General features: G+C 41.7%; 1 protein-coding gene across 1 annotated transcript; it reads right to left on the bottom strand.

The window, feature by feature from the left end:
• Positions 1-30,874: 30,874 nt before the first annotated feature.
• LOC138829405 (centromere protein V-like protein 1) lies at positions 30,875-32,967 on the bottom strand. Its single transcript, XM_070025722.1, has one exon. The coding sequence runs from the start codon at positions 32,962-32,964 to the stop codon at positions 32,146-32,148; it is 819 nt and encodes a 272-aa protein (XP_069881823.1). The 5' UTR covers positions 32,965-32,967; the 3' UTR covers positions 30,875-32,145.
• Positions 32,968-144,179: the final 111,212 nt, after the last annotated feature.

Consider the following 144,179-nt stretch of genomic DNA (forward strand, 5'->3'; position numbering starts at 1 on the left):
TTCAAATTTATCTTCCTGGGCAGGCTTCAAATCATATTGAAGATCCTCGGAACTCCATCTTTTGAGTAGCTAGGATTATAGGATTGAGCTACCAGCATCCAATTTCTAGTGCATGATCTTAATGCACTAGAGGACACTATTACCTTCGAATTTGTGAAAATCAAAAACAGGAAGACACTATACAGAAATGCAGACTTGATAGAAATTCACCTCCTTTTCTTTCCCCTTCCTTTTCCCCTTTCCTGTATTTCAAATTAATTCATGCTACAAAGCATCATCACAAACTCCTAATTGTTCCTTGTCAGTTTTGGCACAACACAAAACAAATGCCCACTCTAGTTGAGATGGGTGAAAACCACAGACAGGAAGAATCCTCTTGGCATGTAGAGTGGCTACAGCTTAGCTGGCTTTGTGCAAAGGGAAATGATTATAGCAAGTGCTTCCTGAATATGAAAGCTCTTGATTTTTAGTTGCTAAGAAAGAGAGTATTAGGAAGGACTTAAGACTAATATCTTAAATTCATTAAGTGTGAGGGGAGCAATAGAGAGCAAGGTTCAGAGAATGAGGAGAAATTAAGTTTATCTGGGTGAAGGTCTAATTCTTTTTATGACATAGAAAATACATCTCAATTTCCTGGGAACCCAGAAATTCTGGGATTCTTAGCAAGGTAGGTGAATAGTGAAGGTGAATGGAGGGAGAATAGGGTTGAAGGATTTTATATACCTGTGTGAAAATAATACAATAAAAACCATTTGAGTTGTTTTTAAGAAAGGGGAGGAGGTTTAAGGGAGAGCAATAGCGGGGGTGAGGTTGATGGAGTACATTGTATACATGCATGGAAATGATACAATGAAAATTCCCTGTGCAATTAATATTTGCTAATAAAATGCTTTAAAATGCAGTAACCCTATAAATGAATAAATATATTGATCAAGTGATTCATCATCTATTTTTACTTAAATGGTAGCACATTATACACATAGATCTGAGCCTTGCTCTCCTGTGTCAGCACTGTAACCATAGGCAACCAGAAAATGCAGACAGACTTTATCAAAGCTGGCAGTGGTTAAAGGACTTGCGCAATAGCTATGAAATTGAATATCACAGCGACCTTAGAAATAAGGTTATTTCACATAAAATTATCTTCATCTTTTCAGGCCAAATGAAGACATTTCTCTTGAAGTAGAGAAATGTGGATGTCAGCATGTATAAATATGAACATGCATGGCTATAAATTTAGCAAGATACACAAAAATGATTAGCTGAAGACATCTTTGAATTATCACATTAAAAATAGTATATTTCCTTGTGTGTGTGTGTGTGTGTGTGTGCACATGTGCCACTACTGGGACTTGAACTCAGCCTGAGTATTGTTCATTAGCTTTTTTGCTCAAATCTGGTGCTCTACAACTTGAGCCTACTCTTCCAGGTTTTTGTTCATTGGCATTTGCCTGGGCTGACTTCCAATCATGATGCTCAGAGCTCAGCCTCCTGATTAGCTAAGATTACAGTTTAGAGCCACGGGTACCTGGCTATGCCTGATTTTTTAATGTGCAGTTTCTTACGTTTGGAATATACTACCATGTGATTTTATTTCATATCTCATTTGGCTTTCCATCATACAATATTTTTATACAATATTAAAAAAATCAGTAAATAACAAAAGACATAGGCTAAAAAGTTCCAAGCCCAGCCCACAGCCCTAGGTCCCCAGTTCCCATTCCAGGATTTGTTCACTTAAATTTAACTGAACAAGAGAGGATTATCATGATACAATTTGTATATGGAGAATTGGGGAAGCTGCACAAAAGCAAACCAACTCAGTATACTAATGAATCAGGAGAGACTAAGGAAAATAAGGCATGGTGAATGGCAGCCAGGAATTTAGAAACCATCTTGTTTGTTTTAACCCTTGCACTCCTTCATATGCTGCAGTGTTAGCACAAAGGAAGTAAACAGCAAGAGCAGCTGTCTTGCTTGACCTTGCCTGCTGGCCCCAAATAATTAGTGTGCTCTAAAATCTGATAAAAGGTATCATTTAAAAAATCATATATCCTGGAGAAGCAAATACAAGGAAAAAAATGGCTTCTCCTGGTGAAAAGTGCTTATCTGAAAGCATAAACATCTATGGCAAGAGGCATTCTTTATCTCAAGAATAAATACCAGTTTTAAAATATATAGTAGAATGTATTCTTTCCTGCATGGGATACCCAGACATAATGGCCATCTATTTAAAATACAGGTTAGTCTTGGAGCCCCTGAGCCCAAGTGGTAAAAGTGTAACACCAAGAGTGGTTAGAAGCAAAGATAAACACCTGTTTTTTGCAAGACTTTAAGTTAGATCCTGCCTTTACCACATAAATACCCCTGATGTCAAAGAGCTCAGTAACTCTCCTTTAAGAGCACCCACCCTTTGTTAGAGTGTGCCTTTACATTTCTGCTTGTCTGTCTGCTTTCTGTCTGCTTCTCTGTTTGCTTACTCATTCGATAAAGCTCTGCCAAGTTTTCTTAGCATTATGACTTGCCCAGAAATTCTTATTCTGTGATCAAAGTCAAGGACCCTAAGTAAAGAGTCCCTACTTTTAAAGGGAAATTCCCCAAATCCTCATCTGGACCTGGTGACCCCATATAATAGCAGGATATAAATCTGTTTTTTTGTGTGTGTGAATCAACCACACTCTGATTTGTATAGGGCCTCGGGCAGGCTGTCTCCATTGACTGGAAATCCTGCCTTCCCTCTGCACCTGGCTAACATTTACCATCCATTCAAGTGGCAGCTTATACGTGTCTTTCTAAACTAGAAGGGATTTCCCTCCTATCAAAGCATCCTGAATTGTTTGTATCTCAAAAAGTATACACATACTTTGTGTTTTCTTTTTCTTTTTTCTTTTTCAGTAGCAGATGGTACAAACCTTGTTCCTTTTCCTCTCTACAATCTATTGCAGTATCCAGTGGGCTAGTTTAGGAAAACTTTTATCTCTTTTGGGTCACAGGGACCTGTGAAAGAACATATTATCAGAAAGAGATTAGAACTGTTTGAAAGGCACAACTAAAGAAATTGAGATTTAGTGGATGAAAGGTGTTAGAAGTTCATTACTAATACCCCAAATTGATCAAGATATTATTCAGGCTCATAAACAAAAAAACACAACTGGAAATAGAATCTGGAGACAAGAGAGTTCTGGGAAGACTTCTTTTTCATAAAATGATACATAGGAGCCTAGCGCTGGTGGCTCATGCCTGTGATTCTAGCTACTCATGAGGCTGAGATCTGAGAATAGTAGTTCAAAGCCAGTCCAGGAAGGAATGTTCATGAGACTTTTACCGCCTATTAATTCCCCCCCCCCAAAAAAGCCAGAAGTGGTACACTAGTCTTGAGCAAAAGAAAACTCAGAGACTGTGTTCTGCACCTGAGTTCAAGCTCCAGGACTGGCAAAAAAAAAAAAAAAGACACATAGGAGAAAGCAACCTTTTTCCTGTGAGGTGAGTATGACTAGATTTAAGGCCTTTAACACATTGTGGATAAAAAAAAATTATAAGAAGTATCTTTTGATGTCAGGAGATACATTTCCTAGACACTCTGAAGAAATAAAGCATCTATCTTCTGAATTCAGGGAACTCGTTCAGACATGCTGAAGAAAAAATCAAAATGCTGATCCTCCTGACACCCCTCCCCCCAGGAAAAAAAAAAAAAAACCTGTTCAGGGCCATACATGTTCCTCTGGTATCCACTAGAGGGGGTGAGGTCCAGTGCTGATGCCATCTGCTGTTTCTGATGAGATCTGAAATAAAACAATGGCAACCTATTGTAAGTCCTCACAGCACTGATATAAAAATAGATCAAGGACTGGGTTGTGTGGACAAAAGGGATAAGATAGAAATGGAAATGATCCTACTCTCAGTCCTCTATGCCTCCATCTGTGGCCTGTGAATAGACAAGAACTCCAGGTATTCTGTCCATATTGATGCATGGCTAAGATAGGCACAGTGTGATAGGCTCTTACCATAGCCTGGTGGGTATACATGGATTCAGGTAGATAAGGAGAACCAACACGAAATCTCATCACATCATTGTGATTATATGGATTGATTCTCAGTTGTGGCAGCCGTAGTTTATGCCCATGGTACATAAACTCTCACCCTTCAAAGTAAACACTGGGTTTGCTATGAAGATGAGCTTGGAAATCTCCAAGTGCTCTATTTTTAGTAGACCTATTTTTGAGTAGATTCTGTTAATTTGGGGTTAATGACTAACAACTTACATTGAACTTTAATGAAGTGAAAAACGTGATATATACAATCTTACCATAAAAGAAAAGAAATAACCAATGGTTGGGGGTTGGAGGTATGGCTTAGCTGTTAGAGTGCTGTGTTCTAGTCCCAGTCTCAGACCTAAGAAGAAAAGAATGACATCATTTTCTGTATCCAGTGAAGCCTTGGGTGTAATAATATTGATAATAAAAGAAATGAAAATAACTAAAGGCAATATCCATTCTACAGAGAGACCAAAACATTTTATATCCAGTGACTTCATTTAAGTGGCACATGATCATGAAACATGCAGGTGCAGAAGTCAAGGCCCAGAGAGATATTATGCCCCTTTCTTTAACACATAGCATTGTAAGTAGGTGATTGTTCATCTGTACCACTGAGGTGAATCTTCCATTTTCAGGGATTGTGTTTTGTTACCCACTGAATTTCCAGCACATGGCACAGTGCCTGATAAAGAAGAAACAAAATGAGTGATGTATGGTTATCTTGTTGGGAGAGCTGTTAGGAAGTTAGAAGAGGATTTGCCTGTAACATTTGGACTTGATCCCAGATAAGGCAAGTAAAAGAAGTGGCTTTTGTCTGAGATAAATATGGAGTGAAGAAGAAATGATAAAATGGGGTATGTATTCTGATCACTTGCAGAAGAAAAGAGCACCAAAGTAGGAGGCCCCTTTCTTGCCCTATCCTGGAAAAAAATTACACTTGGGCATGATTAATTAAACAGAAGTCTAAACATTCCCATAGTAAGACCAAAGGAGGATATTCTTAAGAGAAGATCACAAGGGGTCGATAGCTATGTTCATATGACCATGTAAAATGATGGTTATTAAAAGGAACTCCAAGAAATAGAAACAAGAGGATTTTTTATTGTACTGTTGTGGGTTTTTTCTTTTTTTCTTCTGTTTTTTTTTCTCCTTTTGTGATTTTTTTTATTTTTATACCCTCCGTTGTCTTGTAGGTAAGTTTAACTGATTTGGGAAGGGGAAGGGAAAGCACAGGAATGGTAGAACAAAAAGGGAACTAATTTGGCAGTGATATTCACTAGATACTATGTTGGAAATGAACTACACAACTTGGGGGAAGCAAGACATGTAACTGTAACCCCTTCTGTACATCACCTTTATAAATTAAAAAATCTGTTGAAAGGGTTAGAGGTATAGCTCAGTGTTGGAACACTTGCCTATTTATGCAGGATCCTGGTCTTGAGACCCAGCACAGCAAAAGAAGATAAAAGTATGATAGCTTTAATGGAAATGGAGCTCTTTTTGTGTTTAGGTGATTTTTGGCAGTACTAGGGCTTCACATTTGCTAAGCAGCTACTCTATTACTTGAGCCATGCTCTTAGAAATGTTCATATTTTTCTTCAGATGATATTTGTATACATAAAAATATAAAATATCATTTATGAATAATCAAGAATTAGGAAAAACTCCCTTAATGTTTGCTGAACTTTGTAACAGTTACCATCTGCAATGTTTTCATAAAAGGAGCCAGAATTCTTCTCCCTCACAGCTTACTAGAAGTATTAAACTGCCACCTGCTACACAAAGTTGCTCAAAGGTGCTAATAGTGATGACACTAAATTTTCTAATGAGATTGGGTTCAGGAACTCTTCCTAAGAGTGTCACTATCGTGGTTAATTAACCAATTCAATAAATAGTTTATTTCTCAGGGTTTAGCCAATAACAAACATGTTGGATATGCAAAGATCAAAGGATTATGTTCTTCTTCTTGTGTACAAAACAAGAAAGTGTACTGGAAGGACTCAGCGGACAGGAGAGAAGTGCTTAAGGCAGAGAAAGCATGGATGTAGAAACTGATGGAAAAGCTGCAGAACTCTGCTTTATGGAGGAGTACCTATCTGTAACTTGACAATTCCATTTGTATTTGTCTTCTTATCCTCAAATTTATTTATGCAAATTTGAAGGATATTTGTATCTTTACTCACAAAATAAAACATTATAGAAAACATGCCTATGTAAATCCATCCTTCTGCATTTGAGAAGTTGTTAGTAATTATTCAATTTGATATCATTGTAAAAGACATCTGTTTTCATGCTAACATACATAGGCAGATAAATTAAGGAGTTGCCTACAAGTGGCTCACACCTGTGATCCTAGCTACTCCAGAAGTCTGATATCTAGGGATCAAGGTTCGAAGCAAGCTGGAGCAGACAAATTTTTGAGACTCATTTCCAAGTAATTAGCAAAAAGCTGGAATTAGAGCTGCAGCTCAAGTGGTTGAGTAGCAGCCTTCAGCAAAAAATTAAGTCAGAGTTCAAGGCTCTTAAGTTCAAGCCTCAGTAACAGCACAAAAGATAAGAATTCAAGAATACATCGACATTGGGTATTGTGAAGTGTGTGGAGCTAAAAGACATAGACATTTCTTTTAGTGACGGATGCGAGGGATGTTTCATGATCATTGGTTTGCCATATATTTCCAAATAACCTGTAAATAGTATGATATCTAAACATTATTGCGTATATAGAAGGGTCCATATTCTTCATACAATGAATATTGACTGAGTATTTCTGGATGCTAGGAACTGTGGGAAGACATGATGATTCAGGCTGTTGGCACAATATGGTAGTGGTGGATCTTACCAGACTTTTATATTGTCCAAGTCAAAATGATCTTGCCAGGATGATGGTTATCTCATCAGGAATTCCATGTACCACTCCCCAAAAAGTAATGAAAAGAGGCCAGAATCCAGGACTGAACTATCTCAGTCTGTGAAAATACAAAATTTTTATAGACAAGATTGCAAACTGATTGTTCCCTTGTTCTGCCCACCTTGACACGCAAGTTTCTAGTTCAGACCTGTCTCACCCAAAGCTCTTTCTCTTTTGTGAAAGTACAAATATCCAAAAGTATGCAATACAAAAAGCAGTACACCCCCAATAGTTTTAGTATTAGATGGTTACTGAAGATTTAACAGTAATACAATTATCAGTAATTCAAATATCCTTTATATGAAATGCCTGTAGACCAGAAGAATTTCAGATTTTGGATTGTTTTTCAGATTTGAGGATATCTAAGTATGCACAATGACATACTTTGGGATGGGATCCAAGTCTAAACATGAAATGCATTTATGTTTCATGTGTTCCTTGCACATAGCCTGAAGGTAATTTCACACACATTTTAAATATGCCATCGTGTGTGGAATTTTCCACTTATAGCATCATGTGGGGGCTCAAAAAGTTTAACATTTGGGGTTATTCTGGATTTCACATTGTTAGCTTAGGGATACTTGAGCTATAAGTGTGTTTTATTTTGTAGTAATGGGGTATATCAGAGTCACAAGATCTTTATGGAATGATAGAAAAGAGTGCTGACATTATATAGTTAATGAAAAATCACCACGAAGTTTCCTTTAGATATCTGTTTACCTCCCCACTGCACACATATACCCTAACAGTTTTCTTTCTATTAACACCTACCCAGCTTTTCTCTTTTTGTAAATCCTCCATTATCAGACTTTTTGTTTCCCCAAGAATAGAAGCTAAATGGTCCCTCTATCCTCCTTTTCTCTCATTCTTCCATTAAATATGTTTTATTGTTGTTATAAAGGTGATATACAGAGGGGTTACAATTTTATAAGTCAGGTAATGAGTGCAGGTTTTTTTTGGTCAGTAGCGGGGCTTCAACTCAGAGCTTGGGCATTGTCCCTGAGCTTTTTCATCAAAGAAAGCACTCTACCATCACCACTTCCACTTTTCTGGTGATTAACTTAAGACAAGAGTCTCATGGGCATTCGTGCCTGGGTTGGCATTGAGCCATGATCCTCAGATCTCAGCCTCCTGAGTAGCTAGGATTATTAGGTGTGAGCCACCAGCATGAGTACGTTTCTTTTTGGACACTGTCACCCCTTCCTTCACTCTCTCCTACTTTTTCCCTCTGGTCCCCACCCACAAGTTGTACAATTCATTTTCAAAATAATGTCTACTGAGTATCGCTGCTGCATTTGTTCATCTTTTTTTTTTTTAAGAAGCAGAACCTAAGCTTTTGATTGACATTCTGTTCACTAGAAACTATCTCTGCAATAAACAACACTCCTCAGGACACCATCTTAGGATGACAGCAGGACATTGAACAAATAGTCATTGCTTCTCGTATAGTCCTTTCAAGGACAAATTTCTTGCCTCTTCCTCACTTAGGCCACTCTGATATTTTGAAATTCTTGAGTATTTTGAAATCTGTATTAGTCAGCAGTAACTCTTTTGCTTGAGAACTAAGCTTTAAAAACGTAAAGTGCCTCTTCAATATAGTCCTAGAACCCTTAGCCAGGGCAATAAGGCAAGAAAAAGACATTAAAGGGATCCGCATAGGGAAAGAAGAAGTTAAACTATCCCTTTTTGCAGACGACATGATACTATACCTCCACGATCCCAAAAACTCCATCCCCAAACTCTTAGAAATCATAAATCACTTCGGCAAAATAGCAGGATACAAAATAAACCCACAAAAATCAGTTGCCTTCCTATACACTGATAATGTACAGGAAGAGAGGGAAATAAAGGGAACAACCCCATTCACAATAACCTCCCAAAAAATAAAATATTTAGAAATTAACCTAACCAAAGATGTAAAAGAACTATTTAATGAGAACTATAAAAAGTTAAAGAAAGAAATTGCAGAAGACACTAGGAAATGGAAAGACCTCCCATGCTCCAGGATAGGCCGACTTAATATAGTAAAGATGGTAATACTTCCAAAACTAATATACAAAATCAATGCAATTCCTATTAAAATCCCAATGACGTACATCACTGAAATACAGAAACAGTCCAAAAATTCATATGGAACAACAAAAGACCTAGAATAGCCAAAACAATTCTAGGGGATAAGGACAATATGGGAGGGCTATCCATGCGAACTTCAAACTCTACTACAGAGCTATAATAACAAAGACAGCATGGTACTGGCACAAAAACAGATCCGAAGACCAATGGAACAGAATAGAAGATCCAGAAATAAATCCACAGGCCTACAGCCAGCTGATATTCGACAAAGGAGCCAAAGACATACAATGGAAGAAACACAGCCACTTCAACTGCTGGTGCTGGGAAAACTGGGCAGCCACATGCAGAAAACTAAAAGTGGACCCCAGCCTATCACCATGCACCAACATCAACTCAAAATGGATTAAAGACCTTAACATTAAACCTGAATCTCTGAAACTACTGCAAGACAGAGTAGTAGAGACACTTGAACTAATAGGCACAGGAAGGAACTTCCTGAACAGAATCCCAGGGTCACAACAAGTTGAAGAGAAACTCGACAAATGGGACTACCTTAAAATAAAAAGCTTCTGCACAGCATTATTTACCATAGCTAAGATATGGAACCAACCCAGATGCCCCTCAGTAGATGAATGGATCAAGAAAATGTGGTATATATACACAATGGAATTCTATGCCTCCATCAGAAAGAATGACATTTCCCCATTTGTTAGGAAATGGAAAGGCTTGGAAGTAAGCCAGGCCCAAAGAAACATAGGTCCCATGGTTTCCCTTATTTGCAATATCTAGTATAGGTATGAGTCAAGCAGAAAAGGTCAGATAATGTGATGTTAGGAAAATGAACCCTTAAATATGTATTTTAATGTTTTCGTTTCTTTCATGCATGTGTTTCTAACGTATTTATAAGATTATTTCTTTCTTGCTTTGTATGTCCCTCCCCCACAGTGTAACCCCCGCTTTCACTATATTTGAGGTCGGTATAACATGTGGAGGAGATGGGGAGAAACAAGTCGTTTAAGGATTCAGGTGGACCTGTTGCAACAATGAGAAGTACAAAATGTCATGTCAAAACCAGCTTTACAATGTCGGTGTGTGGGGGGGAGGGGGGTATGATTAGGTGGGGGGGAGGGGGGAGGCTGGGAAGGGAGGTGTAGGGTAAACAAAGGAGGAGGCTGCAATGCTTGGTAAGAAATGTATGCATTATCCTGCCCATGTAATTGTAACCCCTCTGTACAGTATGTTCTCAAATAAAATGAAATTAAAAAAAAAAAAAAAAGCTTCTGTACAGCTAAAGCTATCGCAACCAAGCTAGAAAGACAACCAACTAATTGGGAAAAAATATTTACCAGCAATATATCAGACAAAAGGTTAACATCCTGCATATACAGGGAACTCAAGAAACTAATCCCTCCCAAACCTAACAAACCAATTACTAAATGGGCAAGGGAACTAAAGAGGGACTTCTCAAATGAAGAAATAAAAATGGCAAAGAAACACATGAGGAAATGTTCATCATCCCTGGTGGTGAAGGAAATGCAAATAAAGACAACCCTGAGATACCACCTTACCCCAGTCAGAATGTCCCACATCCACAAATCAGCCGATGACAAATGCTGGAGGGGATGTGGAGAAAGAGGAACCCTATTACACTGCTGGTGGGAATGTACACTTATACAACCACTTTGGAAAGCAGTCTGGAGGGTCCTTAGAAAGCTAAAGATTGACCTCCCTTATGACCCAGTCATACCACTTCTAGGCATCTACCCTGAACAACAGGAACCAATATACAAGGACACGTGCACCTCCATGTTTATTGCAGCATTGTTCGCAACAGCTAGGATATGGAAACAACCTAGATGCCCCACCACAGATGAATGGATCCAAAAATTGTGGTATCTATACACAAGGGAATATTATGCAGCCATTAGAAATGACAAAATAATGGCATTTGCAGGGAAATGGATGGAGCTAGAAGGAATCATGCTGAGCGAGGTAAGCCAAGAACGAAGAGACAAACGGTACATGGTCTCCCTGATAAGTGGATGCTAAATCCAAAATGTTAGGTGATATGACAAAACTAACAGGACTTAAGAAACAAAGAACTCCCACTCATCTGGTTGAACCACTACTAAATATCCCCATGCTGCTGATCACATATATGGTATATAACATGTGAGCACCGTTATATATTACAGACTGTGATAGACAATTTGCTCCAGGAAAGTTAGAATGAACTTGTGACTTTAAATGAGCATCATTATTCCACAATACTGTGAATTTCCGGAAATTATGTAATCACTTAATCACAATCAAAAAACAAAAAAAAAAGAACCTCGGGGAAGGGAGGGAGGGAGGGGATGGTAGGGGGAAAACAATGGAGGGGGTAACAATGTTCAAGAGGAAGTGTACTCATTACCTCACTCATGTAACTGTAACCCTCTGTATAGTATCTTTACAATAAAAAAAGTAAACAAAAAAATAAAGTGCCTACTGCAGAAAAAAAAAACTTAAAGTGCTAAGCTATTACATTGAATTATTTACCACCAAAAAAAAATTGTATATTCTTAGTATTTTTTCTTGCCAGTCCTGAGGCATGAAATCTTTTCCTCAACGTTAGTGCTCTACCATTTGAACCACAGGGCCACTTCAGCTTTTTCTAAGTAGTTTATTGGAGATAAGAGTCTCATGGACTTTCCTGCCCAGGGTGGCTTTGAAGTGCGATCCCTAGATTTCAGCCTCCTGAGTAGCCAGCAGAGGCTGACCTCTTAGTATTTGCAGCAGTGAAGGAAATCTTTTTGTTAGATAGAATGAATAAAATAAATGTTATATGGGTTTGAGAGAGATGGGGGAGAAAGATGGAAAGGGTAACACTGATCAAGATGCATTGTGCTCACAAAAAGAACAGATATAGTTTACAAAAAAAGTAAATTTAAAATGTTGTGAACCAACCCTGAAAACATTACAGGATGGAATAGGAGAAACCTTAGGTCTCCTTGGCACAGGCCAAAATTTTCTTAATAGAGACCCAGAAACACAACAAATCAAAGAAAGGTTGCACAAATGGGATTGCATGAAATTGCAGTGCTTCTGCAAAGGACATAGCTAGCAAGATCAATAGAAAGCCCATTCATTGGGAGAAGATCTTCACTAGCCATAAAACAGACAAGGGTCTCATATCTAAAATATACCTGGAACTCAAAAAATTAAATCCCCCAACAACAAATCTTCAAAGAAACAACTGCCCAATAAATAAGTGGGCTAAAGAGTTAAAGAGAAACTTCTCTGAAGAGGAAAGTAGGATGGCCAATAGACACATGAAGAAATGCTCAACCTCCCTAGCCATAAAAAAAATGCAAATCAAGAAGGATTGGGATTGGGGGGGAGGGGGGAGGCTGGGAAGGGATGTGAAGGGTAAACAAAAGGAGGAGGCTGCAATGCTTGGTAAGAAATGTACGCATTATCCTGCCCATGTAATTGTAACCCGTCTGTACAGTATGTTCACAAATAAAATAAAAAATAAAAATAAAAAAATGCAAATCAAAACAACATTGAGATACCACCTCACCCCAGTTAGAATGGCTATAATCAAGAACTCCAGACTGGGAAGGTGGCTCAGTGGTAGAGTGCTTGCCTTGCATGCCTGAGGCCCTTGGTTTGATTCCTCAGCACCACATACAAACAAGACCATACTAAGCTACCAGCACAACTATGTTTATTGAAGCATTATTTACCATTGCTAAGATATGGAACCAACCCAGATGCCCTTCAGTAGATGAATGGATCAAGAAAATGTGGTACATAAACACAATGGAATTCTATGCCTCCATCAGAAAGAATGACATTGCCCCATTTGTTAGGAAATGGAAAGACTTGGAAAAAATTATATTAAGTGAAGTAAGCCAGGCCCAAAGAAACACAGTTTCCATGGTTTCCCTTATTTGCAATAACTAGTAATGTCTGAGTCAAGCAGAAAAGGTCAGATAAGTTGATATTAGGGGAATGAACCCCAAGGTAAGTATTCAAATGTTTTTTTTCCTTTCATGCAATTGCTTCTATCATATTTAAAAGATGATTTCTATGTTGCTTTGTATGTCCCTCCCCCACAGTATATCCCATACTTTCACTGTATTTGATGTTGGTATAATTTGTGGAGGGGAAGGGAAAAAAACAAGTCATTTAACTAGGGATACAGGTGGACCCATTACAACAATGAGATGTACAAGTTGTTATGTCGAAAAACGAACTTAACACTTTTGGTGGGGGGTGGGAGGAGGATCGGGTGGGGGGAGGGGAGAAGTATGGGAAGGGATGGGAAGGGGAAACAACGAGGAGGCAACAGTGCTTGATAAGAAATGTACTCATTATCTTGCCCATATAATTGTAACTCCTCTGTACGGTATTCTCACACACACACACACACAAAAGATGAGGTAAATTAGAAGTCTGCCTGATACAATAGTAAGAACCTAAAACAAAAGAATTTATTCAGCTAGACTGAAAAAGAGCAGCCACTGGAGGAGTGGATTGTGGAAAACCAAGAGAGTCATCTCTTTGTGAAGGCTGAGGATCTAGTTCAGTGATGGAGAATTTACCTAGTATACACAAGGTTCTGCCGTCTATCCCCAGCCCTTGGGGTGTGTGTATGAAAGTGTTTAGAGTTTCACTAACACTATATAATTCTTTCAGAATGATGCTAGGAATTTAAACTGTATAGTAAATTAATACAATTGGAAAGCTGCTTCTTTCAACAAGTACTTATTATTAAAGAATCATTACATATCACACAGTTTGTATTTAAACAAGTTTCTGTACATTTTCTAACACCAGTTCAACCTGAGGCTGGATCAATGGGGAGGATAATAATTAACCAAGTTTCATCAAAAAGCAAATAAGTCAAGAGTGGAAGTTCTAGGTCTAAAACACAGAGTAAGTGTGAAAGAGCCAAATCACCCTCTAAGTGAGAAGTTTGAATATACTGGTGTGACAAACATTGCTTTTTAACTTCTAGGGTAGGTGTCAGGCAGTCATACACAAAGTTCATTACAAAACATTTTGATGGCTCTGACAGGGAGATGAGGCAGCACTGGAAATGCAGGGGTATAACTTGAAACACCACAGTGAGGAATTGGTGGGTCTGATCAGGTTGTGGAAAAGCTTTTCCTTTTCATCACCATTGAGCTAAATAATAGTTTGCTTTTCATGGAGGTCAGTCTGATACCAGTGTAGTTTTTCTTACCCCAGCTTATGTCTAGAATGATGTCACCTGTTTTCATTTAGAACATGAAGGTCTGCTTGCTCTGGCTTAGTTGTCATTTTTCATGTGGATTTCTCATTCCAGTTCACTCCAAAGCAAAGGTGGATCAAACTGCAGATGTAGATCAGTGGCAGAATGTTTGTTTAGTGTGCTCCAACACCTTGGCTGAGGGAAATAAAATGAGGTAGATGACCCCTACCTGGTGGCTGTATAAGAGAATTTCGGAGACCTGCTTTAGTACTTTAAGGGGGTAATCTTTTTCTTTTTTTGCAGGGTATTTAGGTTTTCCAGATATGAACCTTTTTAGCAATGTGATACATATCTCAGCAAGTAGAATATAAGAGAAGTATTATTACAATGAGTTTATTCTAGGGACTGTATGCATCAAGAAGCCAGGGGTTATGGATATATACAGACATAGATCTAGCATTTGCCTAGAATGCACTGCGGCCCTGGTTCCATCCCCAGCACTGAAAAAAGCCTGAAGCCTGAGTTGTACTGGATTTCCTATATTCTGCAACTCCCTTCAATTTGCTTGACCATTGTCCATGATACTCTGAATTCAGAAAAGAACTCTATTGAAAAATGGACCTTATGGGCTGGGAATGTGGCTTAGTGGTAATGTGCATGCCTAGCATGCATGAAGCCCTGAGTTTAATTCCTCAGTACCACATAAACAGAAAAAGCTGGACATGGTGCTGGGGTTAGAGTGGTAGAGAGCTATCCTTGAGCAAAAGAATCTCAGGGATGATGCCCAGGCCCTGAGTTCAAGTCCCAAGACCAGCTAAGTAAATAAATAAATAAAAATTTTTTAAAAAGAATGGACCTTATATCCAAGTCTGCTTCTCAGGTCAGATTATTATTCATGCAACAAGTTCTTTATTTTCACTTAATATAGCTAGGATGATCAGTAACCCTCAAAGTGTGGAAAACAAATATTGCCTTTGCTATATGAGAACTTATATTCAATTTAAAAGAACAGAAAATAAATAAATGACTAGTGCTTAATAATACTCAGCATTGCAGTTAAATTCTGAAGACATGTGTTTATCATGTTGCATATTAATTAAATACATTAAATAAATAAAATGATAGATTTATCTTATCATGAAGTTAATAGCAATTGCATATATATATATATATATATATATATATATATATATATATATATATATATATATATATATATCAGTGCTGGGGCATGAACTCAGGACTTCATGACATGCCTTAGTATTTTTGCTCAAAGCTGGTGTTATACCACTTGAGCCTCACTTCTACTTCTAGCTTTGCTTGCTGGTCCTGGGGCTTCAAATCACAGACCGGCTCTGTCCATAATCCTCTCTGTGCTTAAGGCTATTGCTCTACCACTTGAGTCGCAGCACCACTTTTGGCTTTTTCTGAGTAGTTTATTGGAGACAAGAGTCTCATGGACTTTCCTGCCCAGGCTGATTTTGAACTGCAATTCTCAGATCTCAGCCTCTTAAGTAGCTAGGATTACAGGTGTGAGGCACCGGCACCCAGCTACACTTCTGTTTTTTGCAAATTAATTGGAAATAAGAGTCTCACAAACTTATTTCCTCAGGTTGGCTTTTAAATGAATCAAAAGATCTCAACCTCCTGAGTAACTATTCAGTCAGGAGGCATTTTTGTTTGTTTAATTGAGTAGGCCTTTAATCAAACTAAAAATAAAAGTATCACTGAGTTTGAGATCCAAATACCTGACCATATAGCTACTTCTTCAAATCTTCTAAATCAACTCACACAGCTTCTGAGAGCAGGAAATACTTTAGGGGAGAGTACTTTTGATTGTCACTTTCTTTTTCTAGCTGTAATACCATTACATATTCAGTCTCATCAAATGATGTCATATTTGAAACATAAAATGAGTCCCCATAAACTACTCAATAATCTTATACACTTGGTATGGAATTAAAATTAAAGAGTTTCTGGTAGAGTTTATTAGACTTTGCCAGAAAACCACACAGACATCCAGGCACAAAGAACAAAGAAAAGTTTTATTGCCAGCAAAGGAACTGACAAGACCCCTTCTCACCAGATAGAAGTGCCACTATTGTCTGAGGTGACCTATATAAACTATGAGGTTTAGGCGGCAAAGACCTTGGTGTGTACATGTGGAACAGGGACTTCATCATGGTGGGCTAGGATTTATGGCTGTTGCTCAAGCCCAGACCTGAAGTACACTCTAAGGGGATCTCGCTGCTTTATATAGGTTGTAGCTGCTCCAAAGACATGTCATCTCAAGGTAAAGAGAGGTGGAGACAGATTATTTACTGTCTTTACTAAATGGGCCTAATGTTACCTAGGAAAGTACCATTCTGAGCTATGAGAGAGGAGGCTACTAAGCCAACAGTTTCAGGGACACTAAAGGATTCTGAGTCATGTGCTCTGCCTCCAATGAGCCCATTAAGGAGAGTGTGCATATTGACCATGTACACTGGCAGAAATGAAGGTAGCTTGGACTCTATTGAAATGGTATTTGATCTCTCTAGATTCATGCTCTTGATCACTGCTTACTAGGATTGGAACTGTGGATATAATGCTGTACTCATCTGAGCTTATTCACTTAGGTATACATTAGAGAGAATTAAAATCCCCACTAAGATTACCAAAAAAGCTGAGGGCTGGGAAGGTGGCTCAGTGATAAGAGTGCTTGCCTTGTATACTGAGGCCCTGGGTTCGATTCTCCAGTACCACATAAGCAGAAAAAGTTGGAAGTGGCAACTGTGGCTCAATTGGTAGAGCACTAGCCTTGAGCTGAGAAGCTGAGGGACAGTGCCCCCCCGAAAAAAACCTCTACCAATAAAGCTGAGAAATCATAGCTATCCATAGTAAAATCACAATATTAACAAAGGAGGAGGCTACAATGCTTGATAAGAAATGTACTCATTATCTTGCCCATGTAATTGTAACCCCTCTGTACAGTATTTTCACAATAAAAAAAATTAAAAAAATTAAAAAAGTTATTAGAAGAGAATAAAATAAAATCACAATATCATTATTATTGTGCATTGTATCAGGAATTATCACAGGGATCTTGAGCTATACTAGATATAATTACCTACTTACATTTTTAATTACCTCTGTACAATTTTTGTTAGTCATGGGGCTTGAACTCAGGGCCTGGATACTGTCCTTGAGTTTTGTAACTCAAGGCTATGCTTTATCACTTTGAGCCACAGTTCCACTTCCAGTTTTCTGGTGGTTAATTGGAGATATAAGAGCCTCATGGACTTTTCCTGTTCAGGCTGGCTTTGTATCACAATCCTCAGATCTCAGCCTCCTAGTAGCTAGGATTACAAGAGTGAACCACCAATGCCCACCTACATTTTTAAATAAAATCTTATCCATATTTGAACAACAGAAATTCTTTCAAAAGTTGCAATATTGATCTAACATTACGATGATCCAATTACTCTCAGGAAACTCATAATCAACACCATAGATATGTAAGGTGTTAGCTACTGAAAGCAAATATAATTGGAGGTCAACTGTGTTTCAATACCTACTTCAATCTTTAGAATAAAATTATGAGGTAAGTACTGTACTTGTGCCCCATTTACATGTAAAATTTCTGGCTACTGAGGTTGCCTAGAAACATACAGCCAGTAAAGGAAGGAGTCAGGTTCCAACACAGACATTCTGATTCCAGTATGTAACACATTCCAATAAATTTTTTCTAAGTATTAGCATACATTACTTGATTCTCACAGATACAAATTCTTCCTTTAAAGCTAGATGTCTCTTCCAGAGACAAAGAAATCACTGCGCATAAAAAAAATTTGAAGATCTTCACTAGCCATACAACAGACAAGGGTCACATATATAAAATATACTTAGAACTCAAAAAAAAATCTCCCAACAACAAATACTCAAAGAAACAAACTGCCTGATTAATAAGTGGTCTAAAGACTTAAAGAGAAACTTCTCTGAAGAGGAAATGTAGAACCCTAGCAAGACAATCACCATTTTGTGCATAGAAGGTCCAATTTGAGACGTCCTATTTCTAACATATGAGCTTAGGTCCCTGAAATGGCCACAGATGTCCCACTTGCACCCCACCGATAAGTTCCCCTAGCAATAGCAAATGAGTGAGAAGGTGGAAAGTCCCCAGAACCCTGAGACCCCAAGTGTTGCACTGCCAGCATATTTTTTGTGGTTTAGCTTGCTGCCCTATCTAATGAGACTGTTATAAGACTGTTATAAAACGCTGACTAAATGTCTGCTAAAATTGGTAAAGAATAACCAATTGTATTAACCAATAAGAATGTGACAAAACTTACTAACCCTTAGCTGCTCAATTGTTAGCCAATGATGTAACTGCTAAGTTGGAACCCCTTTGCCCCCTGCTCTACTTGTGATAAAAACCCTGCCACCCCATAAGGCGGGGCTCTCAACTCTGACCCACTGCATCCGTGAAGGTTGGGAGTCCAGGATCTAGCTTGCAATAAACGACTCTCATGTTTACATCAGAATCGGCTCCTTGGTGGTCTTTGGGGGTCCCTATATGGGCACAACAGTTGGGGGCTTGTCCAGGATACCCCCAGACCCAAGGACCGCTGAACCAGAGACTCAGACACCGGTCGGTGAGTTGTGTTTGTCTATTTCTGTGTGGCTGTGTTTCTGTTCCGTTTCTGGGATCCAAAATCTGAAAATCTGTAAAGTTTGACATACGACTTAGGCAGACGGCACTGATGGGTCATCAACCGGGGATCTTGGAAGACATTCCAGACCCTCCTGGAGGGGATAGAAGCCCCCTTAATCTGAATCTGAATCAGCAGGGATGAGGTGGGTCGCTCCCGAGGAAGGGCACAAGGTCATTGTCCTACTTTCAGTTTTGCCTCTGGTCCACAGGAGGGATTTTTTTTTTTAATTTTATTTTATTTTATTTGAGAACATACTGTACAGAGGGGCTACAATTACATGGGCAGGATAATGCGTACATTTCTTACCAAGCATTGCAGCCTCCTCCTTTGTTTACCCTTCACCTCCCTTCTCAGCCTCCCCCCTCCCCCCACCCAATTATACCCCCCTCCCCCCCCACACCGACATTGTAAAGCTGGTTTTGACATGACATTTTGTACTTCTCATTGTTGCAACAGGTCCACCTGAATCCTTAAACGACTTGTTTCTCCCCATCTCCTCCACATGTTATACTGACATCAAATATAGTGAAAGCGGGGGTTACACTGTGGGGGAGGGACATACAAAGCAACAAAGAAATAATCTTATAAATGCGTTAGAAACACATGCATGAAAGAAACGAAAACATTAAAATACATATTTAAGGGTTCATTTTCCTAACATCACATTATCTGACCTTTTCTGCTTGACTCATACCTATACTAGATATTGCAAATAAGGGGGTTTGTCTCTTTGTGTCTCAGTTTGGCTTTTGTGTTTGTCGGTTGCTCTCTATTTATGTGAGATGGACAATATGGGGCAGACTCAAACTATACCCCTTTCCTTTCTGACTGACAATTTTAATGATGTTAAAGAAAGAGCCTACAATCTGAGTGTTGAAATTAAGAAGGGATCTGTGACACCCCTAGACATTGTTCTTCATTTTAAAGACTTACAAAAAGAAAAAAATAATGCTAGTTCTGCTTTTGTATGAAACTGCCACTGACAACCTGCAAATGGCCCCAGCAATATCTTAGCCTCGAGCCTTGGCCCAGGAAGTCTGAGCACAGGGAAGAACCTGCCAGTCTGAAGGGAGAGCTGCTAAGGACTTATTTCCCTTGCCCCAAGATGACGGAATTCTCCTCCGCCTTGGAAGGCCCCTGGGTCAACATTTGCAGGAATCTAAAAGAAAAATGCTCCAGAGGTGAGTAGAGGGGGTTCGAGTCACCTGATAAAATGGATTTGATTCCCACTTGTAAATGATGGTGAGATGTTGCCTTATTCACTGAGACCTGATTTTGTCTTTGTGGCCACTTGTCTGTCTTGTTTATTTTGCTGTGTTTTCTGTTCTGTTTTTTGAGGTAGGGAAGTTCTGGGTGAAGTGGCAGTGATAGTGGTGATAGTGGTATAGAGTTCTGGTAGGGATGAGCTGGGGGCCCATTATTCCCCAACTCAGCCTTCGGTTGTTGTCTTTCTCTGTTTTAGAATGTGTACCAGTTTTAAATGTGGATTCTTGTTTTTTATGTTTATTTGTGTTTTTGTTACTTATTTGAACATCTCTGGTGGAATAAAAGGTCCATCTTTCATCTAGGCCCAGGTCACAGACCTGCTATCTCCCCCTCCCTATGGGGCATGGAAGGCTCCTGGACTAGTTTGATCCTCTTCAAGCCCCAGGCTTGAAGAGGAGGGGAGGGTGTAGAAGGCTGTGTGCCTGGTTTGGACTTTTCAGCTGGTCCTGACAATGTAACATTTTATAAAGTGCTCTTGTCTAAAATTGGGTAAAAAACAGGCCAGTTTAGTTTCAGGTGACCTCCGGCAGCCTTCCTCCAACTGAATGTATCCAAATGACCAATTGGTGAAACGCCTTGTTAAACAAGCAAACCCTGGGAAAATGAAACTTAACAAAGGTACTTTGTTAAAAAAAAAAAAAAAAAAAAAAAGAAGGAAGAAAGAAAAGAAAAATCTTGCCTTATATCTTTGTTATCTAAAAATTTGAAGAAAATATATGTACAACTGATTTTTATTTTTGTGCACTTTAAGATCTGTGTGTGTTTTGTATGTGTGTGAACATTTTCAAGATAAAAATTGTCAGCATTCTGTAACAATTGGGTAAGTTTAAGTTTAAAATTCAAAAGGTTATGAGGTTTGGACATTACCAAAATTTTAAAAGAATTTTTACATTGTTACAAAAGGCTTTTTAAGGATTCTTTAACTTGAAAATTTTAAAAATCTGGTATTTTAGAATGCATAAGGCTGTTTACATTGTAATCAAGTTATTTGGTTTAACATAAAGGCATTGGCTATTTGGATTTAGCTGCCTTGGCTAAAATTTGGGGATAAATATCAAAAATTTAAATGTAAAGCTTTGTTTAACACTGTCAAAGACATTCCCTGTTTTGTTCATCTAAAACTGTGTGTTTCTTTCAAGAACCAAGCGAAAAGGAAAGGGAAAAACTTAAAAGCCAACAGAAGACCTATCTTTAGAGGTGAGGGGTGAACAGGCATGCATAGTGGGTCAAGCCCCAGGGGGAGTCCACTCATGGTGGAAGAGGGCAAGCTGGCACAAAAGCAGTTCATCTAACCCTAAAGAGTTGGATTGGGTGTGTTCCCATTCCATAGGAGAGGCCAATTGGCCCATCTTTGTCCTGTCCCTTTTCCTTGCAGATAGACACTGGAAACATGATGGTAAAAATGAGTGATGTGATTATCTGATTGGTATTGCTAAAACTGCCCCTTGAATATATTAAAATTAAAAAGGCCTTAAAAAGAGGGTTAAAAAGTTCATCTGTATAATGTGATTTGCTTTTAATGATGTTCTACAATTAGGATTACCAAAATAATTGCTATTTTAGTTTGCTCTTATACTTTTTTTGTAACAGTTCCCAGCAGGCCCACCGAAAGGAATGAGGGTTTTTGGAAGTTTGTCAGATGTTACTTTGGCTCTTAATAAATTCCAGGTAAGAGCATGCTTAAAAGCTACTTCTATTTTGACCACCTTGTTGCTTTTAATTGGAGTAAAGTGGCCTTTTATAAGACTCATTGATCTGCAAACTGGTTCGAAGCCAGCCCAGGTAGAAAAAGGTCCCTGTGAGACTGTCACCTCTAATCAGCCAGCAGAGTGCTGAAAGAGCAAGCAGAGTTGCTTTGGGACTCAAAGTGGCAGAATGCTAACCTTGAGCTGGAAAGCTGAGGGGCAGCACTGAGGCCCCGCATTCAAGTCCAGCAACCAACTAAGGGAAATGCTAATGAGGCATTTATCCCAGTGTGGAGAAGACACTCATGGGATGAAAGCAATGGTTGAACATCCAGAGGCAGTAAGCCACTGCTTGGATGGCAGAAATGCTGTCAGATCTTTGAGTCATTTGTGCGTGGCCCTTCAAAAATTGGTCAGAGCCAGGAGGTCATGGGAAGATAGTTTGTAAGCATGCTTAATGTCCATGATTATCTACCTTGTAAGGGACTGGAACTTGCCGTCATCTGTGATAGTAGTAAAAAGCTTAAGTTATAAAATGTGGGGGATAGTTTAAATCCCAATCCCTATATGTGTGAAAAGCCCTAATTGGCAGTAACTTTTGAGCTGACACCAGCTACATAAAATTTATCTGTTCAGGAAAAAAGTTTGTAAACCTGAGAGTGTGTTTTTATTGATATCTGTCTGAAGGCCTGCACGGGTAACTTAGGCATTGTTAGGGTCGCTAGAGATCACATTCCTAAGCCATCCAGAAAGATGCTTTTGCAAACCGGAGTGCTAAACAGGCTACACTGCTGTAGCCGGAGAAAAGTTATGTGCACTTGTCAAAAGTTAAAATATTGTTTTTAATGACATTTAACCCTGGTAACCTATTTGTAAAATAGGCTAAGGTTATGGGTTCCTGGCTAGGTAGGATCAACGCCCCTAAAGTCAGCTTGAAGAAGTTACAGAAGATGGACCTTTGCCCATCAACTTCTATTTTTTTTTAATTTAATTTAATTTTATTTGTGAACATACTGTACAGAGGAGTTACAATTACATGGGCAGGATAATGCGTACATTTATCACCAAGCATTGCAGCCTCCTCCTTTGTTTACCCTTCACATCCCTTCCCAGCCTCCCCCCTCTACCCCATCCCAATCCTCTTCCCCCCCCCCCCCCCCCGCACCGACGTTGTAAAGCTCGTTTTGGACATGACAACTTGTACTTCTCATTGTTGCAACAGGTCCACCTGTATCCTTAAACAACTGGTTTTTCCCCATCTCCTCCACAAGTTATACTGACATCAAATATAGTGAAAGCAGGGGTTATACTGTGGGGGAGGGACATACATAGCAACAAAGAGATAATCTTATAAATGCGTTAGAAACACATGCATGAAAGAAAAAAACATTAAAATTCACATCTAAGGGTTCATTTTCCTGACATCACATTATCTGACCTTTTCCGCTTGACTCATACATATACTAGATACTACAAATAAGGGAAACCATGGGACCTATGTTTCTTTGGGCCTGGCTTACTTCACTTAATATAATTTTTTCCAAGTTTTTCCATTTCCTAAAATATGGGGCAATGTCATTATTTCTGATGGAGGCATAGAATTCCATTGTGTATATATACCACATTTTCTTGATCCATTCATCTACTGAGGGGTCAACTTCTATTTTTTTAAAAAAAATTTATTTATTTTTTATTGTGAACATACTGTACAGAGGGGTTACAATTACATGGGCAAGATAATGAGTACATTTCTTATCAAGCATTGTAGCCTCTTCCTTTGTTTACCCTTCACATCCCTTCCCAGCCTCCCTGCACCACCCCACCCAATCCTCCCCCCCCACCAAAGTTATAAAGTTTGTTTTCAACATGACAACTTGTACTTCTCCTTGTTGCAACGGGTCCACCTGTATCCTTAAATGACTTGTTTTTCCCCTTATTATACCGACATCAAATATAGTGAAAGCAGAGGTTATACTGTGGGGGACTGTGGGGGAGGGACATACAAAGCAACAAAGAAATAATCTTATAAATGCGTTAGAAACAAATGCATAAAAGAAAAAAATCATTTAAATACATATCTTAGGGTTCATTTTCCTAACATCACATTATCTGGCCTTTTCTGCTTGACTCATACATATACTACATATTGCAAATAAGGGAAACCATGGGACCAATGTTTCTTTGGGCTTGGCTTACTTCACTTAATATAATTTTTTCCAAGTTTTTCCATTTCCTAACAAATGGGACAATGTCATTCTTTCTGATGGAGGCATAGAATTCCATTGTGTATATATACCACATTTTCTTTTTTTTAAATTTAAATTTATTTTATTTGTGAACATACTGTACAGAGGAGTTACAATTACATGGGCAGGATAATGCGTACATTTCTTACCAAGCATTGCAGCCTCCTCCTTTGTTTACCCTTCACATCCCTTCCCAGCCTCCCCCCCAATCCCAATCCCAATCCTTCTTCTTCCCCCCTATATACCACATTTTCTTGATCCATTCATCTACTGAAAGGCATCTGGGTTGGTTCCATATCTTAGCCATGGTAAATAATGCTGCAATAAACATAGTTATGCTGGTAGCTTTAGTGTGGTCTTGTTTGTTAACATTTGGGTAAATGCCCAAAAGTGGGATTGCTGGGTCATAGGGGAGCTCTATGTGGAATCTTTTGAGGAACCTCCATACTGCTTTCCAAAGTGATTGAACAAGTTTACATTCCCACCAACAATGCAGTAAGGTTCCCTTCTGTCCACATCCCCTCCAGCATCTGTTGTTATTAGAGTTCTTGATTTTTTGCCATTCTACCTTGGGTGAGGTGGTATCGCAATGTTGTTTTGATTTGCATTTCTTTTATGGCTAGTGAGGTTGAGCATTTCTTCATGTGTCTATTGGCCATCCTTCATTTTTCTTCCTAGAAGTTTCTCTTTAAGTCTTTCGCCCACTTATTTATTGGGCAGTTGTTTCTTTGAGGATTTGTTGTTGGGGGATTTAATTTTTTGAGTTCCAAGTATATTTTAGATATGAGACCCTTGTCCGTTGTATGGCTAGTGAAGATCTTCTGCCAATCCGTGGGCTTTCTATTGATCTTGCTAGCTATGTCCTTTGCCATGCAGAAGCTCTGCAACTTCTTGCAGTCCCATTTGTCCAACCTTTCTTTGATTTGTTGTGCTTCCCGGTCTCTATTAAGAAAATTTTGGCCTGCGCCAAGGAGACCTAGGGTTTCTCCTATTCCTTCCTGTAATGTTTTCAGAGTGTCTGCTTTGACTCTGAGGTCTTTGATCCATTTGGAGTTGATTCTGGCATCAACTCCCTTTTTAAGGTTAAGATTCCAGAGTCAGTTTTGGAAAAATGAGGCAAAATAGGTAAAATATAATTTTTCTTAAAAGACACAAAGAATAGTGATAACAGATATGCAAGTGTGGAGACTGTATCTCTCAGAGATGGTTACAAGACCAAGCCTTCTGTGTCTGCTTACAAAAATATCTGGATAGTAAAAAGTTGTTGTCTTGGTAAGTTGTCCTGGGCTATTGTCTAAACAATATTCAAAACCAGTGGGGCCACAGCCTGCCAAGCCTATGTAATGCATCCTTAACAAGTCTGTGTAGGAATTTACTTCCCAGTACCAAGTGTGACGGTCCCTTGGAGCCACTAAAAGACCCTGCTGCTGCTACAGCCTGACAGTCACCCGGAGAAAATCTACATCTTCACCCTGATCACCTCTACCATAGAAAAAGAAGACTGAACTCCTGCCTGATTCCATCACTGAGACTGCTTCCTGGTGGAAAGCTGCCTTGGGTCTGCTAAAACTAAGAACTTCTGGTGATATCCAGTAACCCTCTACTCCCACAGTGGATATTAGGGGCAAGGACATCACTGGCACAAGGACATCAGGGCACAAGAACTGGAAATCCACTCTACAGTCACAGTCTAGTTTGGCTCTGGTATGATAATAACCTGCTTCCTCTTGGGTGTATGTTAAGGATTGTCTTAAAGTGTTTGTATCAGAGTGAAAAAGGGGAGAAGACAAACCCCAGAAAGTTTAAGAATGTAGCAAATGGTATGGGTATGTCTGAAAATTGGAGCTTATGAGTACAGCTGGTATAAAATTAAGTTAGCTGTGATATACAGAGTCAGGACTGGCGGAAGAAAATGTGAGGGTCTTGGAAAAACTGTACAAGGGGCTTCGCAAATGTCTCACTACCAACCTGGACATTGCATGGCTTTACATCCCTTTGGCCCAATAGATAATGCCTCTGGCCAGACCTCAGATACTCACAATTGGGCCTTGCATGATTAACAGGCTAATAATGTTTGTAAAAGAACAGGCTAATGTGATCATGGTACTGGTTCTGAGATCTCAATATTGGACCATTGATAAAGTTTACATAGAACTTAATATTAGGGGACCATGATTGGATCCCCTATCTAATTTAAAGAAAAGAGGGGAATGTAGAACCCTAGCAAGACAATCACCATTTTGTGCATAAAAGCTCCAATTTGAGACATGGCCTATTTCCAGCATATGACCACAGATGTCTCCAAAATGACCACAGATGTCCCACTTGCACCCTACCTGATAAGCTCCCCTAGCAACAGCCAATGAGTGAGAAGGTGGAAAGTCCCCAGAGCCCTGAGACCCCAAGTGTTGCATTGCCAGCATATTTTTTGTAGTTCAGCTTGCTGCCCTATCTAATAAGACTGTTACAAGACTGTTATAAAGCGCTGACTAAATGTCTGCTAAAATTGGTAAAGAATAACCAATTGTACTAATCAATAAGAATGTGACAAAACTTACTAACCCTTAGCTACCCAATTGTTAGCCAATGATGTAACTGCTAAGTTGGAAACCCCCTGCCCCTGATTTACTTGTGATAAAAAAAAAAACACTGCCACCCCATAAGGCGGGGCTCTCAACTGACCCACTGCATCCGTGAAGGTTGGGAGACCAGGCTCGAGCTTGCAATAAATGATTCTCCTGTGCTTACATTGGAATCGGCTCCTTGGTGGTCTTTGGGGGTCCCTATCTGGGTACAACAGAAATAAGAATGGCCAAAATACACATGAAGAAATGCTCAACTTCTCTAGCCATAAAAGAAATGCAAATCAAAACAACATTGAGATTCCACCTCACCCCAGTTAGAATGGCTATAATCAAGAACTCTAATAACAACAGATGCTGGAGGGGATGTGGACAGAAGGGAACCCTACTGCATTGTTGGTGGGAGTGTAAACTTGTTCAACCACTTGGGAAAGCAGTATGGAGTTCCTCAAAAGACTCAACCCAGAGCTCCCCTATGACCCAGCAATCCCACTTTTTGGCATTTACCCAAACAATCACAAACAAGGCCATACTAAAGCTACCAGCAGAACTATGTTTATCTCAGCATTATTCACCATAGCTAAGATATGGAACCAACCCATATGCCCCTCAGTAGGTGAATGGATCAAGAAAATGTGATATATATATATATATATATATATATATATATATATATATATATATATCACACACACATATATATGTATATATATATATATATATATATATATATATATATGAATTCTATACCTCCATCAGAAAGAATGACATTGCCCCATTTGTTAGGAAATGGAAAGACTTGGAAAAAATTATATTAAGTGAAGTAAGCCAGTCTCAAAGAAACATAGGTCCTATGGTTTCCCTTATTTGCAATAACTAGTATATGTCTAGGACAAGAAGAAAAGGTCAAAATCAATGTATTTATGAATATCTAAGATGATATTAAGTGAAATGAACCCTGAAATAGGGACACAAGTGGTTTATTTTCTTTCTTGCTATTGTTTTTAACATATTTATAATGTACTATGTGATTTTTTTGTTTCTTTGGTATGTTCTTCCCCCACAGTATAACCCCTGTTTTCACTGTATTTGATGTTGGTGCCCTGCATCTTGTATATACATTTTTCTAATTTGAGGAGGGAAGGGAAATAACAAAATGCTGAAATAAGGATGCAGGTTGACCCATTGTAACAATGAGATATACAAGGCACTATGTTGAAATCGAAATTTACAACTTTGGTGGGGGGGGGGAGTTGGAGAGGTGCAGAGGGGAGGGATGGCAGGGGAAAAACAAAGGAGGAGGTAACAATGCTCAATAGGAAATGTACTCATTCCTACTCATGTAACTGTAACCCCTCTTTACAGTAGTTTTACAATAAAAACATATAAAAAACATTTTGATTAAATCCAGAAATATTGCAGTATGTAGGAATAGTGACAAACTTCTTGCCTACTTTAACTTCTCTCCCTTTCTTCCTCTCCCTGCTTCTCTACCTCCTCCTTATGTAGCTTCCCCTTCCCCACACTTTTTCCTCTATTTCATTCTATTGTTCTATTATTCTACCATTCAGATCCAGCTAATAGAAGGTTGCCAAAGGATGTTTTTGGAAAGTAACAGAATAGAGACCTCTTATCTATGTTCTCACAGCAAGCACTTTGCCAGTTTACAATGTAGTGTAGGTTGAATGTTGTCTATCTTATCTACAGGATTGTAATGATAAGGGCTTAGAGATGGGCTTTCTTCATTCTAGTTTACCTTGGAAGGCAGTTCTGGGCAATAGGGAGGAATAAACTGGAGATAGGCAAAAGAGAGAAGAGATACCTGTGTCCTCTACCTGGTTTTGTTCTCCCATTAACAGCTTGAATAAATTAAGACAAACATATCTGGGGAGTCAAGGAAGATACCCCAGGTATTCAGTGATGAATGTGTTAGGAGGAAGGGCACATACCATCCTGGCCTGTCATTAAATTGTTCTAACATTGTAGTGAGAGGAGCTTGAACTCAGGGCTTGATGCAGTCCCCTAGGTTTTTCACTTAAAGTTGGTGCTCCATCACTTGAGTCACAGCTCTACTTCTAGCTTTCTACAGTTAATTTGAGATAAGTGTCTCATGGATTTTCCTACCAACTATGATTCTCAGACCTCAGCCTCTTGAGTAGGTAGGATTACAAGCATGAAAACCAGTGATTGGCTAATTCTGGTTTTAATTGTCCGAAAATAGTATCTGATAAACTGTGATCCTCCTCCTAATGAACTAGGATTACAGATATCAGCCACCAACACTCAGCTAACAAATTCTTATTTGTTGCATGTCAAATACTATGCCAAGGGTTTATTGCCCAGGATCTCATTTGATCAATGAAGATGAGGGTGAGCTTTTATTTCTTAGTGCAGATTGCACAAAACTTGATAGTAGTAGATGGCCCAAATGTCAAACTCTTGCTTTTTTCTTGAAGTAAGAATGCCTCAAGGGAGGCATAGAAAAGGCTGTCAGCATCCAAAATGACCAATGGTGCCCAAACATTTCCTATATCATTTTAAAGAGCAGCATATAGTTTTATGCATGATGGAAAACACAGCTAATAGTAAACAACCGAAGGCCTTCTTAAGAGATTACTAGGTGCTGGTGGCTCATGCCTGTAATCCTAGCTACTCAGGAGGCTGAGATGGGAGGATCGCAGTTCAAAGCCATCCCAGGCAGGAAGGTCCATGAGACTCTTAAATCCAATAAACCACCAGAAAACTGGAAGTGGCACTGTGGCTCAAGTGGTAGAGTGCTTGCCTTGAGCTGAAGAGCTGAGGGACCACGCCCAGGCCCAGAATTCAAGCCCCATGACTGACAAAAAGAAATTACCAGGAATACAGTGACATTAAGCAACCTGTGTTAAGCACCCCAAAATTCCCTTAAATACCTAGTCCTTTCCCCAGTTTTCCTTTGAGTGTCAACCAACCACTCCTTAATCTCTACAATCATCCATCTCCTCCTCCACAGCATGTTCTTCCTTCAGAACCAGCCTAGACCCATACATTTATATGGAAGTTAAAATTGCTGTCTGCAAATCATGAACACTGGATTGTAGTCATACAACTTAGGAAGGATTTTCACATTGCATAAAGAAGCAATAAATCATCGATGTTTGCTTTGTGAATAAAGTCAGGTTTATAAAAAGAGAAAATGTCTGGGAAAAGAAGTTTCTTACCACAGAAACATTGATGTGAACCAGGTACCAATAGCTCACACCTGTAATCCTACCTATTCAGAAGGCTAAGATTTGAAGGATCACCATTTTTGCCGGCCAGCAGAAATGTTCATGAGACTCCACTTCCAAAATAACCAACAAAAAGCAGGGCTGGAGCCAGGCATTGGTGGTTCACACCTGTGTTCCTTCCTAGTCAGGAGGCTAACATCTGGGAGGACTGTGGTTCAAAGCCAGCCCAGACAGGAAAGACCATGAGACTCTTGGCTGTAATTAACCACCAAAAAGCCAGAAGTGGAGCTGTGGCTCAAGTTGTAAAGCATTAGCCTTGAGCACAAAAGCTCAGAGACAGCGCCCAGACCCTGAGTTCAAGCCCCAGGACCTGCACAAAATAGCAGGTCTGGGAATGTGTCTCAAGTGCTAGAGTATAGAGCCCTTGCTAGGAGTTCAAATCCCACCATTGCAAAAAAATGACATTATAGAAACTAATAGGTATTCTTGAGCCATTTCTTGCTCTTTCTAGATCCAGTCTATGCAGAAAAAGTTACTTAGTTATAAGTCTAAGTATAATTTAGTATTCTAACAACCAACCTGAACAAGTTTTCCAGGCATATATGTTCACATTCTTCCTCTTTCATGGCTTGTAGGGTGGCTCAAATAATAGAGTGCCTGCTCAACAAACCAGAGGCTCTGTGTTAAAATATTACAATGCCAAACCAATCTCCCTCCCCCCCCCTTTTTTTTAATCAAAAGTCAACCCTTAAGTGGTCTGTAATCGACTATTCCACAGAACTCAGAGCAATCATGGGAGGCGAATAGAACATTTTAGAGAAATCCTATGGTCAACCTCTGCCCCTAATTGGTGTAGAGGGAGCTGGAAAATGAGAAGTAGGGATGGAAAAATGGTGGCTTTTTGTGTGATTGTGTAGCCCTGTAACTCCACATAGTCATTGAAACACATGTCTGCTTCATTGATCTGGCTTTTATTTGCTTAATTGACAAATCAAGATAAGCAATTGATAGGAAATTATATGAACATGCAATAGAAGGCAAGAACAGAGGACAGATTTTCAGCAAAGAAAAGATCTAGGAAAGAATGTCTAGGCCCCTTTCCTCAAGTTGCTGTGTCTACTTTTCTCCTTTGAAATATTGCTATTATGAAAGGCTGAATAAAAGCTAAAACATCCATGACAGGAGGCTAGGTAAGTACGTTATGGAAGATCAATTTCTTAATTTCATAAAGTAATTAACTAACAATGTTGACATTTGTTCTTGGTTGGAGAAGATACATACCACTCATGGTTAGATAAAAATTTCAGGTATCAAGAAATTACAATTAAGTTAGTGCTGAAGTTCAAATATACAACATAGAAATACATATTTTCTATTTCTGAACACTTAACACATGTACAAGATAACTATTTCCGAAGATTCATGAGGGCGTCCAGTGCAGACATTGGTCACATTTCTGTCTCTCCACCCCCATTCTCAGAGACAGTAAAACAAAACACAGCAACATACTAACATCAGAGCAGGGTGCTATGTTACATTTAGGAATTTTAAAACATAAGATTTGAAAACACATCAAATAAACACCGTAAAGTGGCGCTGTAGCTCAAGTGGTAGAGCGCTCGCCTTGAGCTGAAGAGCTGAGGGACAGTGCCCAGGCCCAGAGTTCAAGCCCCACGACCGACAAAAAAAAAAAAACACCGTAGCTGAAAACAATACATATCTCTAAGTAGTGAAATAGTTATTTATGATATACATGACATCAATGGGATAACATCCTAATAAATGTTCACAAAACATAACCTATCAATTTTAAACATGAAATACGACTGTTAGCAATGACACTGCTCACAATAGCACCAAGAACATACAGTAGACAAGAATAATCTGCAAGTGATTATTAGTGAGAACCGAGCGAGAACTGAGGGATCTTAAGAGAAGATTTGGGGGCCTGGCATTTACCAGAGACGCCACTTGCTTATTGGATTGCAAGTTCTCATTTTACACGAACACAGGAATGTTCAAGTTTTTGCTTCTAAGAAAGTCTGTTGAAATGAATTGGCAGTGAAGGAAAACTTTGCACGGACACCACAAATTTAGCAAGTCCAGAACCAGATCTCTTTCACACGGTACTTTTTTCACAATTAATGCTGGGGCTGCCTGGACATTCGCTTAACACCTGTTTGGATGTTTGCACCCCCTGCCCCCCAGTCATTGTTCCATTTCAGGCAGGGACAGTGCTGAGGGACACCTGCTGGATGGTGGTATTGCTCTCCTTGGTGACCTCCTTTACAGGGTCTCCAGCATCCCCCTCCTCGATGACCACGCTTCGCACGGTGCCCGCGTCCAGGCAGTGCGGGGCCAAGCCATACACGCGAGGGTCAGAAACAGCTGCGTGGAAGCTCTGGACACCACATCTGCTGCAGAAGCTGTGCAGCGCCAGGTGCGTGGTGGACGGGTAAGTGACCATGCTTTCCTCGCCCTGCAGCAGCGTGAAGCGCAAGGCCGGGACAAGGAAGTGGCGGTGCTGCTTCTTCTGACACAGCCGGCATCTGCACTCCATGACACGCAGATCCACCGGGGCCCAGGCTGCAAAGCGGATCGCGCCACAGTGGCAGCCCCCAGTGTGGTAGATCAGGCCCGGGAACTCGAAGGTGTCTAACAGGAACTTGGCTGCATACTCGCAGCTGAGGCCTCGCACCCTCCAGAACTTCTCCCACCGCTCCCGCTGCGCGCCCAGGTCTAGCTCTGTGGGGGGAGGTGGGTTGGTCGCTGGGTTCAGCTGCGGTGCCTGGAGCAGCAGATCTTTGGGGCTTGCTTCTCGAATCCTTCGCCACCAGCGCTTCCTCTGTGCCGGTCCCCTGCAACGCCGAACCATTGCCTGCTCCCTCCCCACTGCATGGCTTCCAAAGCCCACTTGAACAGGTGGGCACCGCGCGCGGGTGGTTCCCATGACCGCGATCGCTGCGCAGGCAGTAGGACAATCTCCAGGTCGCTTTCGTTTATGTCGAAGAGCAGTGGATCTTTTCTTCACCTTACCCATGGCGCCTGCAGCCTTCCAAGACTTCCTGCTCCTAGTTCCTTACTCAGTTGCTGAGCAAAATGCTGGTCTGCACCAGCAGGATTGGCCACTTGTTGAATGTGATGTAAAGAGACTCCTCCTTTGACCCTATCAAAACATTCTTTGCTGGTCTGAAATTCTGGCTGAGCCGATCAGCAGCAGCCTTTAAACATAATTTTCTGTTGTTGATTAAAACCGGCAACCTAACCTTAAAATATGGAAACACCGAAAATACCGCAAACCTTTTAGAGTACAGACAGAGGCAGGACAGTTCAAAATAAGCATTATTTATACATAACAAAGCCTTTCAAGAAAGAGAATGTGGAACGAAGTTTGTCAAAGATTATAATTCACAATAGGCTGTTATATCAATTAACACCACCAAAAAACAGAAAGATTATCTCAGTATAATATATAGGGGATATATGAGATATATGTGATATACAAGACATATATGATACATATGTGATAGATCATATATATGAGATATGTAACACACATATAATATATTATATATACTAGTCCTGCCTAGAATCCTAGCCTAGCATGTGTGGTATATTGGGCTTGTTCCTCAGCATTTTTAAATAAATAAAGTTAAAAATAAAAAGGAAAATCAGTGCATTTGTCTGTACAAAGAGCAAACTCATAGCTCTGGAATGAATATGAAGGTAATACTTTGCTCTTTGATCCATCCACAAATGAGGATGGATCTTCCCTCAGAGATGTAATTAACACTGGGGAAAAACATTAAAAAGTCTTCCAAAGTTGCTTCCTGTGTTAAGTAGAAATGTACAATATGCACAAGGGTTATAAGTGAAGTTGCACAAAACTACACACAATCTAGATTTAATAATGTTTTTTGTGCTCTATCCTATCTATTTGCAGATATGGGCCTATATCTTTTTCAAAAACATTTTAAATAAAGTACAGGTATTAATGAAATTTCATTTCTTAATATTGTGTCCTAGGAATGAAGACATAATTTCTTTTATTGTCACAGTATCATTCATTATCAAATCCACACATTTAAAATAATTCTAAAAAGTGCTTTCATTCCTAAACACATATTTAAATTTCTAAAATTGTTTCTAAATGTACTTCATAAAATGTCTCCGTCCTCAATAACAGAATCTAGTTAATTATACACATCATTTTTAATTTTATTGTAAAGATGCTCTACAGAGGGGTTACAGTTACATGAGTAAAGTAATGAGTACATTCCTTGTTGAGCACTGTTACCCCACTCCTTTGTTTTTCTCCTACTATCCCTTCCATCCCTCACCTCCCTCACTCCTCCACCTCCAAAGTTGTAAAGTTCATTTCATTTCCAACATAGTGTCTTGTGAGTATCATTGTTGCAATGGATCATCCTGTGTCCTTGTTTCAGCATTTTGTTATTCCCTTCCCCTCTCCTAATTAGATAAATGTATATACAAAATGCAGTGTACCAAAATCAAGTACAGTGACAACAGGGGTATACCATAAGGGGAAGAACATACAACGGAAATTTTAAAAATCACATAGTACATTAAAAACAACAACAAAGAAAAACCTCCTGTGTCCATATTTTGGGGTTTATTTCACTTAGCATCATCTTATATGGACATATGTATATAGCTTTTGAGCTTTTCTCCTTATCCGATAAGATTATCCTAGATGAATACTAATTATTGCAAATGAGGGAAATCATGGGACTTATATTTCTTTGGGTCTGGCTTACTTCACTTAATATAATTTTTTCCAAGTCCTTCCATTTCCTAGAAAATGGTGGGGGTGGGGTGTAATTCTTTCTACTGGAAGCATAGAATTCATATATATATATATATATATATATATATATATACATATACATATATATATACATATATATACATCACATTTTCTTGATCCATTTATATACTAAGGGGCATCTGGGTTGGTTCCATATCTTAGCTACAGTGTATAATGGTGCGATAAACATAGTTGTGCTGGTAGTTTTAGTACAGACTTGTTTGTGATCATTTGGGTAAATTCCCAGAAGTGGGATTGCTGGGTCATAGGGGAGCTCATGGGATTGCATGAAACTGCAGAGCTTCTGCATGGCAAAGACATGGGTAGCATGAGCAATAGAAAGTCCACGGGTTGGGAGAAGATCTTCAGTAGCTATACAACAGACAAGAGCCTCATATATAAAAAATATAATTAAACTCAAAAAATTAAATCCTCCCAAACCAAATCCTCAAAGAAACAACTGCCTCATTAATAAGTAGGCTAAAGATTTCAAGAGATTTCTCTGAAGAGGAAATAAAAATGGCCAATAGACACAAAGAAATTCTCAACTTCTCTGGTCATGAAAGAAATGCAAATCAAAATAACAATGAGATTCCATCTCACCCCATTTAGAATGACTATAATCAAGAAATCTAAGCTAGGTGTGCAGATGGCTCATGCCTGTAATCCTAGCTACTCAGGAGGCTGAGATCTGAGGATCATGGTTCAAAGCCATCCCGGGCAGGAAAGTCCGTGAGACTTTTATCTCCAATAAACCACTAGAAAACTGGAAGTGGCACTGTGGCTCAAGTGGTAGAGTGCTTGCCTTGAGCTGAAGAGGTTAGGGACAGCGTCCAGGCCCAGAGTTCAAGCCCCATGACCAACAACAGCAACAAAAAAGAAATCTAGTAACAACAGATGCTGGAGGTGATATGGACAAAAGGGAACACTACTGCACTGTTGGTGGGATTATAAACCACTCTGGAAAGCAATATGGAGGTTCCTCAAAAGACTACACATCAAATTTTATCATCTCTTTAGTTTCTTTAATCCTGAATGCTCTTATTAACATTTTTAACTCATAATGTTGATTGTTTTGAAAAGATCAAATTAACATTACTTTGTCTAATTGATTTTATTTGATTGCTTCCTTGTGGAAACATTAGATTGTTCTATTTCCCATACAACTAAAGGTTAAGTACATCTTGACTGGATTCCATTAACACATTTTGTCATTACCTTAGATGTTCATGAATTCAGGGTGTCCGCTTAGTAATTATATTAAAAATTATCTTTTTAGTAGTAATTGCAAATTTCTTCACCATGAAAATCTAATTTCCCCTTTGCAATAATCTGATAATATAGGATTATTATTTTGACACTAATGATTATATTGTTCTTCTCCAGTCTTTGGACTAATTGTTTTAGAATTTTTCGATAATCTTTGAGCCAATTATTTTATTGCTGTTGGTCAGAAAATGATTTTCTAATGCTAAATTTCTTTTTACTTTCATTAGTTACCACTCATGCATAAAGATGAGTTCTCTTTTAACAAATGCGAATGAGCTACTATCTGTTCCTTAAAAGCAGACTATATGCTTAGTTCTGGGTTGTTTTGTTTTGTTGGTGGTATTGGGGTTTGAACTTAGTACCTCCCATTTCCTCTATTGGCATTCTACTACTTGAGCCATACTTTCAGCCCGGCTTCTTGGCTGATTGTTTTAGAGATGGAGACTTGTGAACTTTTCTGCCCAAACTGGCTTCAAATGACCATCTTCTAGATCTCAGTCTCCTGATTACAAGTGTGAGCTGCTGCCACTGGCTTAATTCTCTATTTCTAATTATGATTTGCAGAGCAAAGAACTGGAAGAATATAAGTCTTCAATCATAAAAAAACTATTCTTTTTCCAAATACAATTTTGAGCTGAGAAGGTAGCTCAGTGGTAGAGTGCTTGCCTTGCATGCATGAGGCCATGGGTTCAATTCCTCAGTACCACATAAGCAGAAAAAGCTGGAAGCTCAAGTGGTAGAATGTTCACCTTGAGCTGAAGAGCTGAGGAACAGTGTCCAGACCCAGACAGAGTTCAGGCCCCATGACTGACAAAAAAAATACAATTTTGAATTCATAGATTTTTATTTATGTAATAATTTGCATTCAGCTAAGTAAATTTTTAAAATTCAAATTATCTCAACTATACCTATGGGAGCCCTTTCAAAGTGGCTCCTGTGAACTTCTTAAACAGAGTCCGAGGGTCACAACAAATTGAAGAGAGACTTGATAAATGGGACGACCTTAAAATAAAAATGTTCTGCACAGCTAAAGAAATAACAACCAAACTAGAAAGAAAGCCAACAAATTGGGAAAAAATATTTACCAGCAATATATCAGACAATGGCCTAATATCCATTATATACAGGGAACTCAAGAAACTAACCCCTTGCAAGTCTAACAAACCAATCACAAAATGAGCAAGTAGCTTAAGAGAGACCTCTCAGAAGAAGAGATAAAAGTGGCAAAGAAACACATGAGGAATTGTTCACCATCCCTGGCTGTAAAGGAAATGCAAATAAAAACAACTCTGAGATACCACCTTACCCCAGGCCAGAATGGCCCACATCCTAAATTTAGCCAAGGACAAATGCTAGAGGGGAAGTGGAGAAAGAGGAACCCTACTGCATTGCTGGTGAGAATGTATACTAATACAACCATTTTGGAAAGCAGTCTAAAGGTACATCAGAAAGCTAAATATAGACCTCTCCTATGACCAAGCCATTCCACTCTTAGGCATCTACCCTGAGCAACAGGACCAGGATACAAGGACACATGCACCTCCATGTTCATTGCAGCACTGTTCACAATAGCCAAGATATGGAAACAATCCAGATGCCCCATTACTAATGAGTGGATCTAAAAATTGTGGTATCTGTATACAATGGAATATTATGCAGCCATTAGAAAGGAAAAAAAAATGGCATTTGCAGGGAAATGGATAGAACTAGAGCAAATCATTTTGAGTGAGGTAAGCCAAGAGCAAAAAGACAAATGGCACATGGTCTCCCTGATATGTGGATGCTAAGGCCAAAATGCAAGGAGATATAACAAAGTAAATAGGACTTGAGAAACAAAGGACTGCCACTAATTTTGTCATATCATTGCTAAATGACTCCATGTTATTGACCACATATATGGTATATATATATATACATATATATATATATATATATATATACATATATATATATATATGCACATACCAGAAGGAAGCTAGTAGGAGGATACAGCATCAATGGGAAATGGGAAAGCATACAACAGAGGGGCCCATCAGCTGCACTGGACAAAAATGAAAATGAACTAAGCAACCCAAAGACAGTAAAGGGAAGGGAGGAATGAGAGGGAAAGAGGGAACAGCTTACATTAAGCAAAATGAAAGAAATGTAAATGTATTTATTCCACCTGATGTGGAAGAAATAATTGTATTGTCAAAGCTCATAGAATTCACAAACTTTATAGACCATGGTAATGACAATTTGTCTTGTGAAGGTTAAAATGTGTTTGTGACTTTTACTAAGTATCACTATTCCACAATACTGTGAAATATGTAAAATTTATGTAATCACCTAATCTCAATTAAAAAAGAAGAAGAAAATAATAATGAGAGAAGGGGTGGGTTAGGAGCGATGGATGACAATATTATCAGACACTTGTATTCCTATACTGTTTTGTAGAATAGGAATTTCTTTGTACAACCACTTAAAGATATTAACAAATTTTAAAAAACAAAGTGGCTCCTGTGACTCTGTAATTTTGCCATTGATCTTTGATCACCAGCTTGTTCTCTGGAACAACTAGATACCAGGCTATCCTGTACTTTTGTTATCCCAAACCTGGAATCACACATTTGGCCAAATAGCTCTGGCTCCATTCCTAAAAGATAGTATTTAAGATCATACCTTGGCACACATGACACTTCTTAATTCAAATTATTGTACCTATGGGAGTAGTTGTAATATATAATACAGAGATAGCTTTTGTCCCTTACACAGTTTCTACCAAAGGCATCATGTTGTTAAACTATTATATGACTATTAGGATAGGTATATTGATAATATCTATCAATCTATCAATCTTAAACAGATTTTCCCAGTTTTACACTTACTTGTCTGTGTATATGTGTGTGTTTACTTCTATGAAGTTTTAGTGTAATCATATGTGTAGATTCATGTTCTGTCATTACAGTAACTAACCACCCGTACCACGAAGCTATCCTAATGTTTCTAACATTTTATCACTTTTGAAATTTTTTAGAAATGAAATTAAACGTGTAATTTGGACTGGCCTTTTCCATAGTACTCTGGTTATCATCAAATATGTTCAGTATGCCAATAGTTGACTTTTTAATTATTGGTTAATTGTCCATGGTGTGCATCTATTATAGTTTGTTTAAATGTTTACTTGTTGAAGGGCATCTTGTATGTCTCCAGTTTTCAGCTACGACAAATCTTCTGTGGACATTTGTGTTCAAGTTTCTGTGTTTTCATTTTGCAGGTTTTCATTATTCTGAGATAGAGTTCAATTGCTGAATAGTAATTTCAAATTTAGTTTTATAAGAAACTGAAAACTAATTTCCAGTGAGGTTGTATGATCTTACATTCCCATTTGGTAATGCATGAATGACCCAACTCAATGTCTGCCAACCCTCACTGGATATGATGTTATCATTAATTCTTATTTTGACACTACTGATACGTGTAGAGTAATAATTCATTGTGGTTTGAATTCACATCTCCCTCATGACTAATGGTTCTGAGTATCTTTTCCCATGTTTATAAGCCATCTTCGTATCCTCCTCTCTTTCCCATATTTAATTAGAGAAAAATGACTTTTCTGTTTTTTGTTTTTACTGTTGAGTTTTAAGTTATTTATAAATTCTAAAAAGTAGTTCTTCTAAAAAATACCGAGAGCTTAAAAAATTAAGGCCCCCCCCAAAACAAATTCTCAAAAAAACACAATCCAATTATTAAATGAGCTAGAGACTTATAAGAGATTTCTCCAAAGAAGAAATAAAAATGGCCAATATACCCATGAAGAGATGTTTTGACATCTCTGCCCATAAAAGAAATGCAAATCAAGACAACATAGACAATCCACCTCACCCCTGTTAAAATGGCCATTATCAAGAAAACTAACAATAACACATCTTGGCAGAGATGTGTCCAAAAGGGAATGCTACTATACTAACTGTTGGTGGGGCTGTAAAATGTTCAACTACTCTGGAAAGCAGTAGGGAGGTTCCTCAAAAGACTAAACACAGAACTTCACTATGATCTAGCAATCCCACTCCTGGGCATCTATCCATTTGACCAAAACCAAGCTACACTAATTTTCACCAGCATGACCATGTTCATTGCAGCATTATTTACCATAGTCGAGATATGGATTCAACCCAGATGCCCCTCAATGGATGAATGGATCAAGAAAATGTGGTATATATACACAGTGGAATTCTATGCTTCCATAAGAAAGAATGACATTGCCCATTCATAAGGAAATGGAAACACATGGAAAAAATTATATTAAGTGAGGCAAGCCAGATCCAAAAAGCATAGGCTGCATGGTTACCCTCATTTGTAATAATAGTTAGAAGGTGCCTATAAATCTAAAGTAAACCCAATAGATGGTAAAAGACAAATAATTACACTTGTACATGATTAAACAGCAGTCTAAACATTCCCACAGTGAGACCAAAGGAGGATATTCTTAGTAGAGGATCACAAGTGCTCAATAACCATGTGCATATGATCATAAAAAATGTGATTATTGAAATGAACTCCACGAAATGGAAGCAAGAGCGGTTTTTATTGTACTGTCTATGGTTCTTTTTTTATCTTTCCTTTTTACTTTGGTTTATTCCCTTCTGTTGCTGTTTTTATTTCTTTTTTTTTAATATTATTTTATTTTATTTGAGAACATACTGTACAGAGGGGCTACAATTACATGGGCAGGATAATGCATACATTTCTTACCAAGCATTGCAGCCTCCTCCTTTGTTTACCCTTCACCTCCCTTCCCAGCCTCCCCCCTCCCCCCACCCAATTATACCCCCCTCCCCCCCCCACAGACATTGTAAAGCTGGTTTTGACATGACATTTTGTACTTCTCATTGTTGCAACAGGTCCACCTGAATCCTTAAACGACTTGTTTGCCCCCATCTCCTCCACATGTTATACTGACATCAAATATAGTGAAAGCGGGGGTTACACTGTGGGGGAGGGACATACAAAGCAACAAAGAAATAATCTTATAAATGCGTTAGAAACATATGCATGAAGGAAACGAAAACATTAAAATACATATTTAAGGGTTCATTTTCCTAACATCACATTATCTGACCTTTTCTGCTTGACTCATACCTATACTAGATATTGCAAATAAGGGAAACCATGGGACCTATGCTTCTTTGGGCCTGGCTTACTTCACTTTTCTATACCCCTTGTCTGGTAAGTAAGTTTATCAGATTTGGGGAGGGGAAAGGAAAGAACAGAAATGGTAGGACAAAGTGTGAACCAATTCATCAGTGAAACCCACTAGACACTATGTTGGAAATGAACTGCACAACATAGGGGAAAGGAAGTTGGGAGGGGAAAATCTGGGAAAGAATGAGTGAGAAATGAACTCATTACCTGACTTAGGTAACTGTAACCCCTTTGTACATTACCTTTATAACAAAATTTAAAAACTTATAAAAAGAATAGTTCTTTGTTAAATATTTGATTTGCAAATATTTTCTTCTAGCCTGTATATACTTTTTCATTCTCTTCATGATGAGTTTTGTAAGGCAAATGTTTAAAAATTATGAAACCTATTTTTCTTTCATTGATCAATATGTATTTATTTTAGACTATGAACTCTGCCTGGCTCTAAATAACAGACATTTTCTCATATTTTTTTCCATTCTGAATTCCCACATAGGCTATTAAGTTTATATCAAAGGTTCTCATTCTGAATATGCATACCTGTCTGTGTGTGTCCTATGAGTGTCTCACTACCTCATCAGCATTGTATGTAGAAGTTCATCCTTCCTCCATTGAATTATCTTTGCACATGATCAAAGCTTGACTAAGTATATTTATGCCATATATTCTTGGATCCTCTATTGTGTTCCCTTGAGCTACATGTCAACACACATACCAATACCATGTTGTCTAGGGTACTGTAGCTATCTTAAGTAAGCTTCCATGTATCTGACAGAATTATTCACATATAATTCATTTTCTGTATTATTAAAGCTATTGTAGTGCCAGTATCTTTTCATACAAAATTTTACAGTAAGCTTGTCTATGTCTGTAACAACCTTGCTTGGATTCAGATATGATTTTCAATAAAACTATGGGTCAAATTGAGGAGAGCTGACATCTTCACTAGGTTGAATCTTCCAACCTCTGAACATATATTTGTCTCATTTGTTTAGTTTTTCTTTGTTTTCATCAATACAATGTAATGTTCTGCATAAGAATATTAAATATATTTTGTTAAGCAGGTTACTTAATCTTTGCAAGCTGCCATAACAAAATACTATAGTCTGGATGGATTAAATAACAAAGGTTTGGTCTGTCAGTTACAAAGGCTGGAAAGAAGAGACCAAGGTACCATCGTAACTGGGTCCCATGCTCACATGGCCTTTCCTTCAGTGTATATTCAGTGATAGTGAGGTGGTGTATGAATTGATCTTCCTCTTTAATAATGTCATCAATGCTATCAGACTAGGACCCTAATACAACCTCATTTAATCTTTATTTCCTCCTATCATCATCAAATGCAGACACAATGAGGGTGATAAAGATTTCAACATAAGAACATCAATGTGTATACAATGGCAAACAATGGCACTAAGTAAATTTTGGAGTAATTGTTCATAATACTGTGTTTTTAACTTGCTTTCCTAGTGTTTTTTGTCAGCATACAGAGAGAGACTGATTTTAATGTTGGTCTTTTATCAAGTGACTTAATACACTAATTCTAGGGTTTTTCTTTCATACTATCACAAGAGAAACATTGCAGCTAGGATTTCATTTTGCTAGGATCCTTGAGATTTTATATGTAATCATATCAAAGACAAATAGTGACTGTTTAATTTTTCTAATTTGTATACATATACAAATTAGAAATATGTATACACAAATAGTGAAGATGTCAACTCTCCTTAATATATGTTACTTCACTAGCTAAAATTTCTGGTATTATGTTGAGCATAATACTAGAAAGGAGGACACAAATTCTGTCCTGGTTCCAAATCTTAGCGAGAGAATATTCAGTTTCTCATCATTAAGTACATTTGTAGACATTTTTGTATATATTCTTTAGCAACTTCAGAAGATTTTCTCTATCCCTAACTTGCTGGAAGAATGTTTTTCTTTACTATGAGATTTTCCTTTTCAAATACTTTCTCAGTTAGTTGTGATTTTCATCTTTTGTTTTTAACTTTTGACTAACCACTTGCATACCTGGAAGAAACCCTCCATTGTCCCATTGTGTAATTAATTTATTAATACTGTTTTGATTCAATTTGTTAATGTTATTGAGCTTTTTGTATTTAATTTCATGAGAAATATTCTGTAATTTTCTCTTTTGCACTGACATGGTCTACTTTGGTATCAGGGTAATATTTGTTTCATAGAATGTATTGGAAATTTTTCCTTTCTGTTCTATTATCTGTAAGACACAACTTAACATTGGTGTTAATTCTTTAGTCATAACACAAATTTTATTAAAGATCCTTCTTAGGGACTTAAAAAATGTTCATACTGCTTAAATAATAGATCATAACATTCATAGTAGTACAGGGTATATTTATAATAAGTATAATAATCCATACTTTTTGTAAGGAGATTTTAATAAAACATTTGTTATAGGGCTTTTTGGATAATTAGTTCATGTTGATGTATTGGTAATTTGTGCATTTATTTTTCTGGCTGGTGTTTGCACTTGAACTCAGGGTCTTGTCTCTGTCCCTGAGTTTTGTTTCCTCAAGGCTAGTACCCACTCCCAGCGTGCTTGCTCTCTTCCTTCCTTCCTTCCTTCCTTCCTTCCTTCCTTCCTTCCTTTCTTTCTTTCTTTCTTTCTTTCTTTCTTTCTTTCTTTCTTTCTTTCTTTCTTTCTTTCTTTCTTTCTTTTTGGTGGTTAGTTGGAGATATAGTCTCACAGATTTTCCTGCTTGGGCTGGCTTTGAACTGTGACCCTCAGATCTCTTGAGTAGCTAGGATTACAGGCATGAGCCACTGGTGTCTAACTGCAATTTGTATTTTTAGGAAATAACCATAAATCCTTCAGTTACCAAAGTATTTATTAATTCTACTGTTTGTACAGTTTTCACAGTACTTACTCTGGGTATATTTTAACATTTGTGTGCTCTGTAGTCATGCTCCTATTTAATTACTGATATTAGTGATTTTTATTTTCTCTGGTGTGTGTGTGTGTGTGTGTGTGTGTGTGTGTGTGTGTGTGTGTGTGTGTGTGTGTGTGTGTGTGTGTGTGTGTGTGCGTGCCTACATGCATGCATGGGGGCACATGTCCGTAATTCCTAGGGCTCAAACTCAGGCTCTGGGTTGTGTCTCCATTGTTTTCTCTATTGTTATCCTATGCTCAAATTCATTGATTTGTGAGTTATTTTCTTCAGTATTGTCTTTCTCTTGTTCATTATTCTATTATGGTGCTTTGTATTAAACTGAGACCTTGTATATGCTAGGTAGGTGCTCTATAAGTGAGTTATAGCCTTAGACTCTACTCAATTTGTTAAAATGAATAGATTGTTCTTTTCCTAGTTTCTTGAAGTAGAAACTTAGTGTTTTATTGTCATTTTTAAGACATTTTCTCATATTTTGCTGTGAAATCCCTCTTATTATGGAGCCAGCTGTGTTCTACATATATTGACGTGTCACCTTTTATTTACATTAGTTATACGCATTTTAAATTCTTTTGGGACATTTTTGATCCATTATGTTGTTTAATTTGATTATTAATTTCCTTATACACAGAGAAAACACTCTACATGCTGTCAATTAATTTAAATTTGTTGAGGTATCTTTTGTTGTCCAGGATATTATGTACAGGTACTAGGGGCACTTGAAGTAGATATTTTGTTTGTTGATGAGCAAGATTCTCTCTCTCTCTACACACACACACACACACACACACACACACACACACACACACACACACACACACACACGAACTAAACCTGTTTGGTTGACTTTGTTGCATGGCTTTCATATATTCTTGCAGATTTGCTCTCAAATAACATCACCAATTGATAAGAAGTGGATGCTATTATTTGGCTATGATTGGTCTCCCACAGGTTCAATGTGATACTGTTAAGAGATTGTGGAACCTTGAAGAGATGGGTCCTAGTGCTAGATGGTTAGGTCTCTGGTAGTGTGACACTCAGGGTGCAAGGTAGTTCTTGTGACATCCTGGTTAATTCCTATAAGAGTGAGTTATTATAAAAGGGAGTCTGAGCATCTTCAGGAAATGGTGCTGGTAAAATTGGCTGAACACCTGTAGAAAAGTAAAATTAGATCCTTATATATAACCTTGCACCAAAATCAACTCCAAATGGATCAAAGAACTCAAAGTAAAAGCAGACAGCCTGAAAACATTACAGGAAAGAACAGGAGAAACTCTAGGACTCCTTGGCACAGGCTGAAATTTTCTTAATAAAGACCTAGAAACACATCAAATTAGAGAAGCATTGGAAAATGGGATTGCATGAAACTTCAGTGCTTCTGCATGGCAAAGAACATAGCTAGTAAGATCAATAGAAAGCCCATGGATTGGAAGAAGATCTTCACTAGCCATACAACAGACAAGGGCTTCATATCTAAAATATAAATTGAACTCAAAAAATTAAATCTTCCCAAAGCAAATCCTCAAGAAACAACTGCTCCATTAATAAGCAGGCTAAAAACTTAAAGAGTAATTTCTCTGAAGAGGAAATAAAAATGGCCAATAAACACATGAAGAAATGCTCAACTTCTCTGGCCATTAAAGAAATGCATATCAAAACAACATTGAGATTCCATCTCACCCCATTTAGAATGACTATAATCAAGAAATCGAGGGCCTGAGAAGGTGGCTGAGTGGTAGAATGCTTGTCTTGTATGCATAAGGCCATGGGTTTGATTCTTCAGCAACACATAAGCAGAAAAAGCCAGAAGTGGTGCTACGGCTCAAGTGGTAGAGCACTTGCCTTGAGCTGAAATGCTGAGGGACAGCACCCAGGCCCAGAGTTCAAGCCCCACAACCGACAAAAAAAAAAAGAAAGAAAAGATAGGAAGGAAGGGAGGGAGGGAGGGAAGGAGGGAGGGAGGAAGGAAGGAAGGAAGGAAGGAAGGAAGGAAGGAAGGAAGGAAGGAAGGAAGGAAGGAAGGAAGGAAGGAAGGAAGAAAGAAAGAAAGGAAGGAAGGAAGGAAAGAAGGAAAGAAGGAAATCTAGTAACAACAGATGCTGGAGGTGATGTGGCCATAAGGGAACATTACTACACTGTTGGTAGGAGTGTAAATGTGTTCAACCACTCTGGAAAGCAGTATGGAGGTTCCTCAAAAGACTCCATATAGAGCTCCCCTATGACCCAGCAATCCCACTTTTGGGAATTTACCCAAATGATCACAAACAAAGCCACACTGAAGCTACTAGAAAAACTATGCTTATTGCAACATTGTTCACCATATCTGATATGGAACCAACCCATATGCCCCTCAGTAGATGAATGGATCAAGAAAATATGATATATATATACATATATATATATATATATATATATATATATATATATATATACACAATGGAATTCTATGCTTCCAGAAGAAAGAACAACACCCTCCCCCATCATTTTCTAAGAAATGGAAAGACTTGGAAAAAATTATATTAAGTGAAATAAGCTAGACCCAAAGAAATATAAGTCCCATGATTTCCTTCATTTGCAATAATTAGTATTCATCTAGGATAATCTTATCAGATAAGCAGAAAAGCTCAAAAGCTATATACATATGACCATATAAGATGATGCTAACTTAAATGAAACCCAACATATGGACAAAAGAGGTTTTACTTTGTTGTTATTTTTAATGTACTATGTGATTTTTTTAAAATTTCCTTTGAATGTTTTTCCCCCTATGGTATACCCCTATTGTCACTGTACTTGATTTTGGTACCCTGCATCTTGTATACATTTAACTAATTAGGAGAGGGGAAGGGGAATAACAAAATGCTGAAACAAGGACACAGGATGATCCATTGCAACAATGATACTCAAAAGACACTATGTTGGAAATGAAATGAACTTTACAACTTTGGAGGTGGAGGAGTGAGGGAGGTGAGGGATGGAAGGGATAGGAGAACAACAAAGGGGAGATAACAATGCTCAACAAGAAATGCACTAATTACCTTACTCATGTAACTGTAGCCCCTCTGTAGAGCATCATTACAATAAAATAAAATTTAAAAGAAAACATTAAAGCATCACAAAAGAAAAAATAGTGCGTCTGGCCAGGCACTAGTGACTCATGCATGTAATCCTAGCTACTCTGGAGACCTGAAGTATTGTGATTTAAAGCCAGTCTAATCAGAAAAGTTTGTAAGACTACTTCTTCAACTAACCAGCTAAAAATAAAAAGCTGAACTGGAGGTATGGCTTAAGTGGTAGAATGCCAGCTCTGAGCAAGAAAGCCACGCAAATGTGAGACCCTGAGTTCAAGTCCCTATAGTGGGTCTCACCCATGAATCTTTCTCTAACTTTGTGTGTGTGTGTGTGTGTGTGTGTGTGTGTGTGTGTGTGTGTGTGTGTGTGTGTGTGTGTGTGTGTGTGTGTGTGTGTGTGTGTGTGTGTGTGTGTGTGTGTGTGTGTGTGTGAGGTTTGAACTTTAGGCCTCATGCTTACTCACCTCCAGTCCTGCTTTTGGCTGGTTCTTTTGGAGATAAACTGTAGCCACCTTTTCTGCCAAAGCTGACCTTGAACAGCAATCTTCCAGATCTCAGCCTCCTGAGTAACTAGGATTGAGTGTAAGCCATTGGTGTCTAGTACAGCTTCCTGTCTTGCCATAGGATCTGATGCATAATCAAGTCTGAGCTGATGTATAATCTTGAACTTCCTGTATCCAAAGCTGTGAGCTAATTAAAAACAAAATACCTTGTTTCTGGCATTTTTCAATAGCAATTAAAAATAAATGAAAACGGGAGTTTGACATCCCTAGATATAAGTGATAGGAGTTTTTCACTCCTGTCCATTTCCATTACATGTAATGTTAGACTTTTTGTTAAATGTATACATATTTAGAATTACAAGTAGATTATCATGGTAATCTGACCATTTTATCATTAAGTTTTGTATCTCTTTGCCTCTGATTGGAGTACTGAGTTCTATTTAAGATATAAATATATAAATTTAAGGTCTTAAAAATAATACAGCAAGAACAAAAGATAAAATCTACTGTTTTAGTGAATTTTTGAAAATTCTGTATTTATTTATAGGTGGTACTGGGATTAGAAATCAAAGCTTTGTATTTGCTAGGCAGGCACTCTACCAACTGACCCATTCCCCTAGCCTTTTTTTGGCTTTGGTTATATTTCAGATAGAGTCTCATGGTTTTTCCTGGGGTCATCCTCAGACCAATATCCTATTACCTATTACAGGCAAATATCCCATATACAATATGTGTGTGTGTGTGTGTGTGTGTGTGTGTGTGTGTGTGTGTGTGTGTGTGTGTGTGTGTGTGTGTGTGTGTGTGTTGTTGTGGTGGTGGTGGTGGTGGTGGTGGTGGTGGTGGTGGTGGTGGTGGTGGTTGAGATGAGGATCTCAGGAACTGTTTGCACAGGCTGGCCTTGAAATGCCATCCTTGAAATGATCACCACCTGAGTGCAGGGCATTATTACTGACTAGAGGTACAATATGATACAGAATAACTCCAGATATGAATGATATACTGACATATTAAATCTTGACAATCATTTTTTTTCCGTTGGTCATGGGGCCTGAACTCAGCCTGGGCACTGTCCCTCAGCTCTTCAGCTTGTCTAGTGCTCTACCACTAGAGTCACAGTGCCACTTCCAGCTTTTTCTGCTTATGTGGTGCTGAAGAATCGAACCCATGGTCTCACATGAGAGGCAAGCACTCTACCACTGATCCACCTTCCCAGCCCCTTGACAATCATTTTTTAAATTTTCTTTTTTTTATTGTGAAAACACTGTACAGAGGAGTTACAATTACATGGGCAAGATAATGAGTACATTTCTTATCAAGCATTGTAGCCCCCTCCTTTGTTTCCCCTTCCCATCCCTTCCATCCTCCCCACAACCCCCCACCCAAACTCCCCCCCCACCTAAGTTGTAAAGTTCGTTTTCGACATAACGACTTGTACATCTCATTGTTGCAATGGGTCCCCCTGTATCCCTATTTAAACCATTTGTTTTTCCCCTTCCCCTCCACAAATTATACCGACATCAAATACAGTGAAAGCAGGGGTTATACTGTGGGAGAGGAACATACAAAGCAACAAAGAAATAATCTTATAAATGTGTTAGAAACAATCGCATGAAAGAAAAAAAACATTTGAATACATATCTTAGGGTTCATTTCCCTAACATCAACTTATCTGACCTTTTCTGCTTGACTCAGACATATACTAGTTATTGCAAATAAGGGAAACCATGGGACCTATGTTTCTTTGGGCCTGGCTTACTTTACTTAATATAATTTTTTCCAAGCCTTTCCATTTCCTAACAAATAGGGCAATGTCATTCTTTCTGATGGAGGCATAGAATTCCATTGTGTATATATACCACATTTTCTTGATCCATTCATCTACTGAGGGGCATCAGGATTGGTTCCATATCTTAGCTATAGTAAATAATGCTGCAATAAACATAGTTGTGCTGGTAGCTTTAGAGTGGTCTTGTTTGTGAACATTTTGGTAAATGCCCAAAAGTGGGATTGCTGGGTCATAGGGGAGCTCTATGTGGAATCTTTTGAGGAACCTCCATACTGCTTTCCAAAGTGGTTGAACAAGTTTACACTCCCACCAACAATGCAGTAAGGTTCCCTTCTGTCCACATCCCCTCCAGCATCTGTTGTTATTAGAGTTCTTGATTATAGCCATTCTAACTGTGGTGAGGTGGTATCTCAATGTTGTTTTGATTTGCATTTCTTTTATGGCTAGGGAGGTTGAGCATTTCTTCATGTGTCTATTGGCCATCCTTCTTTCCTCTTCAGAGAAGTTTCTCTTTAAGTCTTTAGCCATTTATTTATTGGGCAGTTGTTTCTTTGAGAATTGACAATCATTTCTTAAATGAAGAAATGAAGTCTCACAATTTCTCCTCCCCTCAAACTCTTGTATCCACCATTCTATTGTTCAATTGTATTAATTTGTCTCTTTTTCATTAGAAGAGAAGTTCACAAAATAACTGCATTTCTGTGCCCAATGCTAAATTGCATTGTTTTAAAAGACTGAATAGCATACCATTGCATGCATATATCACATTTTAATTCATTCTTCTGTTAATCACATTTGGGGTTTTTGTTCATCTTGCCTATTGTGAGTAGTGCTGCAACAAACACAGAGTGATATCTTTTGTAGTTCCATATTTCAAAAAGTTGGGTAAATACCTAGACATGGGATTTCTGGCTTATATGGTAGTTCTGTTTTTAATTTTCTTGAGGGATTTCAGTACTGTTTTCCAAAGAAGCCAAGCCACTGTGCATTCTTACCAGCAATGTACAGTTTCTTTACATTCTCTATGTTTGTTGTGTCTGGTTTAGCTATACAATATCCATCCTAACATGTATGAGATGATATCTGATCATGGTTTTGAGTTGCAGTTCTCTGACAATTAATTAATAAATCTCATAGCCACTTGTCTATATTCTTTACAAAATGTCTATTCAGGTCCTTAGCAATAACCAAACTATTATTATTCCTTTTGCTATTTGGTTGTAGGAGTTCTTTCTTCTAGGTTAGCTATTTGTTTATTTTTGTAGGCTGTAGGGCTTGAGAGTTGTCCCTCATCTCTTCACCTCAAGGCTAGTGCTCTACCACTTGAGCCACAGCACTGGTTTTCTGGTGGTTTATTGGAGATAAGAGTCTCATGGACTTTCTTGCCTAGGTTGGCATTGAACCTCGATCCTCAGATCTGAGCAGATAGGATTACATGCATGAACTACCAGCGACTTGCAGCTATTTATTTATTGAATGCCAAATTTGCATATATTTTTCCCGTCCATATATAAATCGACTTTTCACTCTGATGATAGTTTCCTTTGTTGAACAACACATTTTTAGTTTGATGTAGTCCTGCTGACTTTTGGTTTTGTTGCCTATGTTTCATATATATAAACTCATTGCCATGACCAATGTTATGAATGAGTTTCCCCAATGTTTTCATCCAGGAATTTTAAAGTACTCTGTTTTAGCCGGGTGTTGGTGGCTCATGTCTGTAATCCTAGCTATTCAGGAGGCTGAGATATGAGGATCACGGGTCATATATAAACAGGAACCATTTTACTTCTTGTTTTTTTTTATTTGCCTCCCTTTAATTTCCTTTTGTTGCCTAATTGCACTGACTTAGCTTTCAAACACTACACAAAATGGAAGTGGAGAGCGTGAGCACCATTGTCTGCCTCCTGATCTATGAGGGCAGTTTTTAGTTGTTCACTGTTGTGTATGATGTTAGCTGGACTTTTCCTATGTAGACTTTACTAAGTTAAGGGAACTCCCATAAGTCATGCATTGGTTTGTTGGATGGGGATCCTTAAGCTTTTTTCAGTTTTTTTTTTTTGTTTTGTTTTTCTGTCTTACTTCAAACACCTGCTGCTCCTTTGCCTCACTCTGTCACTATATGGATTGTGGAGAATCCAGAGCACTAGAGCAGAAAGCATTTCCCTTGACCCAGTTTCCTGCCATATAATGCAAGTGAGTTTTCCACTACATTTTTATCAACACTGGTGATAAGCTGCCTTCTCCATTATGTGAGGACACAAGAGGACTCTTGTAGAACCACAAGTCTGGGTGGAGGGTAGGAGGTGCAGTGCAGATTTGCAGCTCATACAGAGGCAGGAGGCACCAGGCCTGGCTTGCTTTTAGCCACTGACAGTAGGATCAGGACCCACTGAATGTAAGTGCCTGTCATCCAGTGGGTAGATGACTAGAAGACACAGGCCTCAGGCTGTCTTTAGCAGTTAGTCAGAGGGCTGCAAGACTTAATATAACCTTAACTCTAAGCCTTTCCATCATGTGCTACCATCTCAGGTACAAGGTATAAGGCTTCCAATTCAAATTACTTGGCCTACTGTTTTGTAAAGGACTCCATTTTGACTGGAAGGAATTTGTTTTTACTTTGCTTTGCAGAGTCTTCCTCAAGCTGAATCCTACCAACATCCTGTCTTGCTAACCTATACCTAGTAAGTATTTTATAAGCTGGCAAACAACTACCTTGGTAAATCATTGAGAAACTGATGATCCAAAAGATTCCTGGGGCAACTAACTAAACAAAAACCATGAAGAATGAGTGGTACATCCCTTCTACATATTTTTTGCTTGCTTGCTTGCTTGCTTGCTTGCTTCCTTTCTCTTTTCTTTGTTAGTCATGGGACTTGAACTCAGAGTCTAGGTGCTGTCCCTGAGCTCTTTTGCTCAAGACTAGTTATGTCTTTGAGCCACAGCTCTACTTCCAGTTTTCTGGTGATGAATTGGAGATAAGAGTCTCACAGACTTTCCTGCCCGAGATGGCTTTGAACAAAGGCCCTTGGATCTGAGTAACTAGGATTGATTACAGGTGTGAGGCAACAGCACCTGGCTCATTCTATATCTGAAACGCTTATAAATCCCAGCCCTAAATCCATTCATGGCCAACACTGCCTATATCTGCCCCTTTCCTCTCTTGGAAAGCAAATAAACCTTTGCTTCCTTGCTTGCCACTCTACCTCTTGGTGAATCCTTTCACATTCTACATTCTGGCTGATGACCCCAAGACTCTAAGAGTCCTGATCACCTATGTACGAAGAAATCTCTCCCTCCAGCACTCAACTGATTCTGTCACAGAATTGTCCTCGTAAAGATTTGTTAAGTCTTACTTTCATTTTGGCATTTTAGAGGAAAAGACATCTCTCAGAACATGATGGCAGTTCTCTTGGACCTAAAGCCAACATTGGATCTTTGTCCTTTAGGTGTGATCTGTGCAAATGGGGATGTCCCCCTGTCAGACCTCTTTTTTTAATTCAGACTCTCAGTAGTGTTCAGATTGCTGAAGCCCAAGGAGTTCCTCTGGGTTGTCCCAATAGGGACACTTCAACTGAACTCTGGGACAAAAGTGTCTATTCCTCCCAAAATTGGTCCCCTCTCTGTCCTTCTAATTGTCATTATGGGTACCTGAGGACTCCCTTTGGGCTGTTTCCTCAAAAAGTAAGAAAGGGTAGACCTGACTGACCTAAAACTGAAGCCTTCTACTGTAATGTAGCCTGGCAACAATAGAAGTTACCTGACCTAGAAGTTAGACCTAAAATTAACCATTTTAAACAGCTTAACAATAACCCACAGCCTTCGGACCAACTAACCATTTTAATTTTAATACTATGCTACTACTACATCTCTACTGTTGCTGCACAGGCCGTTCTAGTCATCTTTATTTTGTTGGTGGTGGTGGTTGTAGGGCTGGAACTCAGGGCCTAGGCACTATCCCTGAGCTTATTTTTTGCTCAAGGCTGGCACTCTACCACTTTGAGCCACAGCTCCACTTCTGGTTTTCTGGTAGTAAATTGGAAATAAGTGTTTTACAGACTTTCCTTCCCTAGTTAGCTTTGAACTGTGATTCTTGGATCTCAGCCTCCTGAGTAACTAGGATTATAGGCACTAGCTACTGGTCCCAAGCTTTTGGTTTAAGACTGAATCATTTGACCTACTGGTTGGTCTAAATTAGGGAAATAGTAGAGGCTGTCAGATGATTTGGAAAAGAACAGGATAGGATGGTCATTGGCACCCTAATTTAGACCTTAACTCATTAGAAGGAAACTATTGTGTCAAGGAAGTTCATGTTTCAATTGTCTACTGACATTTGGTGCTAACTCCAAAACCTCAGTAGGTTCAGGTACTCCCCAACCACCTCCAACTATATTTCAGAATGACTTAAGTGACTTTTAAAATCCTCATAATAAGGATTAGAAACAAAAAAGGCTAAAATTATACAGTTAAAAACCATAACCCCTCTGTATGTCAACTATACAAACACAATTTTGTAAGCAGCTTTTTGAGTTTATCCAGCTGATGCCTGCTCTAATTGAGAGTGCCATTAGAGGGCAGTCGTACCCCAAGTGGGCCAAACAACCCAATTCCTCCAGCAAAGTCCTCAACAATAGAATTTTCTTCTACTTCAACTATAAGGAATGCTCCCACACAGGCCACCTCCTGAACCTTGTCCCCAAGAAAACAAGAGGGTCACTAGAAGAGGAACTATACCTTCCTTAAAAAAGAAAAAAAAAACCTAACCTACCCACTTGCTCCTTGAGAAAGTCATCTCATCACTCCTGGGACTTCTGGACACTGAATATTAATAGAATTGATGCTGTAACAGGCTCCAGTTTCCACTAGCAACATGGCCAAGCCTCAGTAGCTCTGTATATGGCAGGAAAGCTAATAGACCTTCTTATCTATATTGAAGCTGCTTACTCTGCTCTATTTACTCAGCTCTCTCCTCATCATTTATGAGCCCAAATGGAGGAGGAGGACAGTGTCTTATTAACCTATATCCTGGGAGATCAGGTCTTTCCCCATTGATTCCTAGTTATCTCCAATTGCCCATCCCCTCTCTTGGTAGAGACATTATGACTACACTAGGTACCTGATTTCCAAAACTTTTTCTATCCCCTATTTTCTATATTCCTTCTCTAAATTCACATTTGCACTCTGTCACTCAACAATGTCCTATCTGTAATCTAACTAATCCACAGAGCCACCTGAGACTGCATTCTTCCACACTTACTCACCAACTGAGGGGCCAATTAGGATTGGCAAAATCAAGATTGACAAGTCAAGATTGGCAAATAGACTACATATGTGCCTCCACATAAACATTATAAATATCTTTTAACCATGATTGATGCCTCTACTAACTGCGTAGAGGCCTGAAAAGGCTTCAAAAGTTACTAAGCTCTTATCATAATCTATTAGTCCTAGATTTGAGATGCCTATCTTTTCACAGAGTGATAATGGTCCAGTCTTTATTTCTCAAATATAAACTAGGCACACTCAACACTCTGGAAAAATAGAGAAGGCCAATCCCTCTCTCAAGAGATAACTTACTAAATTGTCTTTAAATCTCCACCCAACTTTGCTGGAGCTCCTCCCTCTTGTTCTTTCTTCTCCCTAGGGCTTTTCTTATTCTTAGTCCCTTTGAACTCATGCATAGGTGCCCTTTTCTTCTTGAAACCAGTCTTCATTAAGATCATCCTCCCATAGGTTCATATATACCTGCCATGGAACTAACCTGCATATTTTCCCAGAAAATATGCAGATATAAGTATTCCCCAATTTGTTAAGTATACTCTTTCTTTTTATTGGTTGTGGTGCTCGAACTCAGAACCTTGTACCTGTCCCTGAGCTCTTTTTCTTAAGACTAGCACTCTACTACTTGGAACCACAGGTCCACTTCTGGCTTTTGAGTGGTTAATTGGAAATAAGAGTCTCACAGGAACTTTTCTGCATGGGCTGGCTTCAAACCATAACACTCAGATCTCAACCTCCTAAATAGCTAGGATTATAGGTGTGAGTCACTGGGCCTGGAAAAGTGTACTCTTAAAATACCCTCTTTACAACCCAGAGATTGGGTTCTTCTAAAAGAACTCCTTGGAAAAACAAAGCTTCTTCAACTTCCCTGGAACATCCCTTCCCTGTCTTTTTAACCACCCATGGCCATACAACTATTGAGTCTGTCTTCTTGAATTCATTGAGGTCTAAAGTTACTGTTCCCTAACCACCTGAACACCTTGGTGCCATCTGACTCTTTTATTATCTTAGAGGATCTATCAAAAAAAACAAACAAACTCTCCTGCTACTCTCATCCAACTCCAAAACTGCCTAAACATGTCTTTGAATCTGCAGGGTACCTTCCCTGGTCTTCAAGCATCCCTCAGATAACATCCCTTCTAGTCTATAACTATGGCCTTGGTTACTTCTGCCATCCTTGAAGAGCAGCCCCCTTCCCTTAAAATCATATCAAAAGTTCCAGGTACTGGTGCACAAAAAGCTCAAGCACAAAAGCAAAAGCTCAGGGACAGTACCCAGGCCCTGAGTTAAAGTTCCAATACCAGCATAAAAACAAAAATTTTTATCAAAAGCTCAAATTCTTGATTCTATATTAGAATTCTTTCTACAAGAAGACTACTCTGAGTTTCCAGAACAGGGTATCCTTCTTCTTTATACAGAAATTTCAGAGAGTGTAAATCAAAAAGTGTTTATGTAACAAAATGTGGAAGCCTTAGTTAGCAATAGGGTTGTGGGCCCAATAAAGGAAGCATGGCTAGAAAACTATTTGGCCATGCTGTAGAAGGTACAGGAAAATCAGTGAGTTCTGATTGGACCACATATGTGCAAAGCCATCAGTTCTCATATACAAACACATTAACAGCTTGAAATAATGTCACAGTATAATTACTCCTACTATTAGCTTATATCAAATTTACCTCATTTCTTTGCATGCCCCCTACTTGGATAGTCACCTGTACTTTACTATCTGCCAGGCCAACCATCAAATCAATTCCCCTCTAATTCTCCCTGGCTATGCTCTGATCCATGGCCTCCTCCAAAGGCCTGGACATTGAAATTCACTCTCTTTTGCTTGTTAAATGGCTATCTGGAAACAATGGTTTCACAAATTCTAAAAATACAATTATAATTAGATTGTCTAGCTAGGTTGGACCTAGAACAAAAGAGTTTTTAATCTCAGAGCTGCTGTACAAGGAGTATTACAACAGTTAAAGAAAAATTCTTCTATGAAAATAATTCTGCAATCATACAAACCAACTTAAATCAGCTATCAAAATGAACCAATAAATTCAAAGAAAAGGGCCTCTTCTATGGATGGAATTGGTTTAATTGGAAACAAATTACCTGGTCCTATTTTTCTTGGCTAACTCCTTTCTAGGAATTTTAGTTGTCATTGTATCTCTTCTCATGTTTAAGCCTTGCATTATCTGTTTTTTAATCACTTTTCTCCAAAATTGTATGATCCAATTAATAAAAAGTCAACATATTCCAAAAAACAAATGGGCTTTCCAAACTATCCAACTCTAGCACTGTCTATCACTCCACAAAGTGATCCTCTGACCTCTCATGGACAACTCCATGAACCTATTCAACAGAAATTATAGAAAACAAACTCACCTCCCCTAAAATATGGGTCATTCTGGGTAAATTTTCAAAGAGCTGTTTCCCCAAAATTTGATGGGGGAAATGTAAGGACCCAGTTCAAATTAGTCTGCTTTCCTGAACACAAGCAGAATCCTACCTATGTTGTTTTGACAACATATTCTTGGAAAGGATTGCACAAGCTAACATTGGTAGCTCATGGGTACTACTCTATCAAGTGACCCACAACTCCATTTCTGACTTTTTGGTGGCTAGTTGGAGGTAAGAATCTCATGGACTTTCCTGCCTGGGCTGGCTTCGGATTGTGAACCTCAGATCTCAGCTTCCTGAGTAGCTGGGATTATAATGTGAGCCACAGGCATCCAGCTCTGAATTTTTCTTTTCCTCAAATTATATTTTGGGCTACTTTGTCAAGTATCAAATTGCTGTAAGCATAGGGATTTGTTTATGGGTCTTCTAGCCTGTTTCATTGATCTTCATGTCTGTTTTTGTTCCAGTACAATGCTGTTTTTGTTACTATACCTCAGCAGTATAGTTAAAAACAGCCAATTTTTATATACTGCAATCTAAATACTTTTGTTTTCTGCCTTGGTTACAACTCCCTTATACATAAAGGGAAATTGCTCCTAAAATTTCAAGTAAAAGTAAATAGACAGTCACACAGCAAATATACTAATATATTTTATTTATTATTGATTTTATGGGGTTTTGGATTGAACCGAGAGCCTCCCACATGCTAAGTCAGCATTCTACCATTAAGGTACATCCCTAGCTATAAAAATATTTTCATTATTGTGTAGAATCTGCCCCAGTCACTACACCACAATTCACCAAAATTGGTTGCCCTGAGACCATCAGAACTCATGTCATTGTGTCTATTTCTTTGTAGATCTGTGGTTGGCACCAGGATCTTACACATACTAGGCAAGTGCTCTTCTACTGAGCTATGTCCAAAGCTCAGATCATTGTCTCTAAATATAATTTCCCAGTAGACATAACCTGGGGTTCTTGGACAAATTGTTGCTTTCAGGGATGGAATAAGCAAAATAACCAATTAGTATAGAACATCTCTATGGGATAGCAAGTAAGAAAGTGCTCAAATATTATTTAGTTGTTAAAAAGGGACAAGAGGGCTGGGAAGGCGGCTCAGTGGTAGAACACTTGCCTTGCATGCATGAGGCCCTGGGTTCAAGTCCTCAGCACCACATAAACAAAAAGAAAAAAGCCAGAAGTGGCACTGTGATTCAAGTGGTATAATGCTAGCCTTGAGGTGAAGAGCTGAGGGATAGCACCCAGGCCCAGAGTTCATGCCCCACGACGGGACATCCCCCTCCAAAAAAAAAGACAAGAATCAGCTTGAGTAGGGCTCATAATGTAAATGTTGGTGAGTGGAGCTTTGGAATAAATAATGATAAAAATGGATCAAAATAAATTGAATAAAATACAAATACAGGACTCTATTTTCTAAATAAATAGGCAGAAGGAAAGTCTTATCCTTGCGAAGAAGGCTGTCTAATGAAAATGAGAGAAATAATGCAGAAAGGAGAGCATCATTCTGAACTATGTTGTGACATTAATCATTAATGAACACTAATGTTAGTGCCTAGATAATTCATGATTTTTACACATTCTCACATCTACTCCTACTGAATATTAAATAATGACACTGGGAGTCATCTACTAGATATAGCTTCAACCAAGTGAACTGGTTGTAAAGTGAATATTGGCCAAAGTGCACCATGAGTCACCTCTTTATAAGAAAGAGGTGCTACTTGTTGGATGATTGTTCCTGTTATGCTTAACCTTCATTGATTTCTGAGAAATCAGATTAACTCCAGACAAAGGACACTGTAAAATATAATTAGACTCAAGTTTAAAAACACACATCTTGAAACACAGACTGAAAAGTGTTCCACAGTGAAATCATCTCAAGTGACAGAATGTAACACATAATGCTGAAATACATTTGCTCAAATGAAAACAATATGAACCCTATCATGGGAAAAAAATCAGTGTTTACTAAAAATTGTAAAATACATGGTATTTCATCAATGTTGTTTTGCTTTGATAATTACTCATAGGATGCATAAAAACCATTTAGAAGTAAAAGGACATAAAGTAAAAGGATATACATACCAATATGTACAACCAAACGGTTTTAAAACTAATTTCTTGTGCCCTTTGTCTCTCTGTTCATGTGTATTTGTATCCAGTGGTGTGTGTGTGTGAGAGAGACAGACAGACAGACAGACAGACAAACCGAAACAGAGACAGAGACAAAGAGACTTTAATGCAACCAAAAGTGGTAAGATAAACAGTGTGTGGTGATACAATGCTGTAATTCCAGTAATCAAAAGGATCACAGTTTGAGGCCAGCATGGATTACATACCTCAAAATGAAACCAAGCTGGGTGCCAGTGGTACACACTTGTAGTCCTAGCAACTCGGGAAGGTAATATATGAGGATCACTGTTCAAAGCTAGCTTGGTCAAAAAGTCTATGAAACTTATCTCCAATTAACCACCAAAAATGTCAGAACTGAAATAGTGACTCAAGTGTTAGAACACCAGCCTTGGGCAAAAAACTAGGGTTCAGCACCTAGGTCCTAAGTTCAAGCCCATCACACACACACACACACACACACACACACACACACACACACACACACACACACACACACACACACACACACACACACACACACACACACACACACACACACACACACACACACACACACACACGCATACGCCCCAAAAAAAGAATCCCACAAAAGATCCTAAAATGTTAAGAACTAAGGTAAAGGGTGAGTGGGAATCATATTTTTCTGGCAATATTTCTACAAGTTTGAATTTACTTTTAAAAAAAAGTTGTAAAATTGTATCCCCTTAACAAATTGTCCTGGCCTGTGGTCAGAGCCCATTGCAAAGACTATGTATATTAAAAAGAAAATGAGTATGGTCTAGGGGTGTCGATTAGTGGCAGATAACTTGCCTTCCATTTACATAGTCTGGGTTCTAGCCAGAATATATCAAAAACAAAATTACTTGCTGGGTGCAATGCTAATCATACCTACTCAGGAGGCTGAGATCTAGAGGATCATGGTTCCGAGCTAATCTGGACATAAAAGCCTTGGAAACTCCATCTCCAAAGTAACCAGTAAAAAAAAAAAAGTAACCAGGCTGTAGGTGTGGCTTATATGGTAGACCCCTTGCTCAGTAAGTTTGAAGCCCTGAGTTGTAATACTCATAACAAAAAAAATCTTATAAATATGAATTGCTTTGTATGTCCATCTCCCATAGTATGACACCTGTTTTCACTGTATTCGATGTTGGTATAATTTGTGGAGGGGAAGGGAAAAAACAAGCTGTTTAAATAGGGATACAGGTGGACCCATTGCAACAATGAGATGTACAAGTCATTATGTCAAAAAACGAACTTTACAACTTTGGGGCGGGTGGGGGAGTATGGGGGGAGGAGATGGGAAAGGGAAACAAAGGAGGAGGCAACAATGCTTGATAAGAAATGTACTCATGGGGCTGGGAAGGTGTCTCAGTGGTAGAGTGCTTGCCTTGTATGCATGAGGCCCTGAGTTCGATTCCTGAGCACCACATAAACAGAAAAAAAAAGCTGGAAGTGGCCCTATGGCTCAGGTGAAATGCTGATGAGCTGAGGGATAGCACCCAGGCCTAGAGTTCAGGCCCCAGGACTGGCAAAAAAAAAGAAAAAAGAAATGTACTCATTACCTTGCCCATGTAATTGTAACCCCTCTGTATGGTATTTTCATAATTAAAAAATACTTATTAATATAAAAAGGGGAAAAAAACGAAACAGAAAATCACCATTCAGATTTGTTTGCTCTGTTTGTCACTAGAAGGCGCAGTTTCATGTTTCCAGCTTCTTTAGCTATCATGAACACTTTTATTTTGTTTTTAAATAAGCCCTTTTGTATAAACCACCTAAGGAAGAAAACTAATCTGTGTTTTGCATGAAAATACAAAGCTAGAAATAATGAAAATGGCAATTTTCCCCTTCTTTTCCACAATCTCAATGACAACTATCAAAAATAAAAAAGAAATAATGGGGATGATGCAAGGGAGAGGTGTGTAGGGAAGAAACACCCATAGTTTGTTGGTGGGAATGTAAACTAGTTCTCCACTATGAAAATCAGTATAGAGGTTCCTCAGGCTACAAATACGTTTCCTGTGAACTCACGATATAACAATTAGGCATGTAAGCAAAGGAGACCAACATATCAGAAAGACACCTGTCCATGTTTACTGAAACACTGTTTAGAGTAAACAAAGGATAGAATTAGCCATGCTGTTCACAACAAATTAATGGATAATAATGTGCATATACACATCTCTTTATATATATATATATGCATGTATATACATGTGATTATGTGATATAAAATAATTTAATGTTATAAGAAAATTCTCGTCCATTTTGTTTACATGTAGCATCTTGCTTGAATCATTTCTGCCAAGGCAAAAGAACAGTGGTTAAGTTGTGAACATTTTTGGTAACTTTGTATGATGTTTACCTTCATACCTTCTACTTATAGGCTAAAGGCTAGAGAAATCCAGAGTACCACATGGTTCCTAGAAATTCCAAGAAAAAACACTGCTACATTGAACTTGAAGGGAAAGTGAGAAGAAAACGTGCAAAAGCAGTGTAGGACCATACCCCAGATTAAAGGAACCAGAATGAAGCCTGTTTATAGGATGGCTTGTGTCCAGGCATCTCCAGTCAATCATATCCCTACATACCACTACAAACCCATGTACACAGACACTCATCTTCCTATACCTCCTCACAGACTAGATTGGAATTCTCTTGTACAAAATAATTTTACATTAATGGCTTTCCAAATAGTATATGATCATATGACTTGACAATCATTAACCCACACATAAGGAGTTCCTGTGACAGACAACATGCTTTTTACATTTTTAGAAACTGAGACCTCTAGCCTCAAGCATACTTGTAATTTATTTTTCCTTCCCTAATCCTGTGTGTTCATCCCAGAGAAGCATATAAAGATTGAATATGAAAGACGATGTGTAGACCCTGGATATCTATACCAATTGCCCTCTCTAACTTTCACTAACCTTGGGCTAAACCTATTTAATTTATTCCAAAAATTGCTTGTGAAAAGAAGGCATAGAGCAGTAATATTCAAACTTTCTGGATAGAGATAAATTTTGGAGGAAATAAATGACAAATTAACCTATTCATTTCCTTTCAAACTATACAGCTAGAATAGCCCCTACATTCTTTTATTTTGTCTTGTATTTCATGTTTTTGAAATAGTCTCTTATAGTTCACACTGTTCTCAAATGCACAATCCATCTGACTCAAGCTACTCAATGCTGTGAATATGGGCCAGTGTCACCATGCATGGTTTGTGTTACCTTATTTATATCCTTCAAATATAGCAAAGAATTAACCATTTTGTGACAATGAAAAGCACTGGGGTACAGTTCAGTTTGAAGAGTAAGCTTAGCATGTACCAGGTCATGGAATAAATTCCTAACAACAAAATATAATAATGCCATTTACACTGAGCACCAGTGGCTCACACCTGTAATCCTAGCTACTCAGGAGGCTGAGATCTGATGTTCACTGTACAAAGCCAGCTCCAGCAGGAAAGTCCATGAGATGCTTATCTTCACAAAACAAAAAGAGAGAGAGAGAGAAAACCAGAAGTAGTGCTGTGTCTCAAGTGTTAAAGAGCTCAACTTCAGCTGAAGAGCACAGGGACAGCAACCAAGCCCACAGGTTCAAGCCCCGCTAAAGACAAAAAATGCCATTTAAAACAGAGAATAAACATTTCAATTTTATTGCTAAAACAATTCACACAGCAAACAAGATAGAAAAGAGACCTTTCAACTCGGCATAAAGTAAAACATTTTGAAAGGAGTAGGATCCAACAATACACGCTCAGCAGTGAGAGAATGCTGGGTAATGAGGTGAGGAGGCTTCAAAACCCCTCAGAAGAATGGGTCCTAGCTCCCAGAACTTTGGGTGACTTAAAGGTAACTCTGCATTAGGCAGTCTATTCAGGACATTGAGTAGGTTTGGGATGCTGCAGGAGTGAGGCCTGCTCCCTCTATATGTTCTCTGGAAGGGCTGGTGCTGAAGTAAGGTTTGCCTAAGACTATCAAAGGCAACCAGGGCTGGGAGTGGAGTAGAAATTGTGTCCAGACACAAAACTCTTTGGGAGGAGGAAGAGGAGCTCAGCACAGAACATCCAGTTGGGATGGGCACAGGAAATCCAGGTGATCTAGGGAAGGGGAGAAAACTTCTTAACCTGGGAAAGAATTGTGACAAGAGGGGAAGGTAAGGAAGAGTTCCTAACAAAAGGCAAGGTCATGTGAGGAAGCCAAGAGTAGGAACTCAGGATAAGGTGAGCTGCTCTGGAAGACAAGCCTTTAAGACTGGCCCTTAAGGCCAGTATGAGGGGAAATAGAATAAACTGTGGATAGCTAGCACACATTATAAAACAAAGTAGCAGAGCACTGACCACTTCTGAGTTGCCCAGCTATTTAGGATGGAACAAAGGGTAAATAAAGGACTACAAAAGGCAGGGCTTGTACAGCAGCTGTCAAAAGCAGGGTGTGCTCTAGTGGCACGGCATTGAAGGGGAGAGCCTATTCTGTCATGGGGCACTGAAAGGAAAGGCTCTTGATTACCCTGCCTATGAAGTGAAGAGCTCAGTGGTTTAGATGGACTACAGATCAAAGGGCATGTTGATCTGGCATGGTTTTCTCCTCAGAGGGTCAGCACCTGAAACTGACCTGCCTGTGGGGATTGTGCCTGTGTGGTACCCAAAATATGGAAGGTATCTTAGTGTTTTGCCCTGACTGCAGCGTAGGGACCTTACATTTTTCGTGGCTCAGTAGGAGATGGTCCAGTAGTTTTGCCTGGCTAGTGACAATGAATGGGCAAGACATAGTCAGTGGTCTTCCATGGTAGACAAAGGAAAAACCCATTGGTTGGGCCTTGCTCTACTGGTGTGGGGATTTTCTGTGTCTTGTGGTTTGGAAATGGGTTGTGGAGGAGAAAGCCTGGGAGTTGGACATGGACAACACAGCAGGGTCTAGTGGTTTGTGCTACATATGGGGTGGCAAGGTGTGGTGATCAAACTGGCAATGGAAGGTGGAACTTTCTCTGGGGGTGGTTTGATTTCTGTGGGCAGGTCTTGGTGGATTGTCCTGGCTGCAGAGTAAAGCACCTATCTCAGTGGTGTAACCTTGTACAGCAAGAACTGGCACAGGTCCTAACAGATGCTGCTGAGGAGGAAGGTAGTATGTAAAGTCACATGGGGTAAACAGGGCCAGTCGCAGTGCTCAAACAGCAGAAGTTCACACGTAGTACAGGGGAATGGCATGGGAGGGCACTGTGTGGAATGCTTGTTGAACTGTAGAGGTCCAAACCTACCCTAGGCCATGTGGCATTATGCTGTGTTGGCCTGGAAGCAGATTATCAGGGCTTTCCTAGGTAGAGCCATGGGAATTACCATCAGTCCCCACTGCCCTGCTGGGAAGAAGCGGCCCCACTGCGAGTATCTTGGTCAGCATAGGTGAGGTGGTCATGCAAATAATGGCTTGACACAGATGCCTTTCTGTTGAAAAGACGCTTTGATGGGGTGCCCTGGTTATCAAGCGTCTCAGCTCCTCGGTTGGGGGAGTTAGGAAACTGGAACTCAAGGTCGGCCACAGTATGGCAGTGCTGCTGCTGATCACAGCCTGCCTGGAAGGTGTGGCCATTGAGACTGGTGGTGGACCTGGATGCGCCACTGCAGAGGACAGTGTCTGGAACATTCAAGTCTGCCTGAGTGACATGGCCCAGGACACCATGCTGATATATAGATGCATTGCTTGGGAGAACAGGGCCTGGCAATGTAGGGAGACCTGGACCATCCTGGTTGGCCTGACCCCAGATATTATGATGCAACTCAGCATCACTGTTCCAGAGAACGGAGCATGGTAAATTGGCCCAGTTGGGATGACGTAGCCTTGCCAGAGCAGCCTGGATCTGGACATCAGGGTGGGACTCAAATGCATCGCTATGGACAATGTGGCCTGGTAATGTGACATGGTTGCTGCCAACAGAGTCCATAGGGATTTTACAGTGAAAGACATCAGTTGGGAACCCAGATGCACTGGTCTCCAGAACTTGGCCTGGTATACTGACCTGGCTGCAGGGATCTTGGACAACATAGGTGATACAACCAGGAAAATCATGGCCTGCCATCGATACATTGCTGGGGAAAACAAGGCCTGGAAGAATAGGTGGTCTGCTTGGTGGGGTAAAACCCTGAACATTAAGACCTGCCAGGGTATAGCAATGCTGCTGATCAGGGTTTGCCTGCATGGTGGAGACATTGTGATCAAAGCTGGAACTTGATGCCCTGCTCTGGAGGATGGGACCAGGAACACTGGACCAGTTTAGGGAATCTGGGTGTCCTAATATGGCTTGGGTATCTGCATGAGAAGCAATTGCACTGCTCCCAAGGATGGGCCCTGGGAAAGCAGTGTGGTGTTCAACATCAAGGCCTGCTAGGGGTGCATATCCCAAAACGCCGGGTTGAGATCCAGACCCAATGCTATAGAGAGTATGGTCCAGCAATGGGGCCTGGTTGCAGAGATCTGGGCCTGCCTGCGTAGCACACAGGGAAACATCATGATGGGATGCAGATGCACTGCTATGTACAATTTGGCCTTTTCTGATGTCTAGGCTTGGAAAATCTGGAACTACTCTAAGAGAGGTTTTCCAGGGATTGAGACCTAACAGAGTTGCAGACTGATGGAGGTCAGAACTTCCCCAGATGGGGCACTGGCAACCATCAGGACATTCCTTGAAGACCTGGTCACAGAGATCAGAACCACATTCTGGTGCCCCGTTCTCAACGTGGTCTGCCAGTGTGGCTGGGCTGTAGTGAACCGGGCCTGCCCAGGCAGTCTGGCAGTGCACATCTTGGTGAGACCCTGAGGCACTGCTGGGAAGAATGAGGTCTTCATGAGTGGCCTGTTGTAGGAGATGCCGGCCACCCAGAATAAGTGGGTCCTGGGCATCACAAACAGCCATGGTAGCATGAAAGGAGGGATCAGACCTTGCCTGGGTGGAACAGTCCTGGTAATTTTGACCCTGTTGCGGGCAGTGATCAGGGCCTTCCTCCAAGGTAACAGAGCCAAGGAGATGAGACATTGCACAGATGGTACATGAGTGGTGATCAGGGTCATTCTGACATTCCTTGCCAGGAATATCAGAGCCACAGTCACATGCACTGCTCTGCCCAACGCAGTCCAGCAACATGGCCTGGTTGCGGTCCTGGCAGGTATAGCACAGGACATTTTCGTAGGATCCAGATGCACTCCTGTGTAGTTTGGAGCCTTCTGTGTTGATCTGACTTGGAATACCATGGTCTGCTTGAGTAGAGAGGTCCCAGAGATTGGGATATGATGGGACAGCTTGGAGACTGACTTCAGAATTTGCCCTGATGGGAAACTGGTGTTGGCAATCAGGATAGTCCTGGAAGTCTTGGCCATAGTGCTCAGAGCCAGAGCCTGATGCACTGCTCCTCAGAATGCTGCCTGACAATGTGTCCCGGCTGAAGTGATCTGGGTCTGTATGACTAGCATGGTCATGGACATGGTGGTGAGACTTCGATGCACTGCTGGAAAGATTATGGCCTTCTCTAATAGTCTGCTTGAGACACTGGCCTCTCTGAGTCAAAGGGTTCCGCAGGCGTGGACCTGCCAGGGTATCTTGGCAGGAGAGATCAGAAGCTTCCTGGGTATTGTATTCTTTCTGATGTTGGTGGCGGCGGTGGCGGCTGCGCTGGCGGCGGCCCCTTTGGCTAACAGGACCTTGCTGCATGACCTGGCCGTGGTGATCAGAATTAGACCCTGATTTATCGCTCTGGAGAACTGGTCTTGGAGTTGCCTGGCTGTACAAATCTGGGCTTGCTTGCTTGGCATCTTGAGGAAGGTCAGTACCCGTCAGGGTTGGGTGGTGCCAATCTGGTCTTTTGTGCAGGGCCTGGCCATGGAGATCTGGATCAGACACTGATTCTGTGTTATGGAGGCCCACATCTGCCAATGCAGCCTGCTTGGGGAGACAAGGACCTGCTGACCAATGCCAGTTGAGGTGATCAGAGTAGGACCTAGATGCCCAGCTGTGAAAAATGGGGCCTTCTGGAGCTGCTAGGTTGTGGAGACCCTGACCTGCTCGTGTAACGAGGTTCTTAGCATAAGGATCTGACAGGCCAGCAAGGCCGGCATGGTCATGACCTGCCTTGGTCAGGCTGTGGATGTGGCCTGGATCAGAATTTTCCTGCACATTCAGGCCATGGGGATCAGAGCTAGAACTTGATGTTCTCCTCCAGTGCAGCTGGACCTGGCCTGGCAAAGCTGCCTGCTCAGGAATTCCTCGGCAGGCCCCATCTGACTGAGACCGTGGGCCTTTTCTACTGGCTTGTTTGGAGATGGCTGATCTCTGGTTGGTGATTCGAAGATCAGAAACTGCACAGGTGGAATGACCATGCCTATCATGTCCTTGAGCTGATACATGACTTTTCACAGCATGACCTTTCAGAGATACATGCCTAAGGAGAATACCACCTAATGTTGCTGGTGGGGTGATGCCCCTGGGAAGGACTGACCCTCTGTTGGATGACTGCTTTCTTCTAGAACCTGTAGGTTGTCTGCTGCCACAGAGCTGAGAGTTCTGAGATGCCAGTGCAGGAGTAGAATGAGGCTGTCTGGGAGCCCCAGAGACTAGATGGTGCCCTGGAGGGTTTGCTGCCTGGTCACTGCAGTACTGATTCCCATCAATGTTGTCTTTGGGGTTCTGTGTCTGCCCTTGACTGGGGCCAGCAAATCCATTGCCCTTTGGGGATTGCCCCACTGAGCCCTGGCCTTTCCCTGAGGTCCCCATTCGTCTACGGATTTTGTAGGGACCCTGGCTTTTTTGACCATGACCAATCTGTGTTTCCTGCCTACAGTCCTTGGCGGGAGGCACCTCTTCTGTGGAAAAGGCTGCTGATGCCATGGAACCTGGTTTGCTGCTTCACAACTGAGAAGTCCAACCGTCAGTCCATACCTACCCGTGTGCAGATGATAGGACTGCCTCCTTCTTCAGCCTTCGGTATAGCTGAGGTGTCTCAGAGTCTATACCAGCGGGTTCTCATTCCAGAAGAAGCAGTACCACTGCCAGAGGTTTTGCAGCTAGCACCATACGGAGGCAGACCCTGTGGAAGGGATAGGGTAAATGGTGAATCCTTACTTCCGATTGGCTAGGCATACTTCACTTGCTACTACCAACAGGTCAGGAGGTTGGGATGTGCCCTCCATCTCTCTCTCCTCTATGATGCTGCCCATCCCTCCCTCTCCCTCCTCCCTCTGTCCTATTGTGGCCAGTCTCTTACCAATTGTTTGGGAGTTTCTGTACCTAATCTTTAGGAGAAGACTTTGGGAGATGCCTGCTGGAGTCTGTTAGAGGAGTCTGCAGAACTGTAATGGAGGTCTGCAGGCTGATGGAGTCTGTAGCAGAGTCTGCCCTTCTCTGCCAAAGTAGTCCAAGGTCTGATGAAGTCTGTGAGAGGAGTCTGCTGGTGTCTGCCTGAGGATTTAACACAAAGATATAGAAAGGCTAATTGTTAACATTTGAGCTAAAATTGCATTTCAGACACCTTAAGTGATTGACAGGATAGTATTTTACTCCACTTAAAAAAATACGATACTATGGCCCTTATATGACTTCATTTTGAATTATAAATTTCATTTAGTTTTATATATATATAAATTTCATTTTCTATTATAAACATGCACTGTGTGTATAAAACGTACTATAAAACTTATAATATTACATATGTGTACTATGCAATATAAATTATTTATATCGCTTAATATGTATCAAAAATACAATACATCATATATTATATATTATAGAAAAGTGTACGGGATGCAGAGGAGCTCAACAAAATCTATGGTAAGGCTGGGCCCTCTTGGTAAAGCAGCACTTAGAAAATATGGATTGCACACTTGAAATCCAGCAAAATCTTTTGTAAATATATACTAGACAAGCAGGCAGAATAATATAAAAGACATAAGGTGTTTATTCTGAGTACTCAGGTCTTTGGAAGAAACAAGTTAGCTTAGTCTGGGCTAGCACAATACACTCCTTCCTGTTAACAGACTCTGGTGTTGCATGTCCTTGTTTGAAAGCCCATTATGTTGCGGGGTTCTCTTCAGGGATCAGATATGGAGATCTCAGTCCCGATTGAAATTCTTATTCCATAAGGAGTGATTGTTTTACAAACAACGATACAGGGAAGCAATCTCCACCCCCCCCACACACACACACACCCTTGATTCTCTAGAATCTTGGTCACAGAAACCAGTTCTAAGAGCCCTGTCACCTAGAAAGGTAAGAACCCAGGATCAAAGTGTTTGCTTGCCCTTAAGTGACAGAGAATGTAATCAGTCCATTTCCTATGGAGCATTGTTACCCCCTCCTCTGTTTTCCCATACCTCCCCGTTCCTCCTCAAATCCCTTCCCTTCCCCACCAATCCCACCCCCACGAAGTTTTAAACTTCGTTTTCAACATGTAAAGTTCGTTTTCAACATAGTATCGTGTACATCTCTTGTTACAATGGGTCATCCTGTATCCTTATTTCCTCATGTTGTTGTTTCTCTTCCCCTCCCCAAATTAGAAAAATGTATATACAGGATGCAGGACACCAGAATCAAATACAGTGACAACAGGGGTTATACCATGGTAGAAGAACATACATAGAAACAAAAAAAAAACACATAGCACATTATAAGTACATTAAAAAGAACAGCAAGAAAGATAAAATCTCTTGTGTCCTTTTCTTGGGGTTCATTTCGCTCAGCATCAGCTTATATGGTCATGTATACATACACGTAAATTTTTAAAGAAAAGATTTTGTGAAGACTATAAAAATTAAACCAGCTCCTAGTAAACTCAAGGTCCTTTGTGAGAAAGACTGACAAACCTTTGGTGTAGAATGGCCCCTTGGAGACACTGAGACCCCCTTCTATGAACTTCTATAAAGTTTATAATTTGGGAGAGGTGCCTTCCCTTTTCCCTTAGGAATCCAGTTTGGGCTCCCCCTCCCAATTCTCTTTCTAGCTCTTAAGTAAAGTCAAGTCCCACCAAGGGAGTATCTGAAATGTAAAGCCAAACTCTTAACAGATGTGCTAAAATATTCTATTCTAGGTAAGTTATGTCTAAGAGTAGAGATTCTGTTTGTTGCTGGCAAAAGTGTTTTTAGATTTTTGAGGGTTTTTTCCCCCTAGCACTGGCCATGTAGTTACATCCATCTTGGAGCATTAGCTTTAACACCTAGGCTTTGTGGCATCTTGTAAACCCAGCACTAGAAATAATTCAATCAACATATAAAATTAATGTACCTTATTACAGGTATTATTTTTGTGTATTGGTTCATCAAGCATTAGACAAAAATATGTCAGTTACCATCAGAATTCCAGAAATCTAATTCTATGGATGCTTTAAACTAATTTAAAATTTTTGTGCATGTGTTTGTAAACTTGTTCAGAATAATCTAATGTTGCCAGTTACTTCTCATTCATGCCTGTAATCTTAGCTATTCAGGAGGTTGATATCTGAGGATCGAGGTTCACAGCCAGCCCCCAGGCAGGAAACTCCATGAGACACTTATCTCCAATTAACCACCAGAAAACCAGATGTGGAGCTGTGGCTCCAAGTGGTAAGAGTGCTAGCCTTGAGCTGAAGAGCTCAAGGACAGAGCCCAGGCCCTGAGTTCAAGCCCCATGACTAAAAAAAGCAACAAACAAACAAACAAACAAAACTAATATTTTTGTTAGGTCTGCATTGGAGAACAGCCCCCTCAATCCCCCCATCCCTTCATGAGGTACAGCACATAGCCTTACCAACAATCACCTACCCCAAACCAGTAATCACCTGACACCATTAACTGCCTGTCAATCACCTGACTGTGAGTCAACATGAGGACTTCATCTTCTTAGGTCTCTTCCACATCCACCAAGACCACACCTCCTCCCTGCCTTTCCCAATATAATCTCTCTCTGACATCAGTCAAGCTGCTGTGTGCTACCTGCTATACACTATATGCTACATGTTATGCACTGTGCTGCACCTGGCTCTCGAGTGTGGCACAGTATACCTCTCTGCACACCTACATTTGGTGCAGGCCAGTGGTTTGGTTCTCTTTCTTTGTATATATTCTTATTACAGAAATAATGTACAGAAGGTTTACAGTCACATGAGTAAGGTAATGAGTACATTTCCTATCGAGTGTTGCTACCTCCTCCTTTATTTTTCCCTACCATCCCTTCCCTCCTCAACTCCCCAATTCCTCCCACTCCCCCGAAAGTTGTGAGGTTCATTCTCAATATACTGTCTTGTATATCTCATTGTTACAACGGGTCAACCTTTATTTCAGCATTTTGTAATTCCCTTGCCCTCCCCAAATTAGAAAAATGGTATATACAAGATTCAGGGCACCACAATCACAACTTCTCTAGCCATAAAAGAAATGCAAATCAAGACAACATTGAGATTCTACCTCACCCCAGTTAGAATGGCTATAATCAAAAAAAATCTAATAACAACAGATGCTGGAGGGGATGGGTCCAAAAGCGAACCCTACTGCGTTGTTTGGCAGGAGTGTAAATTTGTGCAACTACTTTGGAAAGCAGTATGGAGGTTCCTCAAAAGACTCCACATAGTGCTCCCCTATGATCCAGCAATCCCACTATTGGGAATTTACCCAAAGGATCACAAACAAGGCTATACTAAAGCTACCAGCACAACTATGTTTATCACAGCATTATTTACCATAGCTAAGTTATGTAACCAACCCAGATGCCCCTCAGTAGATGAACAGATTAAGAAAATGTGGTGTGTGTGTGTGTGTGTGTGTGTGTGTGTGCGCGCGCGCACGCGCACGCGAGCGTGCGTGTGTGTGGAATTCTATGCCTCCATTAGAAAAAATGACACTGCCGCATTTGTTAGGTTTGGTTCTCCAAATAAACTTTCTTCTGTCTGAACCACAATGGTGGTTTCCTTTCAGCAACCCTTACATTTGGTGCCAAGTGTCAGGAGGGGATAGTGTCAGGAGTCCCTGCATTCCCCCCACTTCTCTTTCCAAGGATCAATCTTTCTCTTGGCTGCCTCTCCTCAAACCCAAACTGCTGAAGAAACCCTATGTCAAACCTCTCACCTTTACCATTGCTGGTGTGCATTCACTACACCATCTCCTGTCTATATCTGGTGAGTAATCCCTATCTACAGGCCCTATGTGTTCCCCGATCTCTCTTTTCATGTAATGCCACTCCCAGATGGATCCTGTTCACCTTTTAGGCACTCTCTTCCCATTTCAGGGACTCATGAATCAAGAAGTTGACTCTCAGCTGGACAGACCTTTGGTGGACTGGGACGCCTTCCACCTGTTGCCTCCTTCTCTCTGTGTCCTTATGGACCCACTCCATGTCCTTGCAGATCCCCCTACATCCTCACAGACCCCTCCTATGTCCTTACAGACTCCTCCCCTCTACATCCTTACAGATTCCTCTCTCTACATCATTACAGACACTGCCCTGGATGTCCTCATCGTCTTTTCCTTCTGCCATTTGTAGACCCTCTAGTAATTTTTTCCTTCTTTTGCTGTTCTGTCCCTGCCTCATAAGACTTCTTTCAGATTTCATCAATTGCCTTTCTTAGCTGCTCCACCAAAAGGCCCTTATTGTCGCTCAAGTCCAGGTTCTCCCTCCTCACTCAGCTCTGCCTGCAAGTTACCCAGAGGCCCTTGAGCCACAGCATCCAGGCCTCTGACAAAGTGGAGCTCAGAGACACTTCTGCTCCAACCTAAACTCCTAAACCTAAATCTTCTAAACCTAACAGAGTCTCCGCCATTCCAGGGATTCTGACTCCACTGCCCACTTTTCAGATTTCATCCAAAGATGAATATGCACATTTACCACCAAGGAACTCTTGCTGCTACCTTCTCCTGGACTAGACAACACCTCTGCCTTTTACCCCCTTGCCATCAGGAAGTAGCCAGAGAGAATCGATGCCTCTCTATAACTTCTATCAAAAGGCTGGAATGTTAGGTCTGTCTGGGAGAACAGCACCCTGCTCCCCACTCTTTGTGAAGGACAGCACATAGCCTTACCAGAAATCACCTACCCAAAACGGAATCATGGAATCACTTGAAACTGTTCATCACCTGACTGTCAATTACCTGACTGTGAGTCAGCAAAAGGAACTCATCCTCTAAGGTCACTTCTGCATACCTCCTCCTTCCCTTCCCCTATAAAATCTCTCTCTCTGCCATCATTCACGCTGCTGTGCGCTACTTGGTATACTCTACATGCTACTCATTATGCACTGCGTTGCACCTGGATCTTGAGTGTGATCCAGCACGCCTCCATCTGATGAAGGTGCAGGCTGGTGGTTTGGCTCTCCTGATAAACTCTCTTCTGCCTGAACTGCGTGGTGGTCTCCTTTCAGCAACCCTTAACACTCGTTAGTACATAAAAACCATTATCACAGTAACCAAGACTTATCTGGCTCAACAGGTCAAAGGAAAAAAGGCAGGTTTCAACTCAAATGAAGAAGAAGTCTTACGATTTGAGTGTTAACAAATGTGTCTAAGTAACTTTATATTAAGAAAATAAAAGGTTTACCGAAGTTTACGTTCTTAAAGAATACAAAATATTTTCTTTTAAAAAAAACTTTTGTTTTTAGTTCAAAGGTTTAAGAAGTTATTTAAAATTACAAATTAAGAGAAAAAATCAGTAAGTAGGAGATAAGAAAATGTAAAGCAAAAGGGAAGATGAAAACAAAGGAAAGGCTATCTAAAAGGAATTGGGGACACAAAAAACAGGTCCTTTGGAAAATAATGGATTTGGAGAGTAGGAATTGTCTTAATTGTTACAAAATGGAACACTAAGACCAACCACAGAATGTTCAAGAAGGTAACAGAGTATGTGATTAGGTCTTGAGTTTTATAAATAAGAGCTTACAAAAGACTAGTGAAATTGGTAAATAAGTTGGCTATGATTTAAAAACTGATCTAAATATTTTTCCTAAGGTCAAGATTAATACACTGATGTAAAACTAAGAAGAAACTAAGCCAGATCTCTCTGTTTATATCACAGTTCTTCATACAGTCATGATTTACTAAGCATGTAAAACTGAAATGCTAATCATTACTGTCTAATATTTGTGTTCACCCATTATGTAAGCCACCTTGTATAGCTAAAGAAAAACATCAAGCAGATACTTTAGTTTCCAAGATTGTAATTAATGAGATCACACCAAGCAGAATTGTGTCCATGTTTTCCTCATTGTAATCAGAAAGGCTTAGTGACACTACACTGACAATGCCATCGATGTTCATTACAATCTTGAAAAGCTATATACTATGGAAATAACTAGGCTGTTTAATCAATTGCTACTTAAAACTTACATCCAACTACTCAAGTCTTTAGTCTTTGCAGATTTTGATCCTCTGGACCATTTACAATCAGCCCCACAGAGGGATGACTACTACAAGTACTTATTGGTCAATCTTAGCTTTTACCTTCAGTAAGTTCCAGATAGGCCATGCTTGGGAACCACTCCCGTTGATCTCCCTGTTGCTTAAATTTGTGGGAAAATGGGTTTTATTGGCACTGACTCTCATCTGACCTGTCATTCACCCTCTGCAACATGGGATTGCACCAACTGGGACGCATCATCTCAGCAATAAGCAAAAAGTGCCAACTGGGCCATTCTATCAGAAACGAGGCATGATCTACCAGACCTACCAGGACAAAGGTCACAGTGGTCTGAAAGTAACTAGTTTGAGATAAATGTAACTAAATAACTCAATGAATTAATATATTAACTGATGGTGGGACAACTGGTGGACAAAAAGGTCACAACTGGAGGTAAGGAAAAAGCAGGGTCCAGGTAACTGTTCAACGCCCTAACTGGCCTTGAGTAAATTTTGGTCTGGTACCAGCCAAATGAGTGCATCAAGCAGAGAGGGTAAGGTGAGAGTATTAGTAAATCAAGGCACTGTGCTGGAGTCTCAAGTTAAGGCCCTCTGGCCGTTTGTACCTAAGAGACCCCACACACCCATGTAAAGAGATTTTAATAAAAATCATGCAGCCCAATCCAATTTTATAGACCAGCCCTTAAAGAAAATCCTGAACATTCTTTTGTCAAAGAGGAAACTTGTAAACCTATGGAGGACCCAAGCTTTGGAGAGGCCATAGTGAGAGGGCTCTTCTGGGTTCTAAAAACCACCCCCACTAAAATACACTACTAATTATCACAGGATCATGGACATGGATCCTAAGATGGACCACCTTCAGAAGTTTTATCAGGGCCTCTTTGACTGGTCCATGATGACTAAACAGTCCTTATTGCAGCTCCCCAAAGGACTCTCAAATACTTCACAACCTTTCTGCATAAAGAAACCACACAGTCATGCTTTTCACCATGGAAAAACAGTTAAAATGACATCTTAGAGGAAAAATAATAAGAGACAGATATTTGACCCCAGGTAGGCAGTTAGGGATATAAGACAACGAGGATAAAATCCCACATGGAAAAAAAAAGACATAAATCAACTTTCTTATCCTTGCCCAGTGCAGGAGGATTCTGCCACAGCTGGATCTCTAAGTGCTCTCTCACATCCAAATCTCTACAAAGTTACAAATTGAGGAGATGGAAGCTCTTAAAGTGGAAAAACAAAACAAGCATGTGGGAGTGTTTGAGGGGACCAAGAGAAAACCACCCCAGTTACAGAGTATGGGAGGGATGCCCTTTGAAAATCTTGTTGTAGACTACTGAAATGCCTCGGGCTTTGAGATTGAGATTGAGGTATCTAATGTTGTTCTGTACCTACTCTGGATGGGTGGAGGCCTTCCCCACACAAACTAACAGTGGCTATGAAATAAAATAAAAGTGCCTGCTAAAGGAAGTCTTCCTGAGTTTTAAAATACCTGTCTACTGCGTAGGACAACAGGCTGATAACTGGCAGAAATGATGCAACTAATGGCAAAAGACCTAAAAATAACTTGGAAATTATACATAGCCTATCAGTTCCATAATTCAGAGAAAAGAAAACATATAAATAAGACCATAAAACCCAACTAAAACTATGTCAAGAGACTCACTTAAAATGGGACTTATTACCTATAGATTTGGTAAAAAAAAAAAAAAAAAAAAAAAATTAGGTCAACCACCACTAGGCAGATGAGCCTGTCATCAGAGGAGATATAGTCTGAAAGGTGGTCTCCATTAATTAGGGGCCTAAAGGGACTTAAAGCAAATAGGAGACCTCACCTTAAGACAGGACATACAGGCCCTCTGGCTGTCCTCAAAAATACATAACTGGGTCTTGGAGAGACTCCAGATAGCCTGATGAGTTCTGATCACACCTAAAAGTCAGGCAATCATCTGTAAAGTAAATAAAACAAAATGTCTAACCAGTAAAACCCCTTTGGAGGGGTCCTTTGTTGTGATTTTGTCTACTCCACAGCTGTAAAGGTGGCAGGGATTATTACCTACATCCACCACAGCCAAGTAAAATCAGCTTCTCCCAAGTAAAAGTACAGCCTTGACCCAGATTTACTGTGTAAGTTTATGCTCAGAAACACCTGCTCAATTCTTCAACAAAACCCTCCAAAATCTCCACCTACCTCAAGATAGAGAGATGATAGCTCTGCTTTAGTCATCCAAGAAGCTGACTAATCTATCCATGACAGAAGCTTGAGAAATCAACCACTTACCAGGATAGATGAACTATACTGGCCTCCTCACTCCGCAGATGACAAATGGCTGGAGGTCAGACACCATAATAGCAAAGGCCCTGTAATTAAGAGAATCCACATCACCATCTGAAAATAGCTGGTGTCAATTCAATTTGATGTATGTAGGGCCCAAAAACTTGATGGATCACTCCCAGTTACAAGCAGTAAGTGAGGGGGCACTGGCTGAGGCTAATCACTGTACCAATTTGGGGGCCTATCTTAGAAACAGCAATGCTGACTCTGATTAGTATATGTGAGAAGGACCAGGGTGAACCCTAACTAATGAATGTTTCACACAACCTCACACTGTCGCAGATGGGAATGTGTTCAGTGAGCTACCTGGCTAGGCAAAAGCCAATATCCCTCATACCTAAAGGATTCACCAAATCAGACTGCAACTCTGTGGCTATCTTTGGCAAAGAAGACCCTACATGGCAAAGTGGATGACAGATTATTATCTGTTCCTAAGGTCAGGGCAGGGACCCAGGAGTCTAATCATATTTCAAGAGGGTTACTGTCACCCAAACTGCTGAGTCTATGAGGTGATGGGAAAGACAGAGATCTCCATCTCCTCCACAACTAAAATTCTGTTCCTGAAGTTAGCAGAGACTATAATTCAGTCTCTAAATGTCCCTTTCTGCTTTGCCTATGAAAGGACTAACAGGATGTATCAGTGCCCTTGGGAAAGAACAAGCTTGTGCCGCCAGGTACACTATTACGCAAATATTTTCCCACAAAATCATCACTGGATGGCTTCTAAAAAAAACTTCTATTATGGAAAAGTATTGCTTTGCCTGATAAAAAGTCAGTTTAACGAACCTGTAGGAAAAAAATGATATGTCTGGGTCACAATTTCTATAACAATTCAGCCCAGGATACTGAATGTTGGGAGAGGTCTAAGCTATACCAAACTGGACCAGCATCCTCTGTCTAATTTCACCCACCTCTGGGTTGCATGGAATGATGTCACTTTTGAGATAAATTGAGAAGCCCCTGGACAACTTTATTGGATCTGTTAGAACAGGGAGTTTTATGCCAAAGGCTGCTCAGCAATGCACACTCTAGAGACTATTTGCTATTCCATCTTCTTACTCCCTGTTAAAAAGGGTAAACAATTGGAGATTTCTATCTCCAAATATCATGCACATAGGCAAGAGCAGCAGATATGAGAAATTGGCCTAATGATATGGTAAACCATTTTAAATGGTTACAGCCTATTGTTCACAAAATTGTCTTAACTCCCGATCTACGTGCCTAACAGAGTTCTAAGATATTCAATGTTATCTAACAAAAGCGCTTAGCCTTAAACTATTTACTGGACTCTGACTATAGAGTATATGGGAAGTTTAACCTAAGGACCTGTTGCTTACACATAAATCATAAAGACAAAATCATGAAAGACTTCGCCGATCAAAGGGAAAAAAAATTGCCAAGATCCAGGTCTAAACCTGGAATTGTTAGAACCCCATGGAATTATTTGGATGGTGTTTCTATCTACTGTGGGACTCAAAAACACTCATAAGTATAGTGAGTTTGCTACTAGGAGCCTGTTCTATATTGCCTTGCCTGTTACCTCTGCTTATAGCATCTGTCTCCAGTTTTATGGAAGATAATAGTCAAAAAGAGACAGATGATATGTGCAAATGATCATAATATTTATTTTATTTAAATAAACTCGAAGAAAAGGAAACATACACACAAAGAGCATTACTATGTAGCCAAAAGTGCAGGTGGCATCAGAATTTCCAGAGGAATATGGAGACAGCGTACATCAGGGCTTCCTGCACAATCAGGCCACACAGATCTGAGCCAGAAGCTCATCTACTCCTGCAGAGGAGCCCCACTTGGCCTGGCAAAGGCACCCATTCACAACCATCTCGGCCTACAGGATCTGAGTGAGACCCAGGCCTTGTCCACTACTTGTTGCACATATCTGAGCCTCTCTGATTGAGTCTGCCCACATCAGAAACTGTCCAGGTGGCATGACTCCCCAAATCAGTACCTAGAGCTGATTCTTGGCTTTGCAGGACAGAATGTGGCACAGATGCAAGTCTAAGGAGAGTACCGGATGCAGGGGTGGACCTGCGGAGAACAGGCCCTGGAAGAAATGTTTTCTTCTAGAGGCCGCAGACTGGCTGTTGCTACAGGGCTGAGAGCTCTGACATGCGAGCGAAGGAAAACAAGGAGGAGGTTTAGAGCCCAGGAAGCAGATGGGGCCCTGGACGCTTTTCTGCCGGTCCACTGCAGGACCCATTCCCACCACAATTGCCCCCATGGTTCTGGGTCGGTTCCCATTGGCCACTCACTGCCATTCCCGGGTTGCCCCACAGAGCCCTGGCCGCGCCCTGTGGTCCGCAAACGCCTAAGGACTTTGTCGGGAGCCCTGGTTTCCCTGACCCCACTCAGAACACATTTTGGTCTGCAGTCCCTGGGAGGTGGCGCCTCCCTCGTCTTCGGAAATAAAAATGGCTGCCGACGCCATGGTACCTGGTTTGTAGCTTCAGAACTGAGCAGCCCAACAGTCAGTCTGCACACACAGGAGGAGGCTAGGGAAGCCTCCTCTTTCAGCCCTCCATGTAACTGAGGTGCGGGGGACGCTATGCCAGCAGGTCGTCAGTTCGAGACAAGCAGCATGGCTGCCACAGCGCTTTCGGCAAGAGACACATCTAGGCGGACCAGTCGAAGGGGTGGGGTTAAAAAAAGAAAAGCCTAAATTCCAGCCTCTGATTGGCTAGGCGTGCATCACGAGACAGCCCAGGCGCTGGGGGTGCACTCCCCACTTCCTGCGTCAGCACTTCCAACTTGTCCGGGTGCTGGAGGTGTTACCCTCCCCCCCACACTTCCTGCCTCTCCCCTTCCTCCTATCTCTGCCCCTGTGTGCTGGAGTCTCACTGAGTCGTTAGGCTGAGAGGGGCCCCGTCTTTAGGGGCAATCACTGGGAGGAGTCTGCCTGAGTCTTGGGGTGCAGGAGGAGTCCACAAAGTCTGCCGAATTCTAAGGGGTACATTGTGCTGACTCTAATGGAGTCTTTGGGAGGAGTCAGCCCAAGTCGTATGGCGGGGACGGGGAGTGGGGGAGGGAAGAGGGGGGCAGTCTTTGTGAGAAGTCCACGTTTTTGTGAGGAGACTGCGGAAGTCTTATGGCAGGGGCTGTCTCTGTGAGAAGTCCAATACAGTATGCCGAAGTCCGAATTGGATCTTTTTTTTTTTTTTTTTTGGTCAGACATGGGTCTTGAACTCAGGGCCTGGGTGCTGTCCTTGAGCTCTTTTGCTTAAGGAGAGTGCTCTGCCACTTTAGGCCACAGTGCTACTTCCGGTTTTCTGGGGGTTAATTGGACCTAAGAGTCTCACAGGCTTTCCTGCCCAGGCTGGCTTTGAACCACGATCCTCAGATCTCAGCCACAATTGCTAGGACTACAGGCATGAGCCACTGGCGCCCCACTCAAAGGGGTCTTTGGGAGGAGTCTTCCAGACCCATCCTCAATCTTCCAAATTCTACTGGGAGTCTTTGGGAGGTGGTTGGAAAAGTCTACCAGAGTCTGTAATAAGTGTGGACTTTTGCTTTGCTTTGCTTTATTTGTTTTGGTCCTGGGGCTTGAACTCAGGGTCTGAGTGCTATCCCTGAGCTTCTTTTGCATGAGGCTAGTGGTCTATCAGTTGAGCTACAGCTTCACAAAGTGTGAACTTTCTAGCTAGAACATCATTTCATTTCATACCCAGTAAGTGGCTGGCAGGATATTATTTTACTCCACTTTTAAAATCAACTAGTATGACATCTACATTCTTTCATTTTGAATTACATACATTATTACACTATATTATATGTGTATTATATAGTATAGAATATAATTATGTACAAGGTTATATAATATGTATTATATAATATATACTACAAAACATATGATATATTATATTAAGCATACATACACACACATACATACATATATATACATATATATACATACCTCTATAGACATGAAAGTCTTACTCTGTATCCCAAAGTGCACACAAACTGGAAGCCCTATTGCCTCAGCTACCCTGGGTCATGTTATTTGACAACAAATTGGCATGAGATATGGTAGCCAGAAATTCAGACAAATGCTACATTAATATATGGCTTGACTAAACACACATGAACACTATTTTTGCTTTAACCCTTATTCGCCTTATAAGCTACAGCGTTTATCCAGATGGGAAAGAGTTAAAAGAGTACTTCTGGTTTCTTAAAATATTTTATGTGTTCTAAGATCTCTGCAAGGAAATGATAAAGAAAATTTAAAGAAACAAAAAAAAAAACAGAAAACAGAAACACACAAAAAAAATGTATCTTGAAAACATGACTCCTCTTGCTATCAACCCCATTTAAGAAAGAAAACTCATTTTGGGGATGGACACCTGTCTTGCTGGGAACATGTCACAGAATCCATCATCAGATGCTTAAAGGACTGTTAGATATCAATGTCCCCAGTTTATTTAGAAAGCCAACTTCTAGTCTCTACACCCATTAATTAAAAAATGTAACAGTAAGAACCACAAAATGTATCAGGTATAGAAACAAAGAGGAATACTCATACTTCTTGAATTTAAGACAAACCCCAACCTACCTTTCCCCCCCATATATAGTCCTAATATTAGAGTACACATTGTACCTATTAAACGTACATGAGGTGCACTCACTCTTATCTGGGTATCTAATGTCATTCTATCTTCCCTTTGCTTTTTTAATGAATGTCCTTTGCCAATACCCCAATTTTGATTCAAATTTATTTTTGCAATACCATCAAGAACATGGTACCCAATGTCCAGGCAAAGCATTCCTCCCTTTAGGAGACATCTTCCCTTAAGCCTCTACAATCACCAATCTGGCAGCATCTCATGTGTTGGGATTACACGTTACAGGCATCTGTCACCGTCTTGATTAACACTATCTTTTTTTGATTCTCCAAATGCAGAAAGAAGTTGCTTATGTTTTTCAATGTAAGAAATCCTCTAGATCTTGGTGTAGCTCTGTGTTAAAATGTATACTGGGCATGCATATGCTATGCTCAGCTCAATCACTAGTAACAGAAAAGTCACATTAGGTTTAAAAAATAAAAAAAAAAACCAAATATTTTAATTTATTCAGGAATCAAGCCCTGTGTAACAGACAACATGGAAAACAAAACATCAACCCAGGAGTAAAGATAGCTTTTTGAAGAAAGCGCACCAAGAATCAATATCAAGTACATGCTGGATGGTGAAGTCAAAGGGGCAATTTGGCTTCAATTTTGTTCTAGATAATAGCCAAGGTAAGCTTGAAGCCAGCAGGCCACTTGGCACAGTGGGTAGATGGTGATGCATTGTAGAGCTCTGGTAGAGGGCCACATCAGGAGGGGAAGGGGTGAGCTCTGCACCCCATATTTTCGCTCCAGGGAGGCTAGATTCAGGACCTAAAGGTGAGGGAGAAAGGTGTGTCTGTATGGCTACCAGGACTAGGACTGTAGACATCCCAGGCCACAAAAGGATAGGAGGAGAAAGACGGACTCAGGAGAAAAAGCCCACATGGTGAGATTGGGGGTCAGACCAGAGAACCTGGGAAGGAGGAGGAGAAATTCTCAGTAGGGAAAAGAAGTATGCCAAGAGGGAAGGATGAGGAAGAGCTCCTATGAATGGCACAATGGGGCTGGAGAGGCTGATATAAAACCTCAGGATAAGATGAGCTGCTCTAGACACTCTGAAAACATTACAGGATGGAATAGGAGAAACCCTAGGTCTCCTTGGCTCAGGCCGAAATTTTCTGAATAGAGACCCGGAAGCACAACAAATCAAAGAAAGGTTGGACAAATGGGATTGCATAAAGTTGCAGAGCTTCTGCATGGCAAAGGACATAGCTAGCAAGATCAATAGAAAGCCCACCGATTGGGAGAAGATCTTTACTAGCCATACAACGGACAAGGGTCTCATATCTAAAATATACTTGGAATTCAAAAAATTAAACCACCCAACAACAAATCCTCAAAGAAACAACTGCCCAATAAATAAGTGGGCGAAAGACTTAAAGAGAAGCTTCTCTGAAGAAGAAAGAAGGATGGCCAATAGACACATGAAGAAATGTTCAACATCCCTAGCCATAAAAGAAATGCAAATCAAAACAACATTGAGATATCACCTCACTCCAGTTAGAACAGCAAAAATCAAGAACTCTAACAACAAAAGATGCTGGAGGGGATGTGAACAGAAAGGAACCTTACTTCATTGTTGGTGGGAATGTAAACTTGTTCAACCACTTTGGAAAGCAGTATGGAGGTTCCTCAAAAGACTTCACATAGAGCTCCCCTATGATCCAGCAATCCCACTTTTGGGCATTTACCCAAATGTTTACAAACAAGACCACACTAAAGCTACCAGCACAACTATGTTTATTGCAGCATTACTTACCATAGCTAAGATATGGAACCAACCCAGATGCCCCTCAGTAGATGAATGGATCAAGAAAATGTGGTATATATACACAATGGAATTCTATGCCTCCATCAGAAAGAATGACATTTCCCCATTGGTTAGGAAATGGAAAGGTTTGGAAAAAATTATATTAAGTGAAGTAAGCCAGGCCTAAAGAAACATAGGTCCCATGGTTTCCCTTATTTGCAATATCTAGTATAGGTATGAGTCAAGCGGAAAAGGTCAGATAATGTGATGTTAGGAAAATGAACCCTTAAATATGTATTTTAATGTTTTCGTTTCTTTCATGCATGTGTTTCTAACTCATTTATAAGATTATTTCTTTGTTGCTTTGTATGTCCCTCCCCCACAGTGTAACACCCGCCTTCACTATATTTGATGTCAGTATAACATGTGGAGATGGGGACAAACAAGTCGTTTAAGGATTCAGGTGGACCTGTTGCAACAATGAGAAGTACAAAATGTCATGTCAAAACCAGCTTTACAATGTCGGTGTGGGGGGGGGGTATGATTGGGTGGGGGGGAGGGCAGGCTGGGAAGGGAGGTGAAGAGTAAACAAAGGAGGAGGCTGCAATGCTTGGTAAGAAATGTATGCATTATCCTGCCCATGTAATTGTAACCCCTCTGTACAGTATGTTCTCAAATAAAATAAAATAAAATTTAAAAAAATGCCAAAAAAAAAAGATGAGCTGCTCGAGAAGACAAGCCTTTTGAGGTAATCCTATGGGGAAAGGAGTAATGTGGACTCAGATACCAAAGGGAGGGAACAGAGGCCTGACCATGTTTGAGCGGTATGCCAACACTGAGGATGGTGCCTCAGGTAGAGTCAGGGCTTCAGATCGAAGGACCTTGTGATATAGGGCAGCTGCTGTGTATGAAGCCACTGTGGCAAAGTGGCATGACACTGAAGGGCAGAGCCTTTCCTGGTAAGAGGGAAAGACCTGTTGATTTGGCCTGACTATGGAGTATAGGGCCCAATGGTTTAGCTTAGGTGCTGATGAAAGGCATGTTGGTATCATAGAAAAGTATAATCAAGGACCGCTTTGTTGGCCTGGTCACAGAGCTCAGGGTCTCAGGTGGTGGCCAGCGTATGGATATAAAGTCCTGCTTGAAAGAAATTGAAATTTCAGGGATGATATCCAATGGACTACTGTGGAGATTGCAATCTGATTGAATGACCCTGCTTTGAAAATTGTGGCCTGCCTGAGTAGAATGGCTGATGAGATTAGGGATCAGGTTATGGTTACACTGGTGAGAATGAAGTCTGAAAGAGTGGCCTGTTTTCTGAAATTGGAGGCTAAACATAGAGGGAGGCACAGGAAAATCAAGATCTGCCAGGATTTCTTACCTGTGTACTTTAGGGCTGGAACTGAAGGCATTGTTTAGAGAAAAGGGCCTGGAAGAGGAGCCAGGTTGCACAGGCTGGTCAGGCTTGCCCAAGTGGAACAACTGGGGAGGTCAGGACTTGACATGCTGTGTCAGAGGTGGCCATATACAGTAACGCAGCCATGGAAACCACAGCTGGACCCTGATGCTGTACTAGAGAGAATGGAACCTGGAAACGTGGCCCAGTTTTCAGATACATGCCTGTGTGGAAGCTGTTGCTACCTTCATCAGGTGGGCACCCACCTGCACTGCTGTGGTGAGTAGGGCCTTGTGGAATGGCCGCATGACAGAGGTCTAAGCTTGACTTGGTAATGTGGCAGTGGAGGTCAAAATCTGCACAGATGGGAGAGCAGCTACAATCAGGAAATTCTAGAAGTCTTGGAAATTGAATCCAGGGCCATACCTTCAGGTATGTCCAGGGTGAACATGGTCAGGAAAAGTAACCAAGTTACAGAGATCCATCCCTGCCCAGGTAGCCCTGTGTTGATGATCAAGGAATGCCTCGTTATCTAGGCTGAGGATGTACACTGAAAGGGGGTGAGAGCCCTCAGGCCCTTCCTGGGTGGATAAGATAGAGAGATGAGAGGCTGCACCGTGATCTTGTTGCAGGCATCCAGGTTTACCTGGCTGGCACAGCCACACATAAAAGGCTAGGTACACGTACATAGCTGTGGAGAACGGTCTCATTGAATGGCCTGGTGGCAGAGATCCCAGTCTGTCACTGTGATGGGTCTGTGGTAGTTGAAATCTGCCACGTGTGGGAATCAGTAGTGGCAATCAGTGCCTTCCTGTATAGCCAAGCCACAGAAATCAGAGCCAGACCCTGATAAACTGCTCTGGAGAACGCTGCCTGACCAAATGGTCTGGTTGTTAACATCAGAACTTAACTGAATGGCAAGAATACAGAGATGAGAATGTGCTTTAAGGACACTCATGTGTGCATCAGCACTGCACCTAAATGCATTGCTGCAGAGAAAGGTTCCTGGAAATGTGTCCAAGTTTCAGGATTGCTGGCCTACCCAGATAGGGAAGCTGTGGATATGAGGACATGCCAGGGCATAGTGGTGTTGGCAAGCATGAATTTCTTGGATAGCCTGGCCATGGAAATCAAAGCCAAACACTGATGCACTGTTGCAGAGAGCTGGTAAAGTGTTTAGGTTGCAATGATCTAGACCCGACTAGAGAGAGTGGTTATCCAGCCCAAGATTTGTCCCAGATGTATACTTGTGGAGAACCAGGCCTTGTTTATTCGATTGGTACTTATTTGAACGTGTCTGCACAATGCTGCAGCTGAGATTAAAAACAGCTCATGATCCGAGACCCCGTGTCTCACCACTGTAATCCCAGAAATTCAAGAGGCTAATATTTAAGAATCATGGTCCAAAGCAAGCCCAGGCAATAAATCAAATCTGTGACACACTCATGTTCGAGTAACATCAAAAAAAAAAAAAAGGAGTGGAACTGTGGTTGAAGTTGTAGATTGCTGGCCTACAGCAAAAAACTAATGGACAACACCCAAACCCTGAGTTCAAGCCCAAAGACTAGCACAGGCACAAGCACAAGAACAAGCAGAGTTAAACACACAGGCAAACACAGGCACACACACACACACACACACACACACACACACACACACACACACACACACACACACACACACACACACACACACACACACACACACACACACACACACACAAGCAGCCCATCTGAGGTGGTGACAGTTTTGATGATATAGAGAACGGAAACTGCCCAAACTGCCCAATTGTGGTAGTGGTAGCTAATTCCTGGCTATTATGACCAACATGGTTAGAGAGGAGAACTAGTTCTAACAATGTGGCCCAGTTGCTGAGATCTGGACCTGGTCCTATAGGGAGGTTGCTTCTGAGGTCATTAAGAATTGCCCCAGTGGAATGAACTATATCTGGAATCCAGGGATGGATTCACAGGGTATATTCCTGATGCAGATGTATGGTGTCAAATAACACACCCTGGTGCACTGGTACCATTGCATTACATCAACCCAGAAAGGCATGGGTGTGTTTGCTTAGGAGTTAAAGTTTTGCAGATGATTCTGGGCTATAGCTCTGAGAAGATAATGGTAGACCTGCCTACAAATGAGGTATCTGCAGTCTGGTCACTGTGGTGAGCATTCCTACTTAGGTTGTTCTTGGAGCTCTTGGTCTGCTCGTGGCAGCAGTGGAATGAGCCTGTGCCATTTGGGAGTTGTCCTATTGCAACCTAGCCACCAACCTCATGCCCCGTACATGTGAGGCCTAAATAAGGCCCCCCAACTACTCTAACCATAACCAGAACACACCAGCCTCAGGCAATGCCTGTGGTTAGGGATGTATCATTCAGGGACATAGTTTGTCTCTCAGTATGTCCCATAGTCAGTGGGCAAGGGATCCTAGGGCTTAGGGAAAACTCCTTCATCAGCCCTCTACCAAAATCTTCCTGGCAACACTGCTTGCTTTTATTTTCTGTGATGACTTGGGAGGCAAGTATAGTTTATTCCCACTTAGGAGACAGACATCACAGTTGCAATTTGGGGCCTCAGTTAGCCCTTGTGGAGGTAGAGCATGCACAAGGATCAGGGTTAAATGGTGAGAATCTGCCTCTAATTGACTAGGCATATCTCATAGGTAATATGACCAGAGATGCACTGCTATGGAAAACAGGGCCTAGAGGAATAGCTGGGAGCTGGGTTGCCAGATATGTGGCTACCATGCTAGTAGTCAGTGACGACCTACCACAGTGTGAGTAAATTGTTGATCATGGGAAGTTGTAGGCATGGGGCCTCTAATAGCTGAGGTGCACTATTATGGAAAACAGGGACGGGAGATGTGGCCCATTTGTGGAGTACTGGGTTTGATGCTGCACTTCTCCAGGGAATGGGGCTTATTAAGTTGTCTAGTTAGGGACATCTGGATGTGACAGTGTGGTTTGGCCCTAGACATCATGGTGGGGACTGAGAGGCCCTGCTTTAGGAAACCTGGAAAAGCAACATTCTTCAATGCCCAAGATTAATAACTACAGGTATTGTAGAAAACTAAAATTAGAACCTTATATATCACCCTGCACTAGAATCAACTCCAAGTGGATCAAAGTCCTCGGAGTCAAAGCAGACACTCTGAAATCATTACAGGAAGGAATAGGAGAAACTCTAGGGCTCCTTGGCCCAGGCTAAAATTTTCTTAATAAAGATCCAGAAACACAACAACTCAAAGAAAGGTTGGACAAATGGGATTGCATGAAAATGCAGAGCTTCTGTATGGCAAAGGACATAGCTAGTAAGATAAATAGAAAGTCAATAGATCTTCGCTAGCTATACAATAAAAAAGGGTCAGCCAGGCTCTGGTGGCTCACGCCTGTAATCCTAGCTACTCAGGAGACTGAGATCTGAGGATCTCGGTTCATAGCCTACCCAGGCAAGGAAAGTCTGAGAGACTCTTATCTTCAATAAACCAATAGAAAACTGGAAGTGGTACTGTGGCTCAAGCAGTAGAGCACTCACCTTGAGCTGAAGAGCTGAGGGATAGCGCCCAGGCCCAGAGTTCAAGCCCCACAACTGACCAAAAACAAAAAAGACAACAAAAAAGGGTCTCATGTCTAAAATGCACTTAGAACTCAAAAAATTAAATCGTTCAAAAACAAATCTTCAAAGAAACAATCATCCTATCAAAAAGGCTAAAGACTTAAAGAGAGACTTGTCTGAAGAGAAAATAATAATGGCCAATAGACACATGAAAAAATGCTCAACTTCTCTGGCCATAAAAGAAATACAAATCAAATCAACACTGAGATTCAACCTCACCCCAGTTAGAATGGCTATAATCAAGAGATCTAATGACAACTGATCTTGGAGGGGATGTGGCCAAAACAGAACCCTACCGCACTGTTGGTGGGAGTGTAAACTTGTCCAGCCACTCTGGAAATCAGTATGGAGGTTCTTCAAAAGACTACACATAGAGCTCCCCTATGACCCAGCAATCCCACTCCTGGGCATTTACCCAAATGATCACAAGCAAGGCTATACTAACCCTACCAACACAACTATGTTTATCTCAGTGTTGTTCACAGTAGCCAAAATATGGAACCAACCCAGATGTCCCTCAGTAAATGAATGGATCAAGAAAATGTGAGATACATACATACATATATATATATATATATATATATATATATATATATATATATATATATGAATTCTGTGCTTCCACCAGAAAACCATACCGCCCCATTTGTTAGGAAATGGAAAGACTTGGAAAAACATCATATTAGATGAAGTAATCCAATCCCAAATAAATTTAGGTCCCATGGTTTCCCTTATTTGCAATAATTAGTATACATATAGGATAAGCTAAAAGAGACCTGTACATATGACCATATAAGAGGATGCTAACTGAAATGAACCCCATGATATGAACATAAGAGGCTTGTCTATTATTGTTTTAAGTGTATCATGAGATTTTATTTTTTGTTGTTCTTGTTTCCTTCATATGTTCTTTCCCCTATGTTACATCCCTGTTGTCATTGTACATGATTTTTGTACCCTGCGTCTTATATACACAGTTATCTAATCTGGGAAGGGGAAGGGGAATAACAAAACGCTGAGACAAGGACTCAGGATGACCCATTGCAACAAGGACAGTACCCACAGGACAGTATATTGAAAATAAACTTTACAACTGCGGCCGGGGTAGGAGGGGCGGGGAAGGGACGGTGGGACAACAACAACAAAAGAGGTAACAATGATCAACAAGTAATGTACTCATTGCCTTACTCATGCAACTGTAACCCCTCTGTAAAGCATCTTTACATTAAATTTTTTTAATTTAATTTTATTTTATTTGTGAATATACTGTACAGAGGGGTTACAATTACATGGGCAGGATAATGCGTACATTTCTTACCAAGCATTGCAGCCTCCTCCTTTGGTTTACCCTTCACATCCCTTCCAAGCCTCTCCCCTCCCCCCCAATTCCAATCCTTCTCCTTCCCCCCCTTCCCCACCCCCCGCACCGACGTTGTAAAGCTCGTTTTGGACATGACAACTTGTACTTCTCATTGTTGCAACAGGTCCACTTGTATCCTTAAACAACTGGTTTTTCCCCATCTCCTCCACAAGTTATACTGACATCAACTATAGTGAAAACAGGGGTTATACTGTGGGGGAGGGACATACAAAGCAACAAAGAGATAATCTTATAAATGTGTTAGAAACACATAACTACAGTTGTAATATGCAACATCATGTTTGGACCCACATGAGGCTTGGCAGAACCTGGCCTGGTTTTGTGGCCTTGCTGTTTGGATCTTGGGCTGCACAGTTGATGTGGCCTTGGAAATCAGAACCAGACACAGATGAACTCCATTGGAGATGAAGGTCCTGGTAGAGTTGCCAGGTTGTCAATATGCACTGCTACTGGGTAAGAACCTGGAGATCAGAACCTGCTGTGGGTGTTAATGTTTGTGATTGGGTCTTACCTGGCTACTGGGCCACAAGATCAGAGACTGTCACTGATCCACCAGTAAGGAAATCAACCCCTGACAATGCTGCCCAATTTTAGAAATCCAAGACTGCTGGTTTGGCATGGGCTTACATATGAGTGTTTGACCAAGAGGCAGTGCAACTGTGAATGGGGCCTGGCAAAGTGGCTTGTATGGAGTGACATACAACTGCCACAGCAAACCGGCCTAATATGACAGTGAGACTCAATGCACTGCTGTGGATAAAACTGCCTTGCAGTGTTGCCCAATTCCAGTGATCTGGCCCGTCAGCTGTGGTACAGCAGCAAACATCAGGTTGGGATAAAGATAGACTAGTCCACACAATGAAGCCTGGATGTGTGGACCTGATTGTGGCATCTTGGCCTACAAAGGTGATATGGCCACTGAAGTTAGAGCCAGATATGGATGTATTGCTACATAGAAGGAGTCCTGTGAGAATGACTGAATTGCCATGAGTTGGTGATACTTAGGTGTTAGGATTCTGAAAATCAGTACTGGCAGAGTTGCTGTTCGGAACAAGCTGGGGTAGTGGTACCTCTGAGACCAGAAATGGACCCTGATGCACTGCTGAATAAATAAAATACAAGCTGAGAAACCTAGGACATACTTTGGCTATCACACTCTGCTGGGTGGCCTGACCCATGATATATCAGGTTGGGACCTAGTTGCACTGCTCCAGAAATCATAGACACAAGCACAGTGGCCCACATGGGAAGATACTGATTTTTTTCCAGTGTGACCTGACCCCAGAATCAGTGTGGGACCCAGATGCAGTTGTGGGCAACAGGACAGGTAATACTCTTCAGCTGCAGAAATAAGGATCTGAAGCTGTAGTACAGGAGAATGACATCATGTTAGGACCCAGATGAATTGTTCCCTAGAACATGCCATTATTTAGTGGCCTTGCCAAAGGGACTATGCCCTTCATAAAAAAACTGTCCTTGAAAGTCATGGTCAGACAACAATGTCCTGCTGAGAATGCATCGTTAGAGTTTAGTCAGGTAATCAAGATCCCATGACACTGTTTGGTAAGAACCTAGAAACTAGATCCTCCCATTGTACTTCAGTGTTGGTAATCCGGGCCCCCTGGGTGTTGTGACCATCAAATTATATGGTGGACCATAATGCAGTAGAAAATTTGGCCTGTCGATCAGTCTTACCCCAATCTTAGTGGCAGCCATCTGTGCTGCCCTCTCCCTACATCTTCAGTGTCACACTTCCTGGAAGGTATGGAGAAGGGATGGGTGTGGTGGGGAGAGAGGTCTACTGATGGTTTGCGGTTTTCATTTTAAATTGGTTTTAAATCTGGCAGCTCTCTTTCCCACAGCCTCTTTGTGACTAGACCTATTGTAGAAAAATGTTCTTTCTATATTATAAAAGAAATTATCCAACACAGTAATATTTGTAACTGTCCTTTTTTCACTTGTTTTAAAAAATGTATTTTTAGTAAGATAACTTGGGTAATCCTCTAAAAAGATAAATTTAAAAACTGTTAGTGACTTTGATACCTGTTAAAATAAAAGCTTTTTCATTTCATTCCATCTTTAAAACTTATCTTTGTTGTAGAATATTAAAAACTATTTTAAGAAAGATGAAAATTATCACTAAAGAGATCTTTAGAGTGTGTGACTAGAGCTCCAGATGCCTGTAAAAGCCACATGTACAAATGAAACTAAGTCTATTCCTGTCTGTTTATATTTCTTTTTTTCTTTTGTAACCTCTTTGTACTTTGTTCCTGGTGACATGTAAGCTAGGGGAAGGTTTGCCTAGATGCCTTTGTACTTCTCCATGTCATGTGCTCCTGGCCAGTTGGCCTCTTTACCTCTCTTTGTATGTAATATCTTTCCCCCTTTTTCTAGGAAGTACTTTCAAAAGAACTCTGTATATTTTAACATAAAAATAAATTATGCTGCACCATTTTGAAAAAAATTCATGAACAAACACCATTGAGGATGTAAGGCAGATATGAGTGGGGTACAAGCCCCTAAAGTCTGTTGGTGGGAATTTCAACTATTACACCCTTATGGAAGTCATTACAGAGGTTCTTCAAGGACTACACATACCAAAACTAGACATGTATTTAAAGGAGAATATAACAACATACCAGAAAGACACCTTCCCCCTGTTTATGGCAACCTTGTTCACAGTAGGCAAAGGATAAAATTAGCCAAGCTGTCCAACCACAAATAAATGGATTAAGATGTGCATATATACATCTGTCTATATACACATATGTATAAACATATCATTGCATTGTGTGATGAATGACTTTTATAAGAAAACTGTCTAATATTATTATATGAGGCATCATGCTTGAATTTTCCTTGTCAGGCAAAAGAACTGAGGTAAAAATTTTGGGTAACTTAGTATGATGTTTATCTTCACAATTCTCTGGTTACATGGCCAAGCAGGGCAAATCCACGGAGTCTCACAAGGTTCTTAGAAAGTTCAAGACCGAGCACCAACACTGCCCTTTGCAGGTGAAAGGAAAGTGAGAAGACAACATGCAAAAGCAGTGTAGGAACATAGCCCCCTGGATTCATGGATCCAAATTGAAGCCTATTCATAGGATAGTATATGCCTAGACAATTCCAGCATATCACGTCTATACATACCACTACAAACCCACATACACTCTCAACTTCCTGTATCTCCTGACAGAGATTAGAATTCTATATTATAATGTGATTTTGTATTAATGGCTTTCTAGTTAATAGACAAACATATGCCATGTCAATTATTGACCTCAACATCTGTAGCTCCTATGACCAGCAACATACTGCATGTCTTTAGAATCTAAGGCTTCTAGTCTGAAAATGCTTCTGTTCCTCTTCTTCCTTCACTAATTTGCATGTTCTTCCAAGGCAAACAAATCGTGCTTGAACTTGACCTGCCTTTTGGCAGAATCCTGAAAACTACATAAGCCCCGCCCCCTAACCCCTACAGTAAACTAGAACTAAAACCTCAACATATGCCATTCCAATTACAAATTGCCAGTGCTAACCGGCTATACAACACTTAAGTTCAAATTTTGCATACACACAAAAATTTGAGAGATTAAATGTTCGATATACTATCATCTTCCTCAATTTCACTTCAAAATGGTAAGCTAGAATGGCCCCTACATTCTTTTATTTTGTCTTGTATTTCATGTTTTTGAAATAGGCTCTTACTATATATATAGTTCACACTGCTCTCGAATGCTCTCAAATGTCTGACAAAAGCTACTCAATGTTGTGAATACAGGCCAGTGTCACCATGCATGGTTTGTGTTACCTTATTTATATCCTTCAAATATAGCAAAGAATTAACCATTTTGTGACAATGAAAAGCACTGGGGTATAGTTCAGTTTGAAGAGTAAGCTTAGCATGTACCAGGTCATGGAATAAATTCCTAACAACAAAATATAATAATGCCATTTACACTGAGCACCAGTGGCTCACACCTGTAATCCTACCTACTCAGGAGGCTGAGATCTGATGTTCACTGTACAAAGCCAGCTCCAGCAGGAAAGTCCATGAGACCTTATCTCAGAAAAAAAAAAAAACAAAAAAAAACAAAAAAAACAAAGAAAACCAGAAGTAGTGCTGTGTCTCAAGTGTTAAAGAGCTCAACTTCAGCTGAAGAGCACAGGGACAGCAACCAAGCCCACAGGTTCAAGCCCCGCTAAAGACAAAAAATGCCATTTAAAACAGAGAATAAACATTTCAATTTTATTGCTAAAACAATTCACACAGCAAACAAGATAGAAAAGAGACCTTTCAACTCGGCATAAAGTAAAACATTTTGAAAGGAGTAGGATCCAACAATACACGCTCAGCAGTGAGAGAATGCTGGGTAATGAGGTGAGGAGGCTTCAAAACCCCTCAGAAGAATGGGTCCTAGCTCCCAGAACTTTGGGTGACTTAAAGGTAACTCTGCATTAGGCAGTCTATTCAGGACATTGAGTAGGTTTGGGATGCTGCAGGAGTGAGGCCTGCTCCCTCTATATGTTCTCTGGAAGGGCTGGTGCTGAAGTAAGGTTTGCCTAAGACTATCAAAGGCAACCAGGGCTGGGAGTGGAGTAGAAATTGTGTCCAGACACAAAACTCTTTGGGAGGAGGAAGAGGAGCTCAGCACAGAACATCCAGTTGGGATGGGCACAGGAAATCCAGGTGATCTAGGGAAGGGGAGAAAACTTCTTAACCTGGGAAAGAATTGTGACAAGAGGGGAAGGTAAGGAAGAGTTCCTAACAAAAGGCAAGGTCATGTGAGGAAGCCAAGAGTAGGAACTCAGGATAAGGTGAGCTGCTCTGGAAGACAAGCCTTTAAGACTGGCCCTTAAGGCCAGTATGAGGGGAAATAGAATAAACTGTGGATAGCTAGCACACATTATAAAACAAAGTAGCAGAGCACTGACCACTTCTGAGTTGCCCAGCTATTTAGGATGGAACAAAGGGTAAATAAAGGACTACAAAAGGCAGGGCTTGTACAGCAGCTGTCAAAAGCAGGGTGTGCTCTAGTGGCACGGCATTGAAGGGGAGAGCCTATTCTGTCATGGGGCACTGAAAGGAAAGGCTCTTGATTACCCTGCCTATGAAGTGAAGAGCTCAGTGGTTTAGATGGACTACAGATCAAAGGGCATGTTGATCTGGCATGGTTTTCTCCTCAGAGGGTCAGCACCTGAAACTGACCTGCCTGTGGGGATTGTGCCTGTGTGGTACCCAAAATATGGAAGGTATCTTAGTGTTTTGCCCTGACTGCAGCGTAGGGACCTTACATTTTTCGTGGCTCAGTAGGAGATGGTCCAGTAGTTTTGCCTGGCTAGTGACAATGAATGGGCAAGACATAGTCAGTGGTCTTCCATGGTAGACAAAGGAAAAACCCATTGGTTGGGCCTTGCTCTACTGGTGTGGGGATTTTCTGTGTCTTGTGGTTTGGAAATGGGTTGTGGAGGAGAAAGCCTGGGAGTTGGACATGGACAACACAGCAGGGTCTAGTGGTTTGTGCTACATATGGGGTGGCAAGGTGTGGTGATCAAACTGGCAATGGAAGGTGGAACTTTCTCTGGGGGTGGTTTGATTTCTGTGGGCAGGTCTTGGTGGATTGTCCTGGCTGCAGAGTAAAGCACCTATCTCAGTGGTGTAACCTTGTACAGCAAGAACTGGCACAGGTCCTAACAGATGCTGCTGAGGAGGAAGGTAGTATGTAAAGTCACATGGGGTAAACAGGGCCAGTCGCAGTGCTCAAACAGCAGAAGTTCACACGTAGTACAGGGGAATGGCATGGGAGGGCACTGTGTGGAATGCTTGTTGAACTGTAGAGGTCCAAACCTACCCTAGGCCATGTGGCATTATGCTGTGTTGGCCTGGAAGCAGATTATCAGGGCTTTCCTAGGTAGAGCCATGGGAATTACCATCAGTCCCCACTGCCCTGCTGGGAAGAAGCGGCCCCACTGCGAGTATCTTGGTCAGCATAGGTGAGGTGGTCATGCAAATAATGGCTTGACACAGATGCCTTTCTGTTGAAAAGACGCTTTGATGGGGTGCCCTGGTTATCAAGCGTCTCAGCTCCTCGGTTGGGGGAGTTAGGAAACTGGAACTCAAGGTCGGCCACAGTATGGCAGTGCTGCTGCTGATCACAGCCTGCCTGGAAGGTGTGGCCATTGAGACTGGTGGTGGACCTGGATGCGCCACTGCAGAGGACAGTGTCTGGAACATTCAAGTCTGCCTGAGTGACATGGCCCAGGACACCATGCTGATATATAGATGCATTGCTTGGGAGAACAGGGCCTGGCAATGTAGGGAGACCTGGACCATCCTGGTTGGCCTGACCCCAGATATTATGATGCAACTCAGCATCACTGTTCCAGAGAACGGAGCATGGTAAATTGGCCCAGTTGGGATGACGTAGCCTTGCCAGAGCAGCCTGGATCTGGACATCAGGGTGGGACTCAAATGCATCGCTATGGACAATGTGGCCTGGTAATGTGACATGGTTGCTGCCAACAGAGTCCATAGGGATTTTACAGTGAAAGACATCAGTTGGGAACCCAGATGCACTGGTCTCCAGAACTTGGCCTGGTATACTGACCTGGCTGCAGGGATCTTGGACAACATAGGTGATACAACCAGGAAAATCATGGCCTGCCATCGATACATTGCTGGGGAAAACAAGGCCTGGAAGAATAGGTGGTCTGCTTGGTGGGGTAAAACCCTGAACATTAAGACCTGCCAGGGTATAGCAATGCTGCTGATCAGGGTTTGCCTGCATGGTGGAGACATTGTGATCAAAGCTGGAACTTGATGCCCTGCTCTGGAGGATGGGACCAGGAACACTGGACCAGTTTAGGGAATCTGGGTGTCCTAATATGGCTTGGGTATCTGCATGAGAAGCAATTGCACTGCTCCCAAGGATGGGCCCTGGGAAAGCAGTGTGGTGTTCAACATCAAGGCCTGCTAGGGGTGCATATCCCAAAACGCCGGGTTGAGATCCAGACCCAATGCTATAGAGAGTATGGTCCAGCAATGGGGCCTGGTTGCAGAGATCTGGGCCTGCCTGCGTAGCACACAGGGAAACATCATGATGGGATGCAGATGCACTGCTATGTACAATTTGGCCTTTTCTGATGTCTAGGCTTGGAAAATCTGGAACTACTCTAAGAGAGGTTTTCCAGGGATTGAGACCTAACAGAGTTGCAGACTGATGGAGGTCAGAACTTCCCCAGATGGGGCACTGGCAACCATCAGGACATTCCTTGAAGACCTGGTCACAGAGATCAGAACCACATTCTGGTGCCCCGTTCTCAACGTGGTCTGCCAGTGTGGCTGGGCTGTAGTGAACCGGGCCTGCCCAGGCAGTCTGGCAGTGCACATCTTGGTGAGACCCTGAGGCACTGCTGGGAAGAATGAGGTCTTCATGAGTGGCCTGTTGTAGGAGATGCCGGCCACCCAGAATAAGTGGGTCCTGGGCATCACAAACAGCCATGGTAGCATGAAAGGAGGGATCAGACCTTGCCTGGGTGGAACAGTCCTGGTAATTTTGACCCTGTTGCGGGCAGTGATCAGGGCCTTCCTCCAAGGTAACAGAGCCAAGGAGATGAGACATTGCACAGATGGTACATGAGTGGTGATCAGGGTCATTCTGACATTCCTTGCCAGGAATATCAGAGCCACAGTCACATGCACTGCTCTGCCCAACGCAGTCCAGCAACATGGCCTGGTTGCGGTCCTGGCAGGTATAGCACAGGACATTTTCGTAGGATCCAGATGCACTCCTGTGTAGTTTGGAGCCTTCTGTGTTGATCTGACTTGGAATACCATGGTCTGCTTGAGTAGAGAGGTCCCAGAGATTGGGATATGATGGGACAGCTTGGAGACTGACTTCAGAATTTGCCCTGATGGGAAACTGGTGTTGGCAATCAGGATAGTCCTGGAAGTCTTGGCCATAGTGCTCAGAGCCAGAGCCTGATGCACTGCTCCTCAGAATGCTGCCTGACAATGTGTCCCGGCTGAAGTGATCTGGGTCTGTATGACTAGCATGGTCATGGACATGGTGGTGAGACTTCGATGCACTGCTGGAAAGATTATGGCCTTCTCTAATAGTCTGCTTGAGACACTGGCCTCTCTGAGTCAAAGGGTTCCGCAGGCGTGGACCTGCCAGGGTATCTTGGCAGGAGAGATCAGAAGCTTCCTGGGTATTGTATTCTTTCTGATGTTGGTGGCGGCGGTGGCGGCTGCGCTGGCGGCGGCCCCTTTGGCTAACAGGACCTTGCTGCATGACCTGGCCGTGGTGATCAGAATTAGACCCTGATTTATCGCTCTGGAGAACTGGTCTTGGAGTTGCCTGGCTGTACAAATCTGGGCTTGCTTGCTTGGCATCTTGAGGAAGGTCAGTACCCGTCAGGGTTGGGTGGTGCCAATCTGGTCTTTTGTGCAGGGCCTGGCCATGGAGATCTGGATCAGACACTGATTCTGTGTTATGGAGGCCCACATCTGCCAATGCAGCCTGCTTGGGGAGACAAGGACCTGCTGACCAATGCCAGTTGAGGTGATCAGAGTAGGACCTAGATGCCCAGCTGTGAAAAATGGGGCCTTCTGGAGCTGCTAGGTTGTGGAGACCCTGACCTGCTCGTGTAACGAGGTTCTTAGCATAAGGATCTGACAGGCCAGCAAGGCCGGCATGGTCATGACCTGCCTTGGTCAGGCTGTGGATGTGGCCTGGATCAGAATTTTCCTGCACATTCAGGCCATGGGGATCAGAGCTAGAACTTGATGTTCTCCTCCAGTGCAGCTGGACCTGGCCTGGCAAAGCTGCCTGCTCAGGAATTCCTCGGCAGGCCCCATCTGACTGAGACCGTGGGCCTTTTCTACTGGCTTGTTTGGAGATGGCTGATCTCTGGTTGGTGATTCGAAGATCAGAAACTGCACAGGTGGAATGACCATGCCTATCATGTCCTTGAGCTGATACATGACTTTTCACAGCATGACCTTTCAGAGATACATGCCTAAGGAGAATACCACCTAATGTTGCTGGTGGGGTGATGCCCCTGGGAAGGACTGACCCTCTGTTGGATGACTGCTTTCTTCTAGAACCTGTAGGTTGTCTGCTGCCACAGAGCTGAGAGTTCTGAGATGCCAGTGCAGGAGTAGAATGAGGCTGTCTGGGAGCCCCAGAGACTAGATGGTGCCCTGGAGGGTTTGCTGCCTGGTCACTGCAGTACTGATTCCCATCAATGTTGTCTTTGGGGTTCTGTGTCTGCCCTTGACTGGGGCCAGCAAATCCATTGCCCTTTGGGGATTGCCCCACTGAGCCCTGGCCTTTCCCTGAGGTCCCCATTCGTCTACGGATTTTGTAGGGACCCTGGCTTTTTTGACCATGACCAATCTGTGTTTCCTGCCTACAGTCCTTGGCGGGAGGCACCTCTTCTGTGGAAAAGGCTGCTGATGCCATGGAACCTGGTTTGCTGCTTCACAACTGAGAAGTCCAACCGTCAGTCCATACCTACCCGTGTGCAGATGATAGGACTGCCTCCTTCTTCAGCCTTCGGTATAGCTGAGGTGTCTCAGAGTCTATACCAGCGGGTTCTCATTCCAGAAGAAGCAGTACCACTGCCAGAGGTTTTGCAGCTAGCACCATACGGAGGCAGACCCTGTGGAAGGGATAGGGTAAATGGTGAATCCTTACTTCCGATTGGCTAGGCATACTTCACTTGCTACTACCAACAGGTCAGGAGGTTGGGATGTGCCCTCCATCTCTCTCTCCTCTATGATGCTGCCCATCCCTCCCTCTCCCTCCTCCCTCTGTCCTATTGTGGCCAGTCTCTTACCAATTGTTTGGGAGTTTCTGTACCTAATCTTTAGGAGAAGACTTTGGGAGATGCCTGCTGGAGTCTGTTAGAGGAGTCTGCAGAACTGTAATGGAGGTCTGCAGGCTGATGGAGTCTGTAGCAGAGTCTGCCCTTCTCTGCCAAAGTAGTCCAAGGTCTGATGAAGTCTGTGAGAGGAGTCTGCTGGTGTCTGCCTGAGGATTTAACACAAAGATATAGAAAGGCTAATTGTTAACATTTGAGCTAAAATTGCATTTCAGACACCTTAAGTGATTGACAGGATAGTATTTTACTCCACTTAAAAAAATACGATACTATGGCCCTTATATGACTTCATTTTGAATTATAAATTTCATTTAGTTTTATATATATATAAATTTCATTTTCTATTATAAACATGCACTGTGTGTATAAAACGTACTATAAAACTTATAATATTACATATGTGTACTATGCAATATAAATTATTTATATCGCTTAATATGTATCAAAAATACAATACATCATATATTATATATTATAGAAAAGTGTACGGGATGCAGAGGAGCTCAACAAAATCTATGGTAAGGCTGGGCCCTCTTGGTAAAGCAGCACTTAGAAAATATGGATTGCACACTTGAAATCCAGCAAAATCTTTTGTAAATATATACTAGACAAGCAGGCAGAATAATATAAAAGACATAAGGTGTTTATTCTGAGTACTCAGGTCTTTGGAAGAAACAAGTTAGCTTAGTCTGGGCTAGCACAATACACTCCTTCCTGTTAACAGACTCTGGTGTTGCATGTCCTTGTTTGAAAGCCCATTATGTTGCGGGGTTCTCTTCAGGGATCAGATATGGAGATCTCAGTCCCGATTGAAATTCTTATTCCATAAGGAGTGATTGTTTTACAAACAACGATACAGGGAAGCAATCTCCACCCCCCCCCCACACACACACACCCTTGATTCTCTAGAATCTTGGTCACAGAAACCAGTTCTAAGAGCCCTGTCACCTAGAAAGGTAAGAACCCAGGATCAAAGTGTTTGCTTGCCCTTAAGTGACAGAGAATGTAATCAGTCCATTTCCTATGGAGCATTGTTACCCCCTCCTCTGTTTTCCCATACCTCCCCGTTCCTCCTCAAATCCCTTCCCTTCCCCACCAATCCCACCCCCACGAAGTTTTAAACTTCGTTTTCAACATGTAAAGTTCGTTTTCAACATAGTATCGTGTACATCTCTTGTTACAATGGGTCATCCTGTATCCTTATTTCCTCATGTTGTTGTTTCTCTTCCCCTCCCCAAATTAGAAAAATGTATATACAGGATGCAGGACACCAGAATCAAATACAGTGACAACAGGGGTTATACCATGGTAGAAGAACATACATAGAAACAAAAAAAAAACACATAGCACATTATAAGTACATTAAAAAGAACAGCAAGAAAGATAAAATCTCTTGTGTCCTTTTCTTGGGGTTCATTTCGCTCAGCATCAGCTTATATGGTCATGTATACATACACGTAAATTTTTAAAGAAAAGATTTTGTGAAGACTATAAAAATTAAACCAGCTCCTAGTAAACTCAAGGTCCTTTGTGAGAAAGACTGACAAACCTTTGGTGTAGAATGGCCCCTTGGAGACACTGAGACCCCCTTCTATGAACTTCTATAAAGTTTATAATTTGGGAGAGGTGCCTTCCCTTTTCCCTTAGGAATCCAGTTTGGGCTCCCCCTCCCAATTCTCTTTCTAGCTCTTAAGTAAAGTCAAGTCCCACCAAGGGAGTATCTGAAATGTAAAGCCAAACTCTTAACAGATGTGCTAAAATATTCTATTCTAGGTAAGTTATGTCTAAGAGTAGAGATTCTGTTTGTTGCTGGCAAAAGTGTTTTTAGATTTTTGAGGGTTTTTTCCCCCTAGCACTGGCCATGTAGTTACATCCATCTTGGAGCATTAGCTTTAACACCTAGGCTTTGTGGCATCTTGTAAACCCAGCACTAGAAATAATTCAATCAACATATAAAATTAATGTACCTTATTACAGGTATTATTTTTGTGTATTGGTTCATCAAGCATTAGACAAAAATATGTCAGTTACCATCAGAATTCCAGAAATCTAATTCTATGGATGCTTTAAACTAATTTAAAATTTTTGTGCATGTGTTTGTAAACTTGTTCAGAATAATCTAATGTTGCCAGTTACTTCTCATTCATGCCTGTAATCTTAGCTATTCAGGAGGTTGATATCTGAGGATCGAGGTTCACAGCCAGCCCCCAGGCAGGAAACTCCATGAGACACTTATCTCCAATTAACCACCAGAAAACCAGATGTGGAGCTGTGGCTCCAAGTGGTAAGAGTGCTAGCCTTGAGCTGAAGAGCTCAAGGACAGAGCCCAGGCCCTGAGTTCAAGCCCCATGACTAAAAAAAGCAACAAACAAACAAACAAACAAAACTAATATTTTTGTTAGGTCTGCATTGGAGAACAGCCCCCTCAATCCCCCCATCCCTTCATGAGGTACAGCACATAGCCTTACCAACAATCACCTACCCCAAACCAGTAATCACCTGACACCATTAACTGCCTGTCAATCACCTGACTGTGAGTCAACATGAGGACTTCATCTTCTTAGGTCTCTTCCACATCCACCAAGACCACACCTCCTCCCTGCCTTTCCCAATATAATCTCTCTCTGACATCAGTCAAGCTGCTGTGTGCTACCTGCTATACACTATATGCTACATGTTATGCACTGTGCTGCACCTGGCTCTCGAGTGTGGCACAGTATACCTCTCTGCACACCTACATTTGGTGCAGGCCAGTGGTTTGGTTCTCTTTCTTTGTATATATTCTTATTACAGAAATAATGTACAGAAGGTTTACAGTCACATGAGTAAGGTAATGAGTACATTTCCTATCGAGTGTTGCTACCTCCTCCTTTATTTTTCCCTACCATCCCTTCCCTCCTCAACTCCCCAATTCCTCCCACTCCCCCGAAAGTTGTGAGGTTCATTCTCAATATACTGTCTTGTATATCTCATTGTTACAACGGGTCAACCTTTATTTCAGCATTTTGTAATTCCCTTGCCCTCCCCAAATTAGAAAAATGGTATATACAAGATTCAGGGCACCACAATCACAACTTCTCTAGCCATAAAAGAAATGCAAATCAAGACAACATTGAGATTCTACCTCACCCCAGTTAGAATGGCTATAATCAAAAAAAATCTAATAACAACAGATGCTGGAGGGGATGGGTCCAAAAGCGAACCCTACTGCGTTGTTTGGCAGGAGTGTAAATTTGTGCAACTACTTTGGAAAGCAGTATGGAGGTTCCTCAAAAGACTCCACATAGTGCTCCCCTATGATCCAGCAATCCCACTATTGGGAATTTACCCAAAGGATCACAAACAAGGCTATACTAAAGCTACCAGCACAACTATGTTTATCACAGCATTATTTACCATAGCTAAGTTATGTAACCAACCCAGATGCCCCTCAGTAGATGAACAGATTAAGAAAATGTGGTGTGTGTGTGTGTGTGTGTGTGTGTGTGTGCGCGCGCGCACGCGCACGCGAGCGTGCGTGTGTGTGGAATTCTATGCCTCCATTAGAAAAAATGACACTGCCGCATTTGTTAGGTTTGGTTCTCCAAATAAACTTTCTTCTGTCTGAACCACAATGGTGGTTTCCTTTCAGCAACCCTTACATTTGGTGCCAAGTGTCAGGAGGGGATAGTGTCAGGAGTCCCTGCATTCCCCCCACTTCTCTTTCCAAGGATCAATCTTTCTCTTGGCTGCCTCTCCTCAAACCCAAACTGCTGAAGAAACCCTATGTCAAACCTCTCACCTTTACCATTGCTGGTGTGCATTCACTACACCATCTCCTGTCTATATCTGGTGAGTAATCCCTATCTACAGGCCCTATGTGTTCCCCGATCTCTCTTTTCATGTAATGCCACTCCCAGATGGATCCTGTTCACCTTTTAGGCACTCTCTTCCCATTTCAGGGACTCATGAATCAAGAAGTTGACTCTCAGCTGGACAGACCTTTGGTGGACTGGGACGCCTTCCACCTGTTGCCTCCTTCTCTCTGTGTCCTTATGGACCCACTCCATGTCCTTGCAGATCCCCCTACATCCTCACAGACCCCTCCTATGTCCTTACAGACTCCTCCCCTCTACATCCTTACAGATTCCTCTCTCTACATCATTACAGACACTGCCCTGGATGTCCTCATCGTCTTTTCCTTCTGCCATTTGTAGACCCTCTAGTAATTTTTTCCTTCTTTTGCTGTTCTGTCCCTGCCTCATAAGACTTCTTTCAGATTTCATCAATTGCCTTTCTTAGCTGCTCCACCAAAAGGCCCTTATTGTCGCTCAAGTCCAGGTTCTCCCTCCTCACTCAGCTCTGCCTGCAAGTTACCCAGAGGCCCTTGAGCCACAGCATCCAGGCCTCTGACAAAGTGGAGCTCAGAGACACTTCTGCTCCAACCTAAACTCCTAAACCTAAATCTTCTAAACCTAACAGAGTCTCCGCCATTCCAGGGATTCTGACTCCACTGCCCACTTTTCAGATTTCATCCAAAGATGAATATGCACATTTACCACCAAGGAACTCTTGCTGCTACCTTCTCCTGGACTAGACAACACCTCTGCCTTTTACCCCCTTGCCATCAGGAAGTAGCCAGAGAGAATCGATGCCTCTCTATAACTTCTATCAAAAGGCTGGAATGTTAGGTCTGTCTGGGAGAACAGCACCCTGCTCCCCACTCTTTGTGAAGGACAGCACATAGCCTTACCAGAAATCACCTACCCAAAACGGAATCATGGAATCACTTGAAACTGTTCATCACCTGACTGTCAATTACCTGACTGTGAGTCAGCAAAAGGAACTCATCCTCTAAGGTCACTTCTGCATACCTCCTCCTTCCCTTCCCCTATAAAATCTCTCTCTCTGCCATCATTCACGCTGCTGTGCGCTACTTGGTATACTCTACATGCTACTCATTATGCACTGCGTTGCACCTGGATCTTGAGTGTGATCCAGCACGCCTCCATCTGATGAAGGTGCAGGCTGGTGGTTTGGCTCTCCTGATAAACTCTCTTCTGCCTGAACTGCGTGGTGGTCTCCTTTCAGCAACCCTTAACACTCGTTAGTACATAAAAACCATTATCACAGTAACCAAGACTTATCTGGCTCAACAGGTCAAAGGAAAAAAGGCAGGTTTCAACTCAAATGAAGAAGAAGTCTTACGATTTGAGTGTTAACAAATGTGTCTAAGTAACTTTATATTAAGAAAATAAAAGGTTTACCGAAGTTTACGTTCTTAAAGAATACAAAATATTTTCTTTTAAAAAAAACTTTTGTTTTTAGTTCAAAGGTTTAAGAAGTTATTTAAAATTACAAATTAAGAGAAAAAATCAGTAAGTAGGAGATAAGAAAATGTAAAGCAAAAGGGAAGATGAAAACAAAGGAAAGGCTATCTAAAAGGAATTGGGGACACAAAAAACAGGTCCTTTGGAAAATAATGGATTTGGAGAGTAGGAATTGTCTTAATTGTTACAAAATGGAACACTAAGACCAACCACAGAATGTTCAAGAAGGTAACAGAGTATGTGATTAGGTCTTGAGTTTTATAAATAAGAGCTTACAAAAGACTAGTGAAATTGGTAAATAAGTTGGCTATGATTTAAAAACTGATCTAAATATTTTTCCTAAGGTCAAGATTAATACACTGATGTAAAACTAAGAAGAAACTAAGCCAGATCTCTCTGTTTATATCACAGTTCTTCATACAGTCATGATTTACTAAGCATGTAAAACTGAAATGCTAATCATTACTGTCTAATATTTGTGTTCACCCATTATGTAAGCCACCTTGTATAGCTAAAGAAAAACATCAAGCAGATACTTTAGTTTCCAAGATTGTAATTAATGAGATCACACCAAGCAGAATTGTGTCCATGTTTTCCTCATTGTAATCAGAAAGGCTTAGTGACACTACACTGACAATGCCATCGATGTTCATTACAATCTTGAAAAGCTATATACTATGGAAATAACTAGGCTGTTTAATCAATTGCTACTTAAAACTTACATCCAACTACTCAAGTCTTTAGTCTTTGCAGATTTTGATCCTCTGGACCATTTACAATCAGCCCCACAGAGGGATGACTACTACAAGTACTTATTGGTCAATCTTAGCTTTTACCTTCAGTAAGTTCCAGATAGGCCATGCTTGGGAACCACTCCCGTTGATCTCCCTGTTGCTTAAATTTGTGGGAAAATGGGTTTTATTGGCACTGACTCTCATCTGACCTGTCATTCACCCTCTGCAACATGGGATTGCACCAACTGGGACGCATCATCTCAGCAATAAGCAAAAAGTGCCAACTGGGCCATTCTATCAGAAACGAGGCATGATCTACCAGACCTACCAGGACAAAGGTCACAGTGGTCTGAAAGTAACTAGTTTGAGATAAATGTAACTAAATAACTCAATGAATTAATATATTAACTGATGGTGGGACAACTGGTGGACAAAAAGGTCACAACTGGAGGTAAGGAAAAAGCAGGGTCCAGGTAACTGTTCAACGCCCTAACTGGCCTTGAGTAAATTTTGGTCTGGTACCAGCCAAATGAGTGCATCAAGCAGAGAGGGTAAGGTGAGAGTATTAGTAAATCAAGGCACTGTGCTGGAGTCTCAAGTTAAGGCCCTCTGGCCGTTTGTACCTAAGAGACCCCACACACCCATGTAAAGAGATTTTAATAAAAATCATGCAGCCCAATCCAATTTTATAGACCAGCCCTTAAAGAAAATCCTGAACATTCTTTTGTCAAAGAGGAAACTTGTAAACCTATGGAGGACCCAAGCTTTGGAGAGGCCATAGTGAGAGGGCTCTTCTGGGTTCTAAAAACCACCCCCACTAAAATACACTACTAATTATCACAGGATCATGGACATGGATCCTAAGATGGACCACCTTCAGAAGTTTTATCAGGGCCTCTTTGACTGGTCCATGATGACTAAACAGTCCTTATTGCAGCTCCCCAAAGGACTCTCAAATACTTCACAACCTTTCTGCATAAAGAAACCACACAGTCATGCTTTTCACCATGGAAAAACAGTTAAAATGACATCTTAGAGGAAAAATAATAAGAGACAGATATTTGACCCCAGGTAGGCAGTTAGGGATATAAGACAACGAGGATAAAATCCCACATGGAAAAAAAAAGACATAAATCAACTTTCTTATCCTTGCCCAGTGCAGGAGGATTCTGCCACAGCTGGATCTCTAAGTGCTCTCTCACATCCAAATCTCTACAAAGTTACAAATTGAGGAGATGGAAGCTCTTAAAGTGGAAAAACAAAACAAGCATGTGGGAGTGTTTGAGGGGACCAAGAGAAAACCACCCCAGTTACAGAGTATGGGAGGGATGCCCTTTGAAAATCTTGTTGTAGACTACTGAAATGCCTCGGGCTTTGAGATTGAGATTGAGGTATCTAATGTTGTTCTGTACCTACTCTGGATGGGTGGAGGCCTTCCCCACACAAACTAACAGTGGCTATGAAATAAAATAAAAGTGCCTGCTAAAGGAAGTCTTCCTGAGTTTTAAAATACCTGTCTACTGCGTAGGACAACAGGCTGATAACTGGCAGAAATGATGCAACTAATGGCAAAAGACCTAAAAATAACTTGGAAATTATACATAGCCTATCAGTTCCATAATTCAGAGAAAAGAAAACATATAAATAAGACCATAAAACCCAACTAAAACTATGTCAAGAGACTCACTTAAAATGGGACTTATTACCTATAGATTTGGTAAAAAAAAAAAAAAAAAAAAAAAATTAGGTCAACCACCACTAGGCAGATGAGCCTGTCATCAGAGGAGATATAGTCTGAAAGGTGGTCTCCATTAATTAGGGGCCTAAAGGGACTTAAAGCAAATAGGAGACCTCACCTTAAGACAGGACATACAGGCCCTCTGGCTGTCCTCAAAAATACATAACTGGGTCTTGGAGAGACTCCAGATAGCCTGATGAGTTCTGATCACACCTAAAAGTCAGGCAATCATCTGTAAAGTAAATAAAACAAAATGTCTAACCAGTAAAACCCCTTTGGAGGGGTCCTTTGTTGTGATTTTGTCTACTCCACAGCTGTAAAGGTGGCAGGGATTATTACCTACATCCACCACAGCCAAGTAAAATCAGCTTCTCCCAAGTAAAAGTACAGCCTTGACCCAGATTTACTGTGTAAGTTTATGCTCAGAAACACCTGCTCAATTCTTCAACAAAACCCTCCAAAATCTCCACCTACCTCAAGATAGAGAGATGATAGCTCTGCTTTAGTCATCCAAGAAGCTGACTAATCTATCCATGACAGAAGCTTGAGAAATCAACCACTTACCAGGATAGATGAACTATACTGGCCTCCTCACTCCGCAGATGACAAATGGCTGGAGGTCAGACACCATAATAGCAAAGGCCCTGTAATTAAGAGAATCCACATCACCATCTGAAAATAGCTGGTGTCAATTCAATTTGATGTATGTAGGGCCCAAAAACTTGATGGATCACTCCCAGTTACAAGCAGTAAGTGAGGGGGCACTGGCTGAGGCTAATCACTGTACCAATTTGGGGGCCTATCTTAGAAACAGCAATGCTGACTCTGATTAGTATATGTGAGAAGGACCAGGGTGAACCCTAACTAATGAATGTTTCACACAACCTCACACTGTCGCAGATGGGAATGTGTTCAGTGAGCTACCTGGCTAGGCAAAAGCCAATATCCCTCATACCTAAAGGATTCACCAAATCAGACTGCAACTCTGTGGCTATCTTTGGCAAAGAAGACCCTACATGGCAAAGTGGATGACAGATTATTATCTGTTCCTAAGGTCAGGGCAGGGACCCAGGAGTCTAATCATATTTCAAGAGGGTTACTGTCACCCAAACTGCTGAGTCTATGAGGTGATGGGAAAGACAGAGATCTCCATCTCCTCCACAACTAAAATTCTGTTCCTGAAGTTAGCAGAGACTATAATTCAGTCTCTAAATGTCCCTTTCTGCTTTGCCTATGAAAGGACTAACAGGATGTATCAGTGCCCTTGGGAAAGAACAAGCTTGTGCCGCCAGGTACACTATTACGCAAATATTTTCCCACAAAATCATCACTGGATGGCTTCTAAAAAAAACTTCTATTATGGAAAAGTATTGCTTTGCCTGATAAAAAGTCAGTTTAACGAACCTGTAGGAAAAAAATGATATGTCTGGGTCACAATTTCTATAACAATTCAGCCCAGGATACTGAATGTTGGGAGAGGTCTAAGCTATACCAAACTGGACCAGCATCCTCTGTCTAATTTCACCCACCTCTGGGTTGCATGGAATGATGTCACTTTTGAGATAAATTGAGAAGCCCCTGGACAACTTTATTGGATCTGTTAGAACAGGGAGTTTTATGCCAAAGGCTGCTCAGCAATGCACACTCTAGAGACTATTTGCTATTCCATCTTCTTACTCCCTGTTAAAAAGGGTAAACAATTGGAGATTTCTATCTCCAAATATCATGCACATAGGCAAGAGCAGCAGATATGAGAAATTGGCCTAATGATATGGTAAACCATTTTAAATGGTTACAGCCTATTGTTCACAAAATTGTCTTAACTCCCGATCTACGTGCCTAACAGAGTTCTAAGATATTCAATGTTATCTAACAAAAGCGCTTAGCCTTAAACTATTTACTGGACTCTGACTATAGAGTATATGGGAAGTTTAACCTAAGGACCTGTTGCTTACACATAAATCATAAAGACAAAATCATGAAAGACTTCGCCGATCAAAGGGAAAAAAAATTGCCAAGATCCAGGTCTAAACCTGGAATTGTTAGAACCCCATGGAATTATTTGGATGGTGTTTCTATCTACTGTGGGACTCAAAAACACTCATAAGTATAGTGAGTTTGCTACTAGGAGCCTGTTCTATATTGCCTTGCCTGTTACCTCTGCTTATAGCATCTGTCTCCAGTTTTATGGAAGATAATAGTCAAAAAGAGACAGATGATATGTGCAAATGATCATAATATTTATTTTATTTAAATAAACTCGAAGAAAAGGAAACATACACACAAAGAGCATTACTATGTAGCCAAAAGTGCAGGTGGCATCAGAATTTCCAGAGGAATATGGAGACAGCGTACATCAGGGCTTCCTGCACAATCAGGCCACACAGATCTGAGCCAGAAGCTCATCTACTCCTGCAGAGGAGCCCCACTTGGCCTGGCAAAGGCACCCATTCACAACCATCTCGGCCTACAGGATCTGAGTGAGACCCAGGCCTTGTCCACTACTTGTTGCACATATCTGAGCCTCTCTGATTGAGTCTGCCCACATCAGAAACTGTCCAGGTGGCATGACTCCCCAAATCAGTACCTAGAGCTGATTCTTGGCTTTGCAGGACAGAATGTGGCACAGATGCAAGTCTAAGGAGAGTACCGGATGCAGGGGTGGACCTGCGGAGAACAGGCCCTGGAAGAAATGTTTTCTTCTAGAGGCCGCAGACTGGCTGTTGCTACAGGGCTGAGAGCTCTGACATGCGAGCGAAGGAAAACAAGGAGGAGGTTTAGAGCCCAGGAAGCAGATGGGGCCCTGGACGCTTTTCTGCCGGTCCACTGCAGGACCCATTCCCACCACAATTGCCCCCATGGTTCTGGGTCGGTTCCCATTGGCCACTCACTGCCATTCCCGGGTTGCCCCACAGAGCCCTGGCCGCGCCCTGTGGTCCGCAAACGCCTAAGGACTTTGTCGGGAGCCCTGGTTTCCCTGACCCCACTCAGAACACATTTTGGTCTGCAGTCCCTGGGAGGTGGCGCCTCCCTCGTCTTCGGAAATAAAAATGGCTGCCGACGCCATGGTACCTGGTTTGTAGCTTCAGAACTGAGCAGCCCAACAGTCAGTCTGCACACACAGGAGGAGGCTAGGGAAGCCTCCTCTTTCAGCCCTCCATGTAACTGAGGTGCGGGGGACGCTATGCCAGCAGGTCGTCAGTTCGAGACAAGCAGCATGGCTGCCACAGCGCTTTCGGCAAGAGACACATCTAGGCGGACCAGTCGAAGGGGTGGGGTTAAAAAAAGAAAAGCCTAAATTCCAGCCTCTGATTGGCTAGGCGTGCATCACGAGACAGCCCAGGCGCTGGGGGTGCACTCCCCACTTCCTGCGTCAGCACTTCCAACTTGTCCGGGTGCTGGAGGTGTTACCCTCCCCCCCACACTTCCTGCCTCTCCCCTTCCTCCTATCTCTGCCCCTGTGTGCTGGAGTCTCACTGAGTCGTTAGGCTGAGAGGGGCCCCGTCTTTAGGGGCAATCACTGGGAGGAGTCTGCCTGAGTCTTGGGGTGCAGGAGGAGTCCACAAAGTCTGCCGAATTCTAAGGGGTACATTGTGCTGACTCTAATGGAGTCTTTGGGAGGAGTCAGCCCAAGTCGTATGGCGGGGACGGGGAGTGGGGGAGGGAAGAGGGGGGCAGTCTTTGTGAGAAGTCCACGTTTTTGTGAGGAGACTGCGGAAGTCTTATGGCAGGGGCTGTCTCTGTGAGAAGTCCAATACAGTATGCCGAAGTCCGAATTGGATCTTTTTTTTTTTTTTTTTTGGTCAGACATGGGTCTTGAACTCAGGGCCTGGGTGCTGTCCTTGAGCTCTTTTGCTTAAGGAGAGTGCTCTGCCACTTTAGGCCACAGTGCTACTTCCGGTTTTCTGGGGGTTAATTGGACCTAAGAGTCTCACAGGCTTTCCTGCCCAGGCTGGCTTTGAACCACGATCCTCAGATCTCAGCCACAATTGCTAGGACTACAGGCATGAGCCACTGGCGCCCCACTCAAAGGGGTCTTTGGGAGGAGTCTTCCAGACCCATCCTCAATCTTCCAAATTCTACTGGGAGTCTTTGGGAGGTGGTTGGAAAAGTCTACCAGAGTCTGTAATAAGTGTGGACTTTTGCTTTGCTTTGCTTTATTTGTTTTGGTCCTGGGGCTTGAACTCAGGGTCTGAGTGCTATCCCTGAGCTTCTTTTGCATGAGGCTAGTGGTCTATCAGTTGAGCTACAGCTTCACAAAGTGTGAACTTTCTAGCTAGAACATCATTTCATTTCATACCCAGTAAGTGGCTGGCAGGATATTATTTTACTCCACTTTTAAAATCAACTAGTATGACATCTACATTCTTTCATTTTGAATTACATACATTATTACACTATATTATATGTGTATTATATAGTATAGAATATAATTATGTACAAGGTTATATAATATGTATTATATAATATATACTACAAAACATATGATATATTATATTAAGCATACATACACACACATACATACATATATATACATATATATACATACCTCTATAGACATGAAAGTCTTACTCTGTATCCCAAAGTGCACACAAACTGGAAGCCCTATTGCCTCAGCTACCCTGGGTCATGTTATTTGACAACAAATTGGCATGAGATATGGTAGCCAGAAATTCAGACAAATGCTACATTAATATATGGCTTGACTAAACACACATGAACACTATTTTTGCTTTAACCCTTATTCGCCTTATAAGCTACAGCGTTTATCCAGATGGGAAAGAGTTAAAAGAGTACTTCTGGTTTCTTAAAATATTTTATGTGTTCTAAGATCTCTGCAAGGAAATGATAAAGAAAATTTAAAGAAACAAAAAAAAAAACAGAAAACAGAAACACACAAAAAAAATGTATCTTGAAAACATGACTCCTCTTGCTATCAACCCCATTTAAGAAAGAAAACTCATTTTGGGGATGGACACCTGTCTTGCTGGGAACATGTCACAGAATCCATCATCAGATGCTTAAAGGACTGTTAGATATCAATGTCCCCAGTTTATTTAGAAAGCCAACTTCTAGTCTCTACACCCATTAATTAAAAAATGTAACAGTAAGAACCACAAAATGTATCAGGTATAGAAACAAAGAGGAATACTCATACTTCTTGAATTTAAGACAAACCCCAACCTACCTTTCCCCCCCATATATAGTCCTAATATTAGAGTACACATTGTACCTATTAAACGTACATGAGGTGCACTCACTCTTATCTGGGTATCTAATGTCATTCTATCTTCCCTTTGCTTTTTTAATGAATGTCCTTTGCCAATACCCCAATTTTGATTCAAATTTATTTTTGCAATACCATCAAGAACATGGTACCCAATGTCCAGGCAAAGCATTCCTCCCTTTAGGAGACATCTTCCCTTAAGCCTCTACAATCACCAATCTGGCAGCATCTCATGTGTTGGGATTACACGTTACAGGCATCTGTCACCGTCTTGATTAACACTATCTTTTTTTGATTCTCCAAATGCAGAAAGAAGTTGCTTATGTTTTTCAATGTAAGAAATCCTCTAGATCTTGGTGTAGCTCTGTGTTAAAATGTATACTGGGCATGCATATGCTATGCTCAGCTCAATCACTAGTAACAGAAAAGTCACATTAGGTTTAAAAAATAAAAAAAAAAACCAAATATTTTAATTTATTCAGGAATCAAGCCCTGTGTAACAGACAACATGGAAAACAAAACATCAACCCAGGAGTAAAGATAGCTTTTTGAAGAAAGCGCACCAAGAATCAATATCAAGTACATGCTGGATGGTGAAGTCAAAGGGGCAATTTGGCTTCAATTTTGTTCTAGATAATAGCCAAGGTAAGCTTGAAGCCAGCAGGCCACTTGGCACAGTGGGTAGATGGTGATGCATTGTAGAGCTCTGGTAGAGGGCCACATCAGGAGGGGAAGGGGTGAGCTCTGCACCCCATATTTTCGCTCCAGGGAGGCTAGATTCAGGACCTAAAGGTGAGGGAGAAAGGTGTGTCTGTATGGCTACCAGGACTAGGACTGTAGACATCCCAGGCCACAAAAGGATAGGAGGAGAAAGACGGACTCAGGAGAAAAAGCCCACATGGTGAGATTGGGGGTCAGACCAGAGAACCTGGGAAGGAGGAGGAGAAATTCTCAGTAGGGAAAAGAAGTATGCCAAGAGGGAAGGATGAGGAAGAGCTCCTATGAATGGCACAATGGGGCTGGAGAGGCTGATATAAAACCTCAGGATAAGATGAGCTGCTCTAGACACTCTGAAAACATTACAGGATGGAATAGGAGAAACCCTAGGTCTCCTTGGCTCAGGCCGAAATTTTCTGAATAGAGACCCGGAAGCACAACAAATCAAAGAAAGGTTGGACAAATGGGATTGCATAAAGTTGCAGAGCTTCTGCATGGCAAAGGACATAGCTAGCAAGATCAATAGAAAGCCCACCGATTGGGAGAAGATCTTTACTAGCCATACAACGGACAAGGGTCTCATATCTAAAATATACTTGGAATTCAAAAAATTAAACCACCCAACAACAAATCCTCAAAGAAACAACTGCCCAATAAATAAGTGGGCGAAAGACTTAAAGAGAAGCTTCTCTGAAGAAGAAAGAAGGATGGCCAATAGACACATGAAGAAATGTTCAACATCCCTAGCCATAAAAGAAATGCAAATCAAAACAACATTGAGATATCACCTCACTCCAGTTAGAACAGCAAAAATCAAGAACTCTAACAACAAAAGATGCTGGAGGGGATGTGAACAGAAAGGAACCTTACTTCATTGTTGGTGGGAATGTAAACTTGTTCAACCACTTTGGAAAGCAGTATGGAGGTTCCTCAAAAGACTTCACATAGAGCTCCCCTATGATCCAGCAATCCCACTTTTGGGCATTTACCCAAATGTTTACAAACAAGACCACACTAAAGCTACCAGCACAACTATGTTTATTGCAGCATTACTTACCATAGCTAAGATATGGAACCAACCCAGATGCCCCTCAGTAGATGAATGGATCAAGAAAATGTGGTATATATACACAATGGAATTCTATGCCTCCATCAGAAAGAATGACATTTCCCCATTGGTTAGGAAATGGAAAGGTTTGGAAAAAATTATATTAAGTGAAGTAAGCCAGGCCTAAAGAAACATAGGTCCCATGGTTTCCCTTATTTGCAATATCTAGTATAGGTATGAGTCAAGCGGAAAAGGTCAGATAATGTGATGTTAGGAAAATGAACCCTTAAATATGTATTTTAATGTTTTCGTTTCTTTCATGCATGTGTTTCTAACTCATTTATAAGATTATTTCTTTGTTGCTTTGTATGTCCCTCCCCCACAGTGTAACACCCGCCTTCACTATATTTGATGTCAGTATAACATGTGGAGATGGGGACAAACAAGTCGTTTAAGGATTCAGGTGGACCTGTTGCAACAATGAGAAGTACAAAATGTCATGTCAAAACCAGCTTTACAATGTCGGTGTGGGGGGGGGGTATGATTGGGTGGGGGGGAGGGCAGGCTGGGAAGGGAGGTGAAGAGTAAACAAAGGAGGAGGCTGCAATGCTTGGTAAGAAATGTATGCATTATCCTGCCCATGTAATTGTAACCCCTCTGTACAGTATGTTCTCAAATAAAATAAAATAAAATTTAAAAAAATGCCAAAAAAAAAAGATGAGCTGCTCGAGAAGACAAGCCTTTTGAGGTAATCCTATGGGGAAAGGAGTAATGTGGACTCAGATACCAAAGGGAGGGAACAGAGGCCTGACCATGTTTGAGCGGTATGCCAACACTGAGGATGGTGCCTCAGGTAGAGTCAGGGCTTCAGATCGAAGGACCTTGTGATATAGGGCAGCTGCTGTGTATGAAGCCACTGTGGCAAAGTGGCATGACACTGAAGGGCAGAGCCTTTCCTGGTAAGAGGGAAAGACCTGTTGATTTGGCCTGACTATGGAGTATAGGGCCCAATGGTTTAGCTTAGGTGCTGATGAAAGGCATGTTGGTATCATAGAAAAGTATAATCAAGGACCGCTTTGTTGGCCTGGTCACAGAGCTCAGGGTCTCAGGTGGTGGCCAGCGTATGGATATAAAGTCCTGCTTGAAAGAAATTGAAATTTCAGGGATGATATCCAATGGACTACTGTGGAGATTGCAATCTGATTGAATGACCCTGCTTTGAAAATTGTGGCCTGCCTGAGTAGAATGGCTGATGAGATTAGGGATCAGGTTATGGTTACACTGGTGAGAATGAAGTCTGAAAGAGTGGCCTGTTTTCTGAAATTGGAGGCTAAACATAGAGGGAGGCACAGGAAAATCAAGATCTGCCAGGATTTCTTACCTGTGTACTTTAGGGCTGGAACTGAAGGCATTGTTTAGAGAAAAGGGCCTGGAAGAGGAGCCAGGTTGCACAGGCTGGTCAGGCTTGCCCAAGTGGAACAACTGGGGAGGTCAGGACTTGACATGCTGTGTCAGAGGTGGCCATATACAGTAACGCAGCCATGGAAACCACAGCTGGACCCTGATGCTGTACTAGAGAGAATGGAACCTGGAAACGTGGCCCAGTTTTCAGATACATGCCTGTGTGGAAGCTGTTGCTACCTTCATCAGGTGGGCACCCACCTGCACTGCTGTGGTGAGTAGGGCCTTGTGGAATGGCCGCATGACAGAGGTCTAAGCTTGACTTGGTAATGTGGCAGTGGAGGTCAAAATCTGCACAGATGGGAGAGCAGCTACAATCAGGAAATTCTAGAAGTCTTGGAAATTGAATCCAGGGCCATACCTTCAGGTATGTCCAGGGTGAACATGGTCAGGAAAAGTAACCAAGTTACAGAGATCCATCCCTGCCCAGGTAGCCCTGTGTTGATGATCAAGGAATGCCTCGTTATCTAGGCTGAGGATGTACACTGAAAGGGGGTGAGAGCCCTCAGGCCCTTCCTGGGTGGATAAGATAGAGAGATGAGAGGCTGCACCGTGATCTTGTTGCAGGCATCCAGGTTTACCTGGCTGGCACAGCCACACATAAAAGGCTAGGTACACGTACATAGCTGTGGAGAACGGTCTCATTGAATGGCCTGGTGGCAGAGATCCCAGTCTGTCACTGTGATGGGTCTGTGGTAGTTGAAATCTGCCACGTGTGGGAATCAGTAGTGGCAATCAGTGCCTTCCTGTATAGCCAAGCCACAGAAATCAGAGCCAGACCCTGATAAACTGCTCTGGAGAACGCTGCCTGACCAAATGGTCTGGTTGTTAACATCAGAACTTAACTGAATGGCAAGAATACAGAGATGAGAATGTGCTTTAAGGACACTCATGTGTGCATCAGCACTGCACCTAAATGCATTGCTGCAGAGAAAGGTTCCTGGAAATGTGTCCAAGTTTCAGGATTGCTGGCCTACCCAGATAGGGAAGCTGTGGATATGAGGACATGCCAGGGCATAGTGGTGTTGGCAAGCATGAATTTCTTGGATAGCCTGGCCATGGAAATCAAAGCCAAACACTGATGCACTGTTGCAGAGAGCTGGTAAAGTGTTTAGGTTGCAATGATCTAGACCCGACTAGAGAGAGTGGTTATCCAGCCCAAGATTTGTCCCAGATGTATACTTGTGGAGAACCAGGCCTTGTTTATTCGATTGGTACTTATTTGAACGTGTCTGCACAATGCTGCAGCTGAGATTAAAAACAGCTCATGATCCGAGACCCCGTGTCTCACCACTGTAATCCCAGAAATTCAAGAGGCTAATATTTAAGAATCATGGTCCAAAGCAAGCCCAGGCAATAAATCAAATCTGTGACACACTCATGTTCGAGTAACATCAAAAAAAAAAAAAAGGAGTGGAACTGTGGTTGAAGTTGTAGATTGCTGGCCTACAGCAAAAAACTAATGGACAACACCCAAACCCTGAGTTCAAGCCCAAAGACTAGCACAGGCACAAGCACAAGAACAAGCAGAGTTAAACACACAGGCAAACACAGGCACACACACACACACACACACACACACACACACACACACACACACACACACACACACACACACACACACACACACACACACACACACACACACACACACACACAAGCAGCCCATCTGAGGTGGTGACAGTTTTGATGATATAGAGAACGGAAACTGCCCAAACTGCCCAATTGTGGTAGTGGTAGCTAATTCCTGGCTATTATGACCAACATGGTTAGAGAGGAGAACTAGTTCTAACAATGTGGCCCAGTTGCTGAGATCTGGACCTGGTCCTATAGGGAGGTTGCTTCTGAGGTCATTAAGAATTGCCCCAGTGGAATGAACTATATCTGGAATCCAGGGATGGATTCACAGGGTATATTCCTGATGCAGATGTATGGTGTCAAATAACACACCCTGGTGCACTGGTACCATTGCATTACATCAACCCAGAAAGGCATGGGTGTGTTTGCTTAGGAGTTAAAGTTTTGCAGATGATTCTGGGCTATAGCTCTGAGAAGATAATGGTAGACCTGCCTACAAATGAGGTATCTGCAGTCTGGTCACTGTGGTGAGCATTCCTACTTAGGTTGTTCTTGGAGCTCTTGGTCTGCTCGTGGCAGCAGTGGAATGAGCCTGTGCCATTTGGGAGTTGTCCTATTGCAACCTAGCCACCAACCTCATGCCCCGTACATGTGAGCCCTAAATAAGGCCCCCCCAACTACTCTAACCATAACCAGAACACACCAGCCTCAGGCAATGCCTGTGGTTAGGGATGTATCATTCAGGGACATAGTTTGTCTCTCAGTATGTCCCATAGTCAGTGGGCAAGGGATCCTAGGGCTTAGGGAAAACTCCTTCATCAGCCCTCTACCAAAATCTTCCTGGCAACACTGCTTGCTTTTATTTTCTGTGATGACTTGGGAGGCAAGTATAGTTTATTCCCACTTAGGAGACAGACATCACAGTTGCAATTTGGGGCCTCAGTTAGCCCTTGTGGAGGTAGAGCATGCACAAGGATCAGGGTTAAATGGTGAGAATCTGCCTCTAATTGACTAGGCATATCTCATAGGTAATATGACCAGAGATGCACTGCTATGGAAAACAGGGCCTAGAGGAATAGCTGGGAGCTGGGTTGCCAGATATGTGGCTACCATGCTAGTAGTCAGTGACGACCTACCACAGTGTGAGTAAATTGTTGATCATGGGAAGTTGTAGGCATGGGGCCTCTAATAGCTGAGGTGCACTATTATGGAAAACAGGGACGGGAGATGTGGCCCATTTGTGGAGTACTGGGTTTGATGCTGCACTTCTCCAGGGAATGGGGCTTATTAAGTTGTCTAGTTAGGGACATCTGGATGTGACAGTGTGGTTTGGCCCTAGACATCATGGTGGGGACTGAGAGGCCCTGCTTTAGGAAACCTGGAAAAGCAACATTCTTCAATGCCCAAGATTAATAACTACAGGTATTGTAGAAAACTAAAATTAGAACCTTATATATCACCCTGCACTAGAATCAACTCCAAGTGGATCAAAGTCCTCGGAGTCAAAGCAGACACTCTGAAATCATTACAGGAAGGAATAGGAGAAACTCTAGGGCTCCTTGGCCCAGGCTAAAATTTTCTTAATAAAGATCCAGAAACACAACAACTCAAAGAAAGGTTGGACAAATGGGATTGCATGAAAATGCAGAGCTTCTGTATGGCAAAGGACATAGCTAGTAAGATAAATAGAAAGTCAATAGATCTTCGCTAGCTATACAATAAAAAAGGGTCAGCCAGGCTCTGGTGGCTCACGCCTGTAATCCTAGCTACTCAGGAGACTGAGATCTGAGGATCTCGGTTCATAGCCTACCCAGGCAAGGAAAGTCTGAGAGACTCTTATCTTCAATAAACCAATAGAAAACTGGAAGTGGTACTGTGGCTCAAGCAGTAGAGCACTCACCTTGAGCTGAAGAGCTGAGGGATAGCGCCCAGGCCCAGAGTTCAAGCCCCACAACTGACCAAAAACAAAAAAGACAACAAAAAAGAGTCTCATGTCTAAAATGCACTTAGAACTCAAAAAATTAAATCGTTCAAAAACAAATCTTCAAAGAAACAATCATCCTATCAAAAAGGCTAAAGACTTAAAGAGAGACTTGTCTGAAGAGAAAATAATAATGGCCAATAGACACATGAAAAAATGCTCAACTTCTCTGGCCATAAAAGAAATACAAATCAAATCAACACTGAGATTCAACCTCACCCCAGTTAGAATGGCTATAATCAAGAGATCTAATGACAACTGATCTTGGAGGGGATGTGGCCAAAACAGAACCCTACCGCACTGTTGGTGGGAGTGTAAACTTGTCCAGCCACTCTGGAAATCAGTATGGAGGTTCTTCAAAAGACTACACATAGACCTCCCCTAAGACCCAGCAATCCCACTCCTGGGCATTTACCCAAATGATCACAAGCAAGGCTATACTAACCTTACCAACACAACTATGTTTATCTCAGTGTTGTTCACAGTAGCCAAAATATGGAACCAACCCAGATGTCCCTCAGTAAATGAATGGATCAAGAAAATGTGAGATATATATATATATATATATATATATATATATATATATATATATATATATGAATTCTGTGCTTCCACCAGAAAACCATACCGCCCCATTTGTTAGGAAATGGAAAGACTTGGAAAAAATCATATTAGATGAAATAATCCAATCCCAAATAAATTTAGGTCCCATGGTTTCCATTATTTGTAATAATTAATATACATATAGCATAATCTCATCAGATGAGCTGAAAAGCTAAAAAATACCTGTACTTATGACCGTAGAAGAGGATGCTAACTGAAATGAACCCCATGATATGGACATAAGAGGCATGTCTTTGTTTTTGTTTTAAGTGTACCATGAGATTTTATTATTTGTTGTTGTTGTTTCCTTCATATATTCTTTCCCCTCTGGTACATGCCTGTTTTCACTGTACATGATTTTGGTACCCTGCATCTTATATACACAATTATCTTATCTGGGGAGGGGAAGAGGAATAATAAAATGCTGAGACAAGGACTCAGGATGACCCACTGCAACAAGGACAGTACCCACAGGACAGTATATTGAAAATAAACTTTACAACTGTGGCCGGGGGAGGAGGGGCGGGGAAGGGACCGTGGGACAACAACAAAAGAGGTAACAATGATCAACAAGTAATGTCCTCATTGCCTTACTTAGGAAACTGTAACCCCTCTGTAAAGCACCTTTACATTAAAATTTTTAAAAGATTAAAAAAATAACTACAGGTGTAATAGGCAACATCATGTTTGGACCCACATCAGGCTTGGCAGAACCTGGTCTGGTTTTGTGGCCTTGCTGTGGGATCTTGGGCTGCACAGTTGATGTGGCCTTGGAAATCAGAACCAGACACAGATGAACTCCATTGGAGATGAAGGTCCTGGTAGGGTTGCCAGGTTGCCAATATGCACTGCTACTGGGTAAGAACCTGGAGATCAGAACCTGCTGTGGGTGTTAATGTTTGTGATTGGGTCTTACCTGGCTACTGGGCCACAAGATCAGAGACTGTCACTGATCCACCAGTAAGGAAATCAACCCCTGACAATGCTGCCCAATTTTAGAAATCCAAGACTGCTGGTTTGGCATGGGCTTACATATGAGTGTTTGACCAAGAGGCAGTGCAACTGTGAATGGGGCCTGGCAAAATGGCTTGTATGGAGTGACATACAACTGCCACAGCAAACCGGCCTAATATGACAGTGAGACTCAATGCACTGCTGTGGATAAAACTGCCTTGCAGTGTTGCCCAATTCCAGTGATCTGGCCCGTCAGCTGTGGTACAGCAGCAAACATCAGGTTGGGATAAAGATAGACTAGTCCACACAATGAAGCCTGGATGTGTGGACCTGATTGTGGCATCTTGGCCTACAAAGGTGATATGGCCACTGAAGTTAGAGCCAGATATGGATATATTGCTACATAGAAGGAGTCCTGTGAGAATGACTGAATTGCCATGAGTTGGTGATACTTAGGTGTTAGGATTCTGAAAATCAGTACTGGCAGAGTTGCTGTTCAGAACAAGCTGGGGTAGTGGTACCTCTGAGACCAGAAATGGACCCTGATGCACTGCTGAATAAATAAAATACAAGCTGAGAAACCTAGGACATACTTTGGCTATCACACTCTGCTGGGTGGCCTGGCCCATGATATATCAGTTTGGGACCTAGTTGCACTGCTCCAGAAATCATAGACACAAGCACAGTGGCCCACATGGGAAGATACTGATTTTTTTCCAGTGTGACCTGACCCCAGAATCAGTGTGGGACCCAGATGCAGTTGTGGGCAACAGGACAGGTAATACTCTCCAGCTGCAGAAATAAAGATCTGAAGCTGTAGTACAGGAGAATGACATCATGTTAGGACCCAGATGAATTGTTCCCTAGAACATGCCATTATTTAGTGGCCTTGATAAAGGGACTATGCCCTTCATAAATAACCTGTCCCTGATAATCATGGTCAGACAACAATGTCCTGCTGAGAATGCATCGTTAGAGTTTAGTCAGGTAATCAAGATCCCATGATACTGGTAAGAGCCTAGAGACTAGATCCTCCCATTGTACTTCAGTATTGGTAATCTGGGCCCACCTGGGTATTGTGACCATCAAATTATATGGTGCACCTTGACATAACGCAGTGAAAACTTCCTGTGATCAGTCTTACCTCAATCTTTTTTGTTTTTAAATTTCATTTTTAAGATGTTGTAGAGAGGGATTACAGTTACATGAATAAGGCAATGAGTACATTACTTGTTGATCATTGTTACCCCTTTCCATCCTTGTTTTTTTATATTTTTATTGAGAAATTAATGTACAGAGGGGTTACAGTTAAATGAGCAAGGTAGTAAGTACATTTCATCAAGCATTGTTGCCTCCTTCGTTTTATCCCTACCATCCCTTCCTTCCCAATTCCACAAGTACACCCCCCCACTCTCCCCAAGTCCCACCTCCCCACCCCCACCTAAATTGTAAAGTTCATTGTTCGAGTGTCTTATACATCTCATTGTTACAATGGGTCAACCTGTATCCCTATTTAAACATAGCTCCCCTATGACCCAGCAATCCCACATTTGGCCATTTACCCAAATGATCACAAAGACCATACTAAAGCTACCAGCACAACTATGTTTACTGAAGTATTATTTACCATAGCTAAGATATGGAACCAACCCAGATGCCCCTCTGTAGATGAATGGATCAAGAAAATGTGGTATATATATACAATGGAAGTTTATGCTTCCATCAGAAAGAATCGCATCGCCCATGTTAGGAAATAGAAAGACTTGGAAAAAATTATATTAAGTGAAGTAAGCCCTGCCCAAAGAAACATAGGTCCTATGGTTTCCCTTATTTGCAATAACTAGTATATGTCTGGGACAAGCAGAATAGGTCAAAAGCTATGTACATATGACCAGATAAGCAAAATGAACACCAAGATAGGGACACAAGTGGTTTTTTCTTTCTTGCTATTGTTTCTTCTTATGTATTTATAAGATACCATGTGATTTTTTTGTTGCTTTGTATGATAGGAACACGAGTGGTTTTTTCTTTCTTGCTCTTGTTTCTAACATATTTATAATGTACCATGTGATTTTTTTGTTGCTTTGTATGTTCCCTCCCCACCTCCAGTATAACCCCTGTTTTCACTGTATTTGATGTCGGTATAATTTGGGGAGGGGAAGGGAAAAAACAAAATGTTTACCCCAATCTTAATGGCAGCCACCAAAAAAATTTTAAATGAGTACTATTGAGGATTCTATGCAGCAATGTACAGGGTAGAAGCCCCTAGAATCGTTGGTGTAATTTAAATTATTTCATCATTGTGGAAATCAGAATAGAGGTTTTTCAAAGACTACAAATATGCCTTTGTTATGTATTCACCATACCAAAACTGGCCATTTATGTTAAGGAGACTATAACAATATACCAGAAAGACACCCGCCCATGTTTACTGCAACACTAGACATAGCAAAGGATAAAATTAGCCAAGTTGTCCAATAACAAATTAATGGATAATGAGGTGCATAAATACTTCTCCATCAATCTATTTATGTATGTATATGCATATATATATATATATATATATATATCATTGTATGATCCTAAATGACTTTTTTGCAGGAAAAATTCTCTAGCATCTTTCTTGAATCTTCTCTGTCAAGGCAAAAAATCTTAGGTTAAGCTGTGAACATTTTTGGTAACTTGTTTTACCTTCACATCTCCCTGATTACATAGCCACACAGGACAAATTCATAGTCTCACAAGTTTCTTAGAAATTTGAAGAAGGAACACTGCCAGTTTGCAGTTGAACAGAAAGTGAAAAGACAACATGTAAAACCAGTGTTGGACCATAGCCCTACTCTATTCAAGGAACCAGAATGAAGCCTGTTCATAAGATGGTGTATGCCCAGGCAGTTCCAGGAATTACATCCATACATACAACAAACCCACATATACACAGACACTCAACCTCCTGAACTGCCTCCTACAGCAGATCAGAATTCTCTTTTACAATGTAATTTCACATTAATGGCATTAATAGTTAACATACAATCATTTCCCATGTCAATCATTAACCCGACATCTCAAGATCCTGTGAACAGCAACATACATTTTGCCCTTAGAAGCTGAGGCTTCTGGCCTAAGGATCCTTCTGTTTTTGTTCTTCTTTCCCTGACTTGGGTGTTTCTACCAGGCAAGAAACCATGACTGAACACGGCCTGTCTTTTGGTAGAACTTGGATAACTTCATCAATTGCCTTCACTCCCTTTACTGACCTTGGGCTAATTCCCTTAACTTATCCCATCCTACTTGAAAACTGCCTTGCTAAGCAGGTAGATCCCTTAAATTCAAAATTTCTAGATAGAGATCCATTTCAGAGGCATTCAATGATTGACATACAATCACCTTGCTCGACTTCACTTTAAAATGGTAAACTAGAATGGCCCCTGCATTCTTTTTGTTTTTTGCTGGTTGTGGGCCTGAACTCTGGGCCTGGGCGCTGTGCCTCAGCTCTTCAGCTCAAGGCTAGCGCTCTACCACTTGAGCCACAGTGTCACTTCCAGCATTTTTTGCTTATCTGGTGCTGAGGAGTCAAACCCAGGACCTCCTGCATATAAGGCAAGCACTCTACCACTGAGCCACTTGCCCAGCCCCCCCACTGCATTCTTTTCCTTTGCATTTAATTTTTTTGAGACTGTCTTACTATTAATCCCAGAGTACTCTCAAATGCACAACTTTCCTGGTCAGGTTGCCCAATGGTGGAAACACAGGCCTGTGTCACTATGCATGAATACTGTTATCTTATTTAAATCCTTCAAATATGGCAAAGGATTATCCTATCTGAGACAATTAAAAGTGTCAGGAGTATAGTTCAGTTTGAAGAGTCTGCTTAGCATGTACCGGAAACTGGAATCAATTCTAAACAGCAAGATTTTAAAAATGCTATGTCAAACAATGGAAATTAACATTTAAATTTTATTGCTAAAACATTCTAAGCATAACAAGATAGAAAAGAGAAATTTCAACTTAGGCTCTGACGCTGAACTTTTTAAGGAGTAGGAACCAAGAATATAGGGTCAACAATGGGAGAGGGCTAGGTGATAAGGTGAGCAGGCTTCAAAACTCCTAGCTCCAAGAATGTCTCCTAGCTCCAAGAACTTTGGGTGACTTAAAGGTAACTCTGCATTAAGCAGTCCATTCAGGACAGTGCAGGATTCTTCCAGAGAGCATCCAACTCCTATCTCCAAAGCTGAGGTGGAAAGGGGTAAGACCTGCTCTTTGTGTATGCTTTCTGGAAGGGCTGCATTTAGGGGTTGATGTTGAAGAAGCAAAGTTCACCTAAGACTATCAAAGGCCACCAGGGATAAGAGGAGAGTGGACATTGTGTCCAGGCGACAAAATCCATGGGAATAAAAAGAGGAAGTCTGTGTAAAACATGCAGTTGGGATGGGGAATTTTCCAGGTGATCTAGGGAAAGAGGGAAACGTCTTAACCTGATAAAGAAGTGTACCAACAGAGGAAGATGAGGAAGAGTTCTTGCAAATGGCAAGACCATGAGAGGAAGCTAAGTACAGGATCACAGGATTAAAAGAGCTGCTCTAGAAGACAAACCTTTGTAAGGAGGAAAGGACTAAATTATGTGCAGCCAGCTCAGATTCTAAAAGGAGGTAGCGGAGCACTGACAATTTCTGAGTTTCACAGCTACTTAGGATGGAGCATGGGGTAGATAAAGGACTACAGAAGGCAAGGCCTGGTAATGTGTACCAGCTGTCAAAAGCAGGATGTGGTATAGTGGCACTGTGTTGAAGGGCAGAGGGGCATGGACGCTCTGAATGTCTTCATATGGGCTGGCTATGAAACGTAGAGCCTGGTGGTTCTCAACAGCTGCAAATCAAAGGGCATGTTGTTTTGGCCTTGCAGTCTCTAGTTACCCCTTACAGAGGGATCAGCAACTGAATCTTTGGTCTGCCTGTGTTGTACTCTAAATATCAAGGGTAGTTTCAGTGTTTTCCCTGACTGCAGAGAATGTGGACCTTATATTTCCCTGGCTCAGCAGGGAATGGTTTAGTAGGTTTGTCTGGCAAGTGGGCACTGAATGGCAAAACATAATGGTCTTCTCTGGCTGCCAAAGAAAAAGCCCATTGGTTGGGGCTAGTTCTATTGGTATAGGGGTTTTCTGTGTCTGTGGTTTGCAACTGGGTTGTGGAGAAGGCCTGGTAGTATGACATGGCCGAAAAAGCAGGGCAGGGTCTGGTGGTGTGACCTACAAATGGAGTGGCATGGTCTGGTGATCTACTCGGCAATGGAATGTGGAACCTTCCCTAATGGCTTGACTTCCTTGGGTAGGTCTTGGTGAATTGTCCTGGCTGTGGGGTAGAGAATCTATCAGGATGGTGCACCCTTACACAGCACAATTTAGCACAGGTCCTAACAGATACTGCTGAGGAGGAATAGAATATGAGGATTTACTGAGGTGGAAAACAGGGCCAGTTACAGTAAGGAAACTGCACAGGTCAGCACCTGGCACCAAGGAATGGCATGGGAGGGCATTGCATGGAATGCTTGTTGACTTGCAAAGCTCCACACCTGCCCCTGAGGGAATGTTTCAGTGATGAGGGCCTGTTGTGTTGGCCTCGATGTAGGTATCAAGGCTTGCCTGGGTGGCAAAAGCATGGAAATTGGGATCAATCTCCATTACTGTTAGGAAGAATGTGACCTGGTATAGTGTTCCGGTATAGTGTCCCTACTTGCCATATCTTGGCCAGCAGAGCTGATGTGGTCATGGAAATAAGGGCTTGACGTGGATGCATCTCTGCTTTAAAAAATAGGTGTGACAGGATACTCAGGTTGTCAAGAGTCTCAGTTCCTGGAGTGGAAGGTGGTAGGAAACTGGAACTCAAGGTCTGCCATGGTATGGCAGTGTTCCTGATCAGAGTCTGCCTGGGTAGTGCAGCTATTGAAGTCAGAGATGGATCTGGGATTCCCTGCTATGAAGAACAGTGTCTGGCAAAACAGCCCTATTTTAGGGATTGAAACCTGGCCGGGCAGCATGTCCTGGGACATTGTGCTGATATACAGATGCACTGCTTATGAGAATAGGGCTTGTGAAAGTGGGCAAGGTAGGGAGATCTGGGTCTTCCTTGTTGGCATGACTCCAAAAAAAATGGTATGGTCCAGATGCACCATTCCAGAGAATGGAGCACGGTTAAGGGACCCAGCTGGAATGATATAGACCTGCCAGAACAGCCTGGTCCTTGACAACCTGGAGGTATGGCTATGGAGAATGTGCCCTAGCACTGTGGCCCAGTGGATGACATCAGAGCCCATAGGTATTTTACAGTGAAAGACATCATATTGGAATCCAGATGCACTGATCTGCATAACTTGGCCTGGATTAGTGAACCAGTAGCAGGAATCTTGACCAGCACAGGTAATATAACCAGGAAAATTAAGGCCTGCCATGCATGCATTGCTGGGAAAAACAAGGCCTGGAAGACTAGGATGCCAAAATCTGGTACTCTTGGTAGAATAAAACCCTGAAAATTAAGACCTGCCAGGATACAGCAATGCTGTTGACTAGGGTTTGCCTGAGTGGTGGTGACACTGTGAACAAAGGTGGAACTTGATGCCCTGTTCTGGAGGTTGGGATCAGGAACACTGGCCCAGTTTAGAGGACCCAGATGTCCAGCCATGGCGAGGGCCTGAGTATCTGCATGAGAAGCAAGTGCATTGCTCCAGAGGATGAGGCCTGGGAAAGTGATGGAGTTTTTCAGGTCCAGGCTTGCCAGGAGAGCATGTCCCAAAATGTAAAGTTGAGATCCAGATGGGAGAACATGGCCTAGCAACTGAGCCTGAATGCAGAGACCTGGTCCTGCCTACATAGTATTCAGGGAAACATCATCACAAAGAGAAGCAGATGCACTGCTATGTACAATTTGGCCTTATTTGGTGGACAGGTTTGGTAAATCTGGGCCTTCTAGGAGAGGGGCTCCAGGGAGTGTGGCCCAATATGGTTGCACATTGATGATAGTCAGAACTTGAACAGATGGGGTGTTGGCAACCATCAGGGAATTTCTTGAAATCATAGAGATCAGAACTACATGTTAGTGCTCTGTTCTCCAGAACGTGGCCTGCGAATGTAGCTGGGTTGTACAGAACTGGGCCTGCCCAGAAAATCTGGTACTGCATATCTTAGTGAGAATCTGAGGCACTGTTGGGAAGAATGTGACCTTCATGGGTGGTCTGCTGTAGGAGATCCTGGCCATCCAGGACAACTGATTCCTGGACTTCAGTAGCAGCCATGATATCATGATAGATCAGATCTTGCCTGGGTAGGACAGTGCTGGTAATTTTGACCCTGTTTTTGGCAGTGATCAAGGCCTTCCTCCAGGGTAACATTGCCAAGGAGATCAGAAGTTGCACAGATGGTGCATGAGTGGTGATTAGGCTCATGCTGACACTCCTTGCCAGGAATATCAGAGCCAGGTGTACAGGAACTGCTTTGCAGAACATGGCCTGGTAATTTGGCCCGGTTGTGATCCCAGCAGATATAGCACCTGATATCACTGTAGGACCCAGATGTACTTTTGTGTAGTTTTCAGCCTTGTGTGTTGATGTGGCTTTAAATACCATGGTCTGCCTGAGTAGAGATGTCCCAGAGATTAGGATACGATGGGACAGCTTGGCAACTGACTTCAGAATTTGCCCTGATGGGATGTTGGTAGCAGTGATCAGGACATTTTTGGAAGCCCTGGTCATGGAGATCAGAGCCAGATCCTGATGTATTGATCCCTGACAACGTGGCCTGGTTGTTTTTGTCAGGCCTGACTGGCTTCTATAGGCAGAGACATTAGTTTGGGTCCCTGATACAGTGCTGCAAAAAATGTGGGCTTCTCTAGTAGTTTTCTTGAGATCTTGGCCTCCCTGGGGCAAAAGGTTCTGCCGACTTGAACCTGGCAGGGTAGCTTGGAAGAAGGGATCAAAACCTCCCTGGTTAGTGTATTCTTGTTGGTATTAGTGGTGGTGGTGGTAACAATAGTGGTTGTGCCAGCCCCTTTGACTAAGAAGACCCTCCTGGACGCCCTGGACATGGTGATCAGAATTAAACCCTGATTCATTGCTCTGGAGAACTGGGCTTCATTGAGCAGCCTGGTTGCACAAATCCAGACTTACTTCTTTAGCACCTTTAGGAAGATCAGCACTTGCCATGGTTGGGTGGTGGCAATCTGGTCTTTTGCTCAAGGCCTGGCCATGGAGATCTGGATCAGACACTGATTCAGTGTTATGGACACCAACATCTGTCAATGCAGCTTACTTGGGGAGATAGAGGTCTGCTGATCTAGTACAGTTGAGGGGATCAGGTTGGGACCCAGATATACAGCTGTGAAGAATAGGCCCTTTTGGAGCTTCTATGTTAAGATCCTGACATGATTGTTTAACAGGGTTCCAAGCACTGGGATCTTCCAGGGCAGCAAGGCATGATCAGAACCAGACTGGGTGAAGCTATGGAGGTGGCCTCCATCAGAGGTTTCCTGCCCATTCAGGCCATGGAGATCAGATTCAGACCTTGATGTATTCCTCTAGAGGAGTTAGACCTGCCCTGGAAAAGGTGCCTGCTCAGGAAGTCCTCCACAGGCACCATCTGACTGAGACTCAGGGCCTTTTCTACAGGCATGGTTGCAGATGTCAGAGTCTTCCTCATTGATTCTGCCCAGATCAGAAACTGAACAGGTGGAACATCTGTCTAGATCAGTACCTTGAGCTGATTCATGGTGTTACAGAATAGGACCTGGTAAAAATGCATGTCTAAGGAGAGCATTACCTGGTGTGGCTGGTAGAGTGGTGGCCCTACAAGAGGACAGGCCCTGGATGGAATGCTTGTCTTCTTCTAGAAGCTGGAGGTTGGCTGCTGCTACAGGGATGAGAGCTCTGAAATGCCAGGGGAAGAACAGAGTGAGGTAGTATGGGAACCCCAGGAACTAGACAGTACCCTGGAGGGTTTGCTGCCTTGTCACTGCAGGACCGATTTCCATCAACTTTGTCTTCAGGGTTGTGTCTGCTTATGATTTCAGCCAGGCAAACTACTGTCCTTTGAGGGATGTCACACTGAGTCCTGGATTTGCCCTGTGGTCCCCAAATATCTAAGGATTTTGTAGGGACCCTGGCTTTTCTGACCAATACTAAAATGTATTTCCTGCCTACAGTCCTTGGGGGGAGGCATCTCTTCTATGGAAAAGGCTGCTGATGCCATGGTACCTGGCTTGTTACTTCAGAACCAAGAAGTCCAACAGTCAGTCCCTATCAGGGTCCAGGTGATAGGGCAGTCTCCTTCTTCAGTATTCAGTGTAGCTGAGGTGTCTCAGAGTCTTTATCAGCAGGCTCTCACTCCAGGAGAAGCAGCACTACTGCCAGAGGGATTGGGGCTAGCACCATATGGAGACAGACCCTGTGGACAGACCCTGTGGAAGGGATGGGGTGAATTCTTACTTCCAATTGGCTAGCATACTTCACTTACAACTACCAACAGGTCAGGAGGTTGGGATGTGCCCTCCCTCTTATGTTGCTGCCCACCCCTCCCTCTCCCTTCTCCCTCTATCCTAGTGTGGCCAGAGTATTACCAATTGTTTGGGAGTTTCTGTATCTAATCTTTAGGAGGAGACTTTGGGAGATTCCTGCTGGAGTCTATCAGAGGAGTCTGCAGAACTGTAACAGGGGGTCTTTGGGTAAAGTCTGCTGGACATGACCAAACTTCTGCAGTCTAATCAAGTCTGTGGCGGAGTCTTCTCTTCTCTGCCAAGTATTCCAAGGTCTGATGAAGTCTTTGAGAGGAGTCTGCTGGTGTCTGCCTAAGGTCTTAATACAAAGATATAGAAAGGCTAATTGTTGGGGCTGGGAAGGTGGCTCAGTGGTAGAGCGCTTGCCTTGCATGCTTGAGGCACTGGGTTCGATTCCTCAGTACCACATAAGCAAAAAGAAAAAAAGCTGGTAGTGGCACTGTGGCTCAAGTGGTAGAGCGCTAGCCTTGAGCTGAAGAGCTGAGGGATAGTGCCCAGGCCCAGAGTTCGAGCCCATGACCGGACCCCCCCCCAAAAAGGGCTAATTGTTAACATTTGAGATAAATTTCCATTTCAGAGCCCCTAAATGATTGAAAGGATAGTATTTCAAAAAAAATATGGTAGTATGACCCCTATATTCCTTCATTTTAATTATATATTCCTTTTACTATTTTATATTCCATTTTCTATTATACATGTGCACTGTATATGTATAATATGCAACGTAATCCATATTATATATGTGTACTATAAAATATGAATAACAGAATCTGTTAAAATGTATTATATAGTACATACTATATAATATATACTGATGTGGGAAATGGAGAGGAGTTGGAATCAATCTATAGGAAAAGGCTCAGCCCTCTGGCAAAGCAGCATGTAAGAAATAAGGTTTGTACCTTTGAAATACAATAAAACACTATATAAATATACTAGATAAAAAGGTAAAAGACTATAAAAGACATGAGGGGTTTGTTCTTAGTACTCAGGTTTTGGAGGACATGAGTTGGCTTAGTCTGGGCTAACACAATAAAGTGCTTCCTATAACAGCCTGGTGTTCCATCACCCTGTTTGAAAGTCCATTATATTTTGAGTTTCTTGTCTGGGATTAGATATGGTGGCTTTTCCTTTCCCTTGCTTCCAGGGAGCCACTGGAACTCTTGATCCAAGTGGGGTGATTGTTCTCCAGGCAACTCTACAGAGGAGCACACACACATCCCTGTCAGGTAGAAAACCAATTCTGGGAGTCCTAGCCTCCAGACGGTTAGAAACTCAGGTTCAAACTCAGGTTTGCAGACCCTAAGAAGGAGAGAAATGGTCTGGTCACTCCTAAAGGTACATCTCAGTAACCTCATGTGTGGCTTGGGTGTAATAGTTTCTCTCTGGTCTGGGAAGCAGGACAGGACTATTGTGTCTCCATCAGTTTTTGAGTTCAGGGAGAGGGTTTGGTAATTGTGGGTTTGTGAGATACAGCCTGGCACAAAACCAGCAGAGACTCTGTGTAAGTACAATCCATGGTCAGGTCCTAGATAAGGGCCACAAATGGACTGCCCTTGTATGTCAGGTAGGAAGAACACCCTATCTGTCTTCCAAAGCCCTGACCTATTTGTGTCTGTATTGTCATCTCGTAAAGGCCCTCAGAATGCATACATAGAAATTTTAAGAAGATTCAAGGAAGATGGTGGAAAAAGAATAGGGGTTTGTTAGAAAGGAGTAGTTAGAAATCCAAGACCTGAGATAGCTGGCTAGACCCAGGAAGGAGAGAAGCTCTGACTTAGTGGAAGTGGTAGGGTAGTTAGTAATCAGGTGTTTCCTGGGGATAGTGATAGCCTTGTGTGTGGGAGTGAGTTGAACAACCAGATTAGTCACGGACTGTTGAACAACCTATATCTTATTGGGTGAGACTTGATATCCCCAGGAAGCCAGAAAGTTAAGAAGTGTTACAGTATGGTTGTAACACAATTGCTTGGTAGGACAGCAGAGAGTATCATCCACATATTGGATGAGGGTAGATGGTTCTAAATTTAGGTCTTTTAATGTGGCAGATGTGAATCTGTGGACAGCTCTGAACCTGCACCATTGTGGGAGTAGAGAGTTGCTGAGTAGGGTTCCTTCCACTTAGCAAAGAGCTTGGTGAACCATGTGCCTGTGGCACATAATTTCTTGAAATGTACACTAGGTCCCCAGCATTGATGGAAGGCTTGGAAAGCAGTGTGGAGGGCATAGGTTCATATTGGTCCACATACTTCCAGAGGAAAGTGTACAGGTGCTGAAGAAGAGCATTGATGGGGAGCAAAGGGGAGTCTGAAGTTTGAAATAGAGGAGGCAAAGGTGAGCAGCCATACATAATTTCAAAAGGACTTAATGTTAGGGTGGGGTTTTTTTTGGCAAGACCCTTAAGCGGAAAAGAGCTAAACATAAAAGCTTTAGCCAATCTAGATGTAGTTCAAGGGATAGCTTGAGAGTTTGGGGGGGTTGTAAGGTTTTCCCTCCACCCCAACTATGGAGGTATTGGCTAGGTAGGTCTGGCCATGGAACTCAGTGAGCACTGAATACATAGCACCTGTGTCCACCAAAAGCTAGGCCATCCTACCTGCAACCATGATAATCACCCTAGGCTCTTGTACGGTGATGGGAGTGGTCAGGGCCAGGAGTCCAGGGCCTCCTCAGTCTTCTCTGGCTGCCAGCTCCAGAGTGCCAGGAGGGGGTGATGGGGCCTTAGTGGATGGCTACTGTCCCTGAGAAGATACTGGACAGTCCACGGCCAAATATCCTGAAACTTTGCACTTGGGGCATGGTCAGGTTGGCTCATGTGGCAGCCTGGCCCACTATGGCCTAACTGGCCACATCAGTAGCATGGCTTCTTCAGGCGGCAGGTTTCCCTCCAGTGCCCTTTTCAACCACAGACGCAGGGCTCAGGTGGACCCCATCAGGAAGGGGTTGGTTGCAAGGCTGGAGGCTGGTAGATTCTGGCTAGCATCTGGTACTTGAGCTGTTTGTTCTTTTCCTCTCTGCCTTGATACACCTTAAAGGCTGCCTCCATAGCCTCACCAGCGGGTGTTAGGGGCCCCCTGACTAGTTTTTTTAAATTTATCCCAGATGTCTAGAGCAGATTGATTAATGAGTCATTAAACAGCTTTGTCCATCCACAGACTCCAGGTCTAGGTTAGTATATTGAAGGTGGGACTGACTCAATTTGGCCCAAAAGGCAGACGGGTTTTCATTTTTGTCCTGTATGACCATCGCCATTTTGTCATAGTTGATGGCTTTGTGGCTGCCTGTTTGAGACCCTCCATTATACAGGCAATAAATTGGTTTTACCTTTGGCGACCACCTAGGGAATTGTAATCCCAGTGAGGGTCCTGGTTAGGCACTGCCTAGGTATTGGGTGATCGAGGGTGGTCCCATGGGTCTCATCTGCATAGTGGCAGGTCTTTTCCCAAACATCCTGCTGTTCCCTGGTAAAAGGGTACTACTCAAGATTACATATATACACACCAGGTTACCTCATAGGATAGGAACACAAGGCGGTAGGATTGGTGGAGAAAGATCCCAGGCACGTCTCCATCTATGCTAGGTCATTTAATGAGAACGGCATATGTACTGTGACGATGCCATCTGCCCATGAAACCTCGTGTAATGGGAGAATATGGGTTGAAGTAGAACTCTGATTTGTAGCACACCCTTGGGTCTGGGTAAGGATGGTACTCAATGTTTCTGTAAGGCGTGTAACAACTTCCAGGACATCTTTCAGCTGAGACAGCTGTTCACTGTAGCCAGGCCAGGTGCATTTTTGTCCTGTGGGGGAGGAAGGGATGCCAATGGAAGGGGGTGTTGGCCTTAGATGGTGTGGGAGCAGAAGGTGTGGGAAGGGTGACTGGTGGTCTGAGGGCTGCAGGATCAATGGTGGGGGCAGGGACTGCCACTTGTGGCGGAATCCCACCCCCTCCGGCAGAAGTCCCCACCCCCTCTGGCAGAAGTCCCCTGTCTTTAGTGGAAGTCCCACCTCCTTTGGAGCAGCGGGAGGGGCTGTTGCCCCACGTGTTTGAAATGGCTGCAGCTCAGCTGCCGGATCTGGAATAAAGTCTGGGTTATAAGACGGTGGCCTTCTGGCCAGGAGGAGTTGGGCAGGAGAATGTAAGGACTCAGGAAGAAGTTTAGTTTGGAGGAAGGGGAGAAAGAAAGAAAAAGCATCTACGTAGCTGGCCTCCTTTAACCTGCCCAACTGCCTGCAAAAATTAGATAGATCTTCTATAATAGCAGGATCCAGTGTCCCATGAATGGGCCATGTGGACTTACCATCCAGTGAATATTCGGGCCAGGTCTCAGTACAGAAGTATATGAGCTCCTGTGCATCGATGTTGGAGCACTTTTAGATTATTTAAGAGACAACCCAAGGGGGAGTCCTTAGGAATGTCAGGAATATTAGATTGTGTTCTGCCCATGGCAAGTGATCTGGAACCAATAACTTGCTGCGAAGCATCCTACTTCAGTGCAATTTGGCTCAAAAAGTGGGAAACAACTGGTAGGAAATGTTTTCATGTTTCTCCATGGCATCCCTCGGCCAAGGCCCTCAGAAATGTGGCTTAAATACTTGGCAAATTTTTTCAGGGGGGGGCCTGAAGCCCCAACAGAGGTATGAAGCCTGCACAGTGAAATCTAAGCCTCTAGACTCTTCACTTACCTGGGAGTAGGACTTGATAAGCTGCTGGAGGACGTGTCGTAGGCATTAGTTCAGCAGGAAACCAGCTCAGTGGTCTTTTAGGTCTGCCTAGGACCATGAGTTAGGTCCTGGGGTCACTGGCAGGGCCCTCCCAGTCGTTGGGGGGAGTAAATACACCAGGGAGCTTATCCCTGTACGGGCCACCAATATGAAAGGAAAATGTAACCCAAGCAGAAAGTATCCCAAAAGACCACGCAGGCAGAAGTCAAGTAGAAGATAAGATTTATTGCCAGGGAACTGGCGCTGTGGCTCAAGAGCTAGAGCTGAAGAGCACAGGGACAGTGTACAAGCCCAGAGTTCAAGCCCATGACCAACCAAAAAAAAAAAAAAAAGATTTATTGCCAGTTTCGCTGACAAGGCCAAGTTCTCATGATGAAAGGGAGAAAATGGCACTGTCTGGCTCCTTGGAGGCACCTTTTATATCATTGGGGCCTGGAAGTGGGAGGTGCCTAACTTATTGCACAGGTGCTGCCATTGAGGACAGTGATTATGTCTGTGAGGTGGGTGTTTCCTTATAGATCTACCATGCAAATGCTCCCAGCAAGAAGGCAGGAGTTGCCAACCTAATATCTGACAAACTAAACTTTTCATTAAAATCAATACAAAAAGAAAAAGGAGGATATTACATATTAATACAGGGAACCATCCAAGAAGAGGATTAACACCATTATCAATTTATACTCTCCAAACATTGCCCAAATATGTTCAGCAAATACTCTCAGACTGACATGAAACAAAAATCCAAATACAACAATATTAGGAGACTTTAATCCTCCACTCTCACCAAAGGACAGTTCTACCAACTAGAGGATTGGCAAAGAAACCTCGGAATTAAATGATGCCATATCTCAAATATACTTAATTGACATCTACAGAATTTTCCACCCTACAACAACCCAGTACACATTCTTCTCAGCAGCCCAGGGAACTTTCTCCAAAATAGATCATGTCATAGAGCATACAAAGAATTTAAGCAAACACAAGAGGACTGACATAATCCCTTGTATTCTATCTGACCATAGTGGAATCAAGCTAGTTCTCAGTAACAAAGCATACCATACAAATTACTCAAATACATGGAAATTGAAAAGCGCACTTCTGAGCAATACCTGGGTCACAGAAGAAATTAAAGAAGAATTAAAAAGTTCCTACAATTCAATGGAAATGAATAACATCACAAAGAAACCTGTGGGACATGGCAAAAGCAGGCCTGAGGGGCAAATTTATTGCTTTCCGTGTAGAACTCAAGAAAATAGAGACAGACCAAGTAAATAATCTCATGATGCAACTAAAACTGCTGGAAAAGCAAGAAAAAAAATTGAACCTAAAGTTACTAGACATCGCAAGATAACCAAAATAAGAGCTGAAATTAATGAGAGACTAAGAAAATTATAAATAAAATTAATAAAACAAAAGGCTGTTTTTTAAAAAAAAATCAATAAAATTGATGGATGTCTGGCAAGATTAACTAAACAAAAAGAGAGGAGACCCAAATCAATGATGCCACAGGAAAAATTACAACAAACACCAAAGACATCTAAACAATTATAAAGAACTATTTCCAGAATCTATACTCACTAAGGAAGGAAAACAGCAGAAATGGATGAATTTTTAGAGAAATACGAATTGCCCAAACTGAACCAAGAATAAACAAATTAAATAAGCCAATAAATTACAATGAGATAGAGGAAGCAATCAGAAGTCTTCCAACAAGGAAAAGCCCAGGACCAGATGGATTCACTATGGAATTCTATAAGACCTTTAAAGAGGAACTAATACCCATACTCCTCAAGCACTGCTGAGAAAGAGAAACAGAGAGAGCAATCCCAAACTCATTCTACAAAGCCAATATCACACTCCTCTCCAAATCAGGCAAAGATAAAAAAAAAAAAAAGAGAGAGAACTACAGCCCAATCTTTGATGAACACAGATGCAAAGCTCCTTAATAAAATTTTAGCCAACAGAATCCAGAAACATTAAAAAATCATACATTATGATCAAGTAAGCTTGGCAGAGATGCAGAGACGGTTTAACATGTATAAAGCAATAAATGTAATCTATCACATCAACAGATCCAAGATCAAGAACCACATGATTATCTCCATTGACAAGGAAAAAGATTTTGATAAAATACAACAGCCATTCAGGATAAAAGCTCTACAGAAAATAGCAATAGAAGGAATATTCCTTAAAACGATAAAAGCCATATATGACAGACCAATAGCCAATATTATACTAAACAGGGAAAAACTATAGCTAAAACTACAACTAAAGTCAGGAACAATGCAAGGATGCCCATTCTCTCCAATCATCTTCAATACAGTTTTTGTTTTGCTTTGTTTTGTTGTTTTTTTTTTTTTTGGTCTGTCACGTGGCCTGAACACTGGGCCTGGGCACTGTCCCTCAGCACTTAACCCAAGGCCAGTGCTCTACCACTTGAGCCACAGAGCCACTTCTGTCTTTTTCTGCTTATGTATGCTGAGGAATCAAACTCAGGGCCTCATGAATGCAAGGCAAGCACTCTACCACTGAGCTACCTTCCCATCCCTAGAACAAGTCATTTTGAACAAGGTAAGACAACAGAAGAGAGACAAAGCACGTGGTCTCCCTGATATGCGGATGTTAAATCCAAAATGCAAGGAGATATGACAAAGTAAACAGGACTCGAGAAATAAAGGACAGCTAGTCAATTTGTCATATCATTTCTAAATGACTCCATGTTCTTGACCACATATATACATATATATATATATATACGTATATACATACATATATATGCGTATATATATACATATATATATATATATGCACATCTGAGGGAAGCTAGGAGGAAGACACACAGAGGGAAACTGGAAAATATATAACAGAAGGGCCCATCAGCTGCACTGGACATTGATGAAAAGGAACTTAGCAACTCAGGGGCAGCGACAGGAGGGGGAATGAGAGGGAAAAAGGGAATTGCTTACACTAAGCAAAAGGAAAGAAATGCACATATCTCCCGATGTGGAAGAAATAGTTGTATTGTCAAAGCTTGTGGAATTCACAAATATTATAGACCATGATAATGACAATTTACCTTTTGAAGATTAAAATAGGTTTGTGACTTTAAGTATCACTATTCACAATCCTGTGAAATTTGTGAAACATATAATAATTTAATCTTAATAAAAATTATTTCAAAAGTAAAACCAGTTATCACAGTAACTAAGAATTACCTAGCTTAACAGGACAAAGGAAAAGAAAACATCATTAAACACAAACAAAAACGGAGGTATTAAGATTTGCATGCTAACAAACATGTCTAACGGTCATTATATTAAGAAAAAAGGGTTTAAAATTGCTATTTCTAATGCACATAAAGTGCTTACAAAAAAAAAAACTTTTTTAGCCGGGCACTGGTGGCTCACAACTATAATCCTAGCTACTCAGGAGGCTGAGATCTGAGGATCATGGTTCAAAGCCAGCCCGGGCAGGAAAGTCGATGAGACTCTTATCTCCAATAAACCACTAGAAAACCAGAAGTGGCACTGTGGCTCAAGCAGTAGAGCGCTCTCCTTGAGCTGAAGAGCAGAGGGACAGGGCCCAAACACAAGTTCAAGCCCCATGACTGACTCAAAAAAAAAAGTTTATTTTTCAGTTCAAAGGCTTTATAAGCGTTATTGCAAAGTACATACTAAAGGAAAAATATCACTAAGTAGGAGATATGGCAATGTAAAACAAAGACTTTGGAAAAGGAGTTGAGGAATCAAAAAATGATGTCCTTTGGATAAGAAAGGATTTAAAAGGTAAGAATTGTCTTAATTGTTCCAAAATGGAAGGAGATATTAAGACATATCACAAAATGTTCAAGAATGTAGCAAAAGGTTTGAGTATGTCTTGTTTTATAAATAAGAGCTTACAAAACATTAGTATAATTGGTAATTAAGTTGGCTGTGATTGAGAAACTGATCTAAATATTTTCCTTAATCAAGATTAAAACTAAGTAGGAAGTAAATCAAATTTGTCTGCTTTTTCAAAATTCTTAAAACGATCATGTTTTTACTAAGTATGTAAAACTGAAATGCTTTTTCTAATATTTCTGTTCCCCAAGTATGTAAACTGCCTTGGATAGGAAGCTACAAAGGACATCAAGTTTCTTAGATTCTAAATGAGTGAGACCATACCAAGCAGACTTGTGTCTATGTGTTCCTCACTGTAATCAATAAGGCTTAGTGACACTGGCAATGCTGTCAATCTTAATTACAATCTTGCAATGTTATATAATATGGAAATTACTGGACTGTTTAATCAGTTATTATTTAAAACTTTTATCCAGACTACTTTTTAAGTCTTACAGAATTTGATCCTCTGGAACAACTAGTCAGACCCACAGAGGGGTCAGAGATGATAGAACTAATGGCAAAAATGCCTAAAAATAACTTGGAAATTATAAATAGCCTATCTGCCCCAGGTGTAAAAAACCTTAAAACCCAATTTAAAAAAAAAATGTCAGGAGACTTATTTAAATAGAATTTATTACCTATAGATCTAGCCACACTAGGCAGATAATACTGCCACCATATTAGATATACTATGGTAAAACATCCCCATTAATTAAGAGGCCTAAGAGGGAACCTAAAGTAGATAGGAGACCTCATCTTAAGACAGCAGGTACTGGGTCTCTGGCTAACTCCCAAAATTAATAAATAGGTTTAGGAGATGCTCACCTGGAATGAGTCCTAATTATACCTGTAAGCCTGATGGTATTCCGTAAAAATAAATAAAATATCCAAGCACTAAACCCCTTTGGAGGTTGCCCCACAGAGCCCTGGCCGCGCCCTGTGGTCCGCAAACGCCTAAGGACTTTGTCGGGAGCCCTGGTTTCCCTGACCCCACTCAGAACACATTTTGGTCTGCAGTCCCTGGGAGGTGGCGCCTCCCTCGTCTTCGGAAATAAAAATGGCTGCCGACGCCATGGTACCTGGTTTGTAGCTTCAGAACTGAGCAGCCCAACAGTCAGTCTGCACACACAGGAGGAGGCTAGGGAAGCCTCCTCTTTCAGCCCTCCATGTAACTGAGGTGCGGGGGACGCTATGCCAGCAGGTCGTCAGTTCGAGACAAGCAGCATGGCTGCCACAGCGCTTTCGGCAAGAGACACATCTAGGCGGACCAGTCGAAGGGGTGGGGTTAAAAAAAGAAAAGCCTAAATTCCAGCCTCTGATTGGCTAGGCGTGCATCACGAGACAGCCCAGGCGCTGGGGGTGCACTCCCCACTTCCTGCGTCAGCACTTCCAACTTGTCCGGGTGCTGGAGGTGTTACCCTCCCCCCCACACTTCCTGCCTCTCCCCTTCCTCCTATCTCTGCCCCTGTGTGCTGGAGTCTCACTGAGTCGTTAGGCTGAGAGAGAGGGGCCCCGTCTTTAGGGGCAATCACTGGGAGGAGTCTGCCTGAGTCTTGGGGTGCAGGAGGAGTCCACAAAGTCTGCCGAATTCTAAGGGGTACTTTGTGCTGACTCTAATGGAGTCTTTGGGAGGAGTCAGCCCAAGTCGTATGGCGGGGAGAAGGGGGTTGTCTTTTGAGAACTCTAATAGAGTCCTTGGAGGAGTCGGCCAGAGTTTGTCAGTTTTATGGGTGTCTGTGTCTGTGTCCTATAGATTCATTGGGAGGAGTCTGCAAGTGTTTGATGGAGTTTGCTGAAGTCTTGGGGGGGGGTCGGGGATCTTTTTGAGAATTGAATAGTTTGGGAGGAGTTTGCCGGTGGTTGCGAATTCTGATGGTGTGTGCAGAAGTCCAAATGGGGTCTCTGTGGGGGTTTTTCGCTCAGTCGTGGGGCTCAAACTCAGGGCCTAGTGACTGTCCCTGAGCTCTTTGGCTCAAGGCTAGGACTCTACCACTCTGAGCCACAGTGTCACTTCTGGTTTTCTGGTTGTCAACTGGATATAAGACTCTCATGGAGGGGCTGGGAAGGTGGCTCAGTGGTAGAGCGCATGCCTTGCATGCCAGAGGCCCTGGGTTTGATTCCTCAGCACCACATAAGCAAAAAGAAAAAAGCCGAAAGTGGCACTGTGGCTCAAGTGGTAGAGTGCTAGCCTTGAGCTGAAGAGCGGAGGGACAGCGCCCAGGCCCAGAGTTCAGGCCCCATGACCGGACCCAAAAAAACAAACAAACAAAAAAAGACTCTCATGGACTTTTCTGCCTGGGCTGGCTTTGAACCAGGATCATCACATCTCAGCCACCTGTCTCTAGGATTACAGGCAAGTCTGGCAGACTCTCCCTCAGTCTTCCAAATTCGGTTGGTCTTTGGAATGTTTGGAAGAGCCTACCAGAGCCTTTAATAAGATAAATTGTGTCAAAGTTGAACTATTCTTTTCTTTTCTTTTTTGTGTCTGTCCTGGGAATTGAAGTCAGGGCCTGGGCACTGCCCTGAGCTTCTTTTGCACAAGGTTAGTGTCTGCCAATTGAGCCACAGCTCCACTTCCTAAGTGTGAACTTTTTAGCTAGAACATCATTTCATACACATTAAATTATTGACAGGATGTTATTTTACTCCACTTTTAAAATTAGCTATTATCACATCTACATTCCTTCATTTTGAATTACATATATTACATTTTGTATTATATATGTGTACTATATAATATAGACTATACTAACAGGTAACATGTTATATAATTTGTATTACATAACACATACTGCAAAATAAATATGATATAGTATATATTATACATATCATATGCATGTATATGTATATATGAGATAGTTTTACTATGTAGCTCAAAGTGCTTTTCAAATTTGAAATCCTCTTGCCTTAGCCACCTTCAGACTGGATAAAAGACAGGAAATAGGGATGAAAAACAGCCAGAAATTCAGAGACAATTGTATTAATATATAGCTTGACTAAATATGTGCAGTATCTTTGTTTAATTTTTATATCCTCTTAAAAGCTGCAATGACTCATCAGAGGGGGAAAAAATCAAAAGAATATCTGTCTCCCTGTGACTACTTTCCCAAACAATTAATGTGCTCCAACAACTGTGCAATGAAAAGGTTAAAAAACAAACAAACCTTAGGTTGGGAAAATGACTCTTCTTGGCACCACCGCCCCACTTAATGAAGAAAACTCATCTTGGAGATGGACATCTGTCTTGATGGGAGCATGTGAGAGAATCAATCATACTCTTAAAGTACTGTTAAACATCCATGTCCCCAGTTTATTGAGCAAGCTCAACATCTCTGGGCCCATTAATAGTGTAACAGCAAGAAACACAAAATATACCAGAAACACAAAATATACCGGGTATGGGAACAAAGGTGAATACACAACTTAAGGTTAATTTGAGCCAAATTCCAACCTACTTCCCCCCCCTATAAATACGTTTAATGTTATACCAATCATTGCCCCTCTTATCAGACAAGCCAGCACTCTTATATGGATGTGTACTATCTATCTTCCTTTTTCTTTTTAATGAATTTTTTAATGAACTTGGGCATAACCTCAATGCCTCAACAAGTTTTTCTTTTCGCAATAACATCAAGAACTTGGTACCCAATGGCCAGGCAAAGCCCTCCTCCTCCTAGAAGATGTTTGCTTAGAAGCATCTGCAATTGCCAATCTGATATCATACTGTGTGTTGGGATGACAGGCATGTGTCACCATTCCTGATTATGACTACCATCTTTTGAATCTCCAAAATTAGGAGGAGTTTGCCACAATGCAAACTCCTTTGTGTGCTAGGGGATCTCCATGTTAGAATGTGTACAGGGCATGGACATGATTCACTGGGCTCCATCACTAGCAGCAAAAGAAAAACTATAGTAGGTAAAAATCAATGAAAACAACATTTTAATTGTAGTCACTAAACTCTATATTACAGACAATGTAGAAAACAGAAACATCAACTGTCAGAAAAACAGACATTGCTGAGGGAAAGCACACTGGGAATCAAGGGTCAACATTAGGTAAATGTTGGTTGTGGAGTAAAGGGGGCAAAATGGCTTCAATTTGAGCCTGTATAATGGCCTCCATACAGCAGCCCACTCGGCAAAATGGGCAGATGATGATACATGGTAGAGATTTTTGGAGAAGGCCAAAACTCTGGAGGGAAGGGGGTGGGGTCTTCTCCCTATATTTGTTCTCCTGGGAGGCTAGATTTGGGAGCTTAGGTGTCCCTAAGGCTAGCAGGGATAGGACTGGAGACTAAGCCTAGGCCAGGAAACAAGTGGAAAAAGAGGAGGAGCTCAGGGGAAATTGCAAAGGGTGAAACTGGGGCTGAGGCCAGAGAACCTTGGAAAGGAGGAGAAATTCTCAGGAGTGTAATAAATATACTAAGAGAAAAGCATGAGGGTAAGTTCCTGTGAATGACATATGGGATTAGGAGGCCAGATGTAGGACCACAGATTACAGTGAACTGCTCTAGAAGTAAAGCCTTTGTGATACAAACCCATGAGAAAAAGGAGTACTATGAGCAGTGGGAGTCAGCAAAGGTGTGACCGGAGTGACATGGCTCCTAGAATGGTACCTGGGGGTAGAAACAGGATTTCAGATGACAGGACTATTTGATGTAGAGCAGCTGTGGAGAGCAGGTGTGGAAAAGTGGCATAGCATTGAAGGTTAGAGCCAATCCTTGCATTAGGGCTGTGAAGGACAAGACTTGTTGATTTGGCCTGGCTGTGGAGTTTAGCTTGTTTAGCTTGTTTAGCTTGGCTATACCTAAAAAGACATAGTGGTTTGTCCTTAATGTATGATTTGGTCTCAGTCCTTTTGCATAGTTACACAGAGATGGTTGCTTCTTTGGCCTGCTTGTAGAGGGCAGAGCATGATTTTCCACTGTAGCTTTAGAGGATGGTCTTGGTCATTTGCTCTGACTTTATAGAGTAGGGCCTTCTATGAACCCTGTCTGTGTACAGGAT

This window comes from Dipodomys merriami, unplaced genomic scaffold, assembly GCF_024711535.1.
Source record: "Dipodomys merriami isolate MVZ:Mamm:240054 unplaced genomic scaffold, mDipMer1.0.p SCAF_171, whole genome shotgun sequence".
Lineage (NCBI taxonomy): Eukaryota > Metazoa > Chordata > Mammalia > Rodentia > Heteromyidae > Dipodomys > Dipodomys merriami.

Bases quoted from the DNA above. Each gene is read 5' to 3' on its own strand.
- LOC138829405 (XM_070025722.1), bottom strand. From the start codon at position 32,964: ATGGGTAAGGTGAAGAAAAGATCCACTGCTCTTCGACATAAACGAAAG.